The 134,809-nt window shown below is 60.8% G+C and overlaps 6 protein-coding genes and 3 long non-coding RNA genes across 24 annotated transcripts; 4 read left to right on the top strand and 5 right to left on the bottom strand.

Annotated features, from left to right (window-relative positions):
• Positions 1 to 42,512: 42,512 nt before the first annotated feature.
• Positions 42,513 to 47,609, bottom strand: FBXO2 (F-box protein 2). Its single transcript, XM_051834368.2, has 6 exons — positions 47,544 to 47,609; positions 43,947 to 44,330; positions 43,565 to 43,694; positions 43,385 to 43,480; positions 42,967 to 43,105; positions 42,513 to 42,868 (listed from the first exon to the last, which is right to left on the bottom strand). Exons 1-6 carry the CDS (start codon positions 47,563 to 47,565, stop codon positions 42,734 to 42,736), a joined length of 906 nt encoding a protein of 301 aa, XP_051690328.1. The 5' UTR covers positions 47,566 to 47,609; the 3' UTR covers positions 42,513 to 42,733.
• A 41-nt stretch (positions 47,610 to 47,650) lies between these two features.
• On the top strand, positions 47,651 to 53,827 carry LOC127487752 (F-box only protein 44). Of its 5 annotated transcripts, none has more exons than XM_051834375.2 (7): positions 47,651 to 47,768; positions 48,698 to 48,928; positions 49,026 to 49,318; positions 50,573 to 50,670; positions 50,828 to 50,923; positions 51,018 to 51,153; positions 52,874 to 53,827. In XM_051834375.2, the coding sequence occupies exons 3-7, from the start codon at positions 49,054 to 49,056 to the stop codon at positions 53,047 to 53,049; spliced, it is 771 nt and encodes a 256-aa protein (XP_051690335.2). In that variant the 5' UTR covers positions 47,651 to 47,768; positions 48,698 to 48,928; positions 49,026 to 49,053; the 3' UTR covers positions 53,050 to 53,827. The 5 variants fall into 5 exon arrangements, with proteins under 5 accessions (XP_051690335.2, XP_069935382.1, XP_069935384.1 ...); XM_070079281.1 differs by lacking the exon at positions 47,651 to 47,768 and adding an exon at positions 48,105 to 48,233; XM_070079283.1 differs by lacking the exon at positions 47,651 to 47,768 and adding an exon at positions 48,105 to 48,233 and having other exon boundaries at positions 50,573 to 50,699.
• Positions 53,828 to 54,212: 385 nt separating this feature from the next.
• On the top strand, positions 54,213 to 59,709 carry LOC100351389 (F-box only protein 6). 12 transcript variants are annotated; one of them, XM_070079277.1, is made up of 7 exons: positions 54,213 to 54,425; positions 55,577 to 55,815; positions 56,021 to 56,311; positions 57,744 to 57,870; positions 58,229 to 58,324; positions 59,072 to 59,207; positions 59,343 to 59,709. In XM_070079277.1, exons 3-7 carry the CDS (start codon positions 56,047 to 56,049, stop codon positions 59,610 to 59,612), a joined length of 894 nt encoding a protein of 297 aa, XP_069935378.1. In that variant the 5' UTR covers positions 54,213 to 54,425; positions 55,577 to 55,815; positions 56,021 to 56,046; the 3' UTR covers positions 59,613 to 59,709. The 12 variants fall into 12 exon arrangements, with proteins under 12 accessions (XP_069935378.1, XP_069935379.1, XP_051690332.2 ...); XM_070079278.1 differs by having other exon boundaries at positions 55,577 to 55,822; XM_051834372.2 differs by having other exon boundaries at positions 55,504 to 55,815.
• A 2-nt stretch (positions 59,710 to 59,711) lies between these two features.
• MAD2L2 (mitotic arrest deficient 2 like 2) lies at positions 59,712 to 69,520 on the bottom strand. Its single transcript, XM_002724383.5, has 8 exons — positions 69,015 to 69,520; positions 68,799 to 68,917; positions 67,958 to 68,029; positions 67,409 to 67,509; positions 61,305 to 61,399; positions 60,750 to 60,823; positions 60,268 to 60,360; positions 59,712 to 60,076 (listed from the first exon to the last, which is right to left on the bottom strand). Exons 1-8 carry the CDS (start codon positions 69,052 to 69,054, stop codon positions 60,035 to 60,037), a joined length of 636 nt encoding a protein of 211 aa, XP_002724429.2. The 5' UTR covers positions 69,055 to 69,520; the 3' UTR covers positions 59,712 to 60,034.
• On the bottom strand, positions 64,512 to 67,393 carry LOC138850737 (uncharacterized). Its single transcript, XR_011390892.1, has 2 exons — positions 65,170 to 67,393; positions 64,512 to 65,100 (listed from the first exon to the last, which is right to left on the bottom strand). It is a non-coding gene; the product is annotated as an uncharacterized lncRNA (long non-coding RNA).
• Positions 69,521 to 76,159: 6,639 nt separating the features above from the next.
• Positions 76,160 to 105,158, top strand: DRAXIN (dorsal inhibitory axon guidance protein). The gene is made up of 7 exons (XM_051834350.2): positions 76,160 to 76,285; positions 93,141 to 93,585; positions 95,693 to 95,883; positions 97,886 to 97,997; positions 98,290 to 98,379; positions 99,101 to 99,190; positions 104,367 to 105,158. The coding sequence occupies exons 2-7, from the start codon at positions 93,180 to 93,182 to the stop codon at positions 104,477 to 104,479; spliced, it is 1,002 nt and encodes a 333-aa protein (XP_051690310.2). The 5' UTR covers positions 76,160 to 76,285; positions 93,141 to 93,179; the 3' UTR covers positions 104,480 to 105,158.
• Positions 105,159 to 106,342: 1,184 nt separating this feature from the next.
• Positions 106,343 to 112,424, bottom strand: LOC138850329 (uncharacterized). Its single transcript, XR_011390047.1, has 3 exons — positions 112,310 to 112,424; positions 108,583 to 108,852; positions 106,343 to 107,295 (listed from the first exon to the last, which is right to left on the bottom strand). It is a non-coding gene; the product is annotated as an uncharacterized lncRNA (long non-coding RNA).
• A 1,050-nt stretch (positions 112,425 to 113,474) lies between these two features.
• LOC138850439 (uncharacterized) lies at positions 113,475 to 115,342 on the bottom strand. The gene is made up of 2 exons (XR_011390193.1): positions 115,084 to 115,342; positions 113,475 to 114,874 (listed from the first exon to the last, which is right to left on the bottom strand). It is a non-coding gene; the product is annotated as an uncharacterized lncRNA (long non-coding RNA).
• A 105-nt stretch (positions 115,343 to 115,447) lies between these two features.
• Positions 115,448 to 132,874, top strand: AGTRAP (angiotensin II receptor associated protein). Its single transcript, XM_008275390.4, has 5 exons — positions 115,448 to 115,566; positions 124,473 to 124,507; positions 126,580 to 126,685; positions 127,419 to 127,614; positions 129,201 to 132,874. The coding sequence occupies exons 1-5, from the start codon at positions 115,540 to 115,542 to the stop codon at positions 129,314 to 129,316; spliced, it is 480 nt and encodes a 159-aa protein (XP_008273612.1). The 5' UTR covers positions 115,448 to 115,539; the 3' UTR covers positions 129,317 to 132,874.
• The last annotated feature ends 1,935 nt before the right edge of the window (positions 132,875 to 134,809 follow it).

Below are 134,809 nucleotides of genomic sequence, written 5' to 3'. Positions count from 1 at the left end.
GGACAGCTCAGCCGGGCTGGGAGTGCTGGGACATTCAGTTCCCCTGAGCCCAGCAGGCGGGGGCTGCCTCTGATGGTCACTGGGTGTGAGGCGTGGAGCAGAGGGAGTGAGTCCAGGTCCCCAGTGTCCCGCTGCCAGGGCCCCACACCTCCCGCATTGCACAGGAGACAGAGAAACCGAAGCGGCCACGGCTGGCCTGCCCAGGGATTCACGTTTAGCGTGACCAGAGCCTGGCCGTGGCTGTGCCAGCTGTCCACTGTCTGGCCCAGCGAGCCTGCCTTCCTCCTGGGCCCCTCCCTGCCCTCCCCTCGTCCGCAGACCCAGCACCCAGGCGCCCACCTGTCTCCCGCAGCAGCCTGGAGCACACTGGGTCGTGGGCAGCATCCCCCATGCCTGGCTGAGCTGGGCCCGGAGCTCGGGGTCCCACCACGCGGAGAGGGAAGAGGGGGCGGGGGCCCTGCAGGACCCTACTCTCCCCAGGAGCGTGGGGGCCAGGGCCGCAGGAGGGAGGGAGGCTTCCTCCCGGGCGTGCTGGGGCGCTCATGATGTGACAGGTGTCGCGAGCGCCTGGTCCCTGAGCAGGGAGCCAGCGTCCCTGCCGGCCTGGGTCCGAATCCGCCTGCCTCCAAAGCTCACGTAGAAACCTTCCGGGCCACAACCCTCCACCCCACCCCGCCCTGGGTCACAAGACAGCTGATTTTTCCAGAGAGCAGGAATTCAGATGTTTACAGGAAATGTGCTGGTGTGTAGGAGCCATCTAATTAAAATGCCTTTTAATTCAATGCCGTGTGGGTCCAACAAGGCATCCTCACTCCCAGTCTGCGTGGATTCATTCAATCAGTATTTAAAGCACCTACTAAGTGGCAGGGTGACCAAAATGGCCTAAGATTGTCCCAGTTCTAGGACTGGAAGTCTCACGTCCTGGGGACTGCCCAGTCCTCAGCCGGGGCTGTGCTAAGTGTGGGTGCTACAGGGTCTCCCCTGCAGGAGCTCACACAGAGCTAAGGAGGACGATGAACACATAACCAGGGCAGACACAGAGACCAGCACAGGGTGACAGATTCAGTAGTGACCTGGAGCGGGCACTGGCTACTTTGGGGAGGGCAATCAAGGAGGACCCCTTGGAGGAGGTGACATCTATTTAAGCTGAATCCTGATTGATATGAAGGCCATGAAGAAAACACTTGTGGTAAGGACAGTGCGCAGGCAGGAATGGGAAAAGGGGTTTGCCCAGGTTTATCAGAGCGGCTCTCTCTGTAAAAGCACCGTGGCGTACGGTTCATGATCTGCTGGGTTTTTGGTTTACTTCTTGAGAGGCAGAGAGAGAGAATCCATTTGCTGGTTCACAGCCCAAAGGCTGCAGCCGGGCTGGGCAGAAGCTGGGAGCCAGGAGCCCAGTCCAAGCCTCCCGTGTGGGTGGCAGGAACTGTTACTTGAGTTATCCCGTGGCCTCCTAGGGCTGCATTAGCAGGGAGCTGAACCAGGAGCTGGAGCCCCGGCACTCGGAGACAGATTTCCTAACTGGCGTCTGAACCACCAGGCTAAGCACCTGCCCCAAGGGTCTATGCTAAGTTGAAAGTTAGCACCGCCACTTATCCAGGAGACTGTGTGGGTGTTTCTCTTTTACACTGTGTATTTCCTGGGGCCGGGCACTGTGGCTTAGCGGGTTAAGCCGCTGCCTGCTACACTGGCACCCCACGTGGGCGCCAGTTTGAGTCCCAGCTGCTCCACTTCCAACCCAATTCCCTGCTAATGCGCCAGGGAAGGCAACAGATGGTGGCCCAAGCACTTGGGCCCCTGCCACCTACATGGGATACCCAGGAGAAGCTCCTGGCTCCTGGCTTTGCCCTAGCCCAGCCCTGGCCATTGCGTCCATCTGGGGAGTGAACCAGGAGATGGAAGACCTCTCTCTGTCTCTTCCTCCCTCTCCATATCAGATACACCGGAAAGGCAGGGGGAGGAAGGGGCCTTCCGTTCACTTTGTCCCTCCCCAGTGGCCACATCAGCCAGGGCTGGGCCAGCCAAACCCGGGAGCCAGAGCTTCATCCGGGTCCCCTGTAGGCGGCAGGGGCCCCAGTGCTTGGACCACCATCGGCTGCCTTCCCTGGCGCGTCAGCAGAGAGCTGCATCGGAGCACAGCAGCCAGGACTCAGACCGGCGCTCTGCTAGGAGATGCTGGTGCTGCCCGCAGCGGCTTAGCCCGCCATGCTGCAGGCCCCGTGTGGGTTTCTGCTGAACATAAACAAGCACAGGATGATCCCAATTCAAGTCCCAGCAGGTGTGCCAAGACCCCACTGGGCCAATCAGGCCCAGAGTCCACCGGTGGGGAAGCACTCTGCTCGCGAGGAGGCCCGGCTGTGTGGACCCTGGTGCTGCAGAGAAAAGACCTGGAACCGAGTGAGCCCACAGGAAGGGACGCTGGCTCGGGCTAAAGTTTCTCAGCTCCAGAAGCTGCAATGTTGGGGTGGGGTTGAGCTGGGGGGCTGCTGGGGGGCAGGGGCTGTCGTGTGCATCGTCGGGGGGCAGGGGCTGTCGTGTGCATTGTGGGGGGCAGGGGCTGTCGTGTGCATTGTGGGGGGCAGGGGCTGTCGTGTGCATCGTCGGGGGGCAGGGGCTGTCGTGTGCATCATTGGGCTGCAGCAGCCCAGCTCTCTGCCACCCGAAGTTGGAAGCATCTCCCCAGTGTGACAACCACAAATATCTCAGACAGCCACTTCCAGGTGGGGAGCCCCAGCTTAGACACCACCAGCGCAAAGCCCAGAGCGAACACGACTTAGGAGGTAAGGCAGAGGATCGCAGCGTTCAGATGATCTGTTAGGAGACGTACGAGCAAGGGAGGGAACACGGACGTGCCTCCTCTTACGACGGAGCGTCCCGGATGAAAGGCATTTAATACACCTGCTGTACCAGGCCTCGGAGCTTGGCCCTGCCGACCTGAATCAGTGAGGAGCCAGTGCTGTGGGGTAGTGGTTAAGCTGTGGCTTGTGGCGTGGCATCCCATCTGAGCACTGGTTCGAATCCCGGCTGCTCCACCTCCAACCCTGCTCCCTGCTCACGCACCTGGGAAAGCAGCGGAAGTTGGCCCAAGTGCTCGGGGCCCTGCACCCATGTGGGAAACCCCGACAGAGTTCCTGGCTCTTGACTTTGACCAGGCCTAGCCCTAGCCATTGTGGTCATTTGCGGAGTGAACCAGTGAATGGAAGACCTCTCTGTATGTGTGTGTTTCTCTCTGTTAGTCTTTCAAATGAATAAAATAAATGGATTTTTTAAAAAGACTTATTGTATTTATTTGAAAGACAGATCTCCCATCGCAGGTTCACTCCCCCAAATGGCTACACCGACCAGGGCTGGGCCAGGCCCAAGCCAGGAGCCAGGGGCTTCTTCCAGGGTCTCCTGTGCTTTGCTGAATACCCGCATCCAAAAAACGCTGGCGACAGGGCACGCGGTGGCACCACACTCACTGCGGCCAGAGTCCCCAGGGAGGGCAAACGGGAAACCCCCAAACTCAGAATCCCACAATCCGAAACTCGGCTTCTACCGCAGCCATTTTTTTTTTTTTGTTAAGATCAGTTAATTTATTTGAGGGGCAGCGTGGCCGGAGAGGGGCAGGGCCAGAGACCGCGTGCACTGCTCCCACGCGGAAACCTGAAGCCGTCGCCCGCTTTCTCTCAGTCCCCTCCCCCCTCCCACCTGGTCTCTAACCCCGATCAGCCCTCTCGGCTCCACCACCCAGCTGCTTCTAACCAGAATAAACCAGGCTGGGACGTTATGGAGGAGGGGCCCGCGCCCACAGGCCTGATGACAAGAGCCAGCTCAAAAGATGCCGCTCGAGCCACAGGCTTGCGCCAGGGCCACCAGCCGTGCGCCGTGACACCTCTGCAAGGACGAGCGTCCAGGAACGGGCGCTGTTCCGCCTCGGAGGGCGCCACGCTCGCCCCGGTCCTGCCCGTCCATCCCAGTGGAACCCAAACAGCCTGGGACACCCTCCCCTCACCCCAGCCCCGGCAAGCACCCGCACGGCTCACCGCGACCTGTGGGTCCTGCCGTGCAACCCCGGCTGCTCCACTTCCCATCCAGCTCTCTGCCGTGGCCTGGGAAAGCAGAAGAAGATGGCCAAGTGCCTGGGCCCCTGCACCCATGTGGGAGACCCAGAGGAAGCTCCTGGCTCCTGGCTTCAGATCAGTGCAGCTCTGTCCGCTCTGGCCGTTGTGGCCAACTGGGGAGTGAACCAGCGGATGGAAGACCTTTTTCTCTCTCTTCCTCTCTGTAACTCTACCTCTCAAATAAATAAATACACTATTTAAAAAAAAGGGGGGGGAGGGTGGCACCGTGGCTCACTTGGTTAATCCTCCACCTGCAGTGCTGGCATCCCATATGGGCACCGGGTTCTAGTCCTGGTTGCTCCTCTTCCAGGCCAGCTCTCTGCTGTGGCCCGGGAGTGCAGTAGAGGATGGCCCAAATCCTTGGGCCCTGCACCCGCATGGGAGACCAGGAGGAAGCACCTGGCTCCTGGCTTCAGATCGGCACAGTGCCAGCCGCAACACGCCAGCCATAGTGGCATTTGGGGGGTGAACCAACGGAAGGAAGACCTTTGTCTCTGTCTCTCTCTCTCTCACTAACTCTATCTGTCAAATAAAAAAATTTAAAAACAAAAAGACGATCCAACAACGAACCTGCTCTCTCCCCACCAACCAGTTCCCGCGATTACGAACATGCGGCAGGTACATCTCCCGGCACAGCCCCCCCCACACACACACACCCCGCCCTGTAGCACCGTGACCCCAGCCCCAGACACCTCGCAGTGTGGTCTTCGGTATTTTAGCACGATGTAAAAGGTAGACTCCTCCCCCTAGAACAGCCACAGGCCGTTTCCACACCTGGGAAATGAACTCCCGTGCTTAGCACCACCGTGGAGTCAGCGTTCGCCTGCCCCCTCCCCTGCCCGCGCCCTTCTTAGGCGAGGATTCCTCTCATCCTCACTGAGCTTGATGGAGGCCTCCTGCCCACCTCAAGTCAGGCGGCTTCTTCATTCACCTAAGAATTCTTTGGGGCTGGCAACGTGGCCCCGTGGGTTAAGCCACCAACTGCAGTGCCGGCATCGCAAATGAGTGCCAGTTCGAGTCCCGGCTGCTCCACTTCCAACCCAGCTCCTGGCTAATGCGCCTGGGAAAGCAGGGGAGGATGGCCCCTGCGCTGGGCCCCTGCACCCACGTGGGAGACCCTGAGGAAGCTCCTGGCTCCTGGCTTTGGCCTGGCCCAGCCCTGGCTGTAGGGGGTGAACCAGTGGATGGAAGACCCTCTCCCTCTCCCTCTTCTTTTCCCTCTCCCTCTCCTTCTCTCTCTCCTTCCTCCCCTCCCCCTCCCTCTCCCTCTCTAACTCTGCCTTTCAAATAAACAGATAAATCTTTTTTAAAAAAAATAATTTATTACTTTACCCTTGATGGTGGCTTCTGCCCCATTTGCTCTGGCTTCTGAGAACACATGTCATATATGGGTTAAAGTTGAATGATTTCTGTCATGAATCCCGCCTTGTGCTCTTCCCAGCATTCTCCCTGTCTCGGGGGTCATCCAGTTCCCCGGCCACAGCATTGGCTGAGAGAGGACGCCCAGGCTTCTCCTGTGCGATGTCCCTCTGGCCACCGGGGTGGGCTCTGAAGTGAGCCAATCAGGGCTGGGGACCTTTGCTGGTCTCCTGGGACACAGACATGTCTCTAGATGTGGCTGGAACTGTGCAGCCCTTTTGCCACCATGAGGGAGAAATGAATCCTAGCGTAGAACAGAGTAGAGAAGTGGGAGAATAACTGGACCCCTGATGGCACCACTGAGTGGCCGAGTCACAGGGTGCTGGAGCCCGGCTGCCGCTGGACTCCCAGTGACGAGAGTGATACAGCCCTTCTCGGGGCTCGGCCACTTGGGGCTGGATTTTTGGCCGAGGGAAGTGGAGACCAGCTGGTACGGAAACCAGAGGTTGTGTAAGTAGGTGTAGGCACAGCTGGGGAAGCAGAAGAAACTGAGATTCGAGGAGCTAGCACCCCTATTATGGGAACTCTGTAGGGCAGGCCGGCGGCTGGAGAGCAGAGAAGCCCAGCCCAGCCCCCATGCCAGGGAACATCCGGCTTCCGCTCGATCCCGTCACCTGATGATGTGAGGCTCACCACGTCATGGAGGGTCATCTGCCTTACTCGAACACCACCCACTTAAATGTGAACCTTAAACAAACACCCACAAGAGTGTCTGATCACACATCCGGGCACAAGCTGGCACAGAAAATCAGCCGCACGGGGTCTCCGGAGCTCCCCGTTCAAGCCAGGCAGGTGTCGACGAAGACACAGAGGCTCAGAGAGCTGCCGAGGTCACCCAGCGAGGCAGCAGCAAAGCCTCGCCCTCCCTCCTGACTCGCGGGCTGGGCTCTCTGGACGGCCGCTGGGGGCCCTGGGGGCCGAGGAGCCCCGGGCTGCACACCGGAGTCACCAGAGGGAGAGGCAGTGCTGGCCGGCGTGGCGCTCGCACGTTGCTGATGTTCAAAACAGACGGAAATCCCCACTCTGCCGCCTCCCCAGGCCTCCCACTTGCACTGCCAGAGAGCCCCGCGGCGGCTTGCCCACCGCCCCGCCCTTTGCCCTGCCCGTGCCGCCCGGCGGAGCCGCTCCCCGGTGCTGCAGGAATGGCCGTCTCTTATTCTGATCGTCACGAGTGCACTTTTATGGGGCTCTAGATTTACGACCAGGGAGGCTGCGTCCCCATTTATGGCCGCGATATAAAGTTTCCCTTTAAACTAAATTCCCTTTTGTTAAAAGAGAGTCAAAGAAAATAAAAAGAGTAAGTAAATAATAGAGCAGGCAGCGTGTGGATGGGGCCGCAGCAGGAGAGAAGTGACTGAGCGTTTAGGAGGTGCCGGCTGGCTCACGCGTCCTCCTGCCGCCTCTCAACCCCAGGCCACTCGGTCCACGGCCGGTGCGAGCGAAGGCCGAGGGGCCCTGGGCCTGTGTGCTGCCTTCATTTCTCACGGACGCCTAAGAACCGTGCGCACCCGAGTGACGAGTCCATACATGCAACCCTTATGTGGTCGTCACATCGAGCCGATCAACAAATCCACCACTTTGAAAATTCAAAATTTCTGGGCCAGCCGTTGTTTACCCAGAATCCTGCAGGTCCAAGTCAAGGCTTTGGCATCAGTTCTTGGGACCCAGGGTCAACCATCAGAGCCTCTTCCGAAGACCCCCCCACGCCTCCCCGAGGGGCAGGCCCAGCTTCCCACCCACGTGGAAACAAACAAGCCGCATCTCTGTACATAACAGCCAGCAAGGCAATTCATACCCCGCCACTTAACTCAGCTGTAATACCCTCACCGTTAATAAGCCAGCTAAGAGCGCCGCTTGAAAGTAATAGCTTGCAAATGACCCAAGAGCCCTGGTTTCAGACCTTCTTTTCAAAAAAAAAAAAAAAAAAAAAAAAAACCCACACAGAATTTAAATAGAAAAGCAATTTTCATTTATGAGCCGGCATCATTATTCCTAACTAGAGAATTGTGAGGAGTCAGAGCCTTTTCCTCTTAATTAGAAACTGGAACATCTCAGGGACAGGGGAGACCGCACCCGGCACAGGGGACAGGGAGGCGAGAACACAAGCCGACAGGGACCCCACCTGCCTGCACGCAGCAGGAGGCGCAGGACCCGCGCCGGACACGCCCCGCAGCCATGGGAGGGCCGAGGCTGGCGGGAGGAAGCAGGTGCAGGCAGCAGCCTGTGGGCTCTGGGCCCTCCAGGCACACGGGAAGTCCAGCCTTAACCTCCCACGTCCTCTTCTGCTCTACCAACATGGATCCCCGTCTCCTTTCAGGAGGGGAGAACCTGAGGCCGCAGCGGTGAGAAGCCCCAGGGCCATCGCGGCTCGGTCCTCAACGCCCACTGAGCATAGTTCCGTGAGCCCCCAGGGGAGGTGCCAGCCCATCCCCCACTTCACAGGTGACGAAGCTGGGGCCCAGAGAGGTGGCGCCACCTGCTGGAGACCACAGACAGAGGCAGGGAGAGCGCCCAGGCCGGGCCGTCAGCCCCTGCCCACCCCACCACCCCCCAGCCGGCCTGTGGCTTCTCCGCGTGTGCAGTGGAAGCGTCCTTCTCCCCGTCTCAGTCCCTGCGCCCACCTGCCAGGTCGCGGGGGGACTCGGCTGCCCGCCAGCTCCCCCAGGCTGAGCCCCTGCTCCCTGCCCCCGCTGCCCTCCTGCCACCCCATGCAGCCGCTACTTCTGACCACGCCCCGTCTAAGAGCTAAGCTGGAGACACTGGGGGTGTCCCGTAAACTCCCACACCCATTCTACAGGCCCTAGGGAGGACGGGCTGACTTTCCCTGGGGCCCCCTGCTGCCCCACTCCCCGCTGGAGTCCAGCAACCAGCTCCATGGCCCCCAGTGCCCACTGCACACGGCCCCCTCCCCTCTTCCCCACATCTCTCCCCAGCACTGGCACGGACGGAGACCCCGGCGGCAACTTCGGAAGAGCTCAGCTCCAACAGGCTCCACCAGCTGGCGGGAGTGGATCCACACGGGCCACCCGCCATGCGAGCTCACGGGACAGCCACGAGTGGGAGGCTCAGGCACCAGGCTGGGCTCACAGCTGCCGCCTCGTGCAAGACACGCCCATTAGCTTTCAGACGAGGCAGGGACGGACGCCCGGGTGCCCAGGCTGGCATGAGATCGCCCGCCCTCCACACGGCCTGGGTTGCTCAGCGGTGGATCCCAAGAGCCTGCCTGGGAATCGACCACAGTGGAATCGCGTCTCAAAAAATGCAGCTTCCTGGGGCCCGCCCCCAAGAGAATATGAGCCTGTGGGTTTAGGAGAGGGCCCAGGAACCTGTATTTCAACTGCCCCCCACCCCGCCCCGGCCATTCCTACCCAGGCCACTCTAGCAAACAGCTTGGGAGCCTCTGTTCACAGAGGGTCAGACTCAACAGCATCTCAAGGACTTTCTAGCCTGGCCCACCCATTGTACAGATGGAAACACTGAGACTCACGGGGCTTGTCCTCGGCCCCAGTGACTCAGCGACAGTGGTCTGACTCCGTGCCCTCCCGTGAAGCCATCTTACAAGACAGCAAGAAAGTCTTCCCAGCTCCACCCGGAGGGAGGCCGTGTGCCGTGGCCTGAAGGCTCGGGCGCTGGACACGCGAAGCCCAGGGCAACAGGGCTGAGAAGGGGGCCTTGGTGAATGAGTTGACACCGTTGTCGCAGGGGTGGCTTCCTGGGAAAGCGTCGGCTCAGCCCCCGGGGCACAGGCACTCTCCCACACGCCGCTCCGCCTTCCACGAAGCCCCCGCCGGATGCAGGCCCCGGACCTCGGACTCCAGCCTCCAGCACTGAGAAACAAACCTCTGCCCTTCACCACCGGTGCAGTCCCAGGGGTTCTGTGACAGCGACTTAAAACGGACCAAGGCGGGGCCAGCGCTGTGGCGTGGTGGGCTGAGCCTCCGCCTGCAGTGCCGGCATCCCATATGGGCACCCGTTCCAGTCCCGGCTGCTCCACTTCCCATCCGGCTCCCTGCTAATGCACCTGAGAGAGCTGCAGAGAATGCCCAAATGCCCAAATGCACCCACGTGGGAGACCGGGATGAGTTCCAAGCGCCTGGCTTCAGCCGGGGCTAAACCCGGCCATTGCAGCTATTTGGGGAGTGAACCAGTAGATGGAAGATTCTCTCTCTCTCTGCTTCCTTCTCTCAACTCTTTTCAAATACATAAATGAATCATTCTTTAAAGATTTTATTTATTTATTTGAGAGATTGATTTACAGACAGAGAGAGAGGCAGAATTTGGTCTTCCATCCACTGGTTCACTCCCCAGATGGCTGCAACGGCCAGAACTCTGAAGCCAGGAGCCATGACCTTCTTCCTGGTCTCCCACATAGGTGCAGGGACTTGAGCCATCTTCCACTGCTTTCCCAGGTCATAGCAGAGAGCTGGATCAGAAGAGGAGCAGCCGGGACTAGAACCAGTGCCCATATGGGATGCTGGTGCTGTAGGCTGAGGCTTTACCTGCTATGCCACAGCGCTGGCCCCAAATCAATCTTTTTTTTTTTTTAATTCACTTCTGGCCTTCAGCCGGTTTTAAGTGGGATTCCTGCCACTCCCGATGAGTGCTGGGACTGCCCTGTTGGGAGGCAGAGGTGTGGTTGCCCCGGCTTCTTCCCCCTGGGGCCCTCCAGGGACACCCTGCACCCTTTGCATTGTCAAGTCCAAGTGTGAGTCCAGGGCGATGTGTGCTGGGCTGAGTCGGAACACCTGGATTCTGCCTCTCCTGAGAGGCGTGGCCTTGGCCCAGTCAACTCATGGCGCCTTTATTTCCTGGGTTCTGGTGCTCTGGCTTCTGGGGCCTCGCTGGCCCAGGAGGGCTACCAAAATCCTGCAGGGAGCGGACAACTTGCCCAAGTGCCTTCACCTGTAAGTGCAAACCAATGCACGCGGGGCCCAAGCGCCTCACCTCCTTTATCAGCTCTCGCCCCCTGGGCCACCAGCCACCTGCCAATCAATCACCCCGACCAGTACCTGGCCGCTCAGGGCAGCCCTTGTGCCCCAAAGCCCACCCAAAGTATCCAGACTGGGTGACCTGAGCCTGCGTACCCAGCCTTGCCTGTTCCTTCCCATGGAAACCACGCGAGGGGCCGGCATCATGGTGTAGGGGGTTAGGCAACCGCCTGCCGAGCCCGCATCTCACACCAGAGTACCCGATTCAAGCCCCCACTGCTCCACTTCCCATCCCGCTCCCTGCTAATGCACCTGGGAAAGCAGCCAAGGATGGGCCTGGGCCCCTGCACCCATGTGGGAGACCTGGAGGAGGCTCCTGGCTCCTGGCTTCAGCCTGGCCCAGCCCCAGCCAATGCGGCCATCTAGGGAGTGAACCAGCAGATGGCGGATCTCTGTTTCTCCCTCTGTCTCTGTCACTCTGCCTTTCAAATAAATAAATAGAAAATTTTTTTTTGAAAATATCAACCACAAGGAAGACTCTGGCCCCCGCGCCTCTGCCTCCTGACTGTCCGTGGTGCTTCCCCGGGGCCCCTCCCCCGTGGCCGGCCCCCTCCTCTGGGATCTGTGAGAACAAAACTCGCCCTACCCTGGCAGCTGGGTCCTGACCTGGGGCCTCCCTGCGCCTAGATGATAATAAAGTCTTTACTCTGAAACACCCTCGAGCCTCAGTTTCCCTATTCGTAACCCAGGGTCGCCGCCACCCAGCCTGCCCCACAGGGTCGCGACAGGAGCCAGACCAATCATATCACTGAAAGCCTGGGCACTCCAGGGGCTGCTCGGAGGAGAGAGGGCGCATTCGGACCCCGAGACACCAGCGTCAGGTTGGCCGCACGGTCCTCCCATTCTCCAGGTCGGTGAACTGAGGTGGCTGATTTGCCCGGGGCTTATGACTGGTTCTCCAAAGAGCCAAGACTGGAAATCAAGAGACGGGAGAGGGGCCAGTGCTGTGGTGTAGTGGGTAAAGCCACTGCCTGCAGTGTGCTGGCATCCCATGTGGGTGCTGGTTTGAGTCCCAGCTGCTCCACTTCTGATCCAGCTCTCTGCTGTGGCCTGGGAAAGCAGTGGAAGATGACCCAAGTCCTTGGGCCCCTGCACCCATGTGGGAGACCTGGAAGAAGCTCCTGGCTCTTCGCCTCAGAGCTCCAGCTGTTGTGACCATTTGGGGAGTGAACCAGCGTATAGAAGACCTCTCTCTCTCTCTCTCTCTCTCTCTCTCTCTCTCTGCCTCTCCTTCTCCCTGTGTGTAACTCTGACTTGCAAATAAATAAATAAATATTAAAAGAGAGAGAGAGAGACAGGAAAAAAGTGCAATCCAGGCCAGCTAGGGTTAATGAGGATTGTGTCTTGGAAGAGACAGACATGCACCACACGTGTGCACGCTTGGGCACACACAACTCACAGGCGTGCTTTCTGCCAGCACTGTTAGGATTAAGGGTGCCCGCTGCATCCAGCACTGGCTAGACAACTTCCCTGCCTCTCCCACTCCTAATTTCACCTCCCAGTCCTTGGACACAATTGGGGGTCTCTTTTAGGATCACAATTAGGTGCCTTCTCCAACTGGCATCCTCGCTTCCCTACGGGACTCCCCTCCCTGAGCCTCCAAGCGGCGGCCCTCGCAGCCCCGCCCGCCTGACAAATCCTCCCTGCAACACGGACGTGCGGGGCTCGGACAGTGAGAACCTTCAGGCAGCAATTCCGAGGCAGCAGCCAAGTCCTTGGTCAAGAGTGCCCATCGTGGCCAGCGCCGCAGCTCAATAGGCTAATCCTAATCCTCCGCCTGCAGTGCCGGCACCCCGGGTTCTAGTCCCGGTTGGGGCGCCGGATTCTGTCCCGGTTGCCCCTCTTCCAGGCCAGCTCTCTGCTGTGGCCCGGGAGTGCAGTGGAGGATGGCCCAAGTGCTTGGGCCCTGCACCCCATGGGAGACCAGAAGAAGCACCTGGCTCCTGCCTTCAGATCAGCGCGATGTGCCGGCCACGGCGGTCATTGGAGGGTGAACCAACGGCAAAGGAAGACCCCCGAGCCCCTGGAGCAGAAAGATTCGACACCGCCCCGCAGCCAGACGCGCTGGGGCTGGGGAAGGGTGGCACCTGGTCTCCTGTGTCGTCAGCGCCGGTGACTGCCGCCTGCTGAATGCAGGCACACTGCCGGGTGCCTTGGCTGTCTGAGTTCAGTGAGGCAGCACACCCACTCCCGGGGCAGGAGTTTTTACTGCACCCATTTTACAGAGGGGCACCTTCTGACACCCCGAGGTCGGCCCCCTCACAGGGCAGGGACCAATGGAGTGGAGAAACGGCTGCCCCTTGCGGTGGGACGTGCTGCTCCAGTTTGCCACAGTCCCCGTCACCCCCTGTAGGTGACACCTGTCTGTCTCGCCCATTTCAGTCTCCCGCTGCAGCCCTGTGTATGTCCGAGTTTGCCCCCCTCACTGTGCCGCCTCGCCCTGTGCCTCCTACACACTCACCTGGTTCTCAAGACATCAGCACTGGGCACCTGCAGACCCTCCTACAGGCTGACGCCTCCAGGAAGCCTTCCCGCTTCCTCATCAGCTCGATGTCTGGACTGGAGGGACCCTGGAAGATCGTCCGGTCCTGACTCATCAGCTACAGAGGAAAAGACGGAGCCCCGCCGGCCCCCAACGCTACGGCCGCCAAGCGCTGTCCCCAGCAAGCTCGCTGGCCCATGCCCGGCTTTGGGGGAAGTAGAGCTCGTGTCATTCCATGCCCATCCTACAGATGGAGAAACTGAGGCAAGGTGCTCTCTTTGCAACCCTTGAGGATACTTCCAGGGCCTTGCTGACCACAGGCTAAGGCTGCTAATCCCTCTCATTATTCCCGACTCCTCCACTAGCCCCTGAGCTCCAGGACACACCTGGGCCCCCCCTCCTTTCCCCCCTCCGCGGGCACAGGCCCCAGGGAGCCCTGAACTAGTGCTGCTGCCTCCTCCAGCTCACAGGCACCCCAGCTCCGGCTTCCTTCCGGCCTGGCTGGGGCCTGGATTCCGTCCCTAACTCCCCAGACAGGCTAACTGCAGCCCACGCCCACCCAGGGACGCCTGGCAAAGCTGACCCTGTCCCCTGACCCCTGACCCCTGACGCCATCTTACCATGTTTGGCTCTCCCCCAACATGGCCCACCTCAGGGGCCCAGAGGGGGCTCTGTGACATCACTGAACCTGCCTCTGGCGGCCCTGGCCACGTGGAGCCTTCCCCTCTCCTGGGATGGGCCACGGACACTTGGGCCTGCTCCCCCCAGCCTCAGAGCCTGTGTCGCCACGCCTGGCTCCCCTCCCGCACACTCCTTAGGCCCCTGCCTGTCTCTGAACGCCGGGGGCTGTCTCTCCAGCTGTGCCAGTTGCACACTAACTCGCCCACACAGCCGCACACCGCAGTCCTAATTGTCACCGCCCAGGCATCGCCAGCGGTCTGCGTCCCCCCACACTCCCCAAGCCACTGGGCAGGGACCCCCAGGAGGGGCCCCGGGGACGAGCAGACAGGGTCCCCTGGGCAGGGGAGTCTCACTTGGCCGTAATTAAACTCCACTGCTGTGCAGGCGGCAGACAAAAGGCAACCCATAATGGGATTAGAATTGTCATCAATTAAAGCCATAAATTCAATAAACCCTTATAGGCTTCCTTCTGGAACTGGCTGGGCCCTCGGCGGCTGGCTCTGCTGGGCGAAAGGAGGGGCGGGGGGGGGGGGCAGGTTGGGGCAGCCAGGCTGGCCACGGCTGCAGCAGCCCACCCAAGATCAGGATGACCGGGCGGGTGGGGCCCCTCCTCCAGCGACGCCCACACACGGCACTGCTCCCCATCACGCGCGGTTTCACCAGCCCCGCAGGATTTGCGGTCACGCACCTCTGCCACCAGCCTCGGGCACCCGCTCAGTGGCCCTTGGTGCCAAGCGTGTGTGTGGCGAGGTGGAGGGGACATCTGCGGCCTGGGGACGGTGTAGATTTCAACCCCAGGCCCCACCCACGCAAGTGACAGCACCTGGGACAGGCGTCTGCATACAGCAGCCCTGTGGCTCTGCACACAGAGCTGACGTCCCCATTGGGGGCCCCAGGAAGAGGCCGGCGCCTTCAGGAGTGAGGAGACCCACCGCGTCGCGGAGGGCACGCATGGTGAGGGACCGTCTTTGTGAAGAACCCCAGCGTGAGCCCTGTTCCGAAGGGTAAGCCCAGAGAGGGGAGGGGGAGACAGGGAGAGTGCTCAACGCGAGAGGAGTAGGCGCAAAGGTCCTGAGGTGCGAGCAGCTGAGGATCCTTCCTCCGTGGGACGCGAGGTTTATGCCCCTTGAGTGAGGGGAGAGGACTTTTTTTTTTTTTTTTTTTTTTTTGACAGGCAGAGTGGACAATGAGAGAGACAGAGAGAAAGGTCTTCCTTTTCCATTGGTTCACTCCGCTATGGCCTCTGCGGCCGGGGCGCTGTGCCTGGCACACGGCGCTGATCCAAAGCCAGGAGCCAGGTGCTTCTCCTGGTCTTCCATGGGGTGCAGGGCCCAAGCACTTGGGCCATCCTCCACTGCACTCCCGGGCCACAGCAGAGAGCTGGCCTGGAAGAGGGGCAACCGGGACAGAATCTGGCACCCCAACCAGGACTAGAACCCGGGGAGCCGGCGCCGCAAGGCGGAGGATTAGCCTAGTGAGCCGCAGCACCAACCGGGGAGAGAACTTTTCAAAAAGAATGCCGAATATGGCAAGACAGGTAAGGTCAGGCCAGCGCTGTGCCATAGCAGGCAAAGCTGCTGCCTGCGATGCTGACATCCCATATGGGTGCCGGTTTGTGTCCTGGCTGCTCCACTTCCCATCCAGCTCCCTACTAATGACTTGGAAAAAGCAGCAGAAGATGGCCCAAGTGTTTGGGCCTCTGCCACCCACACAGGAGACCCAGATGGATTTCCTGGCTCCTGGCTTCGGGCTGGCCCAGCACTGGCCATTGCAGCCATCTGGGAAGTGAACCAGCAGATGGAAGAGCGCTCACTGGCTCTCTCTCTCTCTCTCTCTCTCTCTCTCTGTCTCTAACTCTGACTTTCAAAATAAATAAATCTTCAAAAACAAAAGTTAACGTCCATTCAGGATATCACAAACTACACATTTTTAAAAGCTGGCGAACACCACAAGCATCGCAAAGCACGGAGGAAACGCGCCCGTCTCAGCCCGCCCCTCCTGTGGTGTCTCAGCTTCCACTTCAGGCTGACACCTCGGAGTCCTTCTCCATCTGTTAAAATCTTTGTAGTCTCATTTCCTAGAGAGAAGAGAACATGACAAGTCCTCCAGCATGCTGAGTGAATACACACACACACACAGTGTGCACTTCCAAGTTAACTGGAAATGGGATGAAGATAAGCTTACTTTGGTGTAATCGAATTTTGAAGTCCACGCCGACCCGGAGTCTCCCGGAAGTTCGTGGAAAGTGAGCTATGAGTGAATGATGAGAAAGCGCTGCGTGGCTTTCAATCTTTGTGCACCAAGGCAAACTCCCTTTTTATTCCATTTTCCCATGAACTTTCTGAACTATGCTCTCACATATAGAACAACACACTGGGGGGAAGGGGCACTTGGCCCAGTGGGTGCGATGCTGCCTCTCATACTGCAGCGCCTGCACTGGGTTCCTGGATTCCTGGCTCCGGCTCCTGACTCTGGCTTCCTGCTAATGCACACCCTGGGAGGCAGCCACGATGGCTCAAGTCGCTGGGTCCCCACCACCCACCAAAGGGACTCCGACTGGGGCCGGCATTGTGGTGCAGCCTGGACAGCCGCCACCTGTGACTCCAGCATTCCCTATGGGCCCAGTTGGTGTCCCGGCTGCTCCACTTCCAATTCAGCTCCCTGCTGATGGCCTGGGGAAAGCAGTGGAAGATGGACCAAGTCCTTGGGCCCCTGCACCGTGTAGGACACCCGGAAGAAGCTCCTGGCTCCTGGCTCCTGGCTCCTGGCTTCAGATTGGTGCAGTTCCAGCTGTTGTGGCCAACTGGGGAGTGAACCAGTGGATGGAAGACCTCTCTTCTCTCTCTGCCTCTCCTCTCTGTGTAACTCTGACTCTCAAGTAAAAAATAAATAAATCTTTTTTTAAAAAAAAAAGATGAGTTTATTATTTTGCTGCAAAAAAAATTTTTTTTTAAGATTCATTTATTTATTTGAAAGTCAGAGTTACACAGAGGGAGAAGGAGAGGCAGAGAGAGAGAGAGGTCTTCCATCCGATGGTTCACTCCCCAATTGGCCGCAACATCTGGAGCTGTGCTGATCCGAAGCCAAGAGCCAGGGGCCTTCTCCGGGTCTCCAAAGTGGGTGCAGGGGCCCAAGGACTCGGGCCATCTTCCACTGCCATCCCAGGCCATAGCAGAGAGCTGGATCGGAAGTGGAGCAACCGGGTCTCGAACCGGCGCCCATATGGGATGCCGGCACTGCAGGCCAGGGCGTTAACCCACAGTGCCAGCCCAAGCCAAAAAACATTCTGAATTCTATGTATATGAGGGGTCTTGAAGAAGTTCACGGAAATGTGTATTAGGAAAACAACATGCTGTATCACGTATATTTCTTTCTTTTTAAAAAGATTTATTTATTTATTTGAAAGAGTTACACAGAGAGAGAAGGAGAGGCAGAGAGAGAGAGAGAGAGAGAGAGAGAGAGAGTCTACCATCTACTGGTTCACTCCCCAGATGGCCACAACAGCAGAAGCTGTGCCGATCCGAAGCCAGGAGCCAGGAGCCAGGAGCTTCCTCCGGGTCTCCCATGCGGGTGCAGGGGCCCAAGGACTTGGGTCATCTTCCACTGCTTTCCCAGGCCACAGCAGAGAGCTGGATCGGAGGTGGAGCAGCCGGGACTCGAACCGGCGCCCATATGGGGTGCCGGCACTGCAGGTGGCGGCCTTACCTGCTCCGCCACAGCGCCGGCCCTGCCCGGCTCCTCCCCGGGTATCTTTCTGAGGGGGGCAAACGCCTGTGCTGAGGAGACTTTACTGAAAAGCAGATGCTCCACTTGGAGACGTCCCCAGCGGGTGTGAGTGGTGTATGTGGTGTGCGTGGTGTGTGTGGTGTGCGTGGTGTGTGTGGTGTGCGTGGTGCTGCGTGGTGTGCGTGGTGTGTGTGGTGTGAGTGGTGTGCGTGGTGTGAGTGGTGTGTGGTGCTGCGTGGTGTGAGTGGTGTGCGTGGTGTGTGTGGTGTGCGTGGTGTGCGTGGTGTGCGTGGTGTGCGTGGTGTGCGTGGTGTGTGTGGTGTGCGTGGTGTGCGTGGTGTGCGTGGTGTGCGTGGTGTGTGTGGTGTGCGTGGTGTGTGTGGTGTGCGTGGTGTGCGTGGTGTGTGTGGTGTGCGTGGTGTGTGTGGTGTGCGTGGTGTGAGTGGTGTGCGTGGTGTGAGTGGTGTGTGTGGTGTGTGTGGTGTGTGTGGTGTGTGTGGTGTGTGTGGTGTGAGTGGTGTGTGTGGTGTGTGTGGTGTGAGTGGTGTGCGTGGTGTGAGTGGTGTGTGTGGTGTGCGTGGTGTGCGTGGTGTGCGTGGTGTGTGTGGTGTGTGTGGTGTGAGTGGTGTGCGTGGTGTGCGTGGTGTGTGTGGTGTGCGTGGTGTGAGTGGTGTGTGTGGTGTGCGTGGTGTGTGTGGTGTGAGTGGTGTGAGTGGTGTGTGTGGTGTGCGTGGTGTGTGTGGTGTGCGTGGTGTGCGTGGTGTGTGTGGTGTGTGTGGTGTGCGTGGTGTGCGTGGTGCTGCGTGGTGTGAGTGGTGTGTGTGGTGTGTGTGGTGTGCGTGGTGTGCGTGGTGCTGCGTGGTGTGTGTGGTGTGTGTGGTGTGTGTGGTGCTGCGTGGTGTGCGTGGTGTGTGTGGTGTGTGTGGTGTGCGTGGTGTGCGTGGTGCTGCGTGGTGTGAGTGGTGTGTGTGGTGTGTGTGGTGTGCGTGGTGTGCGTGGTGCTGCGTGGTGTGTGTGGTGTGCGTGGTGTGAGTGGTGTGTGTGGTGTGTGTGGTGTGCGTGGTGTGCGTGGTGCTGCGTGGTGTGTGTGGTGTGCGTGGTGTGCGTGGTGCTGCGTGGTGTGAGTGGTGTGTGTGGTGTGTGTGGTGTGTGTGGTGCTGCGTGGTGTGCGTGGTGTGTGTGGTGTGCGTGGTGTGCGTGGTGTGAGTGGTGTGTGTGGTGTGTGTGGTGTGCGTGGTGTGCGTGGTGTGCGTGGTGTGTGTGGTGTGCGTGGTGTGCGTGGTGTGCGTGGTGTGTGTGGTGTGTGTGGTGTGCGTGGTGTGTGTGGTGTGCGTGGTGTGCGTGGTGTGCGTGGTGTGTGTGGTGTGCGTGGTGTGCGTGGTGTGTGTGGTGTGCGTGGTGTGTGTGGTGTGCGTGGTGTGTGTGGTGTGAGTGGTGTGAGTGGTGTGTGTGGTGTGCGTGGTGTGTGTGGTGTGCGTGGTGTGCGTGGTGTGTGTGGTGTGTGTGGTGTGCGTGGTGTGCGTGGTGTGTGGTGTGCGTGGTGTGCGTGGCGCTGCGGCGGAGCCCCCGCGGGGACACCTGCACCCCACGTGGAGTGCCTGGCTGCAGTCCCAGCGCTTCCTGCTCCCGCACACCCGGGAGCCCGCGGGTGATGGCTCTGGTGCACCTGGGAGCCGGCCCCACATGGGAGACCCAGGTGGAGCTCCTGGCTCCTGGCTCCTGGCTCCTGGCTCTGGTCTGGCGCAACCCTGGCCGTTGCGGACGTTTGGGGAGTGAACCAGGGGACAGAAGATCTCTTACAATCTCTTTCTCTCTCTGTCTCGCAGCCTTTCAAATAAATTGAAAATAAATAAATATACTTTTTAAATGTTCTCAGGGCCTGGGCATTTGGCTTAGTGGGTAGGACGACAGCTAAAATGCCCACCTCCTGCAGAGAACTGCCCAGGGCCAGTGCCCAACTCCGGCTTCCTACTGAGCTGACCCTGGGAGGCAGAGGTGACAGTTTAAGTGGCTGGGTTCCTGTCACCCACGTGGGAGGCCCGAGTTGACCTCCTGCTCCTGGCTTCAGCTTGGCCAACCCTAGCTGCCGGGGGCATTTGGGGAGTCACCAGCAGGTGGGAGCTCTGTTTCTCTGCCTCCCTCCCGCTTGCTCGTTCGCTCGCCCTTCCTCTGCCTCTTGAAGAAAATAGTTAGGAGCCAGTGCTGTGGCATAGTGGGCTAAGCTATTGCACCGGTATCCCCTATGGGCACCTGTTCGAGTCCCGGCTGCTCCACTTCCAATCCAGCTCCCTGCTAATGCACCTAGGAAGGCCACCAAAGATGGCCCAGGTACCTGGGCCCCTGCACCGGCGTGGGAGACTGGGAAGAAGCTCCTGGCTCCTGGGTTCAGCCTGGCCCAGCTCCAGCCGCTGTGGCCATTTGGGGTATGAACCAGCAAATGGAAGACTCTCTATCTCTCTCTCTCTCTCCCTCCTCTCTCTCTCTGTCTTTCTATGTGTGTATGTGTATGTGTGTCTCCCTCTCTCTCTTTTTGTAACTCTGCTTCTCAAATAAATAAATAAATCTTTCCTTAAAATATTTAAAAGTGATTTTTTAAACATCCACAGCTGAAGACCGACCTCCCGCCCAACAAGCTGGGGCAGGGCTCCGCAGCCGGAGCCTGCATCTCTGCACCAGCCCCGGCCCTGTGTCTTCAAGTCCCGCCTTCTGTGAGTCCCACACAGAGGGTAGGGGGCCCTGTAAGGAGACTGGGACTGTGACCTCATCCTACCGAGCTCACTCTAAGGACCCCTCCCCAGCCCACCCCTGGCCTTAAACGGCTCCAGCCAAGGGCTGTGTGCAGGTGAAGTGCAGCCAAACAAGACACATTAATGGACTGGAGTGAGCATTGTCTACGCGGGCACATGTCACGTATAAGACCATGTGGGCACAACATGGCACAACAGAAGAGCCTTGGGTGCCGTCAGCCAGCAGCAAGTCCACACTTGCCTCTGATGGGGACATGAGCCTGGACGGCGGCCTTGCAGCCCAAAGTAGCAGCTTGGCCTCATCCCATTCGCCAGTGAGGGCAGGGCAGTGGCAGAGCCAGAGCCCAGTGAATGGGCTGGGGAGGGGGCCACTGGGCAGGTCCCTGCAAGTGTCAGGCACAACAGAGGAGGGTGACCGGTGGCAGTGGAGGGGTGACCAGGGTGAGGAAGGGGAGGCGGGAGAAACACCTATAGGGCAGTAGCCCCAGGACCTTGGGATGGGTGGGCGGGGCTTGCCTACAGCTGAGTCAGGAGGACTGGTGGGCGGGGGCTGGGAGGGGGAAGGGGGCCTTTGTGTTCCTGACTCCCCTCCCCACCCCACCCCACCCCAGCCCCCAGGACAGATTCCCTCCCCTGCAGCTGCCCAAGCAGGACCCTGGGATGTCCCTCAGCTAGGAATGCCCCCCACATTACTAGTGGGGCCCGTGACCCTGCTCTGGCAAACACTCTCAGGAACAGGACCGGGTCCTGTCTCTGAGCCTCTCAGCCGCCCCTCCCAGGCCCCTGCAAGACCCTGCCCACCCCAAAGCCCCCACCTCTCCAACCCCTACCGCCAAACCCCCTGGGGAGTCGCCCTTCTCCCACCCCAACAACCAAGCTAAGCCCAGAGCCTTTGCGAGCGCTTATTAAGCCACTAATTAATTGATTTTTCCCCCTCATTGCGTGCTGTTAATTAGTTTCTTGTAGTAACAGAGACTATTATTCTTGGAAGTAATAACTTGGTCTAGGAGGCAGCTTTAATGTTACAATTACTGGGGGGGCGGGGTCTCGGGCTCAGGTGGCCAGGACTAATTCAGGAAAAAAAAAAAAAGGAGGAAACTCAACAGCTCTCCCTCCGGAAGACAACTTCCATTGGTGGCCTAATTCATTGTTTTTGGATTTTCTCCAGTGGAAAATGTCATTTTTAAAATAACAAAAGCTCCTTTTTTAAAAGCAGGGACTGTCTGGGAAAACCATCCCCAGGAGGAAGGGCCTGGGGTGCTGGGTTGGGGCCGGGCGGGGAGTGGGCTCCATCGGCTCCGACAGCTTCTGTTCCAGGCTGACCTTTCTGAGCCAGCCCCACGGTTCCACAGCTGGGAAACTCCGACGCCAGCGTGAAAACGAGGGGCCCTGACGCAGAGACCGGGGCCTAACCCTGGCCCACACGGCTGGCGCCGAGCGAGGGAGCGCACAGGACGCCCCAGAGCGGAGAGGAGGAAGGAGAGGCATCCAAGCTCGCTGAGCCCCTGTTGCCTGCGTTTCTGTCTCCCAGAGCTTGTGTCCCAGCGAAGGAAACAGCACAGTCCACGGCAAAGGAGCTTGAAAACCGGATGGGCAGAGAACACCGTGGATAGAGTACACACACACACACACACACACACACACCCCCGTTGAGAGCAGTGGGCAGGGCTAAGGGCGGGGCACAGCAGGTGAGCCACCACCCTTGATGCCCGTGTCCTGCATCAGAGTGCTGGGTTCAAGTCCTGCCTCCACGTCCAATCCAGCTTCCCGCTAATGCACACCTGGGAGGCAGCAGGTGATGGCTCACGTCACCCACGTCAGAGACTCAGATGGAGCTCTGGCCCCGGGCCTCGGCCTGACCCAGCCCTGGCTGTTTTAGGCATTTGGGAAATGATAAGATTCTCTCTCTCTCTCTTTCTCTCTCTCTGTCGCTTTGTCTTTCAAATACATAAAAATAAAGAAATAAACATTGACGTAAAGAGGACTGAGGGAAGTGGCAGTTGGCCTGGTGGTTACGCTGCTTCTGTCCCGTGTCAGAGAGCCAGAGTTCCATGCCCGCCTCCTCTCCCGACTCCAGCTTCCTGCTAACGCAGACCCCAGGGGGCAGCGACGATGGCCCAGGTGTCTGGGTTCCTGCCACCCACACGGGAGACCTGGGCTGGGTTCCGGCTGCCAGCTGTGGACCCAGGCAGAGCCCATGCAGGCATTTGGGGAGTGAACCAGCAGATGGAAGACCTCTCTCTCTCTCTCTCTCTCTGTCTCTCTCTCTCTAACTTGTTCTGCCTCTCAAACAAATAAGAATTGGGCCTGACACTGTGGCGCAGCGAGTCAAGCCACCACCCTGCAGTGCTGGCATCCCATATGGACGCTGGGTCAAGTCCCGGCTGCTCCACTTCCAATCCTGTTCTCTGCGACTGCGCCTGGGAAAGCAGCAGCAGATGGCCCAAGTGTTGGGGCCCTGCACCCACATGGGAGACCTGGACGGAGTTCCAGGCTCCTGGCTTCGGCCTGGCCCAGCTCTGGCCGCTGCAGCCATTTAGGGAATAAACCAGAGGATGGAAGACCTCTCTCTCTCTCTGTCCCTCCCTCTATCTCTGTAACTGCCTTCCAAATAAATCAATAAAATATTTTTGAAATAATAATTAATAAATCTTAAAAACAATAATAAATAACTATTTGCCAAAGGAATGTTGGGTGTAACAGTAGGCACCACCTGCCCCGTGTAGTGCGGAGACCGCGACAGCGCCGGGACCGGGGCCTCCGCGCCCTGCTCTGCTCAGAGCCTGGCAGAAAGGGATCGCCCAGTCAGTAGAGCTCCCCTTAACCTGGAGTGAGACCTCAATCAACAGCCAGGGCCTCCCCCACCGTTAACCTGGGAGGGGTGTGGGAGGGGAGGGGCTGCGGGCCGAGCCCTGAGTTCTCCCAGCAGGAAACAGTGCGCTCCCACTCTCTGGGCCAGCGGCAAAGCCCAGAGACATCAGGCCCAGCGGACAGGTGCAGGGTGGGGGTGGGGGTGGCAGTGGGGTTGCCACCTGCTAACAGCCGGCTCCCCGAGGACGGCAGCATCTGCCAATTTCCCACCACGGCCAATGGCGAACACCCACTGCCGCTGGGGGCTGAGCTGGAAAGGACCCCCCTGCCCCCTCCTCCCCCACCCCCCTCCAGGAGCAAAACTGCCCTGCCCTTCCCTGCTCCAGGCTCCTTGTGCATAAGAGGGAGGGGCCTGGGGGGTTAAATGACATCCCAGGAGCAGCCAAGGGGAAGGGCCTGATAGGGTCGGGGTCTCCTGCTCCCACCACAGAAAGCCAGACGCCTGGGACAGAGCTGGGAAAAGTGCATTTAGGGACTGAGCTGCTTCTTTGAATTTGTTATTTGGGAGACAGAGAAAGCTTCCATCGCTGGTTCACTCCCCAGACGCCTGCAGCGACCGCTGCTGGGCGGGGCTGAAGCTGAGAGCTGGGAACTCCACCCGGTCTCCCACAGGGGTGGCAGGGACCCAAGTTCCTGAGCTGTCACCTGCCGCCTCCCGGGGTGCACACCTGCAGGAAGCCGAGCTGGGATTTAAGCCCAGGCACTCTGGTACGGGGATGCAGGCATCCGAGGCAGACTCAACCTCTGGCCAAACACCAGGCTCCCGCCCACCCCCGCCGTGTGCCCGTCCCCCAGTGCATCGCACAGCAGGGAAGAGCAGATGTTCCGTGGATGTCCGCGAAACAACAAATGATTCAGAGTGCCTCCCCCAGCCCCAGATCTTGGTGTGCCCAGCACACATCCCTGACAGGCAGCCCAGAAGGTGGGCCAGGCTCTGGGATGGATGACCAGGCTGGCCGCCTCCAGGGACCCCAGGCCCGTGCCTTGGGGCCTGCGGCGCTGATCGAGGGCGAGTTAGAGACAGCCCTGTGATTCATGGCAGCAAACACCTGGGAAATAAATACCACCCTGCCCTCACCCTTCCCACCTCAGCCTGTAATATCCTCTCCGCAGGAAGAGGCCGTATTACTCAGCCCGGTGCTGACAGCTAACGAGTAAATCAGTGGCCTGGAGATGGCTCCCGGGGGAAATCGGATGCGGCTCCTGGTGATGGCTGCACCGCAGGGGCTGTGCGGGAACAGAAGGGGTCATATGGGGCAGGAGTCGGGGCAGGGGGTGGGTGGAGAGAAACTCGCTGGCTCTTAATTGGGGTGACCCCACCCCGTGTGCTCACTGTGGACAGGAACACCCCTACCGCCACCCCAGGGCTGTCAACCCCCTTCCTGGGACAGCAGCAGCTCCTAGGGGACACCCACGGGCAGACAATTGAAGGGAAGCCTCAGAGGGCCTTCCAGGCACCAGCCTTCCCAGAGCCTGCCTGCCAGGTTCCAAATCCCAGACCCAAATCCACCTTCCTGGGCTAAAGAGGATGGGAACCAAACTCCATGCATAAACACAGTAAGAGATCATCTGCTTTCCCCATGCTAATACCTAATTCTGTACTGTTTGCCTGGAACATAATAGCTCCTCAATTAATACTGGTGGAGGGCATGGATGGATAACGAAAGCCTGAAGAAATGGCTGCAGGAGGAACAGGCACAGGGGTGCACCTTTCTTCTATTTCTCTGCCTCGTTAGGTCCTTCCAAGGACACATTGCCACTTTCCATCACCCAGCGATAGAATTCACTGGGTCACGCTCACTTCCAGTCTCAGAATTCACTGGGTCACGCTCACTTCCACTCTCGTTCCAAGGCTGTTCGCTTCTCTCCCTGTCCGCCTCCTGTCACGATGACTCTACCTGCACGTCCTGTTCCCTGCTCCAGGGGTGGCCATCGCCAGCAAGCTGACCCCAGTGCCCAGCAGCCATCAGCACAGCAGCCCCCTCCCCCCGCGGGAGAGCCCTCCTGGCGAGAATTCCTGATGCGGGGCTGGCCAAGGGGCTCTTCCAACTGCACGCTGCACGAGGCTCTCCCGTTGCATTCACTGAACCCCCCGGGGAGTGAAGTTCTGAGCGCCTGTGTCCACAGGGCATGGCAGAGAACAGCAGCCATGAACTTGGTCAGAGTTAAAGGCCCAGTTCTCAGGGCTCCCACGGTTGGCAGGATACAGCCGCACCACGCCTGCTGACTGCCACCCCAGCCAGTCTTTCTCCTAATTGTATCCGAATTATGCAAATCAATACCAATGTCAATACACGATTTCCTCTAACAAGTCAAGAAGGCGCAAGAAGCAAAGACCCGGGGAGATGGAAACCCACCTAATTAGGAGTGAGTTTCTCTGTTTTACTCTTGGTCAGAGAAACAAAAGGCTGCATGACAGCCAGAGCAGATCGGTGGACGGAGCAGGGCAGAAGGTGGACAGATCAGGAAGACGGAGACGGGCGTGGGCTGCAGCGTGCAATGGGGTGGCCACAGGTGGAAGTGTGGCCTCGGAGGCTGAGCCCAGGAACACAGAGCTAACAGTCTCCTACCCCTAGCCTTGGGCTAAGCAGGCAATAATGAGTGAGTGAGTGAAGGAATGAATGGGGGGATGCCATGGCTAAGCCTCCACGGGGCCTCGGCTGCAAACCAGGACCTCCATGCTCATTTCATCCTCAGCTCTCCCGGTTAGGCACTGGTCTGACCTCATCTCAGAGATGCAGACGGCGAGGTCTGAGGGGTGCAGGGTCCCAAGGCCACGTGGCTGTGAGCAGCGAGGCTGGGGCACCAGCTCTCACTGGCCAACTGCACCCCACCACCTCACTAAGTACAACTGGGAGATCCCAGGCGGTGCAGGGAATAGGCAGAGTTGCTTATGCAAAGAAGCCCCAGGGGGCCTTGGGCAGGGGACCCCACTGCTTTTAAGATTTATTTATTATTTATTTGAAAGACAGAGTTACAGAGAGAGAAGGAGAAACAGAGAGAGATCTTCCATCTGCTGGTTCACTCACTCCCCAAATGGCTACAATAGCCAGGGCTGGGCCAGGCTGAAGCCAGGAGCCAGGAGCTTCTTCTGGGTCTCTCATGTGGATGTAGGGGCCCAAGCACTTGGGCCATCTTCTGCTGCTTTCCCAGGCCATAGCAGAGAGCTGGATTGGAAGTGAAGCAGCCAGGACACCATCTGGTGCCCATATGGGATGCCGGCATTGTCTTTCACACAGGAAGAGGCACCAGGACCAAGCCCCAGGAGCAGGAAGCTCACCTCGGGGGCTGAGGCACCGCCCTCTGGAGGTTGTGCCTGGTCACTTTGTCGCAGCGTCTCTTCCCCAGGCAGGGACCACTGAGCCTTTGTGTGTTCAGTGAATAAACATTCTGTGAGGGGAGGGCCTGAGTGAGACACACAGCCCTCGGCACAGGCTGCCTGAAAGGTCCTAGCTCCACCACCGGTAGCCGTGTGGCTTATAACAAGTTACTCCCATGCCTCAGTTTTTCCAGCTCTAAAATGGGACTAATCATGATGCCTGATCCATAACAGGTACTCGGTAAATGTTAGCTGTTGTGATTGCTCAGGGCAGGGCACAGGGTCTCAAGAAGAACAAGGCACCATCCCTGCCCTTGAACAGCTCACAGTCCAAGCAGGGTGGGGCACAGAGAGCACAGTGATGCTGAGTCAGACAGGGAGGTGAGCAAGGGGCCACAGGAGAGCAAGAAGCCTGGGTCAGTGCTCTGTGGAGGCATGTGGGTACTCAGGGAAGGCTTCCTGAGGTGGTGATGCAAGGGCTGAGTCCTGGGAGATAAGTGGTGCTTACCAGGCAGACAGGAAGAGCAATGCGATGTGTGCGAAGGGCTTTCCCAGTCTGTGAAAAGGACTGGGGACCCTCAGGATGTCTGCAGCCGGGAGAGGCGGGAAAGGGAGTCAGGGCCTTGCCTGCCCGAGGCCTCGAATGACGAGCTAAGAGGTTAGGATTTCACCCTATCAGTGCAAGGGAGACCCTGAAGATGGACAAGATGATCTTGGGAAAGGTTGCCCTGCTGCTCGGCCAAGGATGGAGCAGGGGTGAGGAGAGGCCAAGGCAGCAGGCTGAGCCCCAGAGCCAAACTCTCCAAGCTCCTGGGCTGCGAGAAGTCTCCCTCTGTGGGAGCTGCAGTGGGAGCCAGAGCTCAACGGGACCAGAGAAGTTTTAATCGCTCCAAGACGGCGCAGGCCAAGGTCCATTTGCTGCTTCTCTTGGTCTGTTTTGCAACTGCGAAATGAGCCCCAGTCTTCGAGGCAGCCGTAATAACCACCCGATTCTGACATTTAAATTACAGATGGCATTTTCAATTAAACAGGCACTCTCAGCAGGTTTCATTTAGCTATCAGTTCTGGTCTGTTAAGTGCAAAAAAAAAAAAAAAAAAAAAAAAAAAGCCAGCAGTGAATTCCAGGCCTCCCTCCCGGAGTCTGGTGGAGGAAGAGGGTCTTGGGGACTTGGACTTGGGACACCGGCTCTCACCCGCTGACTCTGCAGGGCTCTCACACAGCCTCCTGCACCTCCCACTGAGCCCTGAGCCCGCCCCCACACACGCACACCCAGAGGCACTCCGGGAGCCACACGCTCCTGCCGCACGAGCCAGCAGCTCTGGGGTCAGGCTTGCCAGAAAGCTTGGAGGCTGTGCCTCTCCCTTTGGTTAGAGCCACACAAGAGGGAGCTGCCAAGCCAGGAAACTTGGCCAGTCTGTGCTCCAGCACTCGAGCTGTGGGACCTGGGGCAACCTCAGACCTCCTGGCTGTTGGATGAGAATAAGCTGAGGTGAAACTGTGTCTGGCGGGTAGAAGTCTGGTCATCCTTGTGCCTCTCTCTGTCTGCTTCCCTGGGACCAAGGACAGGGGCCGGCCACACACGTCCCAGTCCACTCAGAGACTCAAGGGCTTGAGTCCCAGGTCTCCCAGCTGTCCACAGGGAGCTGTCCGCGGTGCTGACCCGCACCTGCCTGGGAGATGGGGAGCTGTCCGCGGTGCTGACCCGCACCTGCCTGGGAGACGGGGGGCTGTCCGCGGTGCTGGCCTGCACCTGCCTGGGAGACGGGGGGCTGTCCGCGGTGCTGACCCGCACCTGCCTGGGAGATGGGGAGCTGTCCGCGGTGCTGACCCGCACCTGCCTGTTTCCTGCTCCCAGCCAGTTCCCTGCCTCCCTCCAGCCTGATCAGCTTGCTCTGAAAATCTACATTTTCCCGTAAGGGTCACCCTATCCCTACGCCAGCGACTGAAACCCAGGGTGGGGACATAGGCATCCAAGGGAGAAGTACAACCGGCCCTGACTCCCAGGCCATGTAGCACCAGAAACCCCCACTTCACCAGGGCAACCCTGAACCTGCTGGGCTCTGGCAGCTTTGGCCTGAGGGTTTTTTCCTGAAATTTTTTGAGAGACAGACAGACAGAGAGAACTCCCAGCTACTGGTCCACTCCCCACATTCCCAAGCAAGGCCAGACTGGGCCAGGTCAAAGCCAGGGAACTCAGTCCAGGTCTCCCACGTGGGGAGCAGGGACCTTATTATTTGAACCTCCTAGAGTCTGCATTAGGAGGAAGCTGGAGTCAAGAGCTGGACCCCAGAATCTAACCCAGCCCAGGTGCCCTGACTCAGGATGTGGGTGACTTACCCAGTGTCTTCACCAAGAGTCCAAGGCTGGCCCCTTGTTAAAAAAAATGCAGAGGCAGAAAGACAGCCAGACAGCACTCCCTGAGGTCCTTGCTGTAGCAGGTGGATCACTGCTCTCCTTTTGGGCTCAGGCTCAGGTAGGATTAATTGGGCTGTCTGCTCTGGCCACAGTGTGGGCATGTCCAGTGTCTCAGGGGAAGCTGACTTTGGGGAGATCTCACCTGTCCCCTTAGCCCCAGATGAACTTCTGCTCAGAGGAATTTGAGCTGAGGGGAGGAACACATAGGTGTTATTACCACCTGTGGGGGTGGCAACCCACATCCTAGCCCAGCTACCAATGCCATGAGAGAACCAGCACTCCACCCCAGGCCCCACGTGTGAGGTCAGGTATGCAGTTCTATCTATCCCGAGCCAGCAACCTGGGTGGACATCCTCCAAGTTCATTAGCAGCTGGGGTGGGGTGGGAGCTGAGGCTGCAGTCACATCTGCTTCCAACAGATGTTGGACAGCAAATCCCCATGTGCAGGCCCTGCGGGGACTGTCACTCACTCACACACACTCCTAACACCTCCAAAGCATATCAATACCAAACTCATTAGTAAGCACCCGAGGCGTGCTGAAGTTTTAAACAGAATCAACTCAACCCTGAGAAGTAAGCATTACAGGCCCACTGGGGCCAGCAGTGTGGCCTATGAACACCAGGTCCGGTCCTGGCTGCTCCTCTTCCAATCCAGCTCCCTGCTCATGTGCCTGGGAGAGCAGCGTAAGATGGCCCATATCCTTGGGCCCCTGTACCCACATGGGAGACCAGGATGAAGCTCCTGGCTCCTGGCTTTGGCCTGGCCCAGCCCCAGGTGTTGTGACTTAGGGAGTGAACCAGTGGGTGGAAGAGTGATCTCTCTCTCTCCCTCTCTTTCTCTAACTCTGCCTTTCAAATACATAAATAAAGCTTGAAAAAGAAAGAACATTACAACAGCTCACCCAAGTCTACACAGCACTAGAAATCAGAATTGACCCCAGGACCCACCTGTACTTTTTCCACCCCTCACTTGCCTGGCTGCCCCGGGCTGCACTGGGCGGGGGTGTCCTGGCAGAGAAGGCCTAGGGGATGCTGTGGGGCTTCCTGGAGGCAGAGTGCTGCTGTACTCCTCCTGCCTAGCCTCCACCTACCCCGGGTGCCCCCACCCACCAAGTCTGCAGATGCCCTGGGTGAGGAGTGCACTCTCCCACAGGAACCTCCTCCTCTTCCTCCCTGGAAGTGATCTGGCTGGGAAGGGGCTGGGAAGCACCGGGTGGGGGGGGGGGGAGGACTGGAAGAAGGAGCCTGCAGGGACCTCTAGAGCCTCACAGGAGGACGCAGGTGAGAACAGCCTTGGAAGTTTGCATCCTCAAAGAGGGGTCAGAGACATCCAGGACAGGCGGGAAAGGGCCACCCCCGGCCCCGACCACCTCCTCCTCCTCCCTCCAACCCTGCCTCCTCCTCCTCTTCTGATAGCCCCTCCCCCTCCCTGACCTGTCCTAGCCCAGGCAAGTTGCACACAATCCCCCTTATGGAGGTCAAATCAGAGTCCTTCCTGGGTCCCTTTCCCAAGGGCCCTGGCTCGGGGACAAGGCATGGCCAAGGGCATGGTCCCCATTGTCCCCCAAGCCCCGTGAGCTAAGGAGGGAGCCTGGGCACCCCTTCCCTGCCCTCCACAGGGCCTCTGCCCCTCTCTGTGCAGTGGCCGCAGTATTTAGGGGGGCTCTGACAAACCCTGATGCTCATTTTGCACCCGGCTATGCCAGAGGCCGCACTGATGCGTTTACACGCCACGTCCGATATTCTCGCGACCGCAGAGCCTCGCCCAGAGCCTCACAGCCAGGAACACAGACAACCACACTGCGTCCAGGCCTGTGCCGGGGACGTCGGTGCTCTGCCACCCCTCGGAACCCCAAATCCTTGTCCCTCTGGCTCCAAAGAGCCCACGCTCCTGGCAGGCAGGGGCCAGGCCATCAGAGCCCTGGACCTGAGGGCCCCCTAGAGGTGCTGTCTCTGCCCACGGACAACTTCACGCCTTGGATCCAGAACCTTCCCCACGCCTGCAGCCCCCTACCCTGGCTCTGGTTCCCATCCCAGCCCTTCCCACACCCAGGGGAAACATCTCCCCCACAGCCACCTTACCCCAGAGCACAGGTGCCAAGGGCTGAGTCTGCTGCTCCCTCCCTCCCGCACGTGGCCATGGTCTCCTCATCTGTACCTGCAAGGCACAGGGCAGGGCTGCGTTCATGAGCGCCCCAAGACACAAGCTGCTAGTGCTCCCCCTTCTCCCTCCTCCTCTGCCCCTCCTCCCTTCTCCTCCTCTGCCTTCCTTGGTCCCTGGGAGCACAAGCAGAGGCAGAGAGGATCAGGGTCTCTTTGGATAGGTCTGAGGGGCAGGGGTTGCACCTGCAACATGCGATCCTGCCACTTCATATTGGAAAGAAGCGAAACAGACACCAGTGACTTCCCAGCGCAGGCAGAAGGTGCTGCAACGTGGTGAGATCATCCCGGCCATCGGGATGTTCCCTGCTAAGGTGGGGGCAGGGGAGGCGGTAAGGAGGGCAGTGGGGATGCAGGAGGCACAGCGCACCTGCCTGGGAGCCAGCGAGCCCCCGGATCCCCCTCCCAGGCCCCGGCTCCTCTCTCCCTGGCAAGACCTCCGGTCTCTGCAGAACCTGAGCCTGCAGCTCTCTTGGCCCCAGCTCATTAGCCCTGAAAAGCCCGCTCAAGTCCAGGGGGAGGCTTCGCAGCTACAGCAGCTCTGTCTCGGGCTTGTTTCTCCCCCCTCTTCCCCGCGTCATTGCTGATATTGCAACTTCTGCAGCTCCCCGGCGTCTGAGGACAGGCACACCTGTCCCCAGGGAAAGCCCAAGCCCGGCATCTGGCCGGGGGAGGGACTCAGGGAGCAGAGAGAGGGGGAGACCCTGAGGGAGGCTGATGGGGGGCTCAGGCCCTGACCAGAAGGCGCTGCCCCTGCCTCCATGGAAAGTGGAGCTGTGCTGAGCAGGTGCTGTGCCAGGTACCAGGTGACATCATTCACCCGTGCTGGGGACAGTGAGAGGTGGGCTCCAAGCTAGGTGTCGCATTTCTTAAAATGATTTATTGGTCGGCGCTGTGGAGTAGTGGGTTAAAGCCACCGCCTGCGGTGCCAGCATCCTGTATGGGCACGGGTTCGAATCCCAGTTGCTCTAACTCTGAACCAGCTCTCTGCTACGGCCTGGGAAAGCAGTGGAAGATGGCCCAAGTCCTTGGACCCCTGTACCCATGTGGGAGACCCAGAAGAAGCTCCTGGCCCTTGGCTTTGGCTCGGCCCAGTTCCAGCCATTGTGGCCATTTAGGGGAGTGAATCAGCATATAGAAGATTCTCTCTCTGTCTCTCTTTCTCTCTGTGTCTTTCAAATAAATCTTTAAAGAAAACAATTTATTTTGGGGACCAGCATGATGGCATAGCCGGTGAAGCCACGGCCTGTGACACCAGCATCCCACATGGGTGCCTGTTGGTATCCTGGTTACGCCACTTCTGATCCAGCTCCCTGCTAACAGCCTGGGGAAGCAGCAAAGGACGACCCAGTCCTTGGGCCCCTGCCCCCATGTTCTTTAGAGAAAGATCTTCCATCCAGTGGTTCACTCTCCGGATGGCTGCAGTGGCCACGGCTGAGCCAGGCCGAAGCCAGGAGCCTGGAACTCCATCCGGGTCCTCAGCTTAACCCGCTGCCCTGCAACACCAGCCCCCAGGTGAGGTCTGCACCCCTGCAGCCACTCTGCGTTCCGCCACAGCCAGGCCTTGGCCCTCAGCGTGCCAGCCCTCTCGCCACGGTAACTGGCTCAGACATGGCTGCAGGAGTCTGTTAGGCTCAGTGATGGAAAGACGTGGACCCAGGGTGCTGGCCCCTTCTGGAGTGAGCCTGCCCAGGACGGAGCCACACAGAACCGAGAGGCAGAGAAGACACCCAAGTTCTGCATACACTGGGGGCGGCCCTGGGTCCTGCACCCCAGAAGAAATCTATACTGGGCATCTCTGTTACATGAACCCAAAAGGTTCCCCTTCGATTAAACCACTTTGAGTTGCATTTCTGTCACTTGGAGCTGACAGAGTAGCACCCAGTACAAGGACTGCAATTAACCCCATTTTTTGGATCGGAGAACTCAGGCCCACAGAGGTTAAGCTACTTCCCAGGGTGGGACGGAGTGCTCCCAATGCTGACCCGCAGCTTCCTGGGGTCGGGGGGGGGGGGAGTAGGAAGGTGGGGGTGGATATTCAGCAGGCCCCAGAGGACAGGGACAGAAAGGTGCTAGGTTGCCATGGTTACCAGCTCACTGTGACCCCAGAAAAACAACCTCACCTCTCTAAGCCTAAGACTGGGGAAAAAAAAAATCTTCCTCTGCAGAGGGCAGGGAGTCCCCGGGACAGGTGGGGCGGCGAGCTCACATCCTAGATGTCTGGGGGGGGGGGCTTGAGAGAAGCCCCAGAAGCTGCCAGACACCCCCCACCACCAACACACACCCCACCTGGCTTTCAGTGTCTCCCCCGAAAACCAAATTGAATTTGGCCGAAGCCACCAGATTCTGCAGTGCAGAATCCATCGGCTGAGGAGGCTGCTTTTCGGGGGAATAATTCATTTTTCCGCTGTCGGCTTGGAGAGTAATTGATCTGGGGCTGACGCCTCCCTCCCCGCAGCTCTCCCTCCCCAGGGTCGCTCTGATTTCAAATGCAGACCCGAGACTGTTAGGTCAAAGTCACAGCAATAAAACGGAGGGGGCTTCTGCCTTAATAGATTGGATTACTCCACTCGGTGGCGACGAAAAACAAGATTTAATTCCCCTAGAAAATCGTTCTCTGCCTGCTTCCCTCTTCCTTTTCTTGCGTTTTTCTCTTTCTTCTTCTCAAAGACGTCTTTGTCTTTCTGCAGTGCCCAGGGTCCCCCACGCCCTGCACCGCTCCCCACACACTGCCCGCAGGTTTGGGAGGAACTGTCAGGACCCTCCCCACCCACCCGGCTCGGTCACAGGTGCCTGCGGAATCCAAAGCCAGGCTGCTGCCTAGCGCGCTGATGGATCACATCACACCCCAGGAACCAGCCAGCTGGTGCAGAGCTCCCACTGACGGCGCCCGGCACTCGGCGCGGGCTGGGGAAGTCACAGAACCATCTAGAATCACCCAGGTGCATCCACACACACCCTCCTCCAGGAAGCCTTCCCTGAACAGGGACAAGGTTAGCTTCCCCACAGAGCCCCTTCACTGTGGTTGCCACACAACAAAATTTGTTTTGTTTATTTGAAGAGCTTGTATTCGGTACTTTGGAGGGCGGGCTCTGATCTAGTGACTCGCGAGCATTAATTCAAGGGCAGCCATTGAGCCTCCAGCTTCCTGCTGGTAAGTGGTTGGGTCCCTGCCAGCCTCCCGGGGGACTCGGATCGCATTCCCAGCTCTCAGCTTCAACAGGCATTGGGGAGTGAAGCAGTTAATGGGAGCTTGCTCTCTCTCTCTCTCCCTTTCAGATAAAGACAAAAAAAGAGGGGCCAGTGTTGTGGCACAGTGGGTTAACACCCTGGCCTGAAGCGCCAGCATCCCATATGGGCACCGGTTCGAGAGCCGGCTGCTCCACTTCCAATCTAGCTCTCAGCTATGGCCTGGGAAAGCAGTAGAAGATGGCCCAAGTCTTGGGCCCCTGCACCTGCGTGGGAGACCCAGAAGAAGCTCCCGGCTCCTAGCTCCTGGCTCCTTGCTTCGGATCGGCTCAGCTCCAGCCGTTGCAGCAACTGGGGAGTGAACCATCGGATGGGAGACCTCTCTCTCTCTCTCTCTCTCTCTCTCTCTCTGCCTCTCCTCTCTCTGAGTAACTCTGGCTTTCAAATAAATAAATAAATAAATCTTTAAAAAAAAGACAAGAATAAAAAATACATCTTAATTCATTTGACCCTTATACCATCCGTAGGGAGGCAGCACAGTGGTGCAGTGGGTTAAGCCACTACCTGTGAAGCCAGGCCGGCCATCCCATATCACAGTGCTGGTTTGAGTTTAGCTGCTCTGCCTCCGATCCAGCTCCCTGTGAATGCATTTGGGAAGGCAGTCGAGCCACACATGTGCGAGACCAACACGGAGTTCCTGTTTCCTGTTTCCAGCTCTGGGAAGCCAGGTGTGCCCCCTACACACACACAGTCTGTGAGCTCCTGGGGCAAGGACCTCACCAACCCACTGCTGTGTCCTCAGCATAACCGGTGCCTGGCACATAGGTGCTGACTGCTGCCACACATGAGCCACAGGTCTGTGCCTGAGGCTGAGCCTAAACATAGACTATGCGAGATGCAGAAAACCCCGGCAGCTCCAACACATCCCGAAGCCCCCGCCCTGCACCACACCGCCTACGCCCCCGGCACAGCCCCATTGCCAGGTGGGTGCTAGAGTGAGACGCACTCAGCTGTGTCCCAGCTTCTCAAAGTCCCCGCTGTGTGGCGTCTCTGAACCTGTTTCAACTCCGTCTCCAAAGTGGAAATAACAGGCGCTCGGGGCACTGGTCCCAGTGCCAGCCGCTCCACTTCCGATCCTGCTGCCTGCTGATGCGCCTGGGAAAGCGGTGGAAGAAGGCTCAAGTCCTTGGGCCCCTGCACCCACGTGGAAGACCCGGATGAAGCTCCTGGCTCCTGACTCCAACCCGGCCCAAGCCCAGCCTGTGAGGCCATCTGGGGAGTGAACCAGCAGATGGAAGACCTCTCTCGGTTTCTCCCTCTTTCTCCCTCATTCTAACTCTTCCTTTTAAATAAGCAAATCTCTTTTTATTGAAAGAGTCATGGGGTGGGAGAGCAGAGACCACTCCCCAATTGTCTGGAACAGTTGGGCCTGGACTGGGCTGACGCCAGGAGGTAGGAACTCCATTCAGGCCTCCTATGCGGGTGCAGGAGCCCAAGGACTTGGGCCGTCTTCCGCTGTTTTCCCAGGTTCATTAGCCAGGAGCGGCATTGGAAGTGGAGCAGCCGGAACACAACCCTGTGCCCATATGGGATGCCAGTGTCGCAGGCAGGGCTTTACCTGCTACGACACAGCGCTGGCCCCGATCTTTAAAATGGGAATAATACTGCTCAGAGGCTGAACCAAGCCACGTGAACACACCTCCCACACAGCGATTGCCTACAGACGATGACACTGGGCTTTGTCGGGAGGCCTCGGCCTTGCTCAGAAAATACCAAACCGGTTCTTGGCTGGCGCTGCGGCTCGCAGCTCAATAGGCTAATCCTCCACCTAGAGGCACCGGCACACCGGGTTCTAGTCCCGGTCGGGGCGCCGGATTCTGTCCCGGTTGCCCCTCTTCCAGGCCAGCTCTCTGCTGTGGCCAGGGAGTGCAGTGGAGGATGGCCCAGGTGCTTGGGCCCTGCACCCCATGGGAGACCAGGAGGAAGCGCCTGGCTCCTGCCTTCGGATCAGCGCGGTGCACCGGCTGCAGCGCGCCAGCCGTGGCGGCCATTGGAGGGTGAACCAACGGCAAAGGAAGACCTTTCTCTCTGTCTCTCTCTCTCACTGTCCACTCTGCCTGTCAAAAAAAAAACAAAACAAAAAAACAAACAAACAAACAAACAAAAACAAAAAAAACCAAAACCTTCTTGATCCAAGCGAGTGAAGCAAGTGCTGAGGTCCGAGCGGGAGGGGGTTTCTTGCTAACGGTGGCAAGAAGGCTGAGCCGCCAAGAATCACGCAGAAAAACCCCACGAATCACATGGGAGCCATGCACTTCTGGGAGTTACCCCGCTGAGGGAGAACCTGCAACGGGACTCACGGGTCGGAGTCGGCCCTCGCAGGGTCACAGTCGGCCCTCACAGGGTCGGAGTCGGCCCTCACAGGGTCAGAGCTGGCCTTCACGGGGTCAGAGTCGGCCCTCGCAGGGTCAGAGCTGGCCCTCACGGGGTCAGAGCTGGCCCTCACGGGGTCGGAGTCGGCCCTCACAGGGTCAGAGCCGGCCCTCACGGGGTCAGAGTCGGCCCTCACGGGGTCAGAGCCGGCCCTCACGGGGTCAGAGTCGGCCCTCACGGGGTCAGAGCTGGCCCTCACGGGGTCAGAACTGGCCTTCACGGGGCCAGAGCTGGCCGTCCGCATGCACAAGCGTGGGCCCCTTGGACAGAGACTCCGAGCCACGCCGTTCTGCAGGTTGCAGCTTTTTCAGAACAATATTGATTGTGACTGATTTGACTTGAACCAGCACTCATATGGGATGCTGGCTTCACGGGCCCCGTACAACTTTTTAAAGATTTATTTTATTTGAAATGCAAAGCAACAGAGAGGAGAGAGGGGGAGAGGGAAGATCTGCCACCCACTTGCCAAATGGCTGCAATGGCCAGGGCTGGGCCAGGTTGTAGCCAGGAACATGGAGCTCCATCCGGGTCTCCCACGCGGTGCAGGGGCTCGAGGACTTGGGCCGTCCTCTGCTGCTCTCCCAGGTGCGTCAGCATGGAGCTGGATCGGAGGTGGAGCAGCTGGGACCTGAGCTGTCCCTCCGTCATATTTGGGACGCTCGTGTCACAGTGACTTAACCTACTGCGCACAACTGCAGCTCCTCCGGTTGCGGCTTTGCGACCCCAGCCAGGGCACTCGTCTCTCTCAGCCTCGGCTTCCTCATCAGTAAACTGGGCTGACAAAACGAAACCTCCCAGGGAGGACCACGTAGGAGTCGATGAGAACACGCAGAACAAACACTAGTGCCCTCCCGCGTCTCAACCAAGGCAGCGTGGCTACAGTCGCGTCTGCCCCTCCAACCTGGCTGTCTCCATCAGGGAACCCGGCGACGCTGGGGACCTGGCCGCAGCCGTGCCCAGGAGCACCAAACAGGCGGGCGGCGAGGACTCCAGCTTCCATTTTTACAGATGAGGACGGGGGGGCAAAGCCAGGTCAAGGCCAAGGGCTTCTCTTTCCAAACCCCCACCCTGCGCCCTGCACAAGCCGCCTCCCTGATTCCTGGGAGAGGAAGGAGTCCAAAGGGCTAGCAGAGTGGGTGGCAGCTGCAGACCCCACACGCAGCTCACTGTCTTCAAATTCACCGACGAATTTTGATTTTATTTGGGAGGCGGAGAGGCAGAGAATCTTCCCCTCTGCTGGTTCATTCCCCAAATGCCTGCAATAACCGGGGCAAGAGCCAGGCCGGAACCAGGAGCCGGGCACCGAAGCCTGGGTCTCCCACATGTGTGGTAGGGACCCAAGTGCTGGCACGTCCACCGGCTGCTCCCCCACCCGGACGCGTTAGCAGGAAACAGGAAGCAGACGTGGAGGTGACCCTGGTCCCGGGCAGTCCCGGATGGCGCACAGCTCGACCACTGCAGCCAGGCACCTGCCTTGTGTAGCTCCAGAAGGGGACACGAGTGCCTGACAGCCCGGAGCACACACGGACAGGTGTCTGTGGCCGTGGGAAGCAAATGCCAGCGGGCGCGGGGGTCCAGGAGCCTCCAAGGCCCCGCCCCTCATGTCTTACACCACCTCCTGCCTGGCTGAGTCCACCCATCTCCCTCCTCGGCCGGTCCAGCTGATCTTTCCTGCCACATCACCAACAACCGCCCGCTGAGGCGCTAGAAGGCGGCTCCCAGCCCTGCCCCCATGGGCTCTGCCGCGCTGGCTGCGGGCGGGAACCCTGGCAGCGCGGGGAGGGGTGGATGCCGCTCATCTTGATCCTCCTTGTTCAGCAGAGCGAACACAGATTAGGTTTCATTTATGGGGGAGACAGCAAAGTCCCGAAGCCCCAGGAGGCCAGGCGTGGATCTGCCCGGGTGTTCGGTGTTCACCGGTGGCGAGGGGACTCAAGGCAGGCCCAGGACTCTGCTGCGGTGGGAACAGACTGGGCCTCCCGCCCCACGAGGATCCCTGGAGATCACCACCCTCTCCTGGTCCTGTGGGACTCTGGGGACCCAGCTTCCGTCAGTGATTCTCAGGAGCCCCTGGCGTAAGAGCAGCTCCAAGGTCAGCCCCTAGGGGCACTCGGCCCCCGGCCATGAGAAGATTCCAGGCTCTGGATTCAAACACTGGTGTCTGAGGTCCCTCTGTCTGCAGAGAACCGGGCCCCACAGCCCCAGCCTGCAGACGGCCTTGACAATGCTGACACCTTGTGGTGACAGGAGGAACTGTCCCTTCCTTCCCTCCCTCTAGGCAGAACCCAACACACGGTTACACAAAAACCCAGTTTACAAGGTAAACAAGTCAGAAAGGGGGAGAGAGACTTTTCCCGTTACAAAACGGTTAAATTTAAGTAGCTACCAAAACATAAAGAGGAGATTCATTTCCCCCCAGATCCCCGAACCAAAAATGGCCCAAGAACACCTAGCAAGAAACACCACAAATACCCACGTCCTGCCTGGGGCACGGCTGTGCCTGGAAGCCCTGGGGACCACCGTCACCTCCAGCTCCTCTGTCCTCGGCACTTCTGGCCCTGCTCTGTCTCTGAGCCTGTGCCCATCTTTGATCCTGTATGGCAGTGAAATGGTTAAGAGCCGGACACCCAGCTCCGACCACTCGCTCTGTGACGAGTCACCAACATCCCTGAGTCACAGCTCCTATCTACGAAATGTGGCTGTCTCTGTCCGGCAGGGAGGGCCGAGGAGTCTCTGTCCAGCAGGGAGGGCCGAGGAGCAGGCCGAAGGAGCTCCCGGCACAGGATCCGGCAGGTGCTCGGCCGACACCTGCTGTCATCGCCGTCGCCTCCACGTCGTCTCTGGTCAAAGGGCCGAGCACACAGTAGGACCACAGCAACTCTCGGGGCTGCTGCCTGCAGCTCCAAGCTCAGGTTACGTCACTTCCAGCCATGCTGGATGCTTCTGATCTGGGAAGTAAGCTCGTTCCCACCCCCAGGGCCTTTGCCCTTGCAGCTCCTGCAGTGCTTTCCCCGGAAACCGACACGTCTGGTCGCTCCCCAGCGTTCAAACGCCACTGCCTTAGAGAAGCCCGCGCAGCCACCGTGACCAAGTGGGGCACGCGCTCTCTCTCTCTGTCTCTCTGTCCCCCCTCTCTATCCCTCCCCTTCTCTCTCTCATTTACTACACTATAGACAAGGGCCTCATGGCTGAACAGAGTCTTGGTTCTGACCCTTGGCTGTGTGGTCTCAGGCAAATTGTTCGCCCTCTCTGTGCCTCCATTTTCTCAACTGTAAAGATGGAATAGTAGTTCCCACTTCATAAGGTGATGAGGATAACAAATACCCTTTGATTTATCCTTTATACTTGTACAGTAGCGAATGAAATGTAGATTAAGTGCTACGTCATGTTGACAACTATCTTGTTCATTTAGAGATTTATTTATTTGAAAGGCAGAGTTAGAAAGAGAGAGGGAGAGACAGAGAGATCTTCCGTCTGCAGGTTCACTCCCCAAATGGCTCCAACAGCCAGGGCTGAGCCAGGCTGAAGCCAGGAGATCAGAGCTTACTCTGGGTCTCCCACGTGGGTGCAGGGGCCCAAGCACTTGGACCATATTCTGCTGCTTTCCCAGGCGCATTAGCAGGGAGCTGGGTAGGAAGTGGAGCAGCCGGGACTCAAACTGGAGCCTATATAGGACGCCAGCATCGCAGGAGACAGTTTTACCTGCTACACCACAACGCCAGCCCCTATCCTGTTCACTTTTTACAGATTTATTTATTTATTTGAAATGCATGTGTGTGTGAGAGAGACAGATCTTCCATCTGTTGGTTCACTCCCCACATGGCTGCAACAGCCAGGGCTGGGCCAGGCCAAAACCAGGAGCCAGGATCTTCATCTAGGTCTCCCACGTGGGTGAGGGGCCCAAGCACTTGGGCCATCACCTGCTGCTCCCCAGGCGCATGAGCAGGGAGCTGGACCGGAAGCGGAGCAGCCGGGACTCACGGGCGCTTGGATGACTGTTCGTTTACTTGCTTGTGTGTTTCTCCTTCTAGACTGTGCACGCCAGCAGGCCTTGTCTCCCACCCCTGACTCACAGTAGGAGCTGAAGAAGTGTCAGTGAGTTAGAAAGGAGCTTAGGGGACCTACCAGGCCTCCTCTGTGGCTGCCACCGCGCCCCACTGTTCAGAGCGGGCCCTTGGGCGCCCCCTGCTGGTCAGCAGAGAGAGGGGTGTGTGTGTGTGTGTGTGTGTGTGTGTGTGTGTGTGTATTCAGTGTCCTTTGCCCCCAGTCTCCTTGTATGTAAGAGGATGACCATGCCCTCTGCCCTGGGGCAGTCCCCAGGGGACCACAGGGTGCCAGGACGGCCTCACAGGCCCGCCTGGCTCAGCAGCTGTCTCGGCCCCTGAACCAAGCTCCAGGGACAGCCCCTCCACAACAGCAGGCCTGGGGCACCCCATGATCCGGCCCCGGGGGCTCCCCTGTGGCCCTGAGCCCTGGCGAGTGCGCGAGGGAGAACCCAGCTCAGGCTCCGGCTCCTGCCTGGGAGAGCAGCCAGGGCTGGAGGGGCCCCCAGGCCTCCTCGCCTTTCTTGAAGCTCGGCCCCCACAGTCTGCCCTCTCCCGCCTCGCTCCACACTCGCTCCCAGCTACCTGGTGTTCCTGGCTTTGGTCGCTGACCACGCACATGGAAACTCCTACCTGTATCTCCAGCCAGAGCCCCAGAACCCCCGTAGGCCCCTGTACCAAATGTCCCCTGGGCACCCCAAGCTTAGGGGTGCTCCCCACCACCTGTAGCCCCTCCCACACCCACCCCGACGTCTGCTCCCACAGTGCCCAGCCCCGTCCTGGCCCCGCATCCACTTCCTGCCTCTGCCCACCTCAGCGCCCCACAGCCACCCCTGCCCGCTCGCCCCCTGTGACTCCTCGGATGCGGGGTCCACAGGGGTGCACCGCGGCCTTCACTGCTCAACAAGCCGGGCCCCGGGGGCACGCACTGCCTCCCTCGTCTGGCTGGCAGCTCAGGAGGGTGTAACTGCGCCTTCCCCTCTGGGGCCCCTGGGACAGCGGCTCTGCCTCCTCCTCTAGGCTGGGAGCTCCCGAAGGTGGAGGTTTTGGCTCCCCTGTCAGACAGGATGCCCCAGAGCAGGGCCTGGGCCTCCACCATTAGACTGGAGCCCCTGGACAGTTGGTTTACCTCTGCCCGCAGTCTCCTGTCCCCGGTCTGGCCAGGCTACCGATCCTCCCGGGACAGGGCTTCCTCGCCTGCGGGACCCGGCCTGGGATTAGGGAGTGAATGAATGAAGCCAGGAAGGAGGGAGGGTGCCTCAGCTTGCACCTGCTGAGGTGCTGCCAGGTGCCTGCCAAGCCTGGGGGGAACCAAGCCAGAGGGCGGACCTCCAGGACCTCCGCCCGCCCCCTGGGAGGGGCCCTGGCGGTGGGGGCAGGGAGCACCCACTCGCCTCCCCTCCTCCAGCCCGAGCGGGGCACCACCTCCGGGCAGGGCTTGGACACCGACCAAGGGGAGCAGATGCTCGGATGTGCCCCACGCAAAACCAGGTGTGGGTGTGGGGGGGTGGACAGTAGGAAGTGTCATGAACCGGAGAGGGAGCCCCTGACCCCAGCAAGGACCCCATGCCCACCCAGCCCTGGGCATCACAGTCCTGTCTTCAGAAAGGACAGGGGGTGGGCAGCCAGGCCTGGGAGAGGGGCCTGGGGCAGCCCCGCCCCCACACCCTGTTCTGGCCTCTGGGCGGCTTGGGTGTTCTGCAGGCGCCAGACCCAGCTGACTCCTCCTTGGCCTCACAATCCAGTCTTTGTCCAGCACTGCCGGCCAGGCCCGGCTGGCTCCACACTGGCCCCGCGGCCCCTGGAAACCGGAGCAGCTGGAGCCTCCCCAAGTATTTTTCCAACCCCGGGCGCGCGGGGGTGGGGTGGGTGCTCAGGAGACTGCGAAGGCTATGGGGGGGGGGGCATTCATTCATCCGTCCACTCACTCGGTCCTTCCTGGGACAAACCGTATTTATTGGGCGCCCACTGGGCGTCAGGCTCCGTGCTAGCGAAGGGATTCAGCAGCCCGCCCAGGCCCAGCCCTCACCCGCCTCCCGCCGTGGAGGCGGCCACCTGCAGACCCCCCGGGCTGGGCGTGGGCGAGGAGGGGGGGGGTGCGGGGGGGGGCGCGGAGGGCAGGGATGCTACTAAGTCGGGGGAGGCAGGGGGGTCCCTCAGGGCTCCACCCACACGCCGCTGTTGGTCACTCGGGCCCCGAACCAGCCCTTCCAGTAGACAGAGTCCTGGCCCCCGTGCTCGAAGCGGACGAAGCGCACGCCGGGCCCGTAGTCGGTGAAGGTGTGCGAGATCTGCGGGCGGGGCGGAAGGAGAAGCGCTCAGGGCGCCCCGCCACGCGCCCCCGCTGCCGGAGCCCGGGCCCGCCCAGCGCCGCCCACTCGGGGCTCACCTCGATCCAGCCCGCGTCGTCGCTGTCTGGGGCCACCGCCACCTGCCCGCTGTTGAACTCGGCCAGCACGTCCTCGTGCTCGGACAGCAGCGTCACCGTGAGCTCGTACAGGCAGCCCGCGTCCCTGCGGCCCGAGTACCTGCCCCAGCGGGAGCCAGCTCAGCCCTGCGGGGCTTGCTACCGGCGCCCCATTTCCCAGACGTGGAGACCGAGGCCAGCGAGGCTGACCCAATGTCCGCGGGCAAGGACTAAGCCCCGGGGTTGGCCAGACCCAAGGTCGAAGGAGGATCCAACCCAGAGACACGTTTTATTTGGAGTGCCGACGGATTTAAACGTTTAGAACATGCATAAATGCACACGCACACACACACATGTATGCACGCACACGCACACACGCGAACACACACACGCCTCTCACCAGTCCTTCACCACGATGGCCGGCTGGGTCGTGTCCAGCAGCTCCTCCCAGTAGCCCTCCGCCTGCAGGTCAACGACCTGCGCTTTGCGACACCACCTGGGAGAGCCGGAATCAGCACGCGGCGGACGCCCCCAGCCCCACGCGCACGCGCGCGCGCACGCCCGCTCCCCTGGTCCTTACTCGAAGGAGGAGGCGAAGTACTTCCGGACGCTCTCATCGTGCGTGAATTCCGCCCCGCTGTCCCCGGGCAGGTCCTCCACCCTCCAGCCGTCCCCACCGTGCTCCACGTCGCACCAGCCCTCCAAGTCCTCTGCGGGGAACAGACGGCCCCGCGTCGGCCCCCGCAGCCCCGCCACTGTGGCCGGGGGTGTTGGAACGGCGGGCACTTTCCGGCCGGCCCTGGCTCCCTGAGGGTGGGAGCCCATGGGCAGAGCCCCCACCCTCACCCCCGCCCCGGGAAGCAGGTGCCCGGGGAGGGGCTGCTCCGCAGTGAGCGCTGCGCCCGGCGCCCGGCGCCCGCCTCCCCCCGGGTGTGGGGGCCCACGCAGCGCCGGCCGCTCACCCTCGCCGCACGGGTTGCGCAGCAGGTTGCGCCGACGCTTGCTCAAGAAGTAGAACTGCTGCCAGTGGTCGCGCTCGTCGCCGGCGCCGTCCCCGGCCACCAGCCCCTCCTGCTGACACTTGAGCAGCCACAGCGGGGCGCCGTCCACCAGCTCCCGCCAGCGCTGGCACACCAGGCGGCAGGCCTGCACCAGCTCGGCGGCCGGCAGCGCGGCCAGCACCCGCAGCAGCAGCGGCTCGGGCAGCTCGGCCAGGTACGCCGCCGCCTCCGCGTCCTCCTGCTCCTCCTCCTCCTCCTCGGGCCGCTCCTCGTCGGCTCCCGCCTCGGCGCCCGCCTCCTCCGGCTGCTCCTCTGGGCTTGCCTCTTCTGGCTGGCCCATGCTCTCTGCGGGGAGGGGGAGGGGGAGGCTGTGACTCCCGCACTGTCCCCTGTCTGAGGCCACAACCGCAAGAGACCGGGAGTTGAAGAGCGTAGCAGAGACTGTCTCCCTGCAGGGCCCGTCCGCCCCTACCTGAGCAGGTGCCATCAACAATGACAGCAGTGTGTAGGGCTGCCCCAAGCCTTCGGCAGGAAGCCTCCTATCCCCGGAGTATTCCGCGCAGACCCCTGCTCCCCTCACCTTGGGCACTGAACACAGCCATCGGGCCATCCTACAGCACTGGAACTCCTGCCTCCTGGTTTTCGCCCTGGGATGGGACAGTTTGACAAAAGCCCTTCTCTGGACCAGACTGTGCCTGGTGACTGGCACCTGGCCGCCCACTGGGGCACCTTCAGGAGCCCACGCTCACTGGGCACCGGGCAAATGTCACGCCTTGCTCTAAGCATTTCAACTTTCTTTCCTCCTTAAATCCTCCCGCTGTGTCTTCCAGGTTGCTTCTATAGCTGTCCCCATTTCAGTGATGAGACTGAGGCATGGAGCGGGGAAACAGCCCAGGGTCACTGGCCAATCGGTGTGGGTAGCCTGGATTTGAACCCAGTCTGGCCCCAGAGACACCATCAACCAGCACAGGCTCAGCAAAGCACGTTGCTGATTTGGAGACAGATGAAAAGGCTGGGGCTTGTAGAAAAAGCGACCTGGAGGGGCCGGCGCTGTGGCGCAGTGGGTAAGGCTGCCACCTTCAGTGCCGGCATCCCATATGGACGCCAGTTTGAGTCCTGGCTGCTCCACTTCCCATCCAGCTCTCTGCTGTGGCCTGGGAAAGCAGCAGCAGAAGATGGCCCAAGTCCTTGGGCCCCTGCACCTGTGTGGGAGACCTGGAGGAAGCTCCTGGCTCCTGGCTTCAGATCGGCACAGCTCCAGCCATCGCAGCCATTTGGGGAGTGAACCAGCGGATGGAAGACTCTCTCTCTCTCTCTCTCTCCCTCTCTCTGCCTCTCCTTCTCTCTCTGTGTATCTCTAACTTTCAAATAAAATAAATGAATCTTTAAAAAAGAAAAAAGTGACCTGGAGACCACGCTGCTAGTATTCAGGGCTGGGGACAGGATCCGAGGCCCCAGGGAAGGGAGAACAGGATCCAGAGACCCAGCTGTGCCCAGCCAGCCGCTGCTGCGTGAGCCGTGTTTGTACTAACAGGGAGATGCACCGGACGCAGAAGAAAGCAGTTTCTCCCCCTCCCGTTGTCCCACCTCTGGCCCGCAGCGGCCCCATCTACAAGACAGGGTCATCACTGCCCGGCCCTTCACCCAGGGCTCAGGTTCGGACTCCGTGCAGAAGGGCAGGGGCCCCTGGACGGATGTCGCCGCACAGGCTGGACACCTCCTGGGTCCCCTCTGGCCTGGCCTGGCCATGGAGACCTGAAGTAAGCAGACAGCAGGAGTCTGGCATCCTGGAAGAGGTGAGCCAGTGAGGACATGGGGCCGCTGAGTGACGGGAGGCCACAGCTCTCAGACCCAGGATGGGGCGCTCCCGGGGGCTGGGTGCTGCTGGGAAAAGACCAGGCCCCGGGGCAGGGGACCGGTGGCAGGGCCTGGACTCGAGGCTGGCTGTTGCAGGAGGGCACCTGCTGGCCCTTAACCAGGGCTGCACCCCCCCACACATGCCCCCCACACAGGGAGAGCCCAGCACACACGCAAGTCCTTGCCAGCTTCCCGGAACACAATGCTATCCGCTATCCTGCCTTCGCACCAGTTGTTTTTTTTTGTTTTTGTTTTTGTTTTTGTTTTTGTTTTTGTTTTTTTGACAGGCAGAGTGGACAGTGAGAGAGAGAGACAGAGAGAAAGGTCTTCCTTTGCCGTTGGTTCACCCTCCAATGGCCGCTGCGGCTGGCACGCTGTGGCCGGCGCACCGCGCCGATCCGATGGCAGGAGCCAGGAGCCAGGTGCTTTTCCTGGTCTCCCATGGGGTGCAGGGCCCAAGCACTTGGGCCATCCTCCACTGCACTCCCTGGCCACAGCAGAGGGCTGGCCTGGAAGAGGGGCAACCGGGACAGAATCCGGCGCCCCGACCGGGACTAGAACCCGGTGTGCCGGCGCCGCTAGGCGGAGGATTAGCCTAGTGAGCCGCGGCGCCGGCTACGCACCAGTTTTTGACCACAGGTTTACGATGTGGGGGGAGACGGGGTCTACCCTGCCCTTTTGGCTAAGATAAGCTGGGGCCCAGAGACTCCAGGTCCAGGGGAGGCAGAGAGGATGGCGCCTGCCCATCCTGCCACCCACAGCTCCCTGGGGAGCTGGGCCCAGCGTCCTCACCTCTCACTCCCCCCTGGCCCTGCCCTGGCCCTCGCAGACACCTGATGCTCAGTGGAAAGGCGCGCCTCGCCCAGTCCCCTCTCCTGGCCCCGGGGCCTGGCGCTCCAGGCCTGGATCCGATTACGGCCCCCACCCCCTCTCTCTTGCACACAACTCCCCACATTGTCACCACTGGAAAGTTATCTGGCCCTGGAAGCTGCCTCCAAGGCCACCTGGCCTGGGCCCTGGGGACAAGCAGGAGCCACAGCTGGGACCCTGCAAGGGCTATGGCGAGAGTGCCACGGCCTGGGAAGGGGGCGGGGGCTTGGCTACCGGAGTGGTGTTCAGTCTGTCTCACCCCGAGCCCCAGCCTCTGGGCCTGGTGAGCAACCTACAGGCAGGCCTCTCTCCTGTCCTGAGTCAGCAGGCAACCAGCTCCGGGGCCCAGCAGTGGGTGGAGGGATGGGAAGGGGGTCTTTGGTGCCAGAGAAGATGACTGGGCAGTCCCAGAGGGCCCTGAGCACCGGCCACCCGCCCAGAGCTGCCTCCGAATCTGCCCTCAGTGCTGGCCTGCTGCCCACTGGGCATCCTCCCGCCCCCAGGTGAAAGGTAGCCCCCTCCCCCGAGGAGGGCTGCGATGGGTGGATCGGGGCCTCAGGCAGCTCACACCCGGAGCTGGAAGGGCACACTGGCAGCCCCCAGCCCGACAGACCCTCCGAGGCTGCAGGGCGGGGTGGGGGAGCTCCTCTCTCTGCCTGCGGCCCCTCAACGCCTCGCGCCAGACCAAGAGGCCGGAGCTCCCTTCAGACCGAGTCCGGGGCGATGCTTGCGGGAAAGTTTGCGGCACCGCGGGGACCCTCGCTTTCCGAGGAGCCCCTCGCCTGCCCATTGCCCCTGCCGGGCCGGAGCGAGGGGGCCCCAGGCGGCTACCTGGGTCACCGTCTCCGTCCATCGCTGCGGAGGGCGGTCGCGAGTCCCGCGGCGGCGAGTCGGACGCTGCGCGAGTCCCGGGAGCTCCCGGCGGCCGCGCCTCTTAAAGGCCCCTGCCCCGCCCCTCCCCGCCTCTGGCCCCGCGCCCCGCCGCCCCGCAGTCCCCGCGGTCGCACCGAGGCCTGGGGCTACGGAGTCCTCCGCGGACCCGGGAGGCCGAGAAAGGTCAGGAGTCGGTGTGTTGTTTAATGGGGGGAGGGGAGATTTGGGGCGCTGGGAGAAGAGGCGAGGGGGGCAGGGAGAGTCTGGGTCATGCGGAGGGTGCGGGGCGCGGGCCTCCAGCGGAGTTTGCAGGGGTAGAAGGCTCCTTCCGGTACCCACCCCAGGTAATTTTCCTACGCCGCGGTGGGGGTGCGTCCAGGCTCTGCCAGGCGCGGAGCACGGCGGGGGCGGGGTTGGCGGTGGAGAAGGGGCGGGGCCTCGCGGCGGGGCGGAGCTGGCGGCGGAGTGAGGCTGGAGGCAGGGGCGGAGCTGGCGGCATGGGCGGGGCTCGCGGCGGGGGCGGGGTTGGCGGCGGAGAGTGGCAGGCGGTGGGGGCGGGTCCGGGCCCGCATCCACCGCTCCGAGGCCCAGGCGGTCAGTCTGTTCCGCCGCTGCCCAGCGAGATTGCGCAGCGGCCGCTGAGCGCAGGTGACCTGGCCGGAGGTGGTGCGGGGCGCGCCGGGGCGGGGTCGCGGCCCTGCGGGGGCCTGGCGGGGCAAGGAGGGAGGTTTGGCGCAGAGCAAGCCAGGGCCGCGGGGCTGGTAGCGGCTGCGCTGAGCGGGCTTCGCCAGGTGGCGCGGACGGGGACCAGGGGGTTGGGGTCGCCCTCGACGCGCGGGGGTCGGAGCCCCGACCGTGAGGGGCATTTTAAAGTCACAGGGTGGGAATGGGAGGCCGCAGGCGCCCGGAGGTGAGGAGACAGAAAGGGCCAGCCTCCCCCGTCCCCCACCCTCTGGCCAGGCCTAGCGACGCGGAAACCTGTGCTTTGTGGCCTCTGAACCTTTGGAGTCCGTGGAGGACAGTGATCATTATCCCCCCACTGCCCCCTCTCCGAGCTTTTTGAGGATGGGGGAGACGATGATGAAACCTGTGGTGTTATCCCCCTTCTAAAGGCGGCTGGCCCTGGAATCCGGGAGGACCCAGCCTCCTTGCCCGGCTGCCCGTCGGTGGGACCGTGGACAGCTCCTTTGGCTCCCTGGGCCTCCTTAGCGGCCATGGGGAGGCGCAGCGAGAACACCAGGTTCAGCTTGCACTGAGCACCGTGGAGCCTGGCTCCCTGGAGCACCCCCTGGCCCCTGCATGGAAGGAGTGGTCCTGGCCCCGCTCACAGAGGCTTGAGCAAGGTGACTCCTGGTGCCGTCAGTGGCAGCGTGGGGATGGGGGCTCCCACCCCCACCTGGTCCTGGGGAGAGGCCCGGTCTGAAGCCAGCTTTTCGACAGCCCCGGGGGGCCGCCCTGACGCCCGGCCATGGCGGCGGTCAGCATCAACGCGCTGCCCGAGCACATCCTGCTGGAGCTGTTCGCGCACGTGCCCGCCCGCCAGCTCCTGCTGCACTGCCGCCCGGTCTGCAGCCTCTGGCGCGACCTCATCGACCTGGCGACCCTCTGGAAGCGCAAGTGCCTGCGCGAGGGCTTCGTCACCGAGGCCTGGGACCAGCCCGTGGCCGACTGGAAGATCTTCTACTTCCTGCGCAGCCTCCACAGGAACCTGCTGCACAACCCGTGCGCCGAAGGTGGGGTGCGGGGTGGGGGGGGGCTCTAGCAGGCGCTGGTACCGTGACACCAGCTCGCCTCGCCAGCGCTTCCCAGCAGCCCCGGGCTTTGTGGGTGCTCTAACTCCTTTCATGCTGTAAAAGAAAGGCAAAGCGACAGAGATCGTCCATCCGCTGGTCCATTCCCCTGTGGCTGCAACAGCCAGTTCTGGGCTGAGCTGGGGCCAGGAGCCCAGGACCCGCAAACTCGCACTTGGGAGACAGGGCCCGAGGACCTGAGCCATCTTCTGTTTTCCCAGGAGCGTTAGCAGGAGCTGGCTCGGAAGCAGAGCAGCCGGGGCTTGAATCAGCCCTCTGATACGGGACGCCCCAAGCAGGGGCGTGACTCAGGGGCCAGCACATCAACCCCTCCCAGTAATATTTAGAAGCGGGTTCAGTTCCTGCACCCATTGTTTAGCTGGGCAGACAGAAGCCACGGGTGGTGTTTCTTAGATCTCCCCAGTGGACTCTCCTAGGAAAGAGGCAGTTGGCCAGTTGGGACTCACGGTGCCCCAGACACAAGACTGGGAACACAGAGCCACGCTTAGTTAGCCTCGTTCCCAGACCCCTGGGACCGCCCCAGAGGTGGACGGGGGTTTTGGTTGTGGTAGAATGAGGGACCCGGTCACCTGGAGCCCCTCTTCCCTTGGTGCTTTGCCAGCTGTCCGATGGACACTCAGATGGGAAGGGAGTGTTGTTCTCCGTGACCTGGCCAAGCTCCGGAGCACGGTGATGTCTGGAACTTTCTGTCTCACTTGACTCCACCCCCCGCCCAGGGGTTCTGGTCCAGTGTTTGGCAAACCACGGTCCACAAGGCAAATCTACCCAGGGAGACAAGACCGTTCTTTACATTTTAAAGCGTTATTAAAAAAATAATAATAACAAAGCCACGATACAAACAGTGCGCAGCCCATCAAGCCCAAAATATTTTAGCCTAGAGAGTTTCCCGGCCACCGCTCCTGACAACAGCTTACAGGAAGCCACAGCCAGGAGCGGTGGGGTTGGGAGCAGTCTACAGAGGGGTCTGGGGTCCCAGCGCCCTGAGTCCTGGGGTTCCCGTGGAAATCACTCGCCTGTGCCAGGGACGGGGACACCCGCTGTGAGGTGGGCACAGTTGACGTGCGGCATGCACCCCTCCAGCTGTGAGACCAGGGCTGGGAACGGGAAGGAAGGGGCGTCTGGGAGAAGGTGGCCACAGGGGGCTTCTCTCCAGTGTGAACTCTACCTTCCCGCCAGAGGGGTTTGAGTTCTGGAGCCTGGACGTGAATGGGGGTGACGAGTGGAAGGTGGAGGACCTGTCCAAAGACCAGAGGAAGGAGTTCCCCAATGACCAGGTCAAGAAATACTTCGTGACTTCTTATTAGTAAGATCCGGGGGCCTGGGGGGCGGGGGCCGAGTCACTTCACCCTGGGGTCGCCTGCCCCAGGGATGGGCTGTCCTGGCCCTCCAGGACCCCAGTGGTAAGCCCCAGCCCCTCCCCCCCGCTCCCAGCACCTGTCTCAAGTCCCAGGTGGTGGACCTCAAGGCCGAAGGGTATTGGGAGGAGCTGATGGACACCACACGGCCGGACATCGAGGTCAAGGACTGGTGAGTACATGGGGCGGAGGCCTGCTCCTCAGGCGCCCTCCCCCCACCTGCCCCCCAAATCCAAGGCCCTAATGGCCCCTCCCTCTTCCTGTAGGTTCGCAGCCAGACCGGACTGTGGGTCCAAGTACCAGCTGTGCGTTCAGCTCCTGTCGTCCGCACACGCCCCTCTGGGGACCTTCCAGCCGGATCCCGTGACAATCCAGCAGAAGAGCGATGCCAAGTGGAGGGAGGTGTGTGGCCCTGGGGCTGGGGGCTGGGGGAGGCGGACCACCCAAGGCTGAGGCTGCAGGCAGGCAGGCCTGGGCTCAGAGCCAAGCTTTGGCCTCCACTGCTCTGCACTTGACTTGCCTTATCTGTAAAATGGGCACAATAGTGCTTCTGTCTCAGTGCTCTCAAAGAGGTCAATGAAATGATACTGGAAAAGCCAGGTCCAGAAACTGCCCACCAGGTTATACTGTCAGTTACTAACCTCATTTATTACTTCCTGTTGCCTGGATTTCACTCAGCGTTTTCTTTTTCTTTTTAAAGATTTGTTTGTTTATTTATGTGAAAAAGTTACAGAGAGAGAGAGAGAGAGAGAGAGGTCTTCCATCCAGTGGTTCACTCCCCAATTGGCCACCAAGGCGCCAGCCCCTTTTTTCCTTAAGATGTATTTATTTGAGAGGTAGAGTTACAGACAGAGAGACGGAGAGGCAGAAAGGTCTTCCATACGCTGGTCCACTCCCCAAATGGTCACAGTGGCCAGAGCTGGGAGGATCTGAAGCCAGGAGCTGGGAGCTTCTTCCAGGTCTCCCACGCGGGTACAGGAACCCAAGCACGTGGGCCAACTGCCACTGCTTTTCCAGGCCATAGCAGAGAGCTGGATTGGAAGTGGAGCAGCCAGGTCTTGAACCGGCGTCCATATAGGATGCCGCACTGTAGGCAGCAGCTTTACCTGCTATTCCACAGTGTGGCCCCCAAATGTTTTCTGAAAAGGCCAGATAGAGGGCTGGTGCTGTGACGCTGTACGCAACGCCATGGCCTGCAACCCCAGCATCCCAAATAGGCACTGGTTTGAGTCCCGGCTGCTCCACTTGTTATCCAACTCCCTGCTAATGCACCTGGGAAAACAGTGGGAGACGGCCCACGTGTTTGGATCCCTGCACCAAACACCAGACTCCAAGTGTTTGGGTTCCTCCAAGTGTTTGGCTCCTGGCTTCAGCCTGGCCTAGCCCTGGCCAGTGCAGCCATCTGGGGAGTGAACCTGCAGATAGAAGATATCTCTCTGTGTGTGTCTGTGTGTCTCCCTCTCTCTAACTCTGCCTTTCAAATAAAGAAATAAATTTTTTAAACAAAAAGCCACATTCAAATATTTTAGGCTTTGCAGGCCAAACTCTGTCACAAGCAGCTCTCCAACTCTGCTGTGGCACAAAAGCATTTTGAGACAATGGGTGAACAAATGGATGTGGCTGTGTTCCAATAAAACTTTACACGGCTCTGGACAGTATGTAGACAAATGGCTGTGGCTGGCCAGTAAAACTTTATCCACAAAAACAAGCAGAGGGCCCCTGATGGAGACCAGCGATGTGCACCGGAACTCCCCGCGGTGCCGTACGTGGTCTCTGCTCTGCCCAGTACCGGTGCCAGCAGCCCAGGTGCCCACTGGGCGCCCCGTGAGTGCCAGGCCCCAGCACTGCAGGTGCGGGACCTCCTCCGGGAGCACGCAGAACCTTTCAGTCGATAACCTGGTGGTGCGCACGGGGGCCGGATCTTGCTCCCTTTTACATGAGACGGGAGTGCAGAGTTGGGGAGCAGTCTGGCCAGACTCAGAGCTAGGATGAGTCCATCCTGTGGGCTCCTGGCCCAGCCTAAAGAACTCAGCCCCTCCCGGCTCTCCTGTCCCCGAAGGCAGGTTCACCCTCGGGGTCAGCCCCCTGACCTCTCCCCTCCCTCCGCCCGCCCCGCCCCCAGGTCTCCCACACGTTCTCCAACTACCCGCCCGGCGTCCGCTACATCTGGTTTCAGCACGGTGGTGTGGACACTCACTACTGGGCCGGCTGGTACGGCCCGAGGGTCACCAACAGCAGCATCACCATCGGGCCCCCGCTGCCCTGACCACCCGCGCGCCCCCATCCACCGACCCCTGACTGGTAAATTGCTGGGCTCAGGGCGGGGAGGCGGAAGCCGGCCGCCCTGCCCCCTCCGTGTGTGCCCCCAGTTGCCTTCAACTCCGCGAGCTGTGGAGCCAGCCCTCCCCCAAGGCCCCACTGGGATGGTGGCAGGGGCCCACGTGGGTCCCTCAAGGAGATGGGGTGAGCAGTTCAGGGGGTGCAGGGCGTTCTCCCAGGCTCCCCTGCGAGTGGGTCTCCGAGCCTGGTGCCAACCTAGAGAGCTGTGTGTCTACCGGCCCCGCCAGAGAGTGGGGACTGGCAAGAGGTGTGGCAAGCCTGTGGCAAGCGTGCACGTGCTGGGTGGCGACCCTGGGGTCTGCCGGCCCCTCCCCCTGCCCTGTGCTGCCACCCCTCCGCTCTCTGCCCCTGCCTGCTGCTCAGAGAGGGGATTTGGCACAGAGGCCCAGGTCGGGCTGGGCTGGGGGGTCCTCCCTCTCAGCCAAGCCCCGGAAGCCACGTGGCTCTCAGGGCCATCGCTCCCATAGACCCAGGGATCCTGCACAGGGTGACCCCGGCAGGTGGGGGACAGGATCGGGCCCCGACTTGGGGAGCCTGGATGAGAGTGCGCCCTGATGAGTGGGGAGGGGGGTTCTCAGGGACCACCGAGTGCCACCCACCCCCAAGTACCCCCTCCCCATGCCCTTGGAACTGCTGCTCACAGGATCCCACCCCACCCCTCACCCCCGCCTGTGCTGCAAGGACAGTGTTCCGACCTCCCCCTCTGCATGAAGCCAAATAAAAGGAGTTCCCAGGCCGACCTGTGCCGGGTGTCTTGTGGGTGGAAAGATGGAGCCCGCAGGCGCAGGCGGCCTGCCTGGAGGAGGTGCCCGGGGTGTCTTCTGTCCAGGGGACACAGGAGCCGGAGCCTACATCCCACCGGGCAGCCCCCTCCCCCGCGACTGCCGCCTGCCACGGGCAGGAGGGGGAGGGGATCCTGTGGCTACTCCTGGCGGGCTCGGGTGCCCCTCCCGGCACTGGAGGAAGTCGGAGCATTTAGGTGGTGCCTGGCGCAGGAGGTGCTCAGTGCTCGTCCAATTTAATCCGCTTAAGAGTGCCCAAGCTGAGAGCCTCAGGCAGGGTAGGGCCACCCCCGCCCCCAGGCTCTGTGGCCGCCCCAGGACCCAGCCCCCTTGCGCAATGCACAGCCTGCGCAACCCTTGAGAACTGTCTGAAGTAGGTGCTTGAGAGAGAGGCGTGACCCTTTGAGTCAGCGGAGGCCTGGGCGCTCGCCCTGCGGGGCAGGCCCGCGGCTCCGGGCGGAGAGTTGGCCCCACCTCTCTCGGCGGGGAGGAAGCGGTGCGAGGCGGGGCTGCTCGGCTTCCCCGGCAGAGCGGAGGAAGCCCGGGGAGGAGGTGAGCTCCAGCGGCCGCGCCGCCCGCCGCCGGGACGGGGAGTGGGGCCTGGGGAGACAGGCTCCCGGCGGCCGGCCCGACCCGACGCGGGCAGCTGGCGGCGCGTGACGCGGGCGGCGCGGGGCGGGGCGGGGCGGGGCGGACGCGCCGCGCAGGCCGCAGGCTCCGGCCGGCCAGAGCTCCGGTCCGCAGGGCGCCCAGCGAGGGTGGACGGGGGCAGCGCGCGAGGGAGGGTCCGGGGTTCCGGGGCCAGGGGCACGGACCCAGGCCCGGGGTTCCGGGGCCGCCTGGGGGGTCCCGCGCCCCCGTCGGGCCCTGACTCCGACTCGGGGCCTGGTCGCGGAGCCGCCGGGCCAGAGGAGTCACGAGACTTCCCGGCGCTGGGCCTGGCCCCAGCCTCAGGCGCCGCTTCCGAGAAATGGGCCCAGTAGGAAGGCGGGGGCGGGGCAGGGGGTCCGGGCCAGGGGCGCGCGGCCCGCACGGGACGCCGGCCCGTGGGGAGCCGGAACTGTGAGGCAGCCCCTTGAGGCTGGCCTGGGCTTTTCCCCAAGGTGCCCAGGGATGGCCTCGGCGCCGCCCCGCCCCCACACCGAGCCGCCCCACCCGCCCCCGTGGTGAGGAACCCCAGAAAGTGAAAGAGAAAGCCAGGGAAGCTCCTGCGTGTTAGACGCCGGTGATTGGAGCCCAGTGGCTTGGGGGTCTCTACAATGCTTACAGAAGTCGCCCGTTTTTTAGAATCTGAAAGGCAGAGCATGGGTGGGGTGGGGGTCTTCGACCTGTTGGTTCACTCCTCCAATGAGGAGCAGCCTGGACTTCCATGCAGGCCTCCCACGCTGTGCAGGGGCCCACGCACTTGGGCCACCTTCCACTGCCTTCCCAAGCCACAGCAGAGAGCTGGATCTGAGTGGAGCAGCCGAGTCCCGAACCAGCGCCCATGTGGGATGGCGGCGGCGCTGCAGGTGGAGGCTTAGCCTTCTACGCCACCCCCACCCAGGTTCATATTACCTTTAGGACAGGCTTACAGTCCAAAACAGATAGGAGACGTGGGCACGCCGGGTTTTTCTGTTTCCCATCACAGCACTTTCCACAAACACCCAATTGTCCTGCTTGGTTTGTCTGCACCGAGCGAGAACACTGCCCCCCTTCCCCAGCTGGGCGCCCACCCTTATCTTCTGGGCTGGAGACCTCCAGTCTCCTGGGATCTGATTCTTGCCTGAGCTGCACCTGGAGGCCAGGGCGTGGCATCTGCGAGTTTCCCAGAAGCTGCAGGGGGGAAGGCGGCCCACCCTCGCGGAACCAGCCCCACCCCTGGAACGGAGACTGTTCTAACAACGAAGTCACGGCATTAAAACGGCACAGCAAGCCCCAGACGGAATCTCGGGCTTGAAGAGTAAGGAGTAAGGCGTCGTGGGCGGGGTTTACTTCCCCTAAAGGCGTGAATTTGGGGAACCGGTTCCCCAGCGTGACGGGCAACTCCTCCGTGTGTCCAGGGCTTCCTGTGTCGTTTTCACGAAGAGGAGACAGGACAGGGCAGGTGCCCGGGGATCGGAGGGTCCCCTGCCTGGCCGGGGCTCCTGACTGCGGTCCCCCGACAGGCCAGCGCGGCCCCGCCCGCCCGGCCATGGCGGCGGTCAGCATCAACGCGCTGCCCGAGCACATCCTGCTGGAGCTGTTCGCGCACGTGCCCGCCCGCCAGCTCCTGCTGCACTGCCGCCCGGTCTGCAGCCTCTGGCGCGACCTCATCGACCTGGCGACCCTCTGGAAGCGCAAGTGCCTGCGCGAGGGCTTCGTCACCGAGGCCTGGGACCAGCCCGTGGCCGACTGGAAGGTCTTCTACTTCCTGCGCAGCCTCCACAGGAACCTGCTGGACAACCCGTGCGCCGAAGGTGGGCTGGGGGCTTGGGGGAGGGGAGAGCTGCCTCTGCATTGCCAGTGGCCGGGGGAGTGCTGCCCGAGCTCCGTGTGCCTCAGGTCTGCCTGGGCCTGCCCCGACCCCGTGTGTGAAGACCAGGGCCGTCACCCTCACTGGGCGCCCCTGGCCTGCAGTGACCTTACTCCTTCCCTCTGCTACAAACATCAAGTTCCAGGATCTGGAGGATCTAGCCCCCCCCCCCACGGGCTGTGACGCCGTCACACGGCACGTCTCACACATGCTCGTGGAGTGGACACTGCAGACCCACCTGACCCGCGTTCAGCCCAAGCTCCTGAACTCCCCTGAGCCTCCCCGGGGTCAGGCCCGCCCCTCAGGTCTTCACTGCCCACCCAGGACGGCCTGTGCCCATTGCACAGATGACAGAAGTGAGGATCTGGGGGTGGCCGCGGTCATGTGCTCTCTGCCAGGGTGTTCTCCCTTCGCATGTCACGTTTATTGCGATCCAGGGCCACAGCAGGGGTGAACGGGCCCCGTTCTGTCTAGAACCCCTTTCCTATGCCCGTTCTGTCCTCACTGCGGTCCCAGAAGGTGGCCAATTCGTGTGGGCTCCAGCTTACAGATGGGGCACTCTAGACCCAGAGACCCCGGACTGCCTCCGACCCGAGGCCCCTTAGACAATGGCCGGACACTCGATCTCCCTGCCTGCCCCAGATCCCGTGAGAAGCCGCGGCCAACGCGGCCAAGCTTCCAGCTCAGCTCACGCAGCCCCACAGAGCCGGCCTGCCCCTCCCCTCCCCTCCCCTCCCTCGCCTCGCCTCGCCTCGCAGGGAGCCGTGGCCCCAGCACTGGCCAGCCCAGCCCTGCTGGGCTCTCCCCCTGGGGACTCTGGCCAGTCTACCGGGGGACCCCCAGGCACCCAGGAAACAGGTGTGGGCTCCTGATGGGAGAACCAAGCAGTTACTTTGGAAGAGGCCGGGTGATGGATGGTTCAGGGCCTTGGAGAGAAGCAGCGTTGCTGCCGGAGGTCCTGCCATCCACAGCCTGGAGGACACCACCCCCTGCCCCGGGCACCTGGCGTCTGACCCGACTCCCTGGACCCCGAGGTGCTGGCTGTGGCCCTGCCGGGGCCTCCCTCCAGGGAGGCGGCTGCCTCTGGCAGGGTTAGACGCGCCATCACGGGCGTTTTGAGGACTGAAACTTGGGTTTTCCCAGAGCCCCACAGCAACCGGGAAGTTAGGAAAGGGCTGGCAGAGGGTCCCTGGTGGTGGCCTGTGTCCCGGCCAAGTCACTCAGGCAGGGAGGGCGGGAGCAGGCGCTGCCCGGGAGTGGGCTGGAGGGGAGCCCCGAGCGAGGCACCCCTGAGAAGGAACAAGCTGGTTGACCCCTTGGCGTGCACAGCCTGGCCCGAGCGGCTTTAAACTCCCACCTGGCTCCGTCTTCCCTAGACGGGCTGAGGGCCTGGCAGATCGACTCCAATGGAGGAGACGAGTGGCAGGTGGAAAGCTGCCCTGGAGCGCACGGGACCAACTTCCCCGACCCCTCAGTCAAGAAGTACTTTGTTACTTCCTACAGGTGAGACTCCACCCCTCTGGGCAGCCAGGGAGGGGTTCCTGCCCCACCCACTTCTGGGCGGCTTCTCGGTGGCTGGGTGACCTGCAAGGCATTGAGATCAAGGAGGCCCGGGGCCCATGCTGGGTGTCGACACGTGTCCCTACCTTGGACAGGAAGTGCACAGTGCACCCTCCTCGGTGCCCTGAGACAGGGCCTCTGGAGTGGTACCAGGTGCTGCCCAGGCACAAGTGGGTCAGCACCAGCCACGCTGGGCCTGCAGCGTTTAGGGGACACTCCCGGGCTCCGGGAGCTGCCGGGCCTGGCGAGGAGGGGCCGTGCAGTCCCAGCTCGGAACACAAGCCTTGCCCTCTGACCCCAGCATGTGCCTCAAGTCCCAGCTGGTGGACCTCAAGGCCCACGGCTACTGGGAGGAGCTGCTGGACAAGGTGCGGCCCGACATCGAAGTCAGGGACTGGTGAGTGGGGCCCGGGCTGCCTGTCCCCTCCCCTCCTGGCCTCCTGCTGGCTGGGGGAGAGAACCCACAAGTGCCCACTGCGTGCCCCCCCTTGCTATCCCAGCAGCACCCCTCGGCCTCCCCAGCCCTGTGTGATGTGGCCCACAGGCTGCACGGGAGGCCCTGGAACCAGAGGACACCGGCCCCAGGGAGGGGCTGGGGGGAACTGCGCGGCCTTCTCACCTGGGTGCCTCCCTGGCCCCGTCCCCTCTCCACCCCACAGCTCCCCCAGTTCTGTACAAGGCCCTGGCTTGCCCATGGCAGAGGCAGGATCCGGTTCTAGCCAGGCCCCAGCACCACCAGGCTGAGGGCAGAGGGGTGAGGCCTGAGGGGTACGCAGCACTGGGCCAGCCACCACCACACAGAACAGTCCCCTGCCGCCCCAACCTTCCACTAAACCCCCCAGCGCAGTGCACCTTGTCCAGGGGACGCAGCCTGCACAGAGCGGGCCTCTGTCTCTGTAGATAGCCTTTGCCTTTTGAGATCATGTCTTCCGTGGAACACCCCACAGTTGCTGCTTTTCTCAGCTGGGGTAACTGAGGCCCAGCAGGGAGACACTGCTGAAGCCAGCTGGGCCTCCCGGACCAAGCAGAAGGGAGCAAGCTCAGGGCAGTGAAGCTCTGAGCCCGGGTGTGGGCCTGCCCCCTGCGCCATGCCCGGCACAGGCCCTGGCGGCCTGGCGCGCAGCTCTAAGCCGGCCCTCCCCAGGTTTGCCGCCAGGGCAGACTCCGGCTGCTCCTACCACCTCCGGGTCCAGCTGACCTCTGCCGACTACATCGTCTTGGCCTCCTTCGAGCCCCCGCCAGTGACCATCCATCAGTGGAATGATGCCGCGTGGACAGAGGTGAGACCTCGGCTGCTTGCTGCGGCCCACCTGCCTCTCCCGGCCCGGAACGCCTGCTGCTCTCGGGTCCGAGCCCCTGCCTCCCGCCTGAGCAGTGTCTCCCAGGTGACCTGGCCTCCCCCGGCCCACACCCAGGTCTCCCACACCTTCTCGGACTACCCCCCCGGCGTCCGCCACGTCTTCTTCCAACACGGAGGCAAGGACACGCAGTTCTGGGCGGGCTGGTACGGGCCGCGCGTCACCAACAGCAGCGTCATCGTCAGCTATAAGACCAGGAACCCGGCGCCCTCCACGGCTCAGCCTGAGACGCTGCCCACCACGGGCCCTGATGACTGCCAGTGCCCATCTGACAGCCAGAGGTCCCCTGCAGACAGGAGCTCGGCCTGTGGTGGGCAGGGCCAGTGAGGTCCCCGTTCTAGCCTCGAGCAAGCCCAGCAGCTGGGGCAGCTTCCTGTCACGTAGCTGCCACACTCCACCCTAATAAACGTTTCCAGTGACACCAGCTGGGGTCCCTCCCACTTCTGAGTGAGAGCCCGGCGCAGCCCTTGGGCCCCTTTATTGAAACGACTCACAGCACAGTATGGAGACAGCGCTGGCTGGCTTGAGCCCAGGAGGCTGAGAAGCCGAGGTCCCAGCATCCCTCACTGCCCCTGGGGAGGCTTCCTCCAGGAAGGCCACCAGCCCCAGCAGCCCTGGGCAGGAGGGGGCAGTCCGTCCACGGAGGCCATAAGAGCACTTGGAGTCAGGGGGGCCCTGCAGCGCTGCCCGAGGCTGGGGGGCCCCCAAAGTCTCACAGCTGTGGCACGAGCGGGGTGGCAGGTGCACCCTCAGCTGCTTTTCTGAGCTCGCTCTTCCACGTAGAGCTGCATCTGGTGGACAGAATCAAACAGCCTCAGCTGGGTGCCAGCTCTGGAGGGGCAGGCAGGGCAGCAAGCTGGGGAGGTGCTCCTCCCGCCTTCCCCCTCCCACAGGGCCGAGGAGGCGGGGACTGGCCCCCTGGCCCTCCCCTCCAAGCCCTGCTCTGCAAGGCCGAACCTCCAGAGCAGCCCCTGCAGCTCACCTTCAGAATGTCCGACGTCATGGTCTTCAGGGGTATCAGCCGGGGGTCGTGCATGTGGACATCCTGCTCGTCGGCCAGGATCCACGGGAAATCCTAGGAGGCGGCCCGGGTGAGGGGTGGAAGGGGCCCTGCCTGGCCCACCCTCACTCTGCTGCCCCTCCCCTCCAGAGCTGGGGTCCTGAGACTTGAGGAGCAATGGAATTCTCAGGGGCCTGTTTGGCAATGCAGATTCCCGGGCCCCACCCGTGAGGCTGAGTGCGTAGAGCCCAGCTGGCGCTGAGACCCAGAGGATTTCACAAGGCCAGGTGCTGATTCGAGAACCGGTGGACAGAGGCCCCCTCTGTGGAGAACCCAGCCCCCGTCAGCACTGGGTGCCCGCAGGAGCAGCGACTAGGTGTGTGCAGGCAGTCCACACACAGGAGGACCTGCAGGGCCCCTGCCCAGGGTGAACGGAGGTGCTACGAGCCCCTCCAGCCCCTCACCTTGATGACCTGGATCTTCTCCATGTTGCGAGTGGCAGCTTCTCTCGTGTGCACCAGGACTGTGAAGGTGCAGCCTGGAGAGGGGAGAGCTTGGTCAAGGCTAAGCAGCCCCGCCTGGACGCCTCCAGCCCCACAGGGTGTAAACCGCGTGCTAAGAAAAGGCACAGTCCGGGCTGGCATTGTGGCCTTGACCCCACAGCCCACACAAGCTCCCTGCAAATGCGCCTGGGGAAATAGAGGAAGATGGCCCAAGTGCTTGGGCCCCTGCCACCCACGTGGGAGACCCAGATGAAACGCCTGGCTTCAGCCTGGCCCGGCCCTGGCCACTGTGGCCATCTGGGGAGTGAACCAGCAGATGGGAGATCTCTTACTCTCTCCTCTCTGGAACTCTGCCTTTTAAAAAGGGCACAGTCCCCAGGGAGACTGCAGCCGGGTGGCGTTGATGGGGAACCTTCCTGGAGGAGATGGGTTCCCAGGTTCTGAGGGGCAGGAAGAGCCGAGGCTGCTGCAGCCAAATGGGGGGCGGGGGCCCGTGGGGGGACAGGAGCGGCCCACCTGGGGGGTTGTGGTCCAGCACGGCGTCACACACGCTGATCTTCAGGATGAAGGCTCGCAGCAGCTGCTCCACGTGAGACAGCAAGGAGTCGGAGCTGGGAAGGAAGAAGGGGCCTCCGTGACACGGTGCCCTCCTTCCCCCTGGCAGGAGGTCACCCCCGGAAGCAGACTGGGGACCCAGAGCCCGGTGGCACCCCAGGAGTCGCCAGCTCCCGGCGGCGCTGACTCTACCACACAGGGTGACCTCGGTCGCCATGCCTTTCTGAGGGGGGGGCAGCCCAGCCAGATGCCCCAGGGTGAGGGGGGACTGCTCGCAGAGAACAGCAGAGGGCGTTGTACGCAGCTGCAAGCCCAGTCCCCTGACCATGCACACAAGCACAACACCCCACCTTCCACCCTTCCTGGGCGGATGAGCATTGCCATGCTACAGGGGGCCACCTGCCGCCCTGGTCCAGGATCTCATCGTAAGTTACCCTGATAAACCCTTCTCTCATGTGGAACGTCCATTTATTTATTTATTTAACACTTTAACCTTATTTGAAAGGTAGAGACAAGACACATACACAGATCTTCCACGGCTTCACTCCCCAGAGGCACACAACGGCCGGGGCTGGGCCAGCCTGGAGCCAGGAACCCAGAATTCAGTCTGGGTCTCCCATGTGGGTGGCAGGGCATTAGCACTGATGGGCATTAGCAGGAAGCTGGAATCTGAAGCAGAGCCAGAACTGGAACCCAGGACTCTGATACGGGATAGAGGGATTTCAAAGTGTCGTAATAGCTGCACCAAACACCAGCCCCTGGAGCTTCCCGGTTAGCTGCCGGCAGACCAGTTGCCACGGCAGGGTCTGGCTGCTCAGCAGCCACTGCTGCCTTCTCCCCGTAATGCCGACGCAGGGGAGAGCCCCGGGAGCCAAAGACCACTAGGACTGTGGGCGACTGCACGTGGGCTGAACCGGCAGCTCCGACCAGTCCCCCGAAGCAGCAAGGCAGGAAAGAAGGCCCTCTGGCTGGGCGCTCCCCGCCGCGGGACACCAGAGGTGATGGGATTATGCTGGCGGAAACCAAAGGAAACACAGATGAGGGCAGCGGCCCACCCACGGGAGGCCTCCCCAGGGCAGACAGACAGCATCCTGCTGGGCTGAGCGCACTCCCAGGGCAGCTCCAAGCTACTTACCAGGCTCTGCCCAGAAATGAAGGTTACTAAGAGTAAGAGGAAAAATTCTAATCAATATGTGATAAATAAAAATAAGAGTAGGGGCCGGAGTTGTGGCACAGCAGGTTAGGCTGCTACCTTGCCAACACCAGCATCCCACATTAACTCTGGTTGGAGTCCCGGATGCTCCACTTCCGACCCAGCTCCCTGCTAGTGTGCCTGGGGAAGCAGCGGAAGATGCTCCAAGCACTTGAGCACCTGCCACCCACACAGGAGACCCAGTGGACTGCCTGGCTCCTGGCTTCAGCGTAGCCCAGCCCTGCCTGTTGCGGCCATGTGGGGAGTGAGCCAGAGGACGGAGGATCTCTCTCTCTCCTTCTCTAACTCTGCCTTTCAAATAAATCTTTCAAGTAAGGGAATCTGCCGGTTCAGCCCACGTGCAGTCGCCCACAGTTCCTGGGGCTCTCCCCTGCATCGGCATTACGGGGAGAAGGCAGCAGTGGCTGTCGAGCAGCCAGACCCTGCCGTGGTAACTGGTCTGCGCAGCAGCTAACCGGGTCCGCTGGCTCCTCATGGAAGTCCCTTCCCTCCGCCATGACAGCCCGAGGCAGGCGCAGGGGTGCGTTTTCTCTGTCCCTGCGCAGCTGTACACACCGAAATAAATATATCTTTATAAGTAAATCTTTATTTGAAAGGCAAACTTATAGAAAGAGATCTTCTATGCACAGGTTCACTCCCCAAATGGCCACAACAGCCAGGTCTGGGCCAGGCTGAAGCCAGGAGCCAGGAGCTTCTTCTGGATCTCCCACGTGGGTACAAGGACCCAAGGTCTTGGGCCGTCCTCTGCGGCTTTCTCAGGCACATTAGCAGGGAGCTGGATCGGAAGTGGAGCAGGAAGCCCCTGAACCAGTGCCCATATGGGATGCCGGCACTGCAAGAGCCAGTCTAACCCGCTGCACAGTTGTCAGCCCCAATAATTCTTTTTAAAAAGCTAAAATTAAGAGAAAACAATTCCACATATGAATTGGTAGGTGAAGTTATAGGATATAAGAGATGTGTTTTGGTTGAGGGGAAAAGTAACTTGTGTTTAATTTTGATGCCTTCTGCTGGATTTTAAGTTATTATTCATTTACTTACTTGAAAAGCAGACCGACAAACAGGGAGACAGAGGGAGATCTTCCCGTCTCTGGTTTGCTCCCTGAAGGCCCCCAACAGCCAAGACTGGGCCAGGCCAAAGCCAGGAGCCCAGGACCCCACCCGGGTTCCCCACTGAGTAGCTGGGCTCACATCACTGCCTCCCAGCATGTTAGTAGAAAGCTGGATAGGATGCAGAGATGGGACTCGATCCCAGGCACTCCAATATGGGATCCCAAGTGGTGGCTTAACCCACTGCACCACAAGGGCCACCCACAAAGAGTATTTTTGTCCTACAGTAAGGGCAGGGCCGGCGCGGTGCCGCAGCAGGTTAAGCCAGTGTCTGCAATGTCCACATCTCATATCAAAGTGCTGATGCCTCCCAGCTGCTCCGGTCCCAGTCGGCTCCCTGCCAAAGCACCTGGGAGGGCTTCGCTGTCTCAAGTGCACAGACACTAAGGCCAGGCCAGGGACGGCCAAGTGGGGACTTGGGGTTTGATCCTGGGGTGGATCGGATAGTTGCTGCTACAGTGTGATGCGTCCCTGGCCCCCCAAATTGGTCCCCAACAATCCTGGTGACAGAGGACCTGGGGGCACCACTGCTGCCGACTGGGCTCAGGGGCGCACCCTGGGGGCACTGAGGTTGGCCTCCTGGGTTGGACGCCGCTGCCCAGGGCCTCAGCCGCTGCTGGCCGGCAGGTTTCCTAACAAATGATGCTAGCAGTGTAGTCCCAGGAGACGGCGCAGGTTCGCAGTACAAGTCCCTACTAAACATTTAGCACTTGGATGCTCCTCCACTAGGGCTCTGGGGAAGAACAAGAAACAGACTGATCAGTATTGTCATTTCCACGGTCATCTTTTCTCTCTGTTTGTTCATGTGCCTCTGTGATAGCTGTAGACTCTGCTTATAAGCCAAATATGCCTACAAGACAATGCTAGAAACCTCTCACGTGGGGCTGGCCTCGTGGCGCAGTGGGTAAGCTGCCACTGGTGACGCCGGCATCCCACATGGGAGTGCAGGTTCAAGTCCCACCTGCTCCTCTTCTGATCCAGCTCCCTGCTGATGCACCTGGGAAGGCAGTGGACAATGGCCCAAGTGCTGGGGCCCCTGCCAATCACGTGAGAGCCCTGGATGGAGCTCCTGGCTCCAGCCTGGTCCAGACCTGACCATTGTGGCCATGTGGGGAGTGAAGCAATGATGGAAGATCAACCTCTCGATCTCTGTATCTCCCCTCCCCACTCCCCCATCACTATGCCTTTAAAATAAATAAGTAAATCTTAAGGAAGAAAAAACAAAACGCCCAAACCCTCCCAGGCTCAGGGACACGCGAGATCGTAAGCAGCTGCTGCAAGGGTGACACACAGACACAGCCTGACCAGCACCACCTCCTCTCTCCCGGACTCTCCCTCCCTCTTGGCTCCCGCCTCTGCCAGGAACACGGGGTCCTTGTCACATTCACTGCTGCCCTGAGATGGGCTGCAGGCCCCGCCTGATCGTGGCTCAGAGGCCTTCGTGGAAGAATGGTGGGCACGACCGCACAGGCTCCGTGTGTCAGGGCAGAGGGGGTCACAGCAAACCTCCGTGGCTCCAGCTGGAGCCGCCTGCTCTCAGAGTGACCCTGGCCCTGCCGGCCCCCTCTCTAGCCACACAGGATGCCTGCGGTCACCACGAACACAGCCCCCTGACCACGCATAAGCACAACACCTCGTCTTTCCCCTCCCCGGCTCCGGGGCAGAATACGTGGGTAAGCCTGGCTGAAGCCAAGGCCGCCGGCCACCCTGGTCTGCGACGCCCCAGCACTCTCCTCTGCTCTTACGCAAAGCGTCCGTCTTCATCCTTTGGTCTCAGGATTCCTGGCCTGGGATGGGGAGCATTACAAGCCCACCCACACCCACCAACACCACACCTGGACAGCTTCTAGGACCCAGCCCATGTCAGAGTGAGAGGGAGGGGCCCTGGGGCTTCCTGGGTGTTTGTAAATCACCAGGACACCAAGCTGGGCGGAAAGGGTGCGTGTGAACTCACGTGGCCAGTGGGGACAAGCTCCTGACCTCCCCACAGGAAGCACGGGTGGACGCTAACACCTGAGCACAAGGTCAACCTCAGCTGCCTATGGGCCGGGCGCTTGCCTGGGAAACCAGGACATCGCTCGGCGTCCTGGCTTGTCCCCGACCAGGGCGTCCCGGGAGGCCGTGCCATGGCCCTGGACCTTGGTCTCTGCAGCCTGGGACAGACATTCAGAGGCCGTGATTTCCCAGGTGACACAGGAGGGTGTCCACGTGCCTGGGGCCACCAAGGCCAGCGTGGGGCCAGCCACGCCCCCGCAGTGACAGGCTGAGACCTCGCCGGGCAGGCACATCTGGCGTTTTCTCCTCCATCAAGGTATTCAGGGCTGCCAGGAAGGGCGGGGGCGGGGTGGCGCTGCAGCTCAGCAGGTTAAGCCGCCGCGTGCTATGCCTCGTGCTAGGCCGCGATCCCATATTGCAGCACCAGTTTAGAGTCCTGGCTGCTCCGCCGCTAACCCAGCTCCCTGCTAATCCACCTGGGAAAGCGGGAGGATTGGCCAAGTACTCGGGTTCCTGCCACCCACACAGGAGACCCGGATGCAGTTCCCAGCTCCTGGCTTCAGCCTGGCCCAGCCCTGGCTGTTGCACGCATTTGGGGAGTGAACCAGCAGATGGAAGATCTCTCTCTCTGTCTCTCCTTCTCTCTTACTCTGACTTTCAAACAAATAAACAAATCTTTTTTAAGAATTTTATTTATTTGAAAGTCAGAGTTACAGAGAGATCTTCCATCCACTGGGTCACTCACCAGATGGCCGCAATGGCCAGGAGCCAGGAACTTCTTCCAGGTCTCCCACACATTTGGGCCATCCTCCACCGCTTCTCCCAGGTCATCCAGCAGGGAGCTGTATGAGAAGTGGAGCAGCCGGGACCCAAACTGGTGCCCATATGGGATGCCAGTGTTGCAGGTGGTGGCTTAAACCTCTGTGCCACAATGCTGGCCCCTCAAAGAAATATCTTTTTTTTTTTTTTGACAGGCAGAGTGGACAGTGAGAGAGAAAGACAGAGAGAAAGGTCTTCCTTTGCCATTGGTTCACCCCCCAATTGCCGCTGCAGCTGGCATACCACGCTGATCTGAAGCCAGGAGCCAGGTGCTTCTCCTGGTCTCCCATGCAGGTGCGGGCCCAAGTACTTGGGCCATCCTCCATTGCACTCCCGGGCCACAGCAGAGAGCTGGCCAGGAAGAGGGGCAACCAGGACAGAATCCAGCGCCCCGACTGGGACTAGAACCCGGAATGCCAGTGCCACAGGTGGAGGATTAGCCTAGTGAGCCACGGCAGCGGCCCCAAAGAAATATCTTTTAAAAAAAGGAAATAAATAGGGGCTGGCGCTGTGGCGCAGTGGGTTAACGCCCTGGCCTGAAGTGCCAGCATCCCATATGGGCGCCAGTTCTAGTCCCAGCTGCTCCACTTCCGATCCAGCTCCCTGCTGTGGCCTGGGAAAGCAGAAGAAGATGGCCCAAGTCCTAGGGCCCCTGCACCCACGTGGGAGACCCAGAAGAAACTCCTGGTTCCTGGCTTCGGATCGGCGCAACTCTGGCCATTGCAGCCAATTGGGGACTGAACCAGCGGATGGAAGACCTCTCTCTCTGCCTCTCCTCTCTCTCTGTGTAACTTTCAAAAAAAGAAAGAAAAAAAGGAAGGAAGGAAGGAAGGAAGGGAGGGAGGGAGGGAGGGAGGGAGGGTGGGAGCCAAGGGGCCGGCTACTAGGTACCTCACACCAGCGAGCAGGAGGGGTTGGGGCAGCAGCTCACCTGATGGACAGCAGCGGAGGCTGGGTGATCTCAAAGACAAATTTCTCCACTGGGCGGTGCTCTTTATCCAAAATCACCACCACCACTTTCTCCACGTCATTCTGCAAGGGCAGGATCCCCCACTGCAGGGCCAGACAGCCGCTCCGCCCCACCCCTCCCCACCCGAGGATGCTGGAAAAGGCACGCTCAGCTCTGCGGGGCCAAGGGGCCCCGAGCACCCAGAAAGCAGGTCTGCGGTGTTCAAGTTGACAATGGACCCGGGAGGTAGGGATGGGGGTCCTAGGAAACCCGAGACCAGGAAACCTGGAGCGGCCTGGCCCAGACAGAAGTTAGTGTGGGTGGAGGACAGCGACAGGCTCTGGGGCAGCCCCACAAGGCCAAGGCACCCTGCACGTGGCCCGCGTGGCCTGGGGCCCATCCCTGGGTGGCAGCAGGGAATGGCTTCCACGGGTTAAAGCCAGGAGGACCCGACCTGGCCCCGGGGTCAGCCCCTCCCGGAGGTGGGGGACCGAGCGGGGACGAGCTGGCCGGCAGGGCCCAGGCCCTCACCTTCTCCAGGAGCGGCTTGACGCAGTGCAGGGTGTCCTGGATGTACTGGTTCAGCTCCGGGTGGCAGGACATCTGCACACAGCACACACCCGGGCGGCACGGATGGGGAAACTGCCCTGCCACCCCGGCCCCCAGCACCCTCCACGGCGCCCTACCCGAGACCCCACCTCCCTTCGTGGGGCTAACAGCCGTGACCCTCTGTGTGTGAAAGCAATGGCAAGGCTAGACTTGACAGCAGCAGGGCTCCCGCCCGAGTCGTGTGCACCCGGGATCTAGCACTCCAGCCAGACTTCGGGGAGGTAAGCCCTGGGCCGCTGTGCGGCCTCAGGCACACGGCTTCTCTGAGCTCTGGTGACTTCATCTGTTAAGATCTCGTCAAGAAAAAGTGCTCACTTCCATCTGAATAAGTGAACACCCGACACGGCGGGTACACACAAGGGCCAATGATGGTTCGGCTTTTCCCTGTCTCTCCTTGAAGCCTCCACCACGTTCCCAGGGACAGGCACTGCTGGGCCTGCCTTCCAACCTTAAACAACCCCCGCAGGGCTCAGAGTCCACGCGGGGAGGGGGGAGGTGCCAGAAATCTACACAATCCTCTCCAGACCCCAAGGTTCCCCGGCTCCGGGGGGCTCCCCGAACGCGCCCCGGCCCCAGGGCCACTCTCTTCCCAGAGCCTGGTCCCCAACTTCCGGCGAGCGGGAACATTAGAGGCGCAAGGGCGGCTGCAGGGACCGCGGAGAGAGGGGCTGGGCCCGCCGGCGTGGGGGGATTCCCCTAAAAATCCCCCTTCCCCTCTTCCGCGACTCCGGGGCGCACCGGCCCCAGCGCCGCGCGGGCTCACCTGCACCGGCACGTTGTATTTCTTGCGCTTCTGGAAGATGCCCACCGGGTAGACCTCGCGCACGTAGAGGATGAGGTGCACCGCCACCTCCAGGAACTCGCAAAGCACATCGGCCACCACTGCGGACAGCACGCAGCCGGCCGCGCTCGCGGGCGCTCGCGGACTCCCGCGGCCCCGGCCCCCGCCCCCGCCCCGCCCGCAGGCCCGGCCCCCTACCTTGGCCAAAGTTGAGGTCCTGCCGCGTGAGCGTGGTCATCCTCCCCGCTCCCTGGGGTGGGCACACGGGCGGGGGTGGGTCCACAGGCCCGACAGCCCAGGCGCTCCCCCGCGTCGGCGGAGGCTCGGGGCAGGGCGGCCCTTCCCACACGGGGTCAGGGACGCCGACCCCGGGTCTTGGGGGGGCGGCAGCAGCACCCCCGATCAGCCTCCGAGACCCGCAAAACCTGCAGGGCCGCGGACGCAGAGGGAAACAGCCGGCGGCCAAGGGCCGAGCGCGCAGAGCGGGACGCGCCCGCGCTGGAAGAAAACCCCGCCCCGTGCGGAGCCGAGCGCCTCTCTGGTGGGAAACCTGCCCGTTCTCCCTGCCCTCGGTACCGGCTCCGACCTCGGTTCCCGCACCGGTTCCGGTCGGGGCTCCAGGGCCGGGAGGCTGCGACCCGACCGCTCGCGCCTCCCGCCCAGCCCGCACCCTCGGCGCGGCTCGGTGACGTCCGCGGCGCTCCGCCGGGTCCTAGCGCCGCCTCAGGCCACGCCCTCTACCCAGAACAGGCCAACCAGGGCCTCGCACTGGGCGGGCCCGGCCCGTTGTGGGCGGGGCTTGTGTGGGTCGGGCTCGCGGAGACCGCAGCACCGCCTCCCTTCGACGTCAGGTGGGGCGGAGAAACGCAACTTTGGTGTCCAGCGCCGAACGCACAGCCTTTTCCCCTCTAGGGCATCTCCCTTGCTCCAGGGACACTGGATAGGGGCTGTGGGCAAGGGCAGAGACATCTGCTAGCCTCGAACGCTCAGCCGCCCGAGCGAAAGCGCATCCGTCGGCTCCGGGCGGGGTCGGGGCGGACGCGGGTGGGGGGCGGTGGTGGTGGTGCACCGGGCGCGCCCCGCCCCCCCCCCCCCCGCCATCCCCACGTGGAACCTGGAGCCTGCTCGGCTCCGAACGTGTGCAGGCTCCAGGCTTGAGAGTGCCCGGGGAGACCTCGCTAAGGCCTCAGAATGACAGCACGTGCGAGCTGCTGGGACGGCTAACCCGGCACAGAGCGGCGTGGCCGCGGAGGCTCACAGCTAGTTGGGGTGGGGGCACCGGCCCGGGGGCCTCCTTCCACAGGCGTGGACCCGGTCCGCAACAGCTGAAAGGGCTCTCGGAGATAATGGCAATAGCAACGCTAGCACAGAGCCAAACGCTAGCACTTCCGGGCCAAACACCGGCTGCTTTAATTCCTGCATCAACCCTAGGAACCAAGTATCCATCTCACAGCCCCTCTTTAGCGATGGTGAGACATTTCCCTAATTCGACAAAATCCCACGGTTGAAATAGAAACCCAAGCGCGCGTTACCATCTGTGCACAAACTGAACCGGGAACGTTAACTAATGGTTTACACTTCCTTGTTGGAGACCTGCTCACCCCCTCCCTCCCTCCAGTCCTGCACCCAACGCAGGTGTGATGGGAAGGGAAGCAGTCATTTGGCCAATTAAACCAGGAATGTCAGCCCGACCTAGGGAAGCTGCATCAGAATCCCCAGGGAGGCTCTTCAACCAGGCCCTGCAGCCTGGACCCACCTGATCCAGGTCCAGGTGCATGCCAGGCACTGGTCCTTTATGTCTTTATTTATTTTGACAGGCAGAGTTAGAGAGGGAGCCAGAGAGAAAGGTCTTCCTTCCATTGGTTCACCTCCCCATCCCTCAAATGGCTAGCCAGGAGCCAGGTGCTTCCTCCCAGTCTCCCATGCAGGTGCAGGCACCCAAGCACCTGGGCCATCCTTCACTGCCCTCCCGGGCCACAGCAGAGAGCTGGCCTGGAAGAGGGGCAACCGGGACAGAATGCGGCGGCGCCCCAACGAACCTGGGGTGCCGGCGCCTCAGGCGGAAGATTAGCCTAGTGAGCCATAGTGCTGGCTGCACTGGTCCTTTAACTAGCTCCCCAGGGCCCAGGGTTGCCGAGGAAGTGTGGGAATTGCCTTGGTTTGGGCTGTTCCTAGAGAGCGTCTGCATTTTGCAAAACTGCAATGCTTAACCCCAAGGGACCGAAGACCTCCTCCTGGTGCGCCTAGTGGCACACGTGGGGCAAGCGACCTTTCTCAAGACTCGGAGACCAGCAGGTGCACACGGCGCCTGGCTGAGGGCTCCCCGGCCTGTGGACAGTCCCCCGGCTCCCTGAGGTTGAATCCTCGCAGCTGTGTGGGTTGCAGACTGTCTCAGGAGACTGCCCCAGCAGCTTTCTGGCTGGCAGTCCGGGGTGGGGTGGGGGGGGGGGGAGTCTTTGTAACAGGCGCTTGTGACTAGAGCCCAGGGTGGGGAGCTACTTCTGTGTGGTGTCCCTGGACCTGGTGGGAGGGAGGTGGAGCCCAAGCCAGGCCCTCCCTCCACGGGCCCCCGCCCCGCCCCTGCGCCTGAACAGACACAGTGCAAGCCACCTATAGGTCCCCTGACACACAGAGCTAAGTCCTGAGGACAGAAACCCAACAGCCTCCCTTTCCTTTGGGGAAATCGAGGTCCCAGTGGCCTCTGAATGGAGAGAACTGGCCTTCTCGACCTTTGGATGGAAACATCTGGGTTTGGAACCTTGGCTTCAGAGCTGATCAGTCAGCCTGGAGGCACGTGGGCCAGGACTCACCTGGCGTGACCCCTGGCCCCCCGAGGGCATCAGTCAGGGAGAAACAGGCTGGACAGATGTTCCCTGCGCTGCTGAGGGACTGAGGTTCCACGGGGGCTGAGAACCTGGGGGACAGGAAGACCCGGCCATCCGAGGGGCTCTGAGCATCTGGCTTCCCCTATCTTAATCGCATCAGCATGATGGATGGGCTAGGGGCTGGATTACATTATGGGGTTAATTTATTACATTCCGGAATACCCTTGTGCCAGGAGACTGTTTCTCAGAGTTATTTGCATGTTTTCCCACCATAATGACAATATGTAGGCAGGCAGCCGGGAGCAAAGGATGCGGGTTTGGGAGGCCAGAGAGCTTATTTGCCACCTGGAGCAGGTCCCTGAGGGCCGCCATGGGGAAAGAGGCAAATTCACTCCCAGAGATATTTCACAGCCATGGAGAGGAGGCGCTGGGAGAGGGGTGGGCGCCTGAGCTCCGGCCACTGCCCCTGTGCAGACAGAGGCTTACAGCACACGAGGAGGCAGCTGGCTCAGGCAACAGGCCCAAGGACCCAGACCTAAGATGCTTCAAGAGCCCCCTACCCGCCAGGCTACCAGAGGACCTGTTCTCTATGCCGTCCTGCCTAAGGCTCCCAGGACACCATGGTGTGGCCGGGGGGCACCACGCGTAGCCTGGCAACGATTCCACTGCCGCCCCGATGCTCGGGGGCCCAGCCAGCTGGACCGCCCCTCGAGCAGGGCGTCAGCCTCATGCGCCCCATCTGGTTCCTGGCCACGCTCAGGCTCTCGAGGAGTGCATGTTCCACGCGGAATGAAACAGTGACGAGGAACGAGGTGATGGGGCGCCGCGGCTCCTTCCTGCTTCCCGGCCTGGATACCACGTGAGGGGCAGGGCCTACAGGTGGTGGAGGCAAGGGCGGAGCTGTTTGCAAAGACAAAGCCAGGGCTCTGGGATGTTCCTGCCGGCACGGCTGTCCCCACTGGGCCTGCTCGCGTGTCCGACCTGCTGCGTCTCTCCCCAGCCCTGCTCCTTTTGCCAACTGGGAGGCCCGCCCCTCTCTCAACCTCAGTTTGCTCCCGTGTAAGATGGGCTGAGCATAGGAGATAGCGTTTGTGAAACAAGAAAGGGCACAGTGGCTGGCACGTGGCACGTGGCACGTGGCTGCCGAGTCAGTGGTTGCCAGGACACTGAGGCACTCTGGATGCCACTGAGCTTCCCCTTTCCCACGTCCCAGGGCAGCGGGGAGCCCTCGGCAGGACAGGCAGCCTCATGGGCCACGGGGCCGGAAAGCAAGAGAGCCCCTCCCCTCCCTCATCCAGCCACTCTGGTGTGAGGCCTGACCTGCACAGCCGCCCCAGGGCCTGGGCCCCCAGCTGGAACGCTGACCTCTGGCCAGGAACACCAACTTCCAGGACTTCAGCTGGAGCGATGCCCGAGACAGTCGCTCAGTGTCTCAGCCTCAGGGGCTCTCGGCCCACTAGGACCTCAGAGTCAACCCACCTGCCACTCCAAAGTAATAGGAAGTCCTTTATTGAGCTAGCATCCACGCAGCCCGAGGGCCACCCTGTGACCTGAGCGTAGTCACAAAGTGCATCGGTCACCGCCATCAGTTCCAGAACCTTCCCCACTCCACAGTCCCTCCCCCGCGCCCAGCGCCGGCAGCCCGGCCTTGCCCGGATCTCCGCGAAGTGTCCTTTACTGTAAATGGAACCACGTGCCACGCGGCTCTGTGTCTGGCTTGTTTCACGTGGCATGTTTGCAGGCTTCCTCCAGGCCGTGGCCCCCATTAGCACTGTGGTCCTTCCTTCGGCCAAGTGACGGCTCCTGGTATGGGCATAGCACGTGCGCCTATCCACTCACCAGCTGGTGCACACTCGGGCTCACGTTGGCCATTCAACCGTCACATTCTACAGATGGGGAAACGGAGGCCCAGAGTCGGACAGCCTGCAGGGATGGGAGTCCAGGCCTCCCCTCACAGCCCCCTGGCGCTCCTGGGAGAGTGCAGGGAACAGCGCCCAAGGATGTGACGAGCTCGCCCAGCTAGAGAACCTGCGACAGCAGCACTGGGACCGGAGCCTCGGCGCTCCGCTGTAGCTCACGGATCCCGGCACACCTCCTCCGTGCGTCTCCCAGGCCCGAGCCACCATCACCTCCGCTCTGCCACCGCTCCTCGCGGGCTCCCTGCCCTTGCGCTGACTCCACTGCACTCTGTTCTCAGCGCTAAGAGTCACAGCGACACTGTTAAAACCCACACCAGTTCCTGTCTGTCCTGTCACAGCCCTGCAATGGCTCACAGCTCAGACTGAAAAAGCAAAGTTCGTACTGTAGCCTTTGCAGGCTCTCAGGGTCCATGGCACCTCCCTCTCTGACTTACCACACTCGCTTCCTCCCTCAGGCAAGCACACGAAACATGCCTCCTGCCTCAGGACCTTTGCACTGGCTCTTGCCCCCCGGCACATCACTGCTCTCCCAACACAAGGATCATAACCTAATATTCTTTGCCAAACACTTCCTTGCCAAAGAGTTCTTTCCAGATGACCTTATGTTAAGTAACCTCTCTCCTAGGGCTGGCGCCCGTGGTGCAGTAGGTTAATCCTCCACCTGTGGCGCCAACATCCCCTAGGGGCGCCGGTTCTAGTCCCGGCTGCCCCTCTTCCCATCCAGCTCTCTGCTATGGCCTGGGAAAGTGGGAAAGCAGTGGAAGATGGCCCAAGTCCTTGGGCCCCTGCACCCACAGGGGAGACCAGGAAGAAGCTCCCGGCTCCTGGCTTCGGGTCGGCATAGCTCCAGCTGTTGCATCCATTGGGGAGTGAACCAGCGGATGGAAGACCTTTCTCTCTGTCTCTCCCTCTCACTGTCTATAACTCTGCCTCTCAAATAAATAAATAATCTTTTTTAAAAAATAACCTCTCTCCCCTTTCATGCTTTCTCTCCCTAAAATGCCTTATTTTTCTTCTTGCAACCATTTATGTGTTAGCTCACATGCTAATCTTCTGTCTCCCTCAACAGGCCCCAAGCTCCACTGGCCATGGTTAACTGCTGTATCCCCGGTGCCTGCACACAGTAGGTGCCCAATGCGTGTTTGTGGAAGCGGCGATGCAAACCTTGCCGTCTCCGCCAATCCATCCTGGTACCCCTCGGGCTGATGATGTCACAGCGGCAATGGCTGCTATTTTTCTCTGGAGCAGTTTGCTGTGGCCTGATCTCCTGGGGGGGGGGGGCGGGGAGCTACAGGTAACCCTTGAACTCTGGGAGTTAGGGTGGGAGCTCAAGGGGTCAAGTGGTTGGCCCGCGACCACCCAGATCTCAGGGAAAAAGGATTCCAGTCTTCCAGTCTGCATGGCAGTGCTGTTAAACCCCTGAGCCATAATTTGCCACGCTCTGCAGAAAAAAGGAAAAAACAGTGGAAACCGAGCCAGCTTTTCCCACGTGCCAGGATCCGCCCCCGCCGCTCTTTGATCCTCGCAGTGCCCATGGCCCCCACTGACCCCATCGTGAGTTATGGGGGCCGTGGGACCCATAACCCAGCATTCCTGGACTCCTGGGGTCGTCAGGACGCGGCGCCCCGCGCGGTGATGAATGAGCCGCCCCGAGCGCGCTGGCTTTGTCCCCATTGCGGCAGCTACGAAGCTTCAGAACAGCTTTGGACTGGGCGTGGCGAGAGGCGGGCCCTGAGTAGCGAGCAGTGAGTGAGTGAGTGAGTGAGTGTGTGTGTGTGTGTGTGTGTGTGTGTGTGTGTTGGGGGCTTTCTCCCTCCCCTACCGCGGAGGGGGCCCGCAGCTGCACCGTCGGCGCCCAGGTGAGATGGTAGCCTCTGAAGATCCCCGGGACCCGCAGATCCAAGAGCGACTTCTGTGGGAACGACCCCGCTCCGTACCCCCGTCCACACCCAGTCACGCACACTCCGCACTTTCCGAGCGACAAAGGTCCCGCCGCCTCCTCGGCCCGGGCATTTCTTCTGTCCCACTTGACAGCCAGGGCGGAATAATCCTTTTGGGGACCAGCCGGCCCCAGCCACGCCGGACGCCGCCGCAGCTGAGTGCGCAGCTTCTGCCCATTGTTGGGGTCTGCCGGGGACCCCCCGCCGCGGCCCTTTGTCGCCCGCTCCCCGCCGGGCCACTCCAGATGCGCCACCGCTGCCTGCGCCCGCCCGTCCCACGCGCTCCGGACCGCGCCGAGGCGGCTGTCACGCACCGGGAGGAGTGGGGCCGCCTCGCCCGGTGCCCACACGGCCGGCGGGCTGCGCCCGCCTTTGTCTACCTCCTTTGTCTGCCCCGCGCCCTCGCGGCGGCTGTAGCTAGGCCTCTGGGGAGAGGGCCCAGAACGCCGAGCGCAGCTGGCGAGGGCGCGCCGGCCGGGAGCGCGCGGGGGCCCGGCCAGGCCGGGGCTGCCCCTCGGCGGGGGGCAGTGGAGCCCGCTGCCCTCCGCCCCTCCCCTGTCCCCTCCCCGTCCCCTCCCTTCCCCGCGCTCCCGCCCCCTCCCCTCCCTCCACCGTCCCCCTCCCCCTTCCTTCCAGCCCCGCTCAGCCTGGGCACAGCCTCCTGCCGCCCGCGCACCTCTCAGCGCCGTCCCTGCTCCGCGGCTCAGCCCTCGGCTGCGCTCGGCTTCCGCGGGCGCTCGGCACCGCGCCCCTCGCCCCTCGCCCCCGCCCCGCCGGCCGAACAGGTAAGGCACGGCCTCGGCCCTCCCCCAGCCCCGCCCTCCCGCCTCACCTGGCCGCACGCCCGGACAAAGGTGGGCTACCTGGCGCGCTCAGGGGCGGGGCGCACGAGGGACCGGGGCTGGAGGTGAGGATGCCGCTTCTCCCCTGCCCTCGGACCGGTCCGTCCGCCCGCTTCGGCTTCTCGGTTCCTCGCCGGGCTCCCCTCGGCTTCTGGCCGGGCTCGCTCTCTCCTCGGACGCCCACTCTCCGCGCTCTGACACGGCCTCGCCGCGCCCTCGGGGGTCCCGGCTCTCGCCCGCGCTCCTCCTCGGCACTAGCCTTCCCCCTCTGGGACCCGATCTCTCTTTGTGTGTCTCTGTCTCTGAGTCTCCGGCCGGGGATCCTAGTTGGCCAGGTTGGAGACGACCCCAGGACTTCTGCGCCCTGGGCAGAGGCGACGGGAGGGAGCGCCCTCCCGCCCTGTCGGCGGGGTGTGTTGGGGGAGCGCTGGGCAGCCCCACGCGCTCCCATCCCGGCCCCGCCGGTGCCGCGCCCTAGCAGCCCCGACGGCGCGGGCTCCCTCCTCGGAGCTCCTGCTCCTTCTCCCTCCCCGCCCCTGGCGCTTTCCGGCCGCACACGAGGGTCTCAGCGACCTTCGGGAGCCGAGGTTGGAGACTGGAGAGCGCCTGTGTTTCCCGCCAAGTCTTCCTTGCCTCCCTCGGCTGGGTGCTCCCTGGGCCTCTCTCTTCCTCAGGGGGTCCCCTGCCCTGGCTACTCCTCCACGCTGCCCACCTCCCAGCCTGGCCATGCACAGTCGACAGCAGTTCAAGTACCAGCGCTCAGGGGTCAAGCAGGCAGGAACTCTGGGAGTGATCTTGGACAAAGAATCTCAGAGCCTCAGTGGCCCCGACATAAAAGGGGGTAATAATAGGACCTACCTCGGGAGAGGAGAAAAGCATGTCGGGTGCCTCCCCCCCCCTGCCCCGCACATGGCTGGGGGAGGGGAGAAGTGTCTACAGGCCCAGGCGAGGCTAGGGCTGGGGGCTGCACAGAAAGAAATGGATCACAAATTCAATGCTTAGAGACACTTCAGAGGAATCCAACCGTGGCACCCTCGGCATTTACACCATTTACACTGCCTGCCAAGCCCTCCCCTGCGCATCCAGGCTCTCACACTTACAGGGTGAAAGAGGGGTCTCTGCTCTCAAAATGAGGTCAATGTGGCTTTGCCAACAGCTGGCGCTCGGTCAGCAGGCATCCATGTGTCTCGTCCCAATTCTGAGCCGGTGCCTGGCCCATCTCTGTGCTAGTGGCACCGGCTCAGAAGCCATTTCTGGTCCTCTGCATGGGGGCAGGGGGTTGTCCTGCTGTGATCGTCCAAACCCCTGGCCATCATCTATGTGGTGAGAGCAGGTGACAGCCACTCTGGGAGTCTGGCAGTGACGTGGGCCAAGTGGTTTAATGAGGGCAGGAAAGCGCCCAGCCGGCAGGTGTGGGCGCCCCTGACTGAGTTTTTGTTCCAGCCACAGGCAGAGGCTTTCTCTCCTGAGAGCTGAGAATGGGGCTGGGGACTCCCTAGCCCAACACGCCCACCCCACCATGGCTCCTGCACAGCGCGAAGACCCGGCTTCGGTGACCCCGGCCCTCCTCCCATCTCCCCCCTCCCTGCCTTCTTTCTGAGCTGGAAGCCAGCTCAGTGGCTCCAGCAACCCCCAGGCTTCTCCCAGCCTCCTTGCCTCCAACACAGAGGAAAATGACCGCACCCCTGCTGTCTTCCTCCCCCCTGCCCCATTCCATCTGTCCCCTCTCCAACCCAAACCCCTCAACGCTTCCCTGTGGCCACTAAATTAACCACAAAGACCTCTGCAGCGCCTAGCCTAGCCTGCCTGCCTCTCACCTTGGCTTCGGCAATGCTGGACAAGTACTGAGCTCTTCCCTCCAGCCGAGGGTCCCCCTACCACGTGTTCAGGTTAAGCCTGGCCGTCCTTGCAGGCCAAGGTCAGATGGATGTCCTCCCCCGTAGGCAGCCCCCTGCCCTCCCTGCCTCCCTGTCTCCTGTGGTCTGCTCCTCACGGGGTGGGGGCTGGCTCCGTGCACACTTAGATTGAATGGCGACCTCAGTCAAGGAGACAGGAATGAATGGGAAACCACAAGGCACAGCTCCCCCCACCCCCGGGGTTCTGCCGGCCAGGTCAAAGGCAGAGTCAGCCTTGGCACGGGCATTGCGGAGGAGCGAGCACCTGCCTCTGTCTGGGTGCAGGTTACAGAGGCGGGACGTGACTCGGGGTCACGCAGACCTGATTCGCATCGCACCTGCTCACTTAGCCACTGTTGGGACCCAGAGGGAGGCGCTTCCCTGGTCTCTGCGGGGCATGTGATGGGGATGGGGCAGTGAGCAGGAGCCCCCTCCAGGGAAGGTTCCCAGGGGCCATCCCAGCCTCCGTGGTGCGGCCCAGCCGGGTGGGGTCTGCCTCTCCCCTCTGCTCCAGCCCTTCCCTTTGGGAGTGAGACTCTGTGGTCAGGGACCAACAACCCTCCCCCCACCCCACCCCCAGTTTTAGCCCCCACAATCCCAACACCGCGGCAGGTCCTTGTCCTTTGATGGGGACAGCAGCGGTGACAAGGGAGAAGCCGATGGTGGAATCCAGAGCAGCCGGGATGAGCTAAGTGCACGACTCAACAGCTCTAGGTGTTCTCTCTGGGCTGGGCCCCAGCGTGTGGTGCACGAGCACACGTGCGCACACACACACACACACACACACATGTCCTAGAATATCAGCAGTGGTCGAAGGCCGATTTCATCGGGTGGCTGTGGGTTCGAATCCCAGTTCGAACACTTGCTCCGCTGTGTACAACCTTAGCTAAGGCCCACAAAGCTTTGTCCGGACAGCTCTCTGCAGCCGTTGGGGCTGGTGCTGTCTGAAGATTGTGATCCTCTTCAAAGGGCCAAACTGAAGAGGGCTTGAGCTCCAGGCCCGCGAGAGCCGAGGCCCAGTAAGTGACACCCAGATACTTTTCAGATGTGGGAATGAGGCACAGAGAGGTAAATTGACTTGCCCAGGGTCACACAGTCATCAAGTGCTGGAGCCAGGATTCGCACCCCACACCCTCTGCCAGAGCCACCACCAGGCATTATATTAAATTGTCCGGGCACTAAGATGATGAAGTTTGGGGAATAAGGGGTCGCCCATCCCCCCAATCACACATGCGCACACACATGCACATATACACACACATGCGCACATACATTGCTTGGGAGGGGTGGCGAGTACCAGGAGGGAAAACTAACACTCAGGAGGTGGGTGGGGGTCCTAGGTCAGGGGGTGCACAGAGCTGGGAGCCCCCTCTGTGGAGGCCCCAGCACGCCCCCTGCAGGCTTCTGAGGTGTGAGGCCTTGGGCTGGGCACTCCAGGGCTGCTGCTGGAAACAATTAAGGCAGATGGAGCCGCGCCTGCAGGGCAGCCCAGCCTCCTCTGCCCACACAATGGGCCCTCTAGGCCGGCCCAGACCTGTCGGGGCCATCCATCACCAGAGAGGACAGAGGACGAGGCCGCCTGCGCCCGCCCCCTGCCCACGCTGGGGGCCTCCCAGCCCCCCTCCCCGTCCCTGGCTGTCTCACCCTCCTCGTCCAACTACAGCCACTGCTGATTTCACCCTGGCTTGTTGTCTCCCATGCATCTTCACCTCCCCTCGTCCTCACAACCCCTACCCCAACATTTCACGGGACAGGTTCTGAGGCTCAGAGAGGCTGAGAAATGGCCCTCGGTCACACAGCACAGCTCTTTCCACCCTGCGCCCTGCGTGGTGAGGGCTGTCCCAGGGCTCCACTGGAGGTGGTTGCTGTCTGTGTGCTGGGTTCAGTAACAGGTCTGTGCCCCATCTTTCTTTAGACCTTGGCCTCTCCACCAGGCTGTGTCCCCCTGTCGGTGGGGACACCTGGGGACAAGGCTGTGTCTTTGTGTGGTTTAGAAGCTGCAGGTTCTGTGCACTTCCCAAGGCCAGTGTGTGCCTCCCCTCTCAGACTGGGAATCCTCTGAGGGCAGCAACTGTACCTCCCTCGTTAGACTGATGGCTTCCGCAGGGCAGGCGCTGTTACTTCTTGCTTGGACTGTGGATGCACACAAGGCAGGAGCTGTGTCTGGAGACCGTGGCAGCTCCACACTCCAGCCCGGATCTCCCCTCTCACCCTGAGCCAGGACTCTGTCCCCGTCAGATTGTCAGTTTGTAAGAGCATGAGCCGAAACTCCCCCTGCAGACTGGAGCAGGTTCCCTTGTATGGGGCCCTGTGCTGCACCCAGAGCGGTGGGGCCGGTGGCTGTCCACCAGGCTTCAGGCTCCCATGCAGCTCCATTGCAGAGAAGCACCTGGTACTCAGCAGGCCACGAGGCAGAGAAAGGCCTGGGGTGGGGCAGGTGGCCCTGGTGGGGGAGCGGGGAAGCCAGAGCAGGGTCGGGGTGGGAGAGTGGGAGTGGGAGGGGGGTAAAGCCCCAGAGGGCAGGGACATGGACAAGGATTGGCCCAGGACTATCAAGGTGTCTGGACACCAGGGAGCGCCCACCAGGACAGCTGCGGAGTCCCAGCCCCTGCTGGCCACCACTGAGCTTCCCGGCCCAGCCCTGTGCTGCACCTGCTCCGTCCCTCCCTGGAGCGCCCCGCCCTCCCCCTGAAACACTGGAAGCACCCACTTCACACTCAGGGAGATTAAGATTCACTCTGGAGGAGGCGGCGGCGGTGGGAAGGAGAGAGATTAGAGGGACAGCACTCAGCCCAAAAATGCCTGGGGAATGAATGGAGAATCTGCCCCTCCCCCCTCCACTCTCACTTAGGATGTGAGATTCCTGCTGCACAAGCAACATCCCCTGTTTTCCAGGCAGCTCCCCCTGGAGGAGACAGGCGTTCTTCCCCGGGGTCCAGGAGCTCCGAGGGCCCAGCTGCAGCTCCTGGGTTTGTGGGGCTGACTGCAGGGTCAGACCAAAGAGCGGGCAGGGGGTCTGGGCCCAGCCACTTCTGTCCTCCAATTCCAGCCATTCCGGAAGTGTCCACCTGGTGATGGGGCGGTGCCGGAGGTGGGGAGGCAGGGGGAGCACTCGGAATTCAAGCATTCGTGCCATCTTCCTGGAAGTGTGAAGTCATTAGACAGGAGCGGATCCCAGCATCCGAGGACATCTGTCCTCCGTGTCACGGAGCCCTGATCTGGGGGCAGCACTGCCTGCCCTGCCCCGGGCCCAGGCTGGGGATGGGGCGGTGCAGAGAGTGTTCCGGGAATCTTTTGGAAAGCAAGGGCAAGGGCAAGGGCAGAGGAGCAGCACCGGAAGCTGTTTCCATGGGGGCAGGGGTGAAGCATGGATATGGTGCCAAGAGTTTAGTGACAGGGCGGCGGGGGGTGGGGGGCACCTGCACGGCGACTGATGATGGAATTGGGCCCCACTGAGTGGCCAGGGTCCCTGGCATGCAAGTGGTGAGCTGCCCAGCTGTGGCCCGCAGGCCTACACCTGTCGCTCCCCGTCTTTGTGGAGGAACGACACTAAGCCCTGCCTAGGCTTCATATCCGAGTCACGGCACCATTATGTCGCTCCCCCTCTTCGTGGAGGAACGACACAGGACCCTGCGCTGTTCTTTCGTCTGCTCGGCCCTCCCCGGGTTTGCTGCTGGTTCTTCCCGGGTTGGCTACTGTCCTTCCACCTCCGTGGAAGGGCGGTTCCCCCTGCCACTTTCCCCACTTCCGCAGGGGAGCGGCACACCGCCGGCCGGCTCTCTGGGGGGCTGCACGGGTTCCCTTAGATGTTCCCCATAGATGTTCCTGGTGCATGCCGTCTCTCTCCTCCTTTATAGTCCTCCTCTGCCAATCCCAACTCGGCTGCCCACACGCCGAGTACGCTGCTCTCCAATCAGGAGCAAGTCCTACAGTTTATTGGTTGAACTGGAGGCAGCTGTGTAATAGCTGTTTTCTTCTCTCCCAGCGCCATATTGTGGGAGAGCAGATGCAGAGAATAAGTCTTAATTCCAGTAACTTAGTCTAGTCCGAATTGCTCCCCACAGATCCCCCTTTCTTTTTATTTTTGGCGTTGATACGCGCCTGTCTTCGGTGTCCCGCGGCACACACTCTGCTCTACTTGCTAGAGTTGCCACAGGCTCTTACAAGTCCTATCAATCAGGCAAACCGAATCCAAGCCTTCTCATTGCCGTATTGTGGGGGAGACTTATTAGTGTTGGTTCGTGCCTATCTTCGGTGACCTGCAGCTTATACTCTGGTCGAGCTGCTTGCTGGCGCTTACCGCCTTAATCAGGCAGACCGAATCCAAGCTTAATATTGTTGTATTGTGGGGAAGCCTTACTGATGTTAATTCGTGCCTGTCTTCGGTGACCTGCGGCGCATAAGCTGCTAGCTGCCCGCAGGTGCTCATCGCCTCACTTGATTAGGCAGACCGAATCCAAGCTCTCACATTGCAGTGTTGTAGGGAGGCCTTTTTATTTCTCTATTTCTCTATCTCCGGGCATTCCTATTTCTCCCATTTTACTTCTATCTTCCAGCATTCCTATTTTTCTCACTTTACTTCTAAACTTCTGTTTCTCTTATCCCTGCGGCTTTCCGGCACCTCGCCCCGCGGCAGCTTCACGGCTCTGCGCGGCTTCCCGGCGCCTCGCCCCGCCGGCGGGTTCCCGGCTCTGCGCGCACGCTCCGCGGTCTCCACGCACTTCGCGCCCGCACCACGGCCTCGCGCCAGCGTTCCCTATCTATTCACGCCCCGTGCTCTCTCTGCACGTGGCGGCTTCCGCGAATGTTTCCGCCACCACCGGCATTCAGTCCAAGTTCCCCGGACTAACCTGGCGAATTTCAACCTGGCGGCCCACGTCTCTGCCTCTGGTTCCAGATCTTCGCCTCTTGCTCCCCGGGGTGACTTGAAGAATTCCAAGGTGGCTTATATCTCCGCCTCGGCCTGCACTCGCGGCTTCATCCTCCCTAACATTTTTCTCTACCCGGTATGTTTCCTTAAGTTTTCTTCCAACAATATTCCTCTCATTTCTCCTGGCTACTCCCCACAGTCCGTATCGGAGTCCAAGCCTCCTCCAGGTTTCACTTTCGCTTTTAATCTCCTAGCTTCCCCACCATAGTCCGCATCCGAGTCTATGAAAGCTTTCACTTTCGCTTTCAATCCTAACTTCTTTCCCACAGTCCGTATCCGAGTCTATGCCTAGGCTTTCAATAGCTTCTTCCGGCACCTTTCTTGTCCGGCTTTCCCCTAGGCTCTTCGCTAGTCTCTCTCTCCGGTATTTTCCTGCTTCTTCCCGTTTCTTCCCTCCTAAGTTTCCTATCCGTCCTAGGTTTCCTATCCGAGTCACGGCACCATTATGTCGCTCCCCCTCTTCGTGGAGGAGCGACACTAAACCCTGCGCTGTTCTTTCATCTGCTCGGCCCTCCCCGGGTTTGCTGCTGGTTCTTCCCGGGTTGGCTACTGTCCCTTCCACCTCCGTGGAAGGGCAGTTCCCCCTGGCCACATTCCCCACTTCCGCAGGGGAGCGGCACTCCGCCGGTCAGCTCTCTTGGGGGCTGCACAGGTGTTCCCCTTAGGTGTTCCCCTTAGATGTTCCCCTTAGATGTTCCTGGTACTGCTCCCAAGCAGGTTTTCTATAAACAGCTCCCCTTTGCTTGTTTTCGGTTCTTGGCCTTTCTAGCTCCTCCTGCATACCTACTCCCTCCATCACTCCTTCTTCTTCCTCCCACTCTTCTTCAATCTCATATGGAAAAAAGGGGCTTTTCTTTACAGGAGGAAACTTTGGTAGTACCAATGGGCGATACCGGGGTGGTGATTCATCCTTTATGGTTGAATTTGCCAGCCTTGTATGGCCAGGATATATTCTTGGCATCTCTCTCGGGGGCGAGGTTCCCTCCTCAGCTTCCTTCTCCCCCCCATAAGCTTCCTGGCTCTCTAAATCCTTCTTTGATTTTCTTCTCACTTGTTCGTTACAATAGTTGCTCGCCTGGCTGCCCTGCCATAATTCTTCCTGCATTTCACTCCCCTCATTAAGCAACAACTCGATCCCTTCCGTGGGGTTCTGAAGCACCTGATCAACGAGTTGCCACAGCTTCAGCACTTCTATCGGTTCCCCAGCCTCGCGCATTTTCCGTCCCACCTGCCTCCACTGCTGTGGAAACCAGGGGGACGTCTCTACGATTGCTCTTACGAATGCATGAATTTTCCTCCCCCCTCGTTTCCCTTGCTTAGAGGAAAAGCTGCGAGGAGGTGGGGAGTAGGAAGAGAGAGAGAGAGAAACCATGTTTAGCCCATAGATGATCTTTAGGGAGAAACAGAGGATGGTGCCCAGCAGGAGGAAGAGGTAGCCAGTGGGCAAAGAGTAGCCAAAGAACTCCATTGTCTGTACCGTCTGTGACATGTTGGAGCAGTGGGCGCAATGGAAGACTGAGTCTCCCAGACGTTCCCAGTTAATACCTCCTTCCTAGCTTCTAATTTTCTTCCCCCGTGGCTTTTTTCCTAGGTTTTAACTAGCTTTTCACCGGCACTCTTTCCGTCCGGCCTTCCCCTAGGCTCTTTGCTAGTCTCTCTCTCCAGTAATTTCCCACTTCTTCCCGGTCTTTCCCTCCTAGGTTTCCTATCCGAGTCACGGCACCATTATGTCGCTCCCCGTCTTCGTGGAGGAACGACACTAAGCCCTGCCTAGGCTTCATATCCGAGTCACGGCACCATTATGTCGCTCCCCCTCTTCGTGGAGGAACGACACAGGACCCTGCGCTGTTCTTTCGTCTGCTCGGCCCTCCCCGGGTTTGCTGCTGGTTCTTCCCGGGTTGGCTACTATCCCTTCCACCTCCGTGGAAGGGCAGTTCCCCCTGGCCACATTCCCCACTTCCGCAGGGGAGCGGCACACCGCCGGCCGGCTCTCTGGGGGGCTGCACGGGTTCCCTTAGATGTTCCCCATAGATGTTCCTGGTGCATGCCGTCTCTCTCCTCCTTTATAGTCCTCCTCTGCCAATCCCAACTCGGCTGCCCACACGCCGAGTACGCTGCTCTCCAATCAGGAGCAAGTCCTACAGTTTATTGGTTGAACTGGAGGCAGCTGTGTAATAGCTGTTTTCTTCTCTCCCAGCGCCATATTGTGGGAGAGCAGATGCAGAGAATAAGTCTTAATTCCAGTAACTTAGTCTAGTCCGAATTGCTCCCCACATACACCCCCCTGGCTCGAATCCCCATGAGCAAAGAGGCCTCGCCACTGGGCTGGAGGAGAAGACCCCTGACCCCAGCCAGCCAGAGTGGATTCAGCCGCTTCCTCCCCACTGGGCGCGCTCAGAACAAGATCCCCTCGGAGGCGGGTCCTGGTCTCCCGCTCCACCTGCCCAGGGTTAGCTGAGGGAGCTGCCTAGGAGCTGCGGAGGTAGCCGGGTTTCCCTAGGGAGGGTCTTTCCGCACCCGGGACCCTGCCCTGTCCAGCACCCTTGCCCCCAGCACCGTGCCCTCCTTTCTGAGGAGCCCTGGAAAGATAGAAGCACCCCAGTCACCCCAAAGGGGCCCTGTGCTGGCCCCAGGGTGCCATCCCAGCAGCCAGGCCCGTCAGGGTCTTCCTGTGACCGAGGGTGGGCGGCGTTAGAGAGGTGGCCCTGGCGGGGGGGAGGGGGAGGCCTGGCCTGGCAGCGGGTTGCTGTGACTGTCTGTGTGTTTCCTGCTCACAAATACTTCCTCTGAGTCCACACTGGCTGGGTGCACGTCCTGAGGCCCTGGAGGCTCTGCCCAGACCCTAGGGGATACGCCCTGTCACCTCTGCCCCTAGGGGCTGGCTGTGGGACAAATAGGAAGAAGGAGGAGTGGCTGGGGGCGTTAAATGCCAAGCTCTCTTGGAGAAAGGGCCTTTGAGATCGGCTAGCCCAATGGTCAGGGGCTCATTTCCCCCACCCCCTGCCAAAAATAAAACTTTTGTTGAACAATGGAAATATTTTGCCAAATGAAACATAACCTAGAATCATCCCAATTTACACGAAGCCAATAAAGCGAGGGTTTAGGAGCGGTGCAGCAGCCTCCACCACTGATGGTTCTTGAATCAAAATTTCCTCTATTTGGTGGCAGGCTTCGAGGCACAGTGGGCCAAGCCGCACATGGAGCGCCTACACCCCGTATCAGAGTCCTGGCCTCTCTGCTTCCAATCCAACTTCCTGCTCATGTGCCTGGAAGGCCGCAAAAGATGGCTCAAGTTCTAGGTGCCTGCCACTCACACGGGAGACCTGGACGGAGTCCAGCCTTGGCTGTTGCAGGCATTTGGGGTGGGAATCAGCAGATAGAAAAATTGATCTCTGTGTGTGTGTGTGTGTGTGTGTGTATCTCCACCCACGCTCTCTGTAGATCTGCCTTTCAAGTAGGTGAAAAAAGTTTTTCTAAGATCGATTTTATTTACTTGAAAGACAAAGTTACAGAAAGAGAGAATGGGGGAGAGAGAGAGAGAGAGAGAGAGAGAGAGAAAGAGAGAGAGAGAATCTTCCATCCACTGGTTCACTCACCAGATGGCTGCAACAGCCAGGGCTGGGCCAGACCAAAGCCAGGAGCCAAGATCTTCATATGGGTCTCCCACAAAGGTATAGGGGCCCAAACACTTGGACCATCCTCTGCTGCTTTCCCAGGCCATTAGCAGAGAGGAAGAGGAGCAGCCAGGACTCGAACCGGCACCCATATGGGATGCTGGCGCTGCAGGCAGCAGTTCAATCCATTCATTAAGTTTTGCTTTCTCTGTCTATGCGGACAAACCCTTAAGCCCTTCATTCGCTCACACTAGTCCTCCTCAGCGTCTCCCACACAGATCTGCCACAGCCCCTGCTATGCCTCGTTTTAGATTATTTACTTATTTGAAAGTAAATCAGTGAGGGAAAAAAAAAGAAGCTGTCCCCAGTGATAGAAAATAATGCCACCGATGGATGTCAGTTAGGCTCTTTGAAACGAGGCTGAGCCTCTGCCGGCTTTGGGTCACAATAAAGTAGGGCAGCAGCTCCTTTATCCTATTCAACTGCTTGCTTACGGGAGAGTCAGAGAGAAAGCTCTGGCTCACTGCCTGCAGGCCCACCGAGCTCAGGCAGGGCCAGGCCAAAGCCAGAGGCCTGGAACGCAATCGGAGTCTCCCACGCAGGTGGTGGAGACCCAAGAACTTGAGCCATCACTGGCGGCCTCCCCGGGGTGGGGGGCAGGAAGCTGAAGTCAAGAGCACAGCTGGGACTCACTCTCCCACCCCACCCCCTGACCCCGCATCCAAAGTAGGAGTTTGGATCTTTTTTTCTTTCTTTTTTTTTCCAGATTTGTTTATTTATTTGAAAAGCAGAGTTACAGAGAGGAAGAGACAGAGAGAGATCTTCCATCTACCGGTTCACTCCCCAAATAGCCGCCATGGCTGGGGCTGGGCTAGGCCAAAGCCAGGAGCCTGGAGCTCCAGCCAGGTCTCCCACACAGGTGCAAAGGCCCAAGCGTTTGGGCCATCTCCTGCTGCTTTCCCAGGTGCATTAGCAGGGAGCTGGGTTGGAAGTGGCGCTCGAACCAGAATGCATATGGGATGGGATGCTGTGCCCCAGAACCAGCCCCGACTTCTTCATGGCTACGCCCAGCGCCTGCCTCCACAGTAGTTCTGTGGTCACCATGCACCCTGGCACACTCTTCTGCGAACCAGAAGGAAGCCCAAGTTACAATGGGGCTGTGGTCATGTTCAGATTGGGTAGAGATGGGTCTGGTGCTGTGGCGTAGAGGGCAAAGCTGCCACCTGTGACGCTGGCACCCATATGGGCACCGGTTCAAGTCCCAGCTACTCTGCTTCTGATCCAGCTCCTTGCTAATGTGCCTGGGAAAGCAGAGGAAGATGGCCCAAGTGCTTGGGCTCCTGCACCCACGTGGGAGACACAGAGGAAGCTCATGGCTCCTGGCTTCGCACCAGCCCAGCTTCAGCCATTGCAGCCATCTGGGGAGCGAATCAGTGGATAGAAGACTCTCTCTCTCTCTCTCTCTCTCTCTCTCTCTCTGTGTGTGTCTCGCAGCCATCTGGGGAGCGAGTCAGTGGATAGAAGACTCTCTCTCTCTCTCTCTCTCTCTCTCTCTGTGTGTGTGTGTGTGTCTCTGTGTGTGTGTGTGATTTTGTAACTCTGACTTTCAAATAAACAAATCTTTTTTAAAAATAATAAGACTGGGTAGGTAATGCACCTGAGGGCATCTGTTCTTTTCTTTTTTTAAAGCCACAACCCAACCCCACAGCTGCTATTTTCACTGCAGTTTTCAGAATAGTTTTAAAAACAGTTTAAAAAAAAAAAAAAAACAGGGTTAGAGTCAGATGCTTACAGAACCCCTGAAACCCGCTGTCCAAATAGAGCAGCATCTCCAACCTCCCTGTCCCCGCAAGGGGGAGAAGGGGGGGAGGAGGACCGGGAGGACAGAGTCGGGGAGAGAGACTGGGGTCCGAGTTCCCCCAGTGAGAGAGGTTTGTTGGTTCCCAGCCTAACCCTGATCCATCAGCTCCCAGGATTCCTAAGGGGCCCCGGGCCCTCAGCCAGAGCCCCCCTCACTTGCTTCCCCAGCCCACCATGCAAGAGGCAAGAATGCTGGTCCTACAGCTGCCCTGGAAGCCAGGTGGCCCGAGCGCCACAGTTGTCTGCCAGGCGGGTGGGGGTGTGGTGGAGCCCCCCCCCCCAAGGCTCCAAATGCAAGGCTATTGGAGGAGGGCATTCCAGAATCCTGGGAGGCCGGGGCTTGGTTCATTGCCTCAATTTGCATATGATGCTGGTTCCCGGCCTCCTGCAGGGTGAGGACAGCTCTCCCTACAGGTGGCAGCGTGGTGGGGGTGCTGGGGGCGTGCGCTAAGCCCCTCCCCTCTCCGCCAAATCCTTATCCAGGCTGCCGGTGCCTGGTGTCCCCTGACCTGGGCCCTGACAGCTCGGCCCGCCCTCGAGGACGCAGCAAGGACAGACAATGAGGGAAGGCCAGGGACGCTGTCCCATGTGTCCAGGCCTGGAGGTGGGCGCGGCCGCTTACCTGCGCACCGCCTTGCAGCTGTGTCGCCCTGCCCTGGCCTCGGGAGCCTTTGCACAAATGAGCACCTGGCGCCCTGGGCCTGGGATTGGACAAAGCAGGCCGGGGCTTGGCAGCTGCTTGGGAACTGGCGAGGGGCGGCTCCTGATCGCTTTTGTTTTATTCCGATGGTTAAGAGCCCAGTTGTGAGGGTGGTGGTGGCCGGTCGGACGCCGGAGCTCGGGACAGTCGGGCCAGCCCTGAGCAGCCGGGGCTTTGTGAGCCCCAGGCAGAACCATGCGGGCTGACGGGGGAGCGGGAGGCGAGCACCTGCCTCCCTTGTCGCCTGGCTGCTCGGTGCTTTGAGACGAAGCCCCCAACTGGCTCCCAGAGTGACACAAATGGATTAGAGCCTGTGTCGCCGGGGATCCTTGGCACGACTTCTGTAGCAGCCCACGCTTCCCGAGTGGCTCCCTGCCAGGCTGGCACGGCGCTGCCAGGCTGTGCCAAGATCTGTGAGCCAATCCCATGGAGTCTCCCACAGCCCTCACTCCAGGGCTCGCTGCCCGCCCCCCACAACACACACACACACATCCCGGGAATTTCTTTATGATTTTTTGCTCCGTATAAATTTGGTTGTACTCCACACACTTCTATTCCGATCCACAGTCACCAGTGTGTATATTTGTAGGGTCCTGGAGCTGTGACATGGTCCGATAACCCCAGCTCTAAAAAGCTGGGGGAGCACTGAGAGAGGAGCACGTTGAGGCAGAGATTGGAGGAGGCTTCCTGGAGGAGGGAGCACTGGGCAGAGGGGAGAGGTGGTTCCAGCCTTGGTGAGAACGGAGAGGCGGGAAAGGTGGGGCCCGGGGAACAGGGTCTGCTGGTGGAGACCCGAGAAAGCAGAGGTTGGGGCTGCCAAGCTGGGGTGGGGCTGTGCCGTGCAAGGTCCCAAGTGTCCAAGTGAGGAGCATGGGACAGAGCGGGAAGGCCATGGCCAGCCACCGACGTGCTGAGGCCAGAGCCGCGGGGTCGGCAGGGGCTGGGGGGGGGGGGCAGTGCAGCAGAGCTGGGCTGTGGGACTCGCCCGCCCCGCCCGCCCCGCCCGCCTCGGGAGAGCCGAGATCACAGGTCTGTTAGGACCCTGGGGTGTGGGGGGTGTGGCCCAGGCTGCATCCGCTCTGCAGGCGAGGAGCGTCCCCCTGACACCCAGAACTCCACACCTCTCCTTCTGCTTCCCTGTTCTTTTCCTTAATCGCCCTGTCTTAAGCATTCTTAGGAGAGCCACTTAAAACACTAAGCTGGCCTGATTCCCCGCCCCTCCGATCAGAACCCGCCTAGCCGGTGCCTCCTTCCCAGTCTACTCAAACCTCCCCCAGCCCCCGCCCTAGTCCCGAGTCCGCTCTGAGCACTGCTCGGCCTCCTTACTCGTCCGGGTTGTCCGGAACCTCCCCTCCCCCCGCCCCGTTCCCGTCGTGGCCTGTGCCGTGCTCAGCAACGGTCTCACTCATCTCGATGGGGGAACGAGGAGTGGCCACGGGGACAGCGAGCTGCCGCACGTGCCGCGGGGCTGCCTTCTCCGTTGCCCGCACTCGCTGGGCGTCCTGCCTCACCCCTCTCCCTGTGGGCGAGGGGGGTGGTTCTGTTCACGGGCCTGGTCCCCAGGGCTCCCCAGGTGGGGCTGTTCCTTGGGCCCCTCCCGGGCTATCAGTGTCCCTGCAGGCCAGAAGGGCCGGGCTGGGTCTCAGCCTTTCCAGTCTCAGGGAGCAGGCAGGGAGGACTAAGGAGTCCCTCGGAGCTGAACAATGCTTGATTGACAGGGCTTTCAAGTGGGGCCGCCTAAGGCATTCCAGCCCCCAGGCCTGGGGGCCCTCATTAGGGAAAGGCTGGGGGTGAGGCCAAGGGGCAGGAGCCGGCAAGGTGGCCAGGATGACAGGCCAGGAAGAACGGCTGTGGCTGTGTGCCGGGGAGCTGGCGGTGACACAAGTCCAGCCCCGCGTCCCATGTACCACCCCCTTAGGCAGGGCCTGTGACAGGGGACAGGCCAGTGTCCCAGTCCCCCAGGACAGAGGACACCCCAGGCCTGGAAGAAGGGAGTGCAGGATAAAGAGCACAGAGGGGGGCAGCGGGGGCAGTATTTTTGTTTTGTTTTGTTTTGTTTTGTTTTATTTATTTGAAAGGCAAACTGCAGAGCTAGGAGGAGAAACAGATCTTCCATCCTCTGGTTCACTCCCCTAATGGCCGGAACAGCTGGGGCTGGGCCAGGCTGAAGCCAGGAGCCAGGAGCTTCTTCCCGGTCTCCCACGTGGGTGCAGGGGCCCGAGCACCAGGGCCATCGTCCTCTGCTTTCCTAAGCGCATTAGCAGGGAGCTGGATCGAAGTGGAGCAGCCAGAACTGGAACCAGTGCCCATCTGGGATGCTGGCGTGGCAGGCAGTGGCTTAATCGGCTCCACCACTGCGCCGGCCCTGGGAACAGTGCTTAAGTAGCCACCGGAGACGCCCACGACCCACGTCCCACGTCCCACGTCCCACTCTGCAGGGCCTGGGTTTGAGTGCCGGCTCTTCGCGGGGCTGCAGCTTCTGGCTGACGCACACCCTGGGAGACAGCAGATGACGGCTCAAGTACTTGGACGGCTCAAGTACTTGGAGACGCGGAGCGAGCTCTAGGCTCTGGGCTTCAGCCTGGCCCCTCCCCAGTGTTGTGGGCTTTTGGGGTAGGAGCCTGCCGTGTCTCTGCAGGGGTGAGGTGAGCCTGCAAGGCTGGTCCCCTCTCCACCCTCCCCTGGGGAACCGGCCGGGTCAGGGCTCCGAGGTTCCGCGGAAGGGAAGCCTCCCTTCGCCGCCCCCTGCCGCTCGCTCGCCGGGGTTTGGCGCAGGGGTAGTGTGGGGGCGGCAGGGACGGCGCCGGCTGGAGGGCGAGATGCGGGATCCAGGGGCTCCTCACACGCGGCGGCCGGCCTCCTCAGCACTGGGCAATTACATGGCCACAAATCACAAAGAAACAGTGGCGTAAGCACCTTTGCCAGCCTAATGGGATACTCAGGGGGCCTGGGGAGGCCATAAAAATTCAATCAGTCCGGCTAACGTGAGGCCGCCCGTGCGGTGCTGATGCAGCGAGGCGGCGCGGGGGAGGGGCTGGGATGCGGTGGAGGTGTCTCCGACCCCGACCGACCCCCCCATCGGCCTCTGCAGCCCCTGCCCCCCCCCCCCCGCTGGAGGGAGGGCCCTGGGTACCCTGCGGGCAGGCAGCGCTGGCTCACAGCACCCTGCAGGGGTCAGAGGCCAGTCTGACGCGCTGGCTGGGAGAGTGGGAGAGCCCCCACCTTAGCGGGAAAGGCCCAGGAGAGGCAGAGCCGGCTGTCCCGGGACAGCAGAGGGGGACGAATGACACTGCGGCCGCTTAGGAGTCGTGACTTCGCCTGTCCGAGCCCTAACTGCCGCCTCGGAGCCGCGCGGGAGACAGCAGGTGTCCCGGCAGCGCCTGGCGAGGGGCGGGGCGAGGTCTCGCCGCCGGCTGCCCGGAAGGCGCGCGCTCCGCCCCCGCGCTGCCGGTCAAGTCGGGGGCCACGCGCGGGTTTCTGAGTCCGGAGGACTCCGCTGTGTTCCCCGGGACTCGGCCAAGGGCAGAGCGGGTGCAGAGAAGGGATCCCAGCCCCGGGTCCCACCCTGGGCGCTGCTGTCTTCCTGGGCGCGAGGACTCCTTGTGCTGGGGGCCCTTGGGCGGCACCCCTGACCTCCACCCCACCCGGGGCTTCGACCACTAAAAACCTCTCCAGGCATTGCCCAATGTCCCTGGGAGGCAAAGCCCCTCCCATCGAGAAAAATTGGGCTGCAATATTGGGGGGTGGGGCGGGCAGGGGAGGGGCCGCTGAGCAGCCCTCCTGCACCGCTTCCTTGCAGGGAGAAGCAGGGGCCAGGCCCCCCGTGCACGCCGCCTCCATGCTGTTCCTGAGTCTCCTGGTGCTCCTGCAGCTGAGCCTGGCCGGCTCCCTAGCTTCTGGGACCCCCGCCCGGAACCACATGGAGCTCCCAGGCCCTGCCCTGTGGACACCTCAAGCCAGCCACCACCGACGGCGGGGGCTGGGCAAGAAGGATCAGGGCCCAGGCATGCCGGGCCACCGGGCCCAGGATGGGTTTGTGGTCACCACCGCTAGGCAGGCCTCCAGGTTGCCGGGGGCTGGGCGGCCGCTGCCTGAGCAGAGTCCTGCAGCCCTGGTGCAGAGCAGGGACCGGCTCCTGGGCCTGGCGCCGCCCTCCACGGAGAAGGAGAGCAGAGCTCCAGGCTGGGAGAGGAAACGCGGCCGAGAGCACAAGAGGCGCAGGAGCCGGCTGAGACTGCACAGAGGTAGCCCCAGGGCTGTCGGGGGCAGGGCCGTGCTCCTGGCCCCGGGGCGGGGCGGGGCGGGGCGGCCGGGGACTCCGAGGATGCCCAGAGGGTGTGGTCCCTGGGAGGGCTGGAAGAAGGGAGGGGCAGGGAGACGGCTGGGGGTGGAGCAAGGGAGGAGGAGGGGTCACCCGTAGGTCTTATCAGGAAGTCCCACCTCGGCTCTGACCTAAATCTATCCGACTGGAACTCCCCAGTGGAGATGGCTCTATCCGGTGCTGCCCAAGTACATCCTTTGATCAACTCTGAGACGCTCGGTGGGGGCTGCGGGGGAAGACCCTGAAACCAAGTTCTGTCTGAGATCAGATCCCGGCACCCCAACTTAGCCGCCGTGTGGCCCTGGGCCAGTGACCGCTCTCTGCCTCAGTTTCCCCCTCTGCAGCATGAGGGCTATGCGCAGTCGGGGACATGTGAGGTCAGGAGCAGCAGCAGTGGCCATGACCCCTCAGCGCCCTGTGGATGCTGAGTCAGTGCCCCCAGCCTGGGCACCGGGGACGCGGGGAGAGACGCCACAGCCCCCCCGGCTCCTGCCCCTGCTCTCTGTCAGGGCTGCTCCCCCCACAGCCCTGCCTCCCCTTGGCCCTGGCTGGAGCCTGCCCCTCCCGTGGACTCCTCCCTTGGAGCCTCTGAACAGCTCTTCCCCCACCTCACCTGGCCCCAAAGCAGCTTCTGTGTCTTCCTGTGACAAGACTGCCTCTAGGGGCCGCTGGTGCCACCAACGTGGTGGGGTGGGCAGCGGGGGTGGGGTTCTTTGGGAGAAGGGTGCTGGGGCTCAGTCCTTCTGCAAACAGCAGGACTTGCTGCCCTGCCTGGCCGACTGAGACACCCCAAGTGGGCAGAAGCCGGCGGGGGGGACCCTAGCGTCCACCTTCAGTCTCCCAAACCCCGGAGGCTGTCCATGCCCCCCAGGGGCGGGGGGAGGGGTGCTGGTGCTCCTGAGCACCAGCCGGCAGGCATACGTGGGGCGTGGGCCTGTTCCTGCTCCCCGGCCCCCCAGCCCCCCCCGCCCAGTGGCACAGCGGGGCCCTCCTAGGAGGGGTGTTGGCTCGGGGAGGGGGGCAGGCAGGAGGTGGGCGGAGGAGGTTTGCAGGCTGGGCCGGACTCGTCTAAGCTCAGGCTGACCCAGCCTCAGTTTCCTGGTCAGCAAAAAGGAGGTGTGGGTCCAGTGGTCCCGAAGTCCCCTTCGGCTCTCTGGGACTCATCTCTGCAGGGTGATGGGGTGCTACCCCAGCTGACCCAGCTGCAGTCAGAACCAGGTCTTGCCTGAGGAAAAGGGGCCCCCTCCTCCCGGCCCTGCACACTCTGCCCCTCGCACTCGCCCTCCCGCGGTGCCCGGGTGCCTTGGGAGGCGGCATCAGTGGTTAAAAGCGTTGGCTTCGCTCACAGATGGACCTGGGTTGAAACCCACTCGTGAGCTGTGTGTCCTCAGGCAAATCGCCTGACTTCTCTGTGCACCAGCTTCCTGCCCTGTAGCTGAGCACCCGCTCCTCAGAGCTCCTGCAGTGGCCAGGGTGAAACACTGCTCGCCTGGGACCCAGCACCCAGCAGCTGTTCCGTATACTGGGGGAGGACTAAGCATCACCACGTTGGAAGCACTCACTCGAGGGTGAGCCCGCTGCTTTCCCAGAGGCCTCGCCCCTCTGCAAAGCTTCTCATCGTGTTGCTCCCGCCTCAAACTCCACCTCCTCCAGGAAGACTTCCAGGATTAATCCTACTGGTTCCCATTTCTATACCTTCATCTCTGGCTGCACCCACCCTACCAGACCTGGACTTGCTGGAATGTTGCTTCACTGGGAGCGTTCTTGGGCCGTCTCCCCTGCGACACTGAGAATGTAGCCGCGACACTGAGAATGTAGCCGCGACACTGAGATGTAGCCGCGACACTTCCCCTCCGAGTTTCCCACTGCCGCCTCCCCCGGGAGAACAGGTGCAGGGATGTTGGCTGACCCCACAGCTCGTCTCAGGGTCCTGCTGGCCCTGGTGGGCAGCAGGAAAGGTGAGTAAGAGAGGGCAGGCAGGTGAAGTCCTGATCTTCCTTCCCGTCGGCGCCCGGCCCCTTGTGCCTCAGGTCGAGCCTTGGTCCGAGGCCCCAGCTCCCTGATGAAGAAGGTGGAACTCCCCGAAGACCAAGCCTTGGATGCCACCATGGAGGACTCCTCCACCAGCCTGGCCCCCACCATGCTCTTCCTGGCCACCCTGGAGGCAGCGCCAGCCACCGAGGAGTCCCTCGTCCTGCCCGTGACCTCGCTGCGGCCCCAGGTAGGGGCCCCCAGCAGCCTCAGACTGTGCACTTAGGGAAACGGAGGCACGGCTGCCAGTGGGAATTGGAGCAGGTTGTCAGGTGTCCTGATGCCTGTGCAGGCTATGCCAGCCTGGGGTCACGGACCAGGAGAAAGTGGGCCTGGGGCCACTCTGGGGACAGCCCGGGAGAGGAAGCAGATGCCAGCTGGGTGTGCTGGTGTCCGAGTGCAGGGCCCCGAGGCTCTTTGTGGGGAGAACTGTACACAAACAAAAGAGGACAGAACACTCATAGTCATTTAAAACTGTTTATTTATTTACTTGAAAGGCAGAGTTAGAGCGCGGGAGAGGCAGAGAACTCTTCCGTCCACAGGTTCACTCCCCAGTTGGCTGCCACGACCAGGGCGGGGTCAGGCTGAAGCCAGGAGCCAGGAACCCCATCTGAGTCTCCCATGTGGGTGGCAGGGGTCCAAGTAATGGGGACATCGTCTGCTGCTTCCCAGGTGCATTAGCAGGGAGCTGGATGGGAGCAGAGCACTCCGGTCTGGGATGCCGGCGTCACAAGCCACGGCTTTATCCGCTGTACCACAACCCAGCCCTACTAGTGGGCATTTTAAAGCCGTGCTCTCGTGACCCAGGATGAAGGAGTATGAAAGAGCTACAGAGAGAGATAGAGACAGAGAGAGAGAGATCCATCTCCCATCCGCTGGTTCACTCCCCAAATGGCTGCAATGGCTGGAGCTGGACCACTCCGAAACCAGGAGCCAGGAGCTTCTTCCAGGTCTCCTACATGGGGGCAGGGGCCCAAGCACTTGGGCCATCTTCTACTGCTTTCCCAGGCCACAGCAGAGAGCTGGATTGGAAGTGGAGCAGCCGGGACTTGAACTGGCACCTTTATGGGATGCCGGCACTGCAGGCGGCAGTTTTACCCACTAAGTCACAGCACCGGCCCCACTCCAGCCCTTTAAAAAAGCTAAGGAGAGCATTCAAGCAAGCAAATGTGGACAAACACTGTAGGACAAATCTAAGGGCCTCGTTCCTGCACTGTTTTGTGGCTCTGATGGTTTCAAAAAAAATCATCTAAAGGTTCAATAAGAAACAACAGATATAAAAGAAATCACGGCCGGCGCCGCAGCTCACTAGGCTAATACTCCACCTAGCGGCGCCGGCACACAGGGTTCTAGTCCCAGTCGGGGTGCCGGATTCTGTCCCGGTTGCCCCTCTTCCAGGCCAGCTCTCTGCTGTGGCCCGGGAGTGCAGTGGAGGATGGCCCAAGTGCTTGGGCCCTGCACCCCCTGGGAGACCAGGAGAAGCACCTGGCTCCTGCCATCGGATCAGCGCGGTGTGCCGGCTGCGGTGAGCATTGGAGGGTGAACCAACGGCAAAGGAAGACCTTTCTGTCTGTCTCTCTCTCTCACTGTCCACTCTGCCTGGAAAGAAAGAAAGAAAGGAAGTAAGGAAGAAAGGAAGAAAGAAAGAAAGAAATCAAACTTTTTAGGCCTCTTTTTGGGTCTTGCGTCCCTTGAGGTTCTGATGAAAGCCGTGCTTCTCCACCCCTCCCCCCACCCCACCCGCCCTCCCACCCTAAGGGTCATCCGCAGGGCCCCAGGCCCATGCAGCCCACGGAGGTGCAGCCACCGTGAGCAGATCCAGCGCAGTCTCTGCCGCTCAGCTCCCCCCAGGCCACGGCCAGGGCTGCAGACAGATAACTGGGCTCCTTCCTCCTCCTCCTCCTCCTCCTCCTCCTCCTCCTCCTCCTCCTTGTGGGCATCCAGGCCCCACAGGACAGCAGTGCCTTTGCATCTCCCAGGGGCCTCGGTGCCAGGTCGCGGGTAGCCCGCCTGCTGTGTCCACGTGCTGGCTCTGGTCCTTGGGCTGGGAGCCCAGGCTGCCCCGCAGAGGACAGGCTGGGTGGGGGGCCGCTCTCAGGAGCCCCTCCGAGCCCTCTGCCCTTGGAGCCCCGCATTCCTGCTGCCACAGGTCAGAAAGCTCCAGTTCCTGCCTCTCTCCCCCTTGTCTGCAGGTGCAGCCCCGGCCGGATGGGGAGGTGATGCCCACTCTGGACATGGCCTTGTTCGACTGGACCGATTATGAGGACTTAAAACCTGAGGTCTGGCCCTCCGCAGAGAAGAGAGGTACCCCCACCCCCACGCCACCTGTGCCCGGGGCCCCTCTCTCCTGCCCTCATTGGGGAGGCGCTGAGCCTGAACAGGAAGTGACACTCAGACTGGAAAACGCTGTCAGGTGCATCCACCGCTCCCCCTTGGGGAGAATCTGCGGGGTCTGTGCTGTTGTCAGTCCCATTGCAGAGAAGAGAAAACTGAGGCAGAGAGAGCGCGGTCCGAGCCGCACTGTGGGGGCGGTGGCACGGGCTTAGTCTCTGCGGCCCGTTGGGCCCCAGCTGCTGACGGATCTCCTTGTCCCCAGAGAAGCACTGGAGCGCGCTCTCCGGTTATGGCAATGCGACAGCGCCGGCTGAAGGGGAGCCGTGCAAGCATCACCAGGACTGCCTGCCAGGTACCTGCCAGCACCCGCGCTCCGGGCACCACGGCGGGGCGGGGGAAGGGGGCTCCCAGGCCGGTGAGCAGGGCTCAGGGCCCTCGGCCCTTTGTGGCTCAGACACGACAGCAGCTGCCACTTTCCCGGGAGTTGCTGTCCTACTTGTGCTACAGGACTCAGGGCAGTCTGAGGGAGACACAGGTTCATGGTCAACCTCGGTTTTCAGACTCAGGTGCCGGGTCTTGTCCCGGTCACATAGCTAGGAGGCAGCGTGAACCTGGGCCGGCCTGGCTGCCTGGCCTTTTGGCCACCGCCCCTCCCCGCCTCCAACCAGCCTGGTCTCCTCTTGACCTCTCGGGACCCCTGGCAGGGCTGCGTCCCGCCCTTGTGCCCTCACTGAATCCTCAGCTGCCCGGTCACTGTCCCCATCAAGCCAGGCCAGGAGCAGCGGCCTGGCGCTGGGGCTGTTCCACTCGCTTTCCCCAGGGTGCACCTTTGCTCCACCCACGATCAATCAGTGCCCGAGCCAGGACAGCTGGGGTCTCTGCCGTCTGCCCCCCCACCCCCCCGGGGGGCCTGGGCTGTGACATCCATCGGGCGGTTCAGCAGATGGCCCACCCTGCCAGTGCCCGGCCCGCCACAGGGATGATGGATCTCCTGTCGGGGGTGGGGGAGCGCAGGCAGGGCGGCGGGGCGGGGCGGCTCAGCGTGGCTCAGCGCGCGCTTGCTGTGTCGGCAGGGACCTGCTGCGACCTGCGGGAGCGCGTGTGCACCCCCCACAACCGGGGCCTCAACAACAAATGCTTTGACGACTGCATGTGCGTGGAAGGTGCGTGCAGCCCCGGGCGGGGAGGAGGGGCGGCTTGGGGAACCGCGGGGCCTCTGTCTCTGCAGGCTGCTTCCTGGAAGACAAGATTTCCTGGCAGGGGGTGGGTGGAGGGGCCTGTGGGGAAAGCGGGAGTGGGAGAATCCCTGGGGAGCTGAGGACAGGCGCGAGCACAGCTCTGCTCGGCGCCGCCCCAATCTGCGAGCTCATTTAGTCTGGGCTCTTGGCGTCACTTCTCAGATTTGCTTTTCTCACCTCTCGAAATACAAGCTGGCGCGATCGCCCACGATCTAGAGGGGAGAGGAGGGGGGAGGCAGGAGCAAATCTCTTTAAATAAGATCCAGCCCGAGAAGGCTGTGCTTTCACACCAGAAACCCAGCTCCAGGTGCCCCCAGTGACAGCGTGGGGCGTGGGATTCCCTCACCCCGGGAGGGGGACCCCTGACACCCGCCCCCCCCCCCACTGCTTGGGGCTCCGTGCTTTCTCACAACGGGCCCGGAAGTGAGTGCTTAGGAACCCAAATAAGCGAAGTTCAAGTAGGCTGCCCAAACCTGCAGGGCTGGAAGAGTGCCGGGGCTCTTTGCTGAAAACCCTCAGGGAGATGCTAGCATAGAGGATAAGCCTGAGGCTCACCCCCTCCCCCGCCCCACCCCTCTCAGTAGTAACTCAGGGGCCAAATCCCCCATCCCAGCATGGAGCAGCTCCAGGGAGCCACAGATACCCCGTCTGTGAGCATTGCAGTACGTATCGCTAGAAGCACTCTTTAACAAATTATGTCAAAGACAGAGTGACAGAGAGGGAGAAAGGGAGAAGCAGAGAGAGAGAGAGAGAGAGAGAGAGAGAGAGAGAGAGATCTTCCATTCACTGGTTTACTCCCGAAATGGCTGCAACTGCTGGGGCTGGGCCAGGCTGAAGCCAGGAGCCAGGAGCTTCATCCGGGTCTCCCACATGGGTGCAGGGGCCCAGCCACTTGGGCCATCCTCTGCTGCTTTCCCAGGCTGCTGGCAGGGGGCTGGATCGGAAGTGGAGTGGCCGGCACTCACAGCACCAGTCCCTGGAAGTTCTTACACACAAATGCCTGGGTCTGCCGTGTGGCGCAGCAGGTGAAGCCACCGCCTGTGCTGCCTTTGTCCTGCAAGAGCGCCAGTTCAAGTCCCAGCTGCTCTATTTCCGATGCAGCTCCCTGCTAACGTGCACGCACCTGGGAAAGCAGCAGCAGATGGCCCGAGCGCTTGGGCTCCTGCCGCCCGCGTGGCAGACCCAGGTGGAGTTGCTGGCTCCTGGTTTCAACCTGGCCCAGTCCTGGCTGTTGCAGCCATTTGGGTAACGAATGAGCAGATAGAAGATCTCTCTGTCTCTCCATCTTTCTCTGCATCTCACCTTTCAAATAAATAAAAATTTTCTGATATAAAACAGAGCAAAGGCCAACACAGAACAATAATTACTCCATAGCATCCAACAGCCAATCAGCGTTCGGTCTCAGCCCCTCGGCAACCTGAGCCGCTTGCCCTATTTTGCTCACGTTACCTTGAAACCGATCCGCTGTGTGAAAGCAAGAAAGCGATTCAGTTCCCGTTATCCATTCACCGGGCAGGGAAGAAATCCTGCCGAGTGCCTGTGATGCGTCGGGCACGGAGCTGGGCGCTGGGAGGAACGTCTCAGCCAGTCCTGCACCCCCACCTTCCTTCCCAGGGAGCGAGCAGGCAGAGAGCTCAGCGGGAGATAAGCTGTCCTTGGAAAGTCATGTGGGCTGGTACGATCAGCCCTGGAGTTGGCTCAGAAAGCGCGGGAGGAATAGACGTTGGAGCCAGCCGGCTGCACGTGCCGTGGAGCGTGTCGGGCGTAGGGGGTTCCTGGCAGGAGGCAGAGTAGAAGGGCAAGAGCCCGAGAGAAAGGAGCCTGGTGTGGTGCCTACCGACCGACCGACGGGGAGGTGGGAGAAGCTTCCAGAAGGCCCCCGCAGGACCCTGTCGGCCTTTGCTGGACTTTTTGGTTCGTCATGGGAAGTGACTGGCGGGTTCTCAGCAGAGGAGTGGCGTGCGTGGTCCGACGTAGCTGCGGCGTGTGGAGACAGGAGGACAAGGCAGCCGGGGCTGCGGAGGCCAGGGAGCTGTCACCCATGTGGAGGGTCCGGGCCCCATGGCACAGAGCAGCAGACCGAGGTCTAGAGCGAGCATTTAAATCCAAGGCGTCCGGTGGCACAGTCCTAGGTCTCTGGGCCCGCCCGGCCAGGGCGAGGGGCTCGTGGGTGGCTCGGTGGGTGCCCGTCTGCCCAGGGACCCCTTCCTCTCCCCTTGGGCGCATGCTGCTCTCTAGGCAGCTGAAAGATGGGTCCGTGCCCGAGGCCCACGTGCACTCCAGGGCCCCACCGATACGGAACTTCCTCTGCAGACTCCAGCTCCCTGGAAAGATAGAGGCCGTGACAGCCAGGGAGCTCTCGGGGGGCCAGGAGGGGCTGGCACCAGACCGCCTCACCAGCAGGGTCACTGGGGACGCCAGGAGTCCTGGGAAACCCCACAGCATTGAATGCAGGGCCCAGGGCTGGAATCCAGCTCCCAATGTCAGCCTGGATTCTGGGGGGGCTGGAGGGGCTTCCGCCCACCCTGACCCTTCCCTGCATTGCTGGTGGGCTTTCAGAGCCCCCAAGGACAAGCTTCCTGACAGTGATGAAAAGGGTCTCCCGGTCGAGCAGGCGCCGGGGCCTGAGACGCAGGGGTCCTCGGGCCACACTGGAACCTGGCTCTCCAGCCACCAAAATGCTGTGGCCTTCTGCGGCCTCAGATGGACAGTGTATCTGCCCACGTGTCTCAGGGCGACCGTGGCCTGAGAGACTCACAGCTGCTGGCAGGCCGGGTGGCCGTGCCTAGTTTAATTGCGGTGGCCAGGGAGGGTCTCTGGGAGCCGATGGCTGTGAAGGGGCAGGGAATTCTGGCCGAGGGAACAGCAGGAGCAAAGGCCCTGAGCCCTGACACAGGAAATAGACAGTCTGTGAGGGAAGGCAAGAGGACGAGGTGTGGCCAGGGTCGGCGAGTGAGAGCAGAGCGGAAGGCGAAGACTGGACACGAGCGAGAGTCGGGGTCTCCGGGAGCCTTGTTGGCCAATGTAGGAGGCTTCCATGCCTTTGTTTGTTATTAAAGCTAAACTTTTTTTTAAAATATTTATTAATTTTATTTGAAAGGCAGAGTTACAGAGTCAGGGAGAGAGAGAGACAGACAGATTTTTTAATCCACTGGTTTATTCCCCAAATGGCCACAAAGGCCAGGACTGGGCCAGGCTGAAGCCAGGAGCCAGGAGCCAGGAGCTTCTTCCAGGTCTCCCACACAGGTTCAAGGGCCCAAGCACTTGGGCTGTCTTCCACTGCTTTCCCAGGTGCATTAGCAGGGAGCTGGATCGGAAGTGGAGCAGCTGGGACCCAAACTGGCACCCATATGGGATGCTGCAGGTAGTGGTTTAACCCGTTACACCAAAGCATCAGCCCCATATGTAAAGATTCTTTTAAAAAAGTATTTATTTGAGAGGCAGAGTGACACATAGACAAGTGAGAGAAAGAATCTCCTATCTACTGGTTTACTTTCCAAAAGTTTTCTTTCTTTTTTTTTTTTTTTTAAGATTAATTTATCTGAAAGAGTTACAGAGAGAGAGAGAGAGAGACAGAGAGAGGTCTTCCATCTGCTGGTTCACTCCCCAGATGGCCGCAACAGCTGGAGCTGCGCCAATCTGAAGCCAGGAGCCAGAAGTCTCTTCCGGGTCTCCCACACAGTGCAGAGGCCCAAGGACTTGGGCCATCTTCCACTGCTTTCCCAGGCCATAGCAGAGAGCTGGATGGGAAGAGGAGCAGCCGGGACTAGAACTGGCGCCCATATGGGATGACGGTGCTTCAGGCCAGGGCTTTAACCCACTGCGCCACGGTGCCGCCCCCCCAAAAAAAGGTTTCAACAGCCGGGTCTGGGCCAGGCCAAAGCCAGGTGCCAGGGACTCCAGCATGGCCTCCCACGTGGGTGGCAAGGACCCGAGTACTTGGGCCGGCCTCCACTGCCTTCGCAGCCGCATTAACAGAAAGCTGGGTCCGAGGCAGAGTAGCTGGCATATGGGATGTGGGATGCCGGTGTTGTAGGCACAGTGTAACCACAGTGCCAGCCTGAGATGTCACTTTATGTAATAGGGAGCTATGGGAGGTTCTATTGGGAATGATAGAATTTGAGCCACTGAAAAACTTTTTTTTTTTTTTGACAGGCAGAGTGGACAGTGAGAGAGAGAGACAGAGAGAAAGGTCTTCCTTTGCCGTTGGTTCACCCTCCAATGGCCGCCGCGGCTGGCGCGCTGCGGCCGGCGCATTGCGCTGATCTGATGGCAGGAGCCAGGTGCTTCTCCTGGTCTCTCATGGGGTGCAGGGCCCAAGCACCTAGGCCATCCTCCACTGCACTCCCTGGCCACAGCAGAGAGCTGGCCTGGAAGAGGGGCAACCGGGACAGAATCCGGCGCCTCGACCGGGACTAGAACCCGGTGTGCCGGCGCCGCAAGGCGGAGGATTAGCCTAGTGAGCCGCGGCGCCGGCCTTGAAAAACTTTTTTTAAAAGAGGCTGGCGTTGTGGCATAGCAGGTAAAGCCGCCGCCTGCAGTGTCGGCATCCCATGAGTGCCACGTCCAGTCCCGGCTGCTCCACTTCCCATCCAGCTCTCTGCTGTGGCCTGGGAAAGCAGCGGAAGATGGCCCAAGTGCTTGGACCCCTGCACCCGCGTGGGAGACCCAGAAGCAGCTCCCGGCTCCTGGCTTCGGCCTGGCCCAGCCTGGGTCATTGCTGCCATCTGGGGATGATTCTCCTCTGTCTCTCTGGAACTCTGCTTTTCAAATAATTAAATAAAGCTTAAAAAAAATTTTAATAACTTTTCCTTCTCAGTGTAGACGACTTTTGGGCAGTTTTACGTTTGAAGAAAGCGGTGCAGAATCCTCAGAGTTCCCTCACCCTCTTCGTTTCTGCCTGGGGCTGCTTGCTGCGGCCACACGCGGTCACCCAGAGGCCATGGTTGCTGGAAGATCATCCGCCCTGGACTCACAAAGTCCTGGCGCGTGCAGAGTCCCGTGTTTTAAGCGCCCGGAGGCAGGGTGGGCTACAGGGAATAAAGGAAGCGGGCAGGCCTGACCCTTAACATCCCTGACCCGCGTGCCTTCCTCTACCCAGGGCTGCGCTGCTACGCCAAATTCCACCGGAACCGCAGGGTGACGCGGAGGAAGGGGCGCTGCGTGGAGCCCGAGACGGCCGACGGCGACCAGGGCTCTTTCATCAACGTCTAGCGGCCCACAGCCGCCTGGAGACTGAGCCCGGGGGGCTTGGAGAAGCCGGGCTATTTGTGTATAACTTGGCAGTGAGAGAGATACTGGGCCTCGGGCGCAGGACACTCGGCCCCTGCGAGCGGGCACCTGCACAGCCCGCGATGGCCGGGTCGAGGGTGCCCTCTACCGTCCGACAGCAGCACTGCAACAGCTTCCTGTTTCAAATGCAGCGGCTTCGCAGAGCAGCAAGGGGGCCCCCCTGAGAGGCGGGGACCCCGGGGTGGGCCCCGGGCGCTGTGCTCAGCACTCGGCGGCCTCAGTCGCTCTGGATGATCACGACGACCTTTTCAAGCCGGTTCACAGATGTGCACACGGAGGCACGGTGGAGTTCTGTGGCTCCTCGGCCCGAGATGTGGTTGAAATGCAGGCTGGCGGGACAAGGCTACGACCGTGGACCCAGGCTGCGGAGCGCCGCGGCCCCCGTTCTTGCCCCTCCACAGGGAGGCCCCAGTGTTCCCTCTCCCGTGGAAACTGACTGCTCTCCACTTTCCCTGGACAGAAGTGGATCACCTTTGCAAACAGAATGAAATGTACATTAGGCATGTGCTTGCTTGTATGGCTGTGGAGTGATTTAGGCAGATGGGTCTGAAATTCTGAGCTATGAACTATCTGGAGAAAACAATAATGTTGTCCTTTGCTTAAAAAAGACTTTATTTTTATTTATTTGACAGGTGGAGTGACAGAGAAAGAGAGAGGGTGGGGGAGGGAGGGAGAGAGGGAAGGAGGAGAGAGGCAAAGAGAGATCTTCCATCTGCTGGTTCACTTCCCCAAATGACTGCAACAGCCAGGACTGGGCCAGGCCAAATCGAGGACCTCAGAACTCCATCCGGGTCTCCCACATGGGAGGCAGAGGCTGAGAGCTTGAGCCAGCATCTACCTTCCCAGGTCATTAGCAGAGAGCTGGATCAGAAGTGGAGCAGCCGGGACTCGAACCAGCACCTATATGAGACGCTGGTGTCACAAGCAGTGGTGGCTTAATCCCTCTGCATATAGTGCTGGCTCCCAAAAACTTTGTTCTTTATGCAAAGGGACTTGAAAAGGCTCATGGACAAATGGAATTAAGAGATACGGTGCAGACCTGTGACACCTGCCCAGAACACTTGTCCCAGCAGATCTGGCTCAAGGGGCCACCTCAGAGGGCCATGTAGGTCCCCCACTGGCGTCCCAGTGCTGGTCAGCCCTGCTGTCTGAGGCAAACCAGGCTGCAGATAACAAAAGCCTTCTTCCCCCTGCAGATTCCTGGCTGGCCTTGGCCTTGGCCCTTGGATGCCAGGGCTGTTTACCACCCTGAGAAAGTCAGGCAGGGCCAGGGGTCAGGCACTAAGGGAGACAGGGAGATGCGGAGGAAACCAAATACGCAGGCTCCTCTGTCTGGGAATGGGGCGGGGCAGGGACCTGAACGAGATCAAAGCCCAGAGCTGGAAAGCGGAGCTGCCCGCAGGTTTGTGCCTGTGGCCAGACAAGCCACGTGCTGTGCGGCTGCGGGGGACTGTGCTGGGCGGCTGTGGGCAGAGAACCCAACACTCCAGCAAGGGGAAGCTCCGTCAGGACCCAGCTGGAAGCCCACGGAACCATCCCTGCCTGCCGGAGCAGGTGCGTGTTTGGGCACCTGAGGTGCTGCCTTTACCCCGACTACATCCATTCTGCATTTGCAAATGAGGGAAGGGGTGGATGGAGCCCTCTTAGCTCCAGAGTCGGGGCCCCAAAGTCCCCCGGCGTGTTTTTTTTTTAAGACTTCTTTATTCGAAAGGCAGAGTGATGGAGATCTACCACTGGTTAACGCGCCAAATGCCCATGACAGCTGGGGCTGGGCCAGGAGCTCCGTCTGGATCTCCCGCATGGGTGACAGGAACCCAAGCACTTGGGCTATCATTCATTGCCAGGAAGTTATTTTTTTTAGGATTTATTTGTTTATTTGAAAGGCAGAATTACAGAGAGAGAGAGAGAGAGAGAGAGAGAGAGAGGTCTTCCATCCACTGATTCACTCCCCAAATGGCTGCAATGGCCAGAGCTGGACAGATCTGAAGCCAGGAGCCGGGACCTTCTTCCAGGTCTCCCACATGGGTTCAGCGGCCCAAGGACTTGCGTCATCTTTTACTGCTTTCCCAGGTCACATCAGAAAGCTAGATGGGAAGTGGAGCTGCCAGGATTCAAACTGGCACTGCAGGCGGCGGCTTTACCCACCATGCCACAGCGCCGGCCCCATGCCGGGAAGGTCTTCCTTCGATCTACCCCTCGTGCTGGTGCAGAAGCCAATCTCCTCCAGCAGACTCTTCCCAGGAGGGGCCCAGATGGACATCCCGGGCTCTGGGAGCGGAGCTGTGCTCATCGGGAGCTCTCCAGGGCGGCTGCAGGCTGCTGTGTGCAGTGTGTCGGTTCGCGGGGCTGGCTGCGTTCCCATAAAGCTCGGGCGCAGATCGGAACTGCATGATTCCCCCATGTACCCGCTGTTCTCTGCTCAATGTTCTCGGTGAAATTTTATTTATTTAAGGCCAGCGCCGCGGCTCACTAGGCTAATCCTCTGCCTAGTGGTGCCGGCACACCGGGTTCTAGTCCCGGTCGGGGCGCCGGATTCTGTCCCGGTTGCCCCTCTTCCAGGCCAGCTCTCTGCTGTGGCCAGGGAGGGCAGTGGAGGATGGCCCAAGTGCTTGGGCCCTGCACCCCATGGGAGACCAGGAGAAGCACCTGGCTCCTGCCTTCGGATCAGCGCGGCGGCCATTGGAGGGTGAACCAACAGCAAAGGAAGACCTTTCTCTCTCTCTCACTGTCCACTCTGCCTGTAAAAAAAAAAAAAAAGAAATTTTATTTATTTATTAATTATTTTTGGACAGGTAGAGTGGACAGTGAGAGAGAGACAGAGAGAAAAGTCTTCTTTGCCGTTGGTTCACCCTCCAATGGCCGCCGCGGCCGGCGCGCTGCAGCCGGCGCACCACGCTGATCCGATGGCAGGAGCCAGGTACTTCTCCTGGTCTCCCATGGGGTGCAGGGCCCAAGCACCTGGGCCATCCTCCACTGCACTCCCTGGCCACAGCAGAGAGCTGGCCTGGAAGAGGGGCAACTGGGACAGAATCCGGCGCCCCGACCGGGACTAGAACCCGGTGTGCCGGCACCGCAAGGCGGAGGATTAGCCTAGTGAGCCGCGGCGCCGGCCGATTCTTGCAATAAGCTGCCTGGGTGGGCGTCTAGCTGTTCAGCAACAATCCCTCGTGTGTCGCTCCCCCTCTTTGTGGAGGAACGACACTAAACCCTGCCTAGGCTTCATATCCGAGTCACGGCACCATTATGTCGCTCCCCCTCTTCGTGGAGGAGCAACACAGGACCCTGCGCTGTTCTTTCGTCTGCTCGGCTCTCCCCGGGTTTGCTGCTGGTTCTTCCCGGGTTGGCTACTATCCCTTCCACCTCCGTGGAAGGGCAGTTCCCCCTGGCCACATTCCCCACTTCCGCAGGGGAGCGGCACACCGCCGGCCGGCTTTCTCGGGGGCTGCACGGGTGTTCCTTCAGCTAGATGTTCCCCATAGATGTTCCTGGTGCATGCCGTCTCTCTCCTCCTTTATAGTCCTCCTCCGCCAATCCCAACTCGGCTGCCCACACGCCGAGTACGCTGCTTTCCAATCAGGAGCAAGTCCTACAGTTTATTAGTTGAACTGGAGGCAGCTGTGCGGAAGCTGTTTACTTCTCTCCCAACGCCATGTTGTGGGAGAGCAGATGCATAGAATAAGTCTTAATTTCAGTAACTTAGTCCAGTCCGGATTGCTCCCCACACTCGTGTGCTCACAGATGGTTTCTGAGTCACTGTGCAGCCTCTTTCCCCAAAGTGTGTTCCACAGAACCCTGGTGCCCTGAGGCGCTCGTGTGCAAAAGAGGGGTGGGGTCTGCGGCCAAATCCGTTTGGAAAACCACCCTGAACTCAGCCTGGGCAGCTGAGGCAGAGCTGAGGGGCGAGTGGCCTTGCCGTCGCGGGTCTCTGCTCCTGAACTCACCCTGGGCGAGCAGGGAGCCCCCGGACACCAGCAGCTGCTGGGACCGCACCCAAGCCGCCCGCGTCCCTCCGGCTGGAACCTCACCTTCGGTCCCAGAGACGGCCATCGCTCCCACGGCTTGGCATCTCGCAGAGCGGTCCTGTGCCAGCTGGCAGTGGGCTGAGGGTCTGGAGACGACAGGAGGGCCAAGCCTCCCGGGAGACAGCAGCTTCGCTGCCCGTGCACCACGTGTCTGACCCCAACGCCACGATGCCTTCCACCACCGAGAGCCGCAGGTGGGTCCCTACTTCCAAACACATTCGACCCACCCGGTGAAATCTAACGGTGCCAGAGTGCGACATCACGGAGGGCTCCCTGGAAGGGGAGAGACAGTAAACACACATGTGAACTGCAGGGGGCGTGTTTGTGAGACAACGGCACAGCCAGGGACGCTGGGTGCTGGGAGAGACCCAGTGAGAGAGGCAAACTCCTCAGGGGGCGGGGGCGCTCTCGGGGCTGGATCCCGCACTCCACGGCCGGCCCCCTTCCACGCTGAGGCAGCTGGGGGTGGGGGAGAAAGGAGGACCTCAGAGGCCGTTTGCAGAGCCGGGGGTGGGGTCTTTTCTGGATTCGAAGGCAGAGCAGGTGGCTCTGATACGGGATCTGTGGCCGGGCTACTCCCAGGGGGTCAGGGGCTTTCCAGTTCTTAGCACTTCCCAGTGTGGCCCCCCCACACACACCTGGCAGCCGCCTTGCACCTGCTGAGCTGAACCTCTAGGTGGGGCCCAGCCCATTCTCATGCAGCGGTAGAGTTTCAGAGCCACAGGTCCAGGCCACAGCAGAAACGTTGGACGGTGCGGATGTCTGGGGGGTCAGCCTTCAGGTGTGAGCTGGGAGGTCTGAGACCCAGCCCGACTAACCCGCAGGCTCCCTGGCCCTGACCCCCGATAGGGAGCACCTGGCTTGGGGTTTTCTGGTGGGGGCAGGGAGGAGCGCCTCTTCAATGTGGGAGAACCAGGGGAGGGGGAGGTGCTGTGACGTCACAGGTGTGTGCTCTCTTGAGCTGTGAATAGAGATGATGGTTTATCAGCTGACTGTCGCCTGGTCTCTGAGCTGGCAGGAAGGGACCCGAGGTGTGAGGTCTCCTCTGCCACTTCCCCATCTAGTTCGCCCACCACCTCGCACTGAGCGTTTGCAAACCCGGCAGACAGGCTCTGCCCTCAGCTGGCTGCGCTGCGGTCCGTCAGCCAGACCCCGTGGTAGGACGGCCATGTTTGCTCCTCCCTCATTTCAGAGCTGGGGCAGCTGAGGTCCTGCAGACCCACAGAGACAGGAGGCGGGTCAGAGCTCCTGGCCGGGGGTGTGGCCTGGCCGGGGCGTGGCCTTGTTCGGCACCAGGAAGGCCATCTCTTATCTCAGTGGCACTTCCTGCCAGCACCAGGCCACACTGCTGAGTGGCCTTCCCAGGCGTGGCCAATCAGAGCTGACTGTGTCCTAAGGCCAAGGCCAAGGCCAGGCCCAGGTGCTCCCGGGGCTGCCCTCTGGCCTGGCATCCCTGCAGGCATCTCCCTGCCCAGCTCCCACAGGGGAGCCAGGCTTCCCAAATCCAGGGTTCCCTGTAGCATGGGGCCTGCCAGCCATCTGGGGAGTGAACCATCAGAGAGAAGATCTCTGTCTGTCTCTATCGCTCTGCCTTTCAAATAAAATGAAAATAAACGAATGAAGAACAAATCCCACTGTTTTCCCAGGTGCATCTGCAGGGAGCTGAATCGGAAGTGGAACAGCCAGGACTTAAATCTGCGCCCAAAGGGAGGCGGCTTACCCCACTGTGCCACAACGCCAGCCCCAAGGGATTATTCCCTGGATTTTATTTTTAAATATTTATTTATTTATTTGAAAGGCAGCATTACAGAGAAGCAGAGACAGAGAAGTCTTCCATCTGCTGGTTCACTCCCCAAATGGCCGCAATGGCCAGAGCTTGGCTGATCTGAAGCCAGGAGCCAGGAGCTTCTTCCTGGTCTCCCACGTGGGTTCAGGGGCCCAAGGACTTGGGCCATCTTCTACTGCTATCCCAGGCCATGGCAGAGACCTGGAATGGGAAGTGGAGCAGCCAGGATTCGAATTGGCACTCATATGGGATGCCAGCGCCTCTGGCGGAGGCTTAGCCCACTATGCCACGGCGCTGGCCCCTCCCTGTATTTTAAAGCTCAAAGGGGGCCGGCGCCGCGGCTCACTAGGCTAATCCTCCGCCTAGCGGCGCCAGCACACCGGGTTCTAGTCCCGGTTGGGGTGCCGGATTCTGTCCCGGTTGCCCCTCTTCCAGGCCAGCTCTCTGCTGTGGCCAGGGAGTGCAGTGGAGGATGGCCCAAGTGCTTGGGCCCTGCACCCCATGGGAGACCAGGAAAAGCACCTGGCTCCTGGCTCCTGCCATCGGATCAGCGCGGTGCGCCGGCGCGCTGGCTGCGGCGGCCATTAGAGGGTGAACCAACGGCAAAGGAAGACCTTTCTCTCTGTCTCTCTCTCACTGTCCACTCTGCCTGTCAAAAAAAAAAAAAAAAAAAAAAAAAAAAAAAGCTCAAAGGGGAGGAGTCACAGAGCCTGGCCGAGCTCTGTACCGGTCTGCGCTGGATGCTGCTGAGTGCTGAGGTCTGTCTCCAGGCAACGTCCGGGCATCTTCTCACCACCAAACAGGCCACGCCCCGCTGCTTCAGTTCAGCAGGCCCTGATGTGGCCAGGGACGAGAGATGCTGCAAGGGCCTGCGCTTTGGCCAGAGCTGCAGGGCAGCGTTGCACACTGGGCATGTCCCCTGTGCCAGCAGCTGTGCCACGCACCCTGTGTAAGTGACCTCATGCAAACCCCACAACAACGCCGAGGCCCAGCCTGGCTAAAGAGCCCAACATCACTCTGGCAGGACGTGGCAAGGCAGGAATCCAGAATGCACTGCACCTAAAACGCATAAGAAGCCGTGGGAGATAAATGGCTGTGGTCGCCTCATTAGCCATTTGCTTAACAGTGGCCCTGGCCAAGCCTGGGCTGACAGCGGCTCCTTGAGACAAGCAGGCAGTTGGGTGGGTTCGAGTGGTAGCCACGTGCTCCCTTGGTGGATTAGTTAGCTGCCCCTCACTGGAACAAAGCCAGAGAGGAGCTACCGACAAAGGAAGAGGTTCATAGGAGGCTCAAAGTTCAAGACCAGGCAGCCCTCGTGCCTGGCGTCTGCTAAGGGTTGAGGTGGGCGATGGTGGAACGGGTATGGAGGAACCATCGCACAGCAAGCCGGGAAGCAGAGGAGAGAGGAGCAGGCTGCGGCGCGGCTGAAATAAACACTCCCGGGAGACCTACCTTCCCAGCCAGGCCACAGCCCAGTGACCTAAAGACCTCCCACCTGGCCCATCGCCTAGGTGCCATAATTAGATCAAATCTCGACCTGCAATCCATTAACCGTTAGCATGAACCCATTAATCATTAACCTGAGACAAAGACTTCCCGCTTGGCCTACCTCCTAGAGGCCATAATTAGATCAAACATCCACCTTTCATCCATTAACCATTAACAAAACGTTGAGGACCAAGCCCCCACTCTCCAAACCCTAGCAGGTGGCGTGTATGGCTTTGTACCCCGAACACCTGTTATGTGCCAGCTACAGGGCAAGGTGCTGAGGGTGCCCTGCCCTCTGGGGTTTGATCTAATAGAGAGGGTGCTGGGAGACAGAAAGGAGAGAAACTGACAGAACAGTTCCCCCAGACACTGGTCAGTGCCACAGAGAAAGTGACATCAGAGGGCACAGCACCTGGGGAAATGGGTCGGCAGTTTCTTCAAAAGTTAGCCACGCACCTGTCACACGATCGGCATTTTACTCCCAGGGATTTGCCAATCAGGCGTCCAGGAACTTCCACCACGGCTGGCCGAAGCAGGCAGCGCAGGCACGCACAGCCTGTGTGGTGGTGTCTTTGTGGAAGGGACAAAGATCAAACGGCTGAGACAGGCAGGACACTTTTAAGCTTGAATTCCGGAAGTGTGCTCCATGAAAATACGGCATGGAGGGGCTGGTGCAGCGGGGCAGCAGGTCAGCCCACCTCCTGGGAGAGTGCGGGTTCGAGTCCCAGCTGCTCTGCTTGTGATCCTGCACCTGGGAAAGCAGTGGAGGACGGCCAAGTGCTTGGGACGCTGCCACCCGCGTGGGAGACCAGGATTGAGTTCTGGGCTCCTGGCGTCGGCCTGGCCCAGCCCTGGCTGTTGCAGGCATCTGGGGAGTGAACCAGTAGATGGAAGCGCTCTCTCTCTCTCTTCTCCCTTTTGACACTTTGCCTTTTAAATAAATTAAGATTTTAAAAACAATACATGACCCAGAAGCCTGTGGCATGTGCTCCAGGGGCCGTACGTCCAGAGAGGAGCTTGGGCTCCCGCGAGGACACCTGCATGGTCACTGCCCTTGGTTCCTCTGCGCTTCCCTCCAGCCAGCTGGGGCTTCTTGTGCCCGCCTCCCCCAGCCTCCAGCCCCACCCGGCCTGGATGCATGCAGGGTCCTTGTGTGGGGGCAGGAACAGCCGCAGAGTGGCCTGGGCTTCCTGGGACCCTGCTCTGTCTTCCCTGCCTTGTGATGCTCCATCCTCATCCCAGTCTGTGGGGGCGGAGCCACACAGGCAGTGGAGCTGAATGGTTAGCGTCAGATTCCCAGGTTCCTCACCAAGTAGTGAGGTGACTTTGCAACGGCTGCTGAACTTGCCTGTGCTTCAGTCGCCTCCCCGTGGACGGGGACAAGAGCGCGGCCTACCAGGGGTTGTCGTGACGTGTTCACGCCGTCCACCACAACAGGATGGCTTGCTACGTGTCTGTCCAATGCTACCAGTACTCTGTCCTGCATTCTCTCCTTACAAAGTGGCCACCGTCATCCCACCCAAGTAGGGCACTGCTTCCTCACCTATAGAAGTCACGAACACTCCTGAAACAAATGACAGGCTAACAAGAGAAAAGCATAACAAAGGAGCCTAATCAAAGAGGTTTTTAAAAAAATATTTATTTATTTGAAAGGCAGAGTTAGAGAGAGAGAGTGAGAGAGAGAGAGAGAATCTTCACACATCAGTTTACTCCCCAAATGGCCACAATGGCCAGGCTGGGCCAGGCTGAAGCCAAGAGTTTGAAACTCCATCTGGGTCTCCCACGTGGGTGGCAGGGGCCCAGGGACTTGAGCCATCTTCTATGGCTTTTCTCAGGTGCATAAGTCGGGAGCCAGATCAGAAGCAGAGCAGCCACGGCACTCATACGGAACGCTGGCATCCCAGGTGGCGGCTTCAACTCGGCACCACAACACCAGCCCCCAGCCAAAGTTCTAGGTGACTCTGGAGCCTTCGGAAACAAAGCCCCAAGGGCCCAGGGAAAGTCCATTCTGTGCTTAGGCTCGCTGGGGAACGGACGGCCATGGAGAGCTGTGACTGTTCCAAAGCGTGTGAGCCCATGGCAATGGACTTGGTGTTTGGTGTGTGTGTGTGGGGGGGGGGGGGACAGCAAGGCCAGTTTGGAGGCTTCTAGAACTCTCTTTGTCCCAAGCCATGGGGCAGGACCCCTCCAGAATGAGTCTTCCGGGGAGAAGGCAGAAAGCGCCCTTTCGGTGTTTAGTGCTTGCTTTGACTCCTACGACCCCCCTTGGGGAAAAGGAATTCGAGTTATACAACTGCACCTGCAGAGACGGGGGTGGGGGGCAGGAGGGCAGCGGAGGCTTTGCCTCCGATCTTCGGGACTCAGCACGCCACAGCAGCGGACGCTGGGGTGTCCTTCGGAGCCCAACATACACCTGCCGGCTTGGATTCCGATCCACTTCCAGGGCCTTGTATGGATGGGAAATAGATCATAAAAAGAAATTGATAAATAAATATCACAATGCTATAACATCCACCACTGACTGAGGTAATACTCTTTTTTTTAAAAAAAAAAAAAAGGTTTATTTATTTATTTGAAAGTCAGAGAGACCTCCCATCTGCTGGTTCACTCCTCAAATGGCCACAACGGCCAGAGCTGATCCAATCCAAAGCAAGGAGCCAGGAGCTTCCATCCTCCATCCTCCACTGCCTTCCCAGGCCATAGCAGAGAGCTGGATTGGAAGTGGAGCAGTTGGGATTCGAACCAGCGTCCATATGGGATACTGGCACTGCAGGCCACACACAGCACCAGCCCCCCTCCGCGTTTAAAAGAAATGCCCTTTTTTTTTTGACAGGCAGAGTGGACAGTGAGAGAGAGAGAGAGAGACAGAGAGAAAAGTCTTCCTTTACTGTTGCCCCCCCCCCCCCCAATGCGCCTGGAAAACCACCACCCATCCAGGAAGTCATTTCTTTCTGGAGAGACTCCAGGTCTGGGTATCATCTCTGGTCCCACTCGGGCAGTTCCCACGCGGTTTCTCCCTTCCTGGGGACAAGAACAAGGTAAACCTTCTGGACTGGGTCTCCACCTTGACCGTCTGTGCGTTCCTGTCCTTGCCATGCCTGCACAACCCGAATGTTAGCCAACACGCCGCCAAGGCTGGCAAGCATCCCAGGCCCGCCCGCGCCCCCCGCGCCGCGCTCGGCCGCGGCTGAAAACCCCGCCTGTACTGGGAGTTGAGCCGCGTCTCTCACCCCTGGCCCACGGTCTGGAATAATCTTCCTTGCGGCTTTAACAAGGGTGCGAATTATCTTTTCTTTAACATGAGCTAATTTACTTTTTCTCACAAGGATTCTCCCGGTTCTGCAGGAGCCTGCAGCAGGTCCCATCAGCCGGTCTCCCAGCATCCAAGCCACGCAGGAGGCCACCGCGCCCCCTGCTACAGGAACCCCGAGATCTGGGGTGGGGCCCCACTGCCTGCTGCGCAGCGGCCGCCCGGAGCCCAGAGCGCGTGCGCACAGCCCGACGCCGTCTCCTAGCAACCGGGCGGCGATCACGTGGGCCGCCGGAGCCCGCCTCACGTGGCCCAGAGCCGAGCTGCGATTGGAGGGGCCGCAACGGGCGGGGGCGGGGCCGGGACAGTGGTTCCCCGAGTTCGGATCCCAGGAGGCCCTGCGGCCGCCGCGCAGGTTCCGTCCGCCGGGGTCGTGATGGAGCTGCCTGCCGTGAACCTGAAGGTGGCGACGGGCGGGCGGGGGTGGTGGCGCGAACGGGAGGGGACACGTCCAGGTGAGAGGGCGGTGGGCGACAGGCCCTGGCAGCGGAGGCCGGCCGGGAAGGCGCGAGGGGCAGCCGCGGGCGGCCGGGCCGGACAGGGCAGGGCCGGGGCTCCCTCCCGGAGTCGGGCCTGCGGGCGCGGGAGGCCCGCCAGCCCCGAAGGAGCGGCCGCCGGGAGAGGGGCTCGGCCTTTGCCCAGGAGCCATCTTTACAAGCTAGACCTGGTTAAGACGCTCAGCTGTGGCCAGACGACCGGGCTTTCCCGACCCTGCAACCCAGCGCCGTCGTGTCGTCATCCAGAAACAGGAACTCCAGTGTCGCTTAAAAGCAGAAAATCCCGACTTTGTGATGGGGGGGGGGGTCCTGCGGGGCCTCCTGGGGTGCTGGACCCAGATGCAGCCCAGGGCCTGGGGGCTCCAGCTTTGGCACAAACCGGCTGTTTGGGGTCTCGGTGCTGGCTCCTTTGGGACTGTGTCCAGGAATGCCTCTTTACTCATGAGTGACGAAGCATTTAGCACCATAAGGAATGGAAGACAGGGCTGGCGAGGAAGGATCTGTGCGATCCTTTCTGGGCCAGTACCCACGGGCTGTGCCGGGCCTTGTCCTGGGCAGGGTTCCCTTCCTGGTCACACAGGCCTCGGCCGGGGGGCTGGGCTGGGAGGTTTAGCCAGGAAGAAATTCCCAGCAGGGCCCCTGAGATGGGTCGGGGGCGTGCTCAGTCTGCTGCATGCATCGTGGGGTTAACGCTGGCTGACTTTTCTGCGGTCAGGGATTTGCCTAGAGTGACCGCTGAGAGAGGGTCGGCTGAGGGAAGGAGCTGGGGGCACTGCCAGGGAGGGTTCCTCCTTGGGGTCTGGGGTTTGCCAGGTTGGTTGTTGAATCACAGCCGCCTGAGGAAGCCAGTGCTGTCCTCAGAGGAGCAGGGGCGGCTCACTCAGCCCGTAAATTGCCGTAAATTGCCGAGGCCCCACGAATGTCAGTTTCCGTCTGGATTCTTTGGGGAGAGAGAGAGAGACCGTATTCACATAACTTCAGATGCAGCCTATTTTAATAATTGTTCACTATTATTGTTGTTAATCTCTTATGGTGCCCAGTTTATAAGCTAAGCTTTGTCCTAGGTGTGTATGTAATTGGGCTGGGTGTTGCGCAGGGGGGTGAGCCACCGCTTGGGACACCCACATCCCGTATTGGAGTGACAGTTTGAGTCCCGGCTGCTCCACTTCCTGTCCAACTTCCGTGCTAATGCACCCTTGCAGACAGTGGCTGATGGCTCAAGAGCTCGGGCCCCTGCCACCCACGTGGAATTAAGGGGCCCTGGCTGTGGCCTGGCCCAGCTGTGGGGAGTCAACCAGCAGATGAGAGATCTCTGTCTCTGTCTCTCTCATTGCTCTGCCTTTCACGCAGGTGAAAGTAAATAAACATTAAAAAAATAGCATGGATAGGGTTTGCTACTGTTGTGGTCTCGGGCATCACTGGGGGTCTTGGAACAGATACTGTTTGTGGTCTCGGGCATCGCTGGGGGTCTTGGACAGATCCTTGGCTGGTGAGTTGTGACATATTAACAGATTGAGAATTCACGGTGTGTTTCTGTTTGCTACACCTGGACTGCCCTGTGGGGGGCAGCTGTGAACCCCTTGAGGAAGGCACTTCCCCGGATTTCCTGAGGTCAGAGCTGGGTGCCGGCTCCCTGTGGCCTGCCCCCGCCCCACCCCCGCCATGCATGCAGTCCTTGGGCATTGGCTGAGAGCCTGCTGTGTCCTGCTCGGCCGGAGCGGGCATGAGGCCAGGAGAGAAGACGAGCTGCCCCAGGCCTGTTGCACACAGGGCGGTCCCTCACTGAGCCCCATTCGCGCCTCCTGAGGCGTGCGCTGAGCTGGAGGAATGAGAAAGCTTAGAAAGGACTGGGCTTGGGTTCCTGAGTTCTGGTGAGAGGGGGCGGAGCCAGTGGCCCTGACTTCCAACTGTGGCTGTGTGAGCTGCCGGGTACCTCGGGCCGGTCCCTGGCAGGCGCTGTGTGGACGCTGCACGTGCCTGTCCACCCCATGTACCCTGCATCCAGACGACGACACTGGGACAGGTAGCGCTGTCCCTGCTAAGAAGTCAGGCGACTGAGCCGGGGTCGGGTCTACAGCGTGCCTCCACCCCCGCTCCCAGGCACCGTAGCCACTGCCCATCAGCCTCAGCCCCTGGGATCTCCGTATCTGCTGTAGGGGGTGGCGGGGAGCGTTGCACAGGGCAGGAAGGGACATAGTGCATTGCTCCACCCGCTGCATGGCTGCTGCCCACGGCCTGTCCAGGAAGTCCCCCTCCGCGCCCCTCCTTGGGTCCTCTAGTGGCCAAGAAAGGGATTAAGTCTTGGTCCTCTGCGCCTTGGTTTTCCTTAGCTCCCCCCTCTCCAGGCTACATGGCCACAGCTCCACTGCCCTTCCCCTCCCAGGTCCTGACAGTGCAGCCCAGGGGCAGAGCTCAGGCCTCGGAACAGGCAGGCCGGCATTCGTGGTCAGCCTTGCTACTTCCTGTGTGCCCTTGAATAGGTTCTTAGCCTCTCTGAGTGTCCGTTTCCTCACTGTGAACTCTGCCTTCCGATGGTCCGAGGAGGATCCGTGATTCACGGGCTAGCATAGCGTGGGGTTAAAGGCTCAGACCAGATAGCCCAGTTCTGAGACTGTGTTTGCTCTGTTTATAGCCAACTGCTTCATCTCAAAGCCTCAGCTCTCAGCTGTGCCATTACAGGGATGATGCGGGCCACGTATCCGGGCGGTGCAGACGCCATCACCACAGTTGTTAAATGGAGACACATGGGGACTGTCCAGAGCTTGTTTCACACAGAAAGGGCCCCTGAACCAGGACCCGGATCTGCTCCCAAGCCAGTGTCCTGTGCCCCCTGCTGCCTTGGCGCGTGGGCCCATCCGGGGAGGAGCTCACAGCTTCACCTGGGCCGAACGCTGGAGCGAGAGTCCAGTGCCCGGGTCCCTGTGCCCAGGCACACTCCCAGCTGGTCTTCCTCAGGCGGGAGGGCTCCCTGTCGACTGGAAGCCACCCCCAGAGCGTGACAGATCATCTGCGAGTCGCGGGCTGGCAGGGAGGGCAGGGCAGCTCTGGCTGTTCCTCCTGGGAGCTTCCCTGGACATTAGGTCTGTCAGATGGGGAAACTGAGGCAGGGGAGCCTGGGCCTTCTAGAAGCTTTTTTTCCTTGGGGCTTAACTGGTCAAGTGGAGCTGGCTTGCTTAGAGATTTGTGAAACAGAGGTGATGTCACGGAGAGGGGATGTGTGGCAGGATCTGTGGCACTTCCAGGTGCTATGCTCTGCCCAGCCGATGGTGGCCCTTGGCCAAGTGCTCACCTCCGGTATGGGCCCTTCCAGCTCTGGGAGAAGTCCAGCCTCCATGTACTGATGACCTGTTGTGTGCACAGGCTCCGTGGGGAGGGAGCCAGGGCACTGGGATGAGGCGTGTTCCTGAGCAGGGCAGGACTGGGGAGCGCTCCGTGTTGATTTTCGGGAGGTGGCAGTGATGGAGACGGCTCCCCCTGTCTGCTCTGGGTCTCGCTGCCCCCGTGGAGAGGGGCGGTCTCCATGTCCCCTTCCTCGGCCAGTTCTCTCAGTCTAAAAGCTTCAGCTCGGGGCCACCATGTCTGGCCTGTGCCCTTGGCCAGACCCTTCCTAAGAGGGGACAGTGGCTGGCTCCTTAGATGAAGGCCCGAATCTCGGGCGGGCATTGTGGTGCCCTGGGTTAAGCCGCTCTTGTCATGCAGCCGCTTACAAGGCCGGAGCGCCGGTGGGAGTCCCTCCGCTCTGCTTCCAATTCAGCTCCCTGCTCATGCGCCTGAGAAAGCAGTGGGAGATGGCCCAAGTGCTTGGGCCCCTGCTCCCACGTGGAAGACCTGGATGAAGCTCCTGGCTCCTGGCTTCAGCCTGGCCCAGCCCCGGCTGTTGTAGCCATTTGGGGAGTGAGCCAGCTTCTCTCTCCTTTCTTTCTGTCTTTCTCTTCCCATCCCACCCTCCCCGTGTGTCACTTTGCCTTTCAAATAAACAAACGCATCTTTAAGAAATACAGCAGAATCCTCCCCCTCTCTGCCTCCCATCTTCCTGTCTCTCCCGCCTCCACTCTCCACTCGCCTTCTACTCTGGCCACATTGGCTTCATCTCAGTTTCCAGAATGTTCTGTGCTCCTTTCTGTCACGCAGGTGCTGTGCCTTCTGCCCAAAATGCCCTTGTCCCCTCTCTGCCCTGGTGGCTTCCTTGGTCTGGGCTTGAAGGTCACCTCCCTGGAGAAGCCTCCCTGACCACCCCCTCTCTCCCCACTCCCCTGCTGGACAAGCAGTTCCTTCCCCTTTGCTGTAACTCTCCTCAGGCAGGGGTCTTCCGGGTCCCACCTTCCCAAGACCCATTACCTGGTGAGCAGGTGTTCCCAGCTAGCGGTCACCACAGGCAGCCATGTCCACACCTTTGGATCCAGACGGGTGCAGGGCGGGTGCAGGGCAGGTGCGGGTGGTGCCGGGTTACTGGGCAGGTGCTTGAGAAACTCAATAGCACCATGTGCTCTCTTCTCAGGAGCTCCTGGGGAAAGAAACCCGTGGAAGACCAAGCCTCTCCTGTCTGTCCATCTTTTCTGTTTGTTTTCAAAGATTTACTTAGTTGAAAGGTGGAATGACAGGGAGGGAGAGAGAGATCATCAGTCAGCTGGTTCACTGCCCACGTCTAAATGCCTGCAGGAACTACATCAGGATTTCCACATGGCTGGCTGAAACCAGAGTGTTGCCTCCCAGACACACACATTAGCGGGGGCTGGGACTTGAAGGCACTCGGATACGCGGTGCAGGCGTCCCCGTGCTCAGCCCACTGAGCCACAGCACCCGCCCCACTTTCCCCATCTTGTCGTGGGGAGAGGCCTAATGGCCAGCTAACACAGCCTTGGGTTTGAATCCTGGCTCTGCCGCTGGCCAGCCGTGGGACTTTGGGCAGATTACTTCTGCGCCTCAGTGTTGTCGGCTGTAAACGGGAACAACACTGTGGTTTGTTTCTGCACAAAAAGGCTTAGGAGGGTCCCAACACGTGGGACCTGCTCGGTGGTAAAGGGGGGAGGACAGTCCCAACACGTGGGACCTGCTCGGTGGTAAAGGGGGGAGACGGTGGCAAAGGCTCCTTCCAGAGCCCTCTGTGGTGCAGCCCTAGCCCTCAGTTGGGCACATCCGGCCTTAGAGGGTTGTTTTCTAGTCTCTCGCTGGAAGAGGAGTTTCTTCTGGGCCACAGAGCCTGGCCTCTTTGGGTTCCCCCTGGGCCCTGGAGGCGGCGGCGGTGGTGGCGTCTCCCAGCTGTCTGCCCCCGTGGGTGGGGGCCGTCTCCATTTCTCAGCAGCCCAGATAGCTTCCCTCAGCTCAAGGCCTGTGCCTCCAGTGCCAGGGTTGGGAGCACTGGTTTTAGGTCAACCTTGAAGGAGAATTCTAGCTTTGCCACTTGTTTTTGGAATCTAAGCAGCTTAATTTACTTCTGAGCCTAGGGTTTTTGTTGGTTTGTTTTTTAAGATTCATTATTGCTTTGAAAGGCAGAGAGAGGAGAGACAGAGATCTCCCACCCACTGGTTCTCTCCCCACACGGCTGCAACAGCCAGGGCTGAGGCAGGCAGGGGCTTCATCGGGGTCTCCCACATGGGGCAGGAGCCCAGGTGCTTGGGCCATCTTCCCCGGGAGCAGTAGAAGGGAACTGGATCTGAAGTGGAGCAGCCGGCTCTCCAGCTGGCGGCCATGGGTGATGGCAGCGTTGCAGGCAGCTACTTACCCGCGCGCCAGTTTTCTCATCTGTTCATGGGACCAACAACAGGTGCACTGCAGAGGCCGCGAGAAGGTCGTGGCGGGTGCTCGGCGCTGGGCCTGGCACAGCATAGGTGTCCAGTGGAGCAGCTCTGCCCGCGGGCTCGCCCCTCCTCTGCTGGAGACTTTTATAGAGTTGCAGTTTAAGCCACCTGCTGCCCCTCGAGGGACAGCAGGTGAGAAGACGGTCGTCCTCTGACGCAGGAGAGGAAGGCGCGCTTCGGGTCCGAGCTGTTCCCTGGTCCGTGTGCGGAGCGCCGGCCACACCGTGCGGTGGTCCCGGACCTGGGCAGGTGCAGGTTCTGTGTTCACCCTCGCAGCCAGCTGGGAGCGGGCTTCCACGGGCTCTGGCTGGGAGCGCTGTTACCATCTCCCCAGGGAATGGCTTGGAAATGCCGCCAAGGAGGGGGTAGGCGATGGACCAGGGTTTCCTGCTGTCTGTGATGCGGCTTCGGGAAGATGTTCAGCCCACGCCCACCGTGGGGCGCTGACAAAGCAGGTGAGGCTCTTCCACATGAGAGCTGAGCCCTCTGTGTGAGTGCCACGCGACAGAGACCGCCCACCTTAGAGGGGCCGGCATTGGCAAAGCGGGCAGAGCTGCTGCCTGCAGTGCTGGCATCCCACTGGGGTGCTGGTTCGTGTCCCGGCTGCTGCACTTCTGATCCAGCTCCCTGGTAACGTGCCTGGAGCAGCAGTGGAGGATGGCCCAAGTGCCTGGGCCCCCGCACCCGTGTGGGAGACCTGGAGGAAGCTCCCGGCCCCGGCTGTGCCCAGCCCTGGCTGTTGCGGCCATTTGAGGAGTGAACCAGCAAATGGAAGCTCTCTCTGTCTCTTTCCTAATTCTGTATTTAAAAAAAAAAAAACACTAAAAGATTTTTTAAGAAAGTTTTTAAAAAATTTTTTTTCCAATTAACGTATCCTGATGTATTTGAAAGGCAGAGGGACAGAGACAGAGAGCTCAGAATTCCACTGCCAGCTTTCAGCAGCCGGGAGTCAGGACTTGACACCTGCTGCCGCCCAGGGTGTGCGGTAGCGGGAAGCTGCTGGGGGGGGGGGGGGGAGCAGAGCCAGGACACCACCCCGGCACTGGCTGGGGCCACAGGCGTCCCATGTGGCATCTGAGTGCTGCCCCTGCCAGTTTTTTTTTTTTTTTTTTTTTTTTTAAGATTTATTTATTTGAGGGGCCAGTGCTGTGGCACAGCAGGTTAAAGCCCTGGTCTGAACCGCCGGCATCCCATATGGGAGCCAGTTCCAGTCTTGGCTGCTCCTCTTCCTATCCAGCTCTCTGCTATGGCCTGGGATAACAGTGGAGGATGGCCCAAGTGCTTGGGCCCCTGCACCTGTATGGGAGAGCAGGAGGAGGCTCCTGGCTTCAGATTGGCCCAGCTGCAGCCATTGCGGTCATCTGGGGAGTGAACCAGCGGATGGAAGACCTCTCTCTCTCTCTCTCTCTCTCTCTCTCTCTCTCTGTCTATGCCTCTCTCTGTAACTCTGCCTTTCAAATAAATAAAATAAATCTTTAAAAAAAAGATTTATTTGAAAGGCAGAGTTACAGAGAGGCAGAGAGAGGGAGAGAGAGAGAGAGAGAGAGAGAGGTCTTCCATCCACTGGTTCACTCCCCAGATGACTGCACAGCTGGAGCTGGGCTGATCTGAAGCCAGGAGCCAGGAGCTTCTTCCAGGTCTCCCACGTGGGTGCAGGGGCCCAATGACTTGGGCCATTTTACACTGCTTTCCTAGGCTGTGGCAGAGAGCGGGATGGGAAGTGGAGCGGCCGGGACTCGAACCGGTGCCCATATGGGATGCTGGCACTGCAGGTGATGGCTTTACTGCTATGCCACAGCTCCACCCCAGGCCCCCACCCCTGCCACTTCTTGTCTCTCTTCCACTCTTCCCCGGCAGAAGCCTGGGCTCTTTACTGCAGACTTTAGCTCTCGTCTGCCCTTGCCCTCCCTGCCCGGGATGCCCTGGCTTTCAGCATCTTTCCCTCTCAGCCTGAGCCCTGGACCCCCGCCAGGCGCTACTGAAACTTGGGCTTTCTCTCCCCAGTGGCCATGGCCACACCTCCGCCCACTCGGGGCCTTGGGTCCTGGCCCTGCCTTTGCCTGCCCTGCCATTGCCCCTCCAGCACTGGGGCGGAGTCCGGCCGCCCGGAGGCCCTCGCTGATGGAGCTCTTCCCGCCCCCTCGCATCGGCGCCGGCGCCGTGTTCCTCCGCTCCGGGCCCTCTGTTCACCGGAAGCGGCCAGGGCCAGGAAAGGGGCTGTGAATTTAAGGCCACAGAGGGCAGTGAAAGGTAGAATGTTACAGGAGGCCGGAGGAAGAGGCGGGATTTCCGCCGTAGCATCCGTGGTCCCACGGCGCGCCCTCGTCGCCCCTGGCAGGAGGTCCAGGCTCTTGGCCGAGCCTCGGGTCCCTTGCTCTTCCTCTCCAGCCTCAGTGGCCGCTTCCCTCCCTGCCCCCACAGCACCGTAGTTCCAGCAAATTCTAAGGAATTTCTCGTGTTTCAGCCACTGCACTTCCCGTGGAGGCTTCTCCAGCCCCGGAGCAGGTTGCCTGCACGGCCCAGAGGCTCTGCCGGCCCTGGACGAAGGAGGCCTGTGGGTGGCAGCTGCCCGAGGGGGGAGGAGGGAGGTGGCAGTGCCCCTGGCCTGGGCGCTGTTCTCTGTCTTCACCCCTGGCTGTTGCTGGCGTGTCTTGGAGACATCAGTGAAACCCTTGGAGGTGCCAGACAGGGGCCGCCTGTGTGATTTTGTTGTTGTTATAATGTTGAGAGAGAGAGAGATCTAGTGTTCTCTGGTCCACTTCCCGGATGCTTGCAGCAGCCAAGGCTAGGCCAGGCTGTACCCAAGGGCCTAGAGCCCCATCCAGGTCTCACGTGGGTGGCAGGGACCCAAGTACTTGGGCCATCCTCTGCTGCCTTCCAGGATCCACTAGCAGGAAACAGAGCAGCCGGGACTCGAACCAGGGAAGCCGGCGTCCCCAGCAGCGCCCGGTTCAGGAAGCTTTCCTGCCCCAGGGTGGCCTGGTTCACTGATGCCTTCCCCCTTTCTGCCGCAGGTGATTCTCCTGATCCACTGGCTGCTGACAACCTGGTGAGTGGACAGCCTGTGTGTGGCGGCTGTGTCTGCGGCTCCTGGCTCTGTGCCAGCCGGGTCAGGCCCTGGCTCTGCAGTGTGGCAGCCAGGTCGCTTCGGGCAGCCATCCGCCTCTCAGGGCCATGGCAGGAGCCGTGGGGTGGGGGTGGGGGGCGAGCGTGACAGTGCTCATCAGACACGCCCCGGGGTCGCACACTTGACCTGCAGTGCTGCCGTCTGATAATCTGCGGAGTTTCTGGGGAGTCCTGCAGACAGGCGGGAGCCCATGCGTGTGCACCCGTGCTGCGCGTGCCGATAGCTGTGCGTGAAGGGGCGGTGACGGCCGTAGCTCACGGCCGGGGGAGCAGGGTCAGGTGTAGATTTCTCAGTCACAAGTGGAGGTTCTGAGCTGGTGAGACAGGCCCACGCCCCTGCTTTCTTATTTATTTTTGAAAGGCAGAGGGAGAGAGGGAGACAGAGAAGTGAGGTCTTCCATCCACCAGTTCACTCCCTAAATGGCCACCACAGCCAGTGTTGGGCCAGGCCAGTGTGAAGCCAGGAGCTTCTTCTGGGTCTCCCACGTGGGTGCAGGGGCCCAAGAACTTGGACCATCTTCTTCTGCTTTCCCAGGCCATAGCAGAGAGCTGGATTGGAAGTGGAGCAGCCGGATTTCGAACCCGTGCCCGTATGGGATGCTGGCACTGCAGGCGGCAGCTTAACTCGCTACGCTACGCCAGCGCCATGCTGTGGCTTTAAGCTGCTGGGCCACAGCGCCAGCCCCACCACCTGCTTTCTAAAGCCAAAAGGTGAGATGATTATTCTGAAACATCTGGAACCCACTGAGCTGCTGGACACCTGTTTGCTACATGCGGCACTTCAGTGAAAGTCATTTAAAGTCAGGAAGCAGAAACCAGTGCTGTGGCGCAGTAGGTTAAGCCTCTGCCTGCATCGCTGACCTCCTCTCTGGTGCCAGTTCGAGTCCTGGCTGCTCCACTTCTCTTCCAGCTCCTTGCTAATGGCCTGGGAAGGCAGTAGAAGATGGCCCAAGTCCTTGGGCCTCTGCACCCATGTGGGAGACCCAGAAGAAGCTCCTGGCTTCAGATCGGCCTGGCTGCAGCAGTTGTGGCCATTTGAGGAGTGAACTAGTGGATGGAAGACCTCTCTCTCTCTCTCTCTCTCTCTGCCTCTCTCTCTCTCTAATTCTTCATTTCAAATAAATTTAAAAATCTTAAAAAAAAAAAAGAGGCACCCTGCCGCACATGAGGCCGCGTCGTGGGCACGGTGAGAGGGCAGGCCAGCCCGGACCGCGCTGCCTGGGTCTTGCATGCAGCCGAGCAGAGGGGCAGGAACACGGCTGTAAGCCGACTCTTCAAGCCCAGCCCTGCCGCTCGGCAGCTGTGCGAGCCCTGGCGAGTTGCTCAGCTTCCCTGTGCCTCCGTTCCCTCATCCCCAAGACGAGGGTAAGAAGAGTGCCCGCCTCCCAGAGCTGTCACTGACGCAGAGCACGGAGGCGGGTGACGCTGACGCACTCGGGACTGTTGCAGACAGCAGCCGGTGCCCTGTGAGCTGGCCGGCTCTCACTGAGTTGACAGCAGTGTGGTGGAGCCACGCCCTGAAAACTGAACCGGGCAGGCACGTGCTGAGAGGCAGCGAGGAGGGTGGGGAGGGGAGGGGTCTCGGAGTTAGCATCTGAGCTGAGACTGACAGGACCAGAGGGGCGCGTGCTCAGAGGCCGAGCTGTTTTATTCCCGACAGAAAACCAGTGGAGAATTTTTAGCAGGGCACTGACCTGTCTCATTGCCGATACTGTTGCTATTTCGAGAACAGACTGCAGGGGGCAGGAGTGGGAGCAGGGAGACTAGTGTGGGGTGGCCTTGGCCTTGGCCGTGGCCACTGGTGCTCGGGCGAGGATGGGACCATGTGACCGGATTCAGGATCTAGGGGGCAGGTAGAGACGGTGCCAGCGGCCTCGCAGACTGCACGGCTTCTCAGGAGGCCTGGGACCCTGTGCAGGAGGGAGGGGCTGCAGGAGGGGCGGGCGCCTGCCGGGTGGGGGCCCCCTGACCTGACCAAGGTGCCTCTTCCTGCAGGGGCTGCATCGTGTTCTCAGGATCCTACGCCTGGGCCAACTTCACCGTCCTGGCCTTGGGCGTGTGGGCCGTGGCCCAGCGGGACTCCATTGACGCCATAAGCATGGTGAGCCTGGGCCGAGCCGGGGCCCTGCCGTGTTTCCCTCGCCCAGCCAGTCTGCTCCCTCCGCCTCGGGCCCCATTGTGCACGGGTGCAGCCTCGGAACTGAGCCTCCTGGGCTACCAGCCCGCCTGGCCTTCACTGGCCTGGCCCGCTCTGAGAACGCAGGTCTGCTCTTGCGGGCCCCAGGGAGGACGCGGGCTCCACGTGGCACCCCAGAGTGCCTGCTGTCCCCAGCAGTCGCTCATGACCCTGGGACCTGCCTCTGGGGCTCTCAGGAGGGATGTGGCCACAAGGGAAGCCCACTGCTTCGTGACATCGGCGACACAGCTCTGCTGATGGTGTGGGGCTCCCAGCACGTGCTGTGCCGGGAGGTGGTGAGCGCCCAGCAGGAGACTCTTCAGGCTGAGGCCGTGGCCTCTCAGGGTGATCAGGAAGGGAGTTTCTTTGTGGTGGAGACAGATGGGTTGGATTGCAGGGGGCCTCCGATTTGGAGGCTCTGGAACCAAGCCTGGTCCCCATCACGGCGCCAGGGGTGACGGGGAGGTGGGCAGGGCTGGGGCTGTGATGGTGCCAGCAGCCTGGGTCCAGCCCTGGGCCCTGGCATCCCCACTGGAGCCCCTCCGCAGGGGTCTGCCAGCAGGTCCTCAGCACCCGGCCAGGCGCGCGCTGCCGCAGTGGGGTGGCAGCAGGGGTACCGGGGGCGGGGCGGGCTGTCACAGGATGGCGTGTCTTGCAGTTTCTGGGTGGCTTGCTGGCCACCGTCGTCCTGGACATAATCCACCTCGGCGTCTTCTACCCGCGGTCCGGCCTCTCGGACACCAGCCGCTTCGGGGCTGGCATGGCCATCCTCAGCCTGCTCCTCAAGCCCGTCTCCTGCTACCTCGTCTACCACATGTACCAGGAGCGCGGCGGGGAGCACCTCTTCCACTCAGGTGAGGACGCCGCCCCGGCCGCTCGGTCTCCCCATCCCGGGAAGGGCAGGCACGCGACCCTTGCCAGCTGTCAGCCTGAGGCCGAGCTGGGGTGTGGCTCACTTCCCGGGGGCAGCTCTGGGCAGTCTGCGGCCTGAGGCCCGCCCTCGGTGCCCACCTGCTCCTGGCCCTGGCCCCCCTCTCCGGCACATGGGGACTCCCCGGTCCTGTGCAGAGCCCATGCTGGGTGGGCTGGGAGCGTCAGCAAAGACACCACGGCCCCGCCCAGCCCCACGCTTGCCCACGCCTGCGCTCTCAGAACCGGTCTCCCTTCTCATGGTGCTGAGCCAGTGTTCCTGCCCTCTTGATACATGACCTCACTTCCTCCCCCTCCCCTGAGAAGTGGGGAGTGGTGGGGTGTAGGCGTCTACTTTCTACTCCTGGGAACAGAGGCCTGAGTTTCCCATGATTGACCTGGGAGAGCAGCTGGGGCCCCTACCCTGGCAACCTCAGCAGTGCCTGCACCTGCCCCAGGGTGGAATGCCCGCCCATTGCACAGATGAATAAACTGAGGCCCACAGACTGGGACTTGTTCAGGATCCCAGGACAAATGTGCAGGGTGCTTGGAGGCCCACCACCCTGCCAGGGACCTGGCTCACGTCCTCTGGGCATGGCCACTGTGCAAGAATCCAGATATGGATATCTCTCCTGGATATGGTATTGCGATGTCCTGTGGCTGGCATCCGTGGGCCGGGGTCCTGAGCGCTGCTGGGAAGCATGTTCCCCGGGCCCTGCTGCCACGCTTTGAGCCAGGCTGTGTGACCTCGGCAGGGCTCTGACCCCTTGAGCCTCGGTGTCCTCACCTGCAAAGGGAGGGCGATGAAAGTACCTGCCCCGTGGGCTCATGGGGGGATTGAACAGTGCACCGTGGAGACACGGGGGGATTGAACAGTGCCCCGTGGACTCATGGGGGGATTGAACAGTGCCCCGTGGGCTCATGGGGGGGTTGAACAGTGCCCCGTGGGCTCATGGGGGGGTTGAACAGTGCCCCGTGGGCTCATGGGGGGGTTGAACAGTGCCCCGTGGACTCATGGGAGGATTGAACAGTGCCCCGTGGGCTCATGGAGGGGTTGAACAGTGCCCCGTGGACTCATGGGGGGATTGAACAGTGCCCCATGGGCTCATGGGAGGATTGAACAGTGCCCTGTGGACTCATGGGAGGATTGAACAGTGCCCCGTGTAGACACGGGGGGATTGAACAGTGCCCCGTGGGCTCATGGGGAGATTGAACAGTGCCCCGTGGAGACACGGGGGGATTGAACAGTGCCCCGTGGGCTCATGGGGGGATTGAACAGTGCCTTGTGGGCTCATGGGGGGGTTGAACAGTGCCCCATGGAGACACGGGGGGATTGAACAGTGCCCCGTGGACTCATGGGGGGGTTGAACAGTGCCCCGTGGAAACACGGGGGGATTGACTGAGGGACCCGGCTGCAGGCGGGATGCCTGGGCCACTGCCAGTGTCGCTGTGCTGGCGTCAGGGAAGGGCAGGCTGGGGTCTGGTCTCGGTGCTCACCCTGTGTTTTTCCTTCCCCGCTGCACTGCCCCAGGCTTCCTCAGGCCTTCTCACGACCACAGTGCCTACCAGACGATCGACTCTCCAGAGGCACCTGCCGACCCCTTTGCAGGCCCGGAGAGCAGGGATCCAGCCGTCCGAGGGTACTGAAGCCAGCCGCGCGGAGCCTGGACCCACGCCGGGCTGCTCACTTCCTGGTACCTGGGCGGTCGTCCTGCCCCGCTTGGCAGGTGTGGCCTGAATCAGCGTCCTGAGACGCCAGGACCCGTGCGGACACCTGTCCCAAACTCCCCGAGGCCTCCCACCCGCAAAGGCCGCCCACGGTCCCCAGGTGGGAACCCTGGTCTCCTTCACTCCCATGCCACAGCTGCGTGGAGCAGCCCCGTCGTACCTGAGTGTGGCGGATCAGTGAGGCCCGCTCACGTCTCCCCCGGTCTGTGGGGCCCCTCCGGAGCAGCCCGGAGGGCTCCAGATCACGTTCGGCCCGGGAGTGAGGTCCCCGAGCTTCCCACTGCCTGGCCGCTCGAGCGGCTGCGGCCTGGAGGAGGTGTGTGAGCAGCACCCAGGACCCTCCAGGCCTGCAGGGCCCCTCGGGGCCACGGCATGAAAGTCAGGAATTCTGGGACGGGCTGCATTTCAAGCCATGTCTGATCTGGCTGGGCTGGGGCCTGGCTGCTCATGGCTGGGACAGTTTCTCCTGGCTGAGCTGCCTGTTCCGTTGTGGCTGGAGGAAAAGGACTCACACAGCCGCAGGGCTGGACCTGCCCTGAGCCTGGCTCTGGCCTCGCCAGGGCCACAGCAGCCAAGGGCATCCGGGTGTCTCCATCAGATGAGCCGGCCGTCGGTCTGGACCCTGCCCTGCCGCTGAGTCATCGTGTGCCTTCTGCGTCTTCTGGAAAGGGCTGATGCCTGCCAGATGGTGGCTGCAAAGTCCGTGCCAAGTACCTGGGCTGTGAAGGGCCCCCCAGGGCACAGCCAGCTGGCGGTGATGAGCACGGGCGGGGAGGTGAGGGCGACTCTCACCGCGGCTGCGGTGTTCTGGCCTCGGAGCTGACTTGGGTTCAGAGTCCCTCCAGTCCCAAGGCCAGGTCCCGCCCTATTGTGTCCCCTCTGGTTCCCTGGCATCCAGAGGTCAAGATCATGGACACAGTCCCCCACCATTGTTGTGGAGCCGTCAGTCAATCAGAGGAGGCTGAGTAGCTGCCAGGCCTGCAGGGTGCTGGGGGCTTCTCGGCAGGCAACAGCCTGAGGCCGACAGGGCCCTGCAGTGCAGCCCGGGAGGCTGGGCGGCCGCGGTTGTGTGATGGTGGAGACAGCCACGCTGTTGTCCATCCCTGTGCAGCGAGCGCACCAGCAGTGGAGTGAACAAAGCATGCTTGTCCATCAGAGCGGCTGCCGCGCTGTGCGTGGAGCCGGCTGCGGAGTGGCAGGTGCAGGAGAACGTTGTGCGTTTTAACACCTCAGCAGTGCCACAGGTCAGTCAGTCTTTCTCCTTTCTAAGATTTATTTATTTGGAAGGCAGAGTTAGAGGGAGAGAGCTTCCTCTGCTGGTTCTCTCCGCAAACGGCCGCAGTGGCTGAGGCTGGGCCGGACTGAAACTCCATCCCAGTCTCCTCCTGGGCCGGGGGACCCCAGGGCTCGTGCCCTCTCTGCTGCTTTCCCAGGCGCATTCGCGAGCCCGATCGGAAGCAGAGCACCTGGGACTGGAACTGGTGCTCCTGTGGGAGGCCAGTGTCACAGGCAGGGGCTTAACCCACTGCGCCACAACACTCTTCCCTGTATGTCATTCGGGGCTGTGCACGTGGCACAATACAAAACCGTGGGCCGGAAGGACACGTCCTGTTCTTGATGGTAGTGGCCTTGAGTGGACACGGTGCATGGCCAGCGGAGTGGGATTCGACCGAGGGCAGCCGAGGGCCCCCGGCATGGCGTCCGTGTGGCCCACAGTCAGGTTTCCCAACAGAGAGTTCCACGCCCCCAAGTCTGGCTGGCTTTTGGGGGAGGGGGCAGAGGAGGGCTCCTGTCTCAGGCGGGGTCCCCAGCAGCAGACCCTGAGAAGAAAGCCAGGGTCATTGCCAGGAGCTGCTGTGAGGACGGGTGGGAGGGGAGACTTAAACTTCAGGCATCGGGAGGCTCCCGATCCATGTTGGGAGTCAAGTGGCTCCTGGAACCCAAGGCGGGCAGGAGCAGTGCAGGGGCACCAGTGTGGCTGCCCCCGTCCACACAGCAGGCCCCAGCAGGGAGACTGAAAGATTGAATCATTTGTTTATTTGACAGGCAGAGTGACACAGAGAGAGATCTTCCATCACTGGTTCACTGCCCAAATGCCCACAAGAGCCAGGGCTAGGCCAGGTGAAAGCCAGGAGCCCAGACTCCACCCGGGTCTCACCTGTAGGTGCATGGGCCCAAGAACGTGGACCCTCGTCTGCTCCCTGCCGGGCCTGTTAGCAGGAAGGTAGATCAGAGGTGGAGCAGCTGGATCTCACACGAGTGCTCTGACAGGGATGCTGGCATTCCGGAGGCAGTTAACCTGCGGTGCCACAACACCAGCCCCCCGAGGGGCAAATCCTGACATTCACTGGACGAATGACTGGGGATACCGGACGGGGGCAGAAAAGCCCTGAGCCCCAGGAGAGGCTCTGAGGCACAGGGACATCTGCTGGGAAGGCCTGAGGCTGGGACGTGCCTGCCCAGCGTGTGGGGCATAGCCAGGCGGCCAGTGTGGCTGGAGCCAAGCGAGGAAGGCGGGTGAGACCCATAAGGACTTCAGCTCCTGAGCGAGATGGGCAGAGATGGACAAGGTCTGAAGTCCAGAGGGACCACCAGCAGCTCGGACCTCGAGGAGAAGTCGATGGTGACTGTGGCCAACTTGGGGATGCCTTGTGGAGGCAGAGCGGCAGGGCTCGCTGGTGAGCTGGATGGGGAGAGGAGAGGTGATGGCAGCTGTGGGGTCCGAAGGGCTGGGGCCTGCAGCTGGTCAGAGGGGAGGGCTGGGGTGTCGGCAGGCCAGTGTCTTGCCAAGCTGTCCAACTGGATGTCTTTGCCACCAGAGCAAAGACAGAGAGGCCCCTGGCCGTGGGGCGGCCTCCACTGGCATTCTAGAAACTGCTGAGCACAGCAGGCAAGTGCCCCCCGCTTCGCCCTGGAGGGCTGCAGGCGCTCACAGCTCAGCCTTCCAGGTGATGAAGCCAGAGAAACTGCCCCGGGCTGGCCACTGCCTTCCGTGAGCCCTCAGTGTCCAGGATGGCCCAGAACTTCCAACTCCACGACCTGTCCCCAAACCAGCTCTGGAGCCGGCGAACCCTGGTTTGAATCCCAAATGTGCCTTGTGACTGGCTGAACCAGGACGGCAGCCTCCGCCCTCACCACACTTCATTTTCTCATCTGAGAAATGGGAGAGTCGGGGCTGGCGCTGAAGCACAGTGGGTAAAGCAGCTGCCTGCAGTGCCAGCATCCCACATGGGCGCCAGTTCAAGTCCTGGCTGCTCCACTTCTGATCCAGCTCCCTGCTAGTGCACCTGGGAGAGCAGCGCAGGATGGCCCAAGTACTTGGGCCCCTGCAGTCATGTGGTGACCGGAAGAAGCTCCTGGCTTCAGATCCGCCCAGCTCCAGCCTTCACGGCTGCTTGATGGAAGACCTCTCTGCCTCTGCCTCCACCTTCCTCTAACTCTGATTTTCAAGTGAATAAATAAACCTTTAAAAAGCAATGGGAGAGTCATGTGTCTGGCTCAGGGGTTAGGATCGAAAACCATGGAACTTAATAAGCGTTGAATAAATGTTAGATCCCATTACCTGTATTATGTCAATTATTCAGAGAGGGAGGGTGCGAGCCAGGCCATTTTTTTTGAAATCCATTCTGAGAACATTTACTAAGTGCTTTCTTTTGAAATATTCAGAAGATTGGGAAAATATTCAGGAAGTGAAACAGGTTTGCTCACTGGCAGCCTTTGGGCTCTGAGGGCCCAGGTCCCCAGGTGGGTTGGGTGCTGGGTGCACACATGTAACCCTAGAGAATATATGCAGGGACAACGGGTGTTGGAAAACTTATCTGAGTTAGAAACTTGGAATCCCAGATTTGAACCTGAAGGGAGCTTAAGAACTCCCCTAGCCCAATGGTTTCAAAATCTATTTTGTTTCAAACCCCTGGCACAAAAGAATACCCAGAACATCAGAGAGAAGCCCTCCCCCCTCCCTAGCAGGAGTGAAACCACATCCCCTGGGTCCTGGCTGGGGACACCGGAGCTGTGATTTCAGAGCAGAATGCGCAGGGCAGAGACGGGTGCAGGTGGAGTTCAGAGAGAAACAGGACTTCTACAGATGAAACGGTCACTCATGGAATAAACATAGCTGAAGAGAGAATCGGTAATGTGGAAGACAGAGTAGATAGAATGCAGCAAAAAGAACATAGGAGAGCTTAAGAACCAGAGAAAGAAGGTATAGACTGTAGACTTCCTGAGGGAGACGGTGGCAGAGGAGTTTCCAAAATGGGAAGAGATTTAAGAAGGCAAACAATCCCCTAACAGAAGTCACATCAACCCTGTCCCTCCCTGCTGTATCCTCACAACAGAGCTGTGTGGGGGCCCAGTAAATACTTAGAGTGAACAGATGCAGAACTCTGGAGACAAAAAGTTAGGATCTAAGGAAAGATACTGGCCTAGGAGTGATGGTTACAGCTGACGTCCCCGTAGCAACCACAGATACCAGAAGGCGGGGAGATGAGGTGGTGGGAGTGGGGAGAAGGAACAGCCCGCTAAGATTGTGCACCCTGAGCCGTCTTGAAATATTCAGGAAACTGATTGGATGTCACCAATACACCTGCAGGGCAGAAATGCTCGAAGAATCCTGGTGGACGGGGGACTTTTGCAGGAGGAAGACCCGAGCCGTAGGAAGCTAATAGTTCAGTCCCTGAGAAAATAATAACAGCATGTAACTCAGGAGGAGCCGACCAGAGAGGAGGTATTCTAAAGTCCTGGGTTAACTTTAGACTTTAAACACATGTACCTTGGGTAACCACTAAGAGAATGGGTGTGCAGTGCACAGTTTCGAAGCCAGTGGCTGGGGTGAGGCGGGGCCAGGGCGAGGAATAAGAAATTTTTAGCAATCCTAAAAAATGTAAGGAGCGGGCAAAATCTGACTATTAGCAATTCCCAAAATAAGATGACTGGGGGCTGCGTGGGTGCACGGGATGCCCGCCTGGGTTCTGACCACTCCGCTTCTGCCGGAACTTCCTGCCCACGTGCACCAGGGAAAGCAGCCGCAGGTGGCTCAGGTGCCGGCCCAGCCACCCACACTGGGAGCCTGGCCTCGGCCTGGCCCACCCTGGCTGTTGCAGCCGTCTGGGGGTGGGTCAGCGGATGGGTCTGTCTCTCTCATTCTGCCTTTCAAATAAGTAAATAAGGCCAGTGCCGCAGCTCAATAGGCTAATCCTCCGCCTGCGGCGCCGGCACACCAGGTTCTAGTCCCGGTCCGGGCACCGGATTCTGTCCCGGTTGCCCCTCTTCCAGGCCAGCTCTCTGCTATGGCCCGGGAGGGCAGTGGAGGATGGCCCAGGTGCTTGGGCCCTGCACCCCATGGGAGACCAGGAGAAGCACCTGGCTCCTGGCTTCGGATCAGCGTGGTGTGCGGGCCGCGGCGGCCATTGG

Source organism: Oryctolagus cuniculus, chromosome 7 (assembly GCF_964237555.1).
Source record: "Oryctolagus cuniculus chromosome 7, mOryCun1.1, whole genome shotgun sequence".
NCBI lineage: Eukaryota > Metazoa > Chordata > Mammalia > Lagomorpha > Leporidae > Oryctolagus > Oryctolagus cuniculus.
Note: the sequence above shows the minus strand (reverse complement) of the source record. Positions and strands in the feature narration are given on the sequence as shown.

Excerpts from the sequence above, each read along its gene's own strand:
- FBXO2 (XM_051834368.2), bottom strand. The coding sequence starts at position 47,565 with ATGGACGGAGACGGTGACCCAG. Across the intron at positions 44,331-47,543 it reads GGACGGAGACGGTGACCCAG|AGAGCATGGGCCAGCCAGAA; the intron begins GTAGCCGCCTGG and ends CCCTCCCCGCAG. Across the intron at positions 43,106-43,384 it reads GCCATCGTGGTGAAGGACTG|GTACTCGGGCCGCAGGGACG; the intron begins GTGAGAGGCGTG and ends CCGCTGGGGCAG.
- LOC127487752 (XM_051834375.2), top strand. The coding sequence starts at position 49,054 with ATGGCGGCGGTCAGCATCAACGCGCTGCCCGAGCACATCCTGCTGGAG. Across the intron at positions 50,924-51,017 it reads GACATCGAGGTCAAGGACTG|GTTCGCAGCCAGACCGGACT; the intron begins GTGAGTACATGG and ends CTCTTCCTGTAG. Across the intron at positions 51,154-52,873 it reads GCGATGCCAAGTGGAGGGAG|GTCTCCCACACGTTCTCCAA; the intron begins GTGTGTGGCCCT and ends CCCCGCCCCCAG.
- LOC100351389 (XM_070079279.1), top strand. The coding sequence starts at position 56,047 with ATGGCGGCGGTCAGCATCAACGCGCTGCCCGAGCACATCCTGCTGGAG. Across the intron at positions 57,871-58,228 it reads TACTTTGTTACTTCCTACAG|CATGTGCCTCAAGTCCCAGC; the intron begins GTGAGACTCCAC and ends CTCTGACCCCAG. Across the intron at positions 59,208-59,342 it reads ATGATGCCGCGTGGACAGAG|GTCTCCCACACCTTCTCGGA; the intron begins GTGAGACCTCGG and ends GCCCACACCCAG.
- MAD2L2 (XM_002724383.5), bottom strand. The coding sequence starts at position 69,054 with ATGACCACGCTCACGCGGCAGGACCTCAACTTTGGCCAAG. Across the intron at positions 68,030-68,798 it reads AATACAACGTGCCGGTGCAG|ATGTCCTGCCACCCGGAGCT; the intron begins GTGAGCCCGCGC and ends TGCTGTGTGCAG. Across the intron at positions 60,077-60,267 it reads TGACGTCGGACATTCTGAAG|ATGCAGCTCTACGTGGAAGA; the intron begins GTGAGCTGCAGG and ends TCTGTCCACCAG.
- DRAXIN (XM_051834350.2), top strand. The coding sequence starts at position 93,180 with ATGCTGTTCCTGAGTCTCCTGGTGCTCCTGCAGCTGAGCCTGGCCGGC. Across the intron at positions 93,586-95,692 it reads CCGGCTGAGACTGCACAGAG|GTCGAGCCTTGGTCCGAGGC; the intron begins GTAGCCCCAGGG and ends CTTGTGCCTCAG. Across the intron at positions 97,998-98,289 it reads GCCCTCCGCAGAGAAGAGAG|AGAAGCACTGGAGCGCGCTC; the intron begins GTACCCCCACCC and ends CCTTGTCCCCAG.
- AGTRAP (XM_008275390.4), top strand. The coding sequence starts at position 115,540 with ATGGAGCTGCCTGCCGTGAACCTGAAG. Across the intron at positions 124,508-126,579 it reads CACTGGCTGCTGACAACCTG|GGGCTGCATCGTGTTCTCAG; the intron begins GTGAGTGGACAG and ends CTCTTCCTGCAG. Across the intron at positions 126,686-127,418 it reads CCATTGACGCCATAAGCATG|TTTCTGGGTGGCTTGCTGGC; the intron begins GTGAGCCTGGGC and ends CGTGTCTTGCAG.